The sequence below is a fragment of the Phaethon aethereus genome (assembly GCF_964289735.1).
Source record: "Phaethon aethereus genome assembly, chromosome: Z".
NCBI lineage: Eukaryota > Metazoa > Chordata > Aves > Phaethontiformes > Phaethontidae > Phaethon > Phaethon aethereus.
Genome location: NC_138577.1, coordinates 56,575,233 through 56,710,153, shown reverse-complemented (window position 1 = coordinate 56,710,153; position 134,921 = coordinate 56,575,233). Strand labels below are relative to the sequence as shown.

The 134,921-nt window shown below is 44.9% G+C and overlaps 2 protein-coding genes across 2 annotated transcripts; one reads left to right on the top strand and one right to left on the bottom strand.

Annotated features, from left to right (window-relative positions):
• Positions 1-16,745: 16,745 nt before the first annotated feature.
• Positions 16,746-22,981, top strand: LOC309415382 (protein NipSnap homolog 3A-like; the record flags this gene model as incomplete). The annotated part of the gene is made up of 6 exons (XM_082012891.1): positions 16,746-16,844; positions 18,282-18,489; positions 20,481-20,642; positions 22,173-22,322; positions 22,711-22,797; positions 22,905-22,981. The coding sequence occupies 6 exons, from the start codon at positions 16,746-16,748 to the stop codon at positions 22,979-22,981; spliced, it is 783 nt and encodes a 260-aa protein (XP_081869017.1).
• Positions 22,982-28,630: 5,649 nt separating this feature from the next.
• Positions 28,631-106,431, bottom strand: ABCA1 (ATP binding cassette subfamily A member 1; the record flags this gene model as incomplete). The annotated part of the gene is made up of 49 exons (XM_082013801.1): positions 28,631-28,771; positions 28,973-29,216; positions 29,398-29,490; positions 29,618-29,721; positions 30,482-30,616; positions 31,902-32,043; positions 32,468-32,574; positions 33,048-33,110; positions 33,293-33,413; positions 33,532-33,661; positions 34,022-34,145; positions 35,382-35,526; positions 35,615-35,730; positions 36,255-36,432; positions 37,427-37,596; positions 38,000-38,074; positions 38,778-38,883; positions 39,437-39,469; positions 39,877-39,971; positions 40,127-40,316; positions 41,305-41,403; positions 41,803-41,927; positions 42,394-42,542; positions 42,889-43,002; positions 43,894-43,942; positions 44,967-45,169; positions 45,686-45,758; positions 46,228-46,448; positions 46,992-47,129; positions 48,145-48,284; positions 48,809-48,940; positions 49,502-49,673; positions 50,151-50,264; positions 50,819-51,023; positions 51,643-51,864; positions 52,223-52,445; positions 53,059-53,235; positions 53,747-53,952; positions 54,835-55,023; positions 57,784-57,900; positions 58,604-58,743; positions 59,331-59,571; positions 63,988-64,074; positions 69,427-69,618; positions 73,806-73,927; positions 95,651-95,772; positions 96,662-96,803; positions 100,713-100,806; positions 106,366-106,431. 49 exons carry the CDS (start codon positions 106,429-106,431, stop codon positions 28,631-28,633), a joined length of 6,786 nt encoding a protein of 2,261 aa, XP_081869927.1.
• Between the last annotated feature and the right edge of the window lie 28,490 nt (positions 106,432-134,921).

The window sequence follows — 134,921 nt, the reverse complement described above, 5'->3', positions numbered from 1 at the left end:
AAGAGTCAGGTAGCACTAATAAATCATTACAGTAATGCCCAGAGTGACAGCCACAGCAGGGAATGGGTTGGTGTATGCACAGGCTAGTAGCTGGCATTGCTGTAAGGAGGAGTACACTGCAAGCCATACCAGTATCATCATTCTTCACGTAGCTCTTTCCTTGCAGGTTGTCAGGCCTCACACCCAAAGCTCCTGGAAACTTCCCTTTTAGGGGTTAACTGACTCTCGTCTTGCTCCTTCCCCTGTTGACAACTCTCGAGAGTCTTGCCATGCCCAGGACTCCAGGAAACATAATTTTTCCAGACCCTCCATCTCTTGTCTCCAGAGACTTCACTCCCTCCTCCATCTGACATGTTCCTTGGGAGGAAAGGAAATGACCAACATTCTCTGTGTGGGGAGCCCTGTAACTGGCCAAAATTAGATCATTTGATGGGAAATGTCAGAGGTTTGTTATTCTACCCATTGGAATCTGGAGATCTCCGATTTGACATTTATCTCTCAAAAAAACAGGGACTTCACAGGACAGGTACATTCCCTGCTGGGCAAGTCTTCAGAAACCTTATTAAGCCCAAGCCAAACTGAAGGACACAGAAATCCCTGCTGAATGTCCCTGCTTTAGCCAGTTCATGGTTACCTCCTGGGTCTCTGCTATCACCTACTCTGTTAAGCTTAACCTCTGCCCTTCCCTGTCTCAAGCAAATCTCTCTTTTTGTCCTTCTCTTTAGCAAAGGGCTGCAGGGTCCTGAAATCAGCCCATCTCCCGTGGGTCTCTATGTTCTGAACAGGCTGCCAGTGACAGCCAAGAGCATACCCACACACACCCCTTCCAAGCAAACAACCATAGCTTCTGGGATTTTGTGCAGGACTGATGATCTCACAGCAGGGACAGATCATTAAATCTGTTCCTTGCCAACTGCCTCCAAAAGTGGCAGCCCTGTGCAGCATTCATGGTGTCACCTAGGGGCCCTACTAAAAGGTCTCCAGAGTGAAGAATTCAAGGAAGGGTCCCAGCCAGGCTGAGGTTGAGGTTGGCTATGCTATTCCCAAGCACCTCCACAAGTGATGGAGATATAGTTGGTTACCCCTGGGTTGCCAAGTCCTACTGAGTTCTGCTCCTGCTGCTCCCCAGCACTAAGGGTGCAACCCAGCTATCCCTCTGGGTGGGGGAAAGCCCTCCATGCTGCTTCTGACAGGGAAGGAAGAGGCCAGGTCTAAGAGTCCAGGATGCTCCAGCAACAGGAACACCAACAGTGGAGGCAAGGAAAAGCAAATTTCAGCCATTTCCCAGGAGTTCTCTGTTGTTCTGGTGGCTGGATCTGTGCTAATGAGGGAGGTTTCTAGGCTTCAAATCACCAAGATTCCTTCCCTTCCCCCAGGTTGCCACATAAAGGGTAAAGGAGAGAATCACAGGTTGGTTTATTTGCAATGTCATCTATATGGCAAGGGGGGATTTGACCTTTTGGAAAGTATGAGGGAAGAGGCTTTTTCACTGCCGTCTAGCACACAGCATGCATTACACCAGAATCATCATCCCCACAAGTCAATCTGACACGCATAGCTCCTCAGCTCTGTCCCAGGCAATACAGTGCCTAGCAAAAAAAAGCAGAGGAAGAATATATTGAAAGAAACACCTTCGTGTCTCAGAATGAAGCATGCAGCCATATGTTCAAGTCAACAGATTTGGTGATTCAGATTAATCGATCAAATACCATCTCAAAATAAGTCTGCAAAACCTCTGCCTAAGCACGGTTACTCTTTGGGGTCTTCCTTTTGGAATCCCATCTGCCCCAGACTCAGTGATTCCTCTGCTGCCGCCTCTGCCTTGTGCCTGGGTGTGGTAACCAGGTGGATTCACTAGCAAAGTAGCCCGTCTAGACTAACAACCGCAAGAAGAAAGAGTGCTTTGCATGAACATCAGCAGAGGTGTTCAAAAGTGCATTCAGTCAAACACACATCTGAGTGGAACACACTGTATTTGAGCTGAACAGAAATGTTCCAGGTGGTCTTTTCCCCTCCTGAATAATATATGCAATTCTGCAGAATTGTATCCTTTCTAGGGAAAGCTTAGCTTAGCCAGTCTCAGATAAATCATTCTGGTCTTGACCTTCAAAAGGACATGCCAAGTACTGCAACTGTATGGTATGCTATGATCAAGGGAAGCATACATTTCAAGCCAAGATACTGTGGCTTTGTGTTTCTGGCTTCCTTAGACGCTGGCATCCTCCAGTAAAGTCCCCCGTATGGTTTTCCCCTTTTAGTGTGTGTCTTCTTTCTCCTGCTACAGATGGTTCAGACTGGATTGAGACTGCACACCAGATACCAAGCCAGTGAGAGGTGAGGGGAAAGGAACATTTATTCAATGGCCTTTTTTCTGGTAGGGTAAATAGCAGCTTTTTACAGCACTACCGGTGTCTGGAAAACCTGAGTCAGAGGAGGACTGCTCCAGCTACAACTATGACTGCACTGATGTGCAACAAGCAGCCTTCAGAGTCAGTCGCACGTCAGGCACATCACCCCACTGCCCTCCCCAAAATGAGGTCATTGTGGCCCGCAACTCTGGGGCATTCGTACAGCAGCCACTGCCTGAAATGCTGCAGCCAAAGAGGGAATTGAGACTGCTGAGAAGAAAAGTACTAACAAGATTAGCTTCCTCTGCTTAAGCAAAGCTGCAACCAGTGTGGACAACAAACAGCTGAGGACAGCCAGGCGCATCCATATTCCTCCCCAGCCCTCCCCAGGCGGTGAGCACGCATCAGTCACACATGATGGGTGAGAGGTTAAATGGTGACAGTTAAGCACATTTCACGGGGACAGAGCAAGCCCAGCCAACGTGAACGGATCGATAGCAACTTTGGTCGTAAGTGGAAGGTCTCTGCAGGCAGGTCTCTGGGTAGATTTTCCAAACAAAGGAAGATACTTGTTCATTCCCACAGCAGAGAACAGGAGCCAAAGCCAAAAAAGACTTGAGCCAGAGGTATCATGTGTCTGGCCAGAGCGTGACACCAGAGACAGCCACTCTCTGGATGCCGCACCATGGTAACAGCCATGGTTTGCAGCGCGGAGGGCTGTATCACCAGGTGTGGGGGGGTACGTCATTTTCTCCTTCAGTAGCTGGTTTCATGGGGCAGCCTGCCACGCAAGGCGGCTGCACAGCCTCCTAGGCTAATGTCAGCCTTGAGGGGTCCTCTGAAGAGATGGAAAGCCCTAGGGGAGCAAGAACCCCAAGGTGCCTGGCAGGATGGAGCAAGAAGGGAGGCATAGCTTTGCACCAGGTAACATGGAGCGTATGCCTGGCAGTACCCACTGAAGCTGTGGGTAGAAAATGGGCTACGAGAGGAAGACTCCTGTCATCTCTTCTCATGTAAATCTCCTACAGTTTCCTGCTCCTCTCCAAAGCAGGACCCCAGACCTCCTTTCAAACAGTTCCTCTCTCTCTTTTCCCTCCCTAAATGTCAACCTCAGCATGCATCCTCTGAATTTTCATCCTCTCATGTACCACCCCACTTCTTCACAACCAGCCCTACCTCTTGCTCCTCACAGCCTTGGCCTCCTACAGCACTCAAAGCCAGATGCCAGCACAGGAGCTTTCAACCACCCTGCCCTCCTGCTATATACTGCTGCTGCCCCCTTGGGGAGGGGTCCCAGCCCCACTGCTGTACATCCCCAGCCTCATGCTCCCTACCTCCCTGGCAATTATTTATCTTATTATTGCACTTTCCCCAGCTAGTTGTTCATTCCCACCTTGCCCCTGCCCAAAGACCAAGCCTCTGTCAGTGAGATGAGTACAAAGACTCAACATTCAACATGACCGGAAGCATCGAGGAAAGCTGTAGGAAGTTCCCACCCACCCCAACCTGGTTCCTGCCCACCATCTGGAAGTTATGCCAGATGCTACATCTAGCCAGGCCCAACCCTGTGCAGACAGAATGCTGTAGCCAAGAAGCATCATTTTCCATCTGAGCTTTTTTCCTATGTTTTTTCCCTCAAATGAATTGCTGCTATCACCTTTGCTCCCCCTACCCTTTCCCTCAGCCTTACTTTTCTGTCAGCAACTAGATGAAACAGCTCCTGCCTGCTCCTGTGCTATAGCCCTCAGCATTAGTTTTCACCGTTTCCATACGTCTTCCTCCACACCTCAGATAACTGTACTAAAAGGCAGGCTAGCTGGCTACGCAGCATCTATCGCTTTTCTTCTCCTTACTTCCAGGAAATCCTCAGCAGGAGTGCATAATGCATGAAATGGACAATAAAATACTCTAGCATGGAGATCCAGTCTCCTGCAAAATGTGTTTTATCTGAACAACCGAGAGCGTTGGTGGGCATTGCCTGTCATTGCCCTCTCTCCATCACTCACCATCTCCATGTGGATCCAGCATCTACGGGCGAAACAGATGTGCTGCTCCTGACTCCCCCAAATTCAAAAATTCCTTATTCTATTTCCGAAACTTGATTTTTTTTCTCCTTCAGTATCATACTGACTTTTTACAGCTCCATCAAACCAGCTTTACAACTCCACAGCTATCTGAAGATCAAATCCAAGTCCAAATTCAGCCCAAGGGAAAAAACCGCTCACTCCCACAAGTATGTGTTCCGATCCTTCACAATTAGTTTCCATTTATATTTTTAAAATAGGATGCTAGATTGCTGATAGCGGGTGCAGAAGCAACATGCTGTTTTCTTCCCTTTCCTCGATGTCAGAAAGACTTGCCTCCTGGCTTGAAGAACTTGCTGGATTCCTGTTTTCTGAGAGAAGCAGAAGATGAAGAGGGACGTATGGTGATGAAGTGATAACTATCTGAGACAGTTGTGGGAGACACCAGGTTGGTTCAAAGCCTGCTGGAGTCGGTGGAAGGTTATCACTGACTGCTTTGCCCTTTGGAGTCTCCCTGGGTTCTAAAAGCTTCAAGTTCTTCCCAAACTTTGGATTTCCAATGGCTGTCTTAAAAGTAAATTTTTAGTCTGATTCTGACCCTGTTGAGCACATTCAACCTTTACTGCTTTGAGCAGTAGTGGCAGTCAGCTATGCTCAGCATAAGGCTGTTGTGCAAGTGTTTTCAAGTGCAGGACAAACAATTCTTAATTATAGATTTTCATACTGACAGACTTCTCTGAAGTCCAGGGCACACACTCATGAATTAATCCTCCTACATCACCCGCCAAAAAGGCAAACCCTAGCAATCTGACTTCTCAGATGAAACAACCTAGGTAGAGAAGTTAAATGACACGATCAAACCACAGATGCAAGTGAGTGTTACAGTCAGTATGAAAAGGCTGCTCTTTGCATGGCAATAAACTGGGTGTTTTTCAGCCTGGCGCCTCTCAGTCCCTACTAAACACATGGTTCAGTCCCACTGAAGATTTTCACATACATTAAATTAGGCAGGCACACAACTGTTTTATAAAATCAGGACCCAAATATCTCAGAGTCACAGTCACATTTTTAGACACTGGTCAAACGCAGTGCTGAAACACGAGCTCCAACGCATTTACTACGTCCGAAGTGTCCACAAAATAGCAAGCCAGCCCAGCTGTCTCAGGAGTGAGCTCTGCTGAACTGAGCCCTCAAGAAGGGTCTGAATTTCCCCAAGTTGCCTGAGCTTGAGCTTTCCAACTGAGTGGAAAAAGAAGAAAGTGTTATTCTGAGGCACTCAGGTTTGTCCCTCCTCCCTCTTGCTTGAATGGGGAACACCCGTCCATCATGCACCTCAGATCAATATATCTGACTCACATCTGGATTTGAGTTTGAGGGGATTGTCTGAGTTGGATGGGAAATTTCTGCCTCCTTTTGCAAGTCTGTACAAATATATTAGCAGCTCCCTTGATACCAACAGAAGATGACTGTTTTCTGTAGGTAAAATGTAAAAGTTCAGCTTTTCCAAAGAACTCCTCATATTCCTTAGACACACCTGTGGGCAGCAGATGGATTTGCACTGAAAGTTAGCAACAGCCAAGAACAATGGAAAACCCTTCTACTTTCCGTAATGTGAATGTGATTATTGCTAAAATAACTTGCTTAAATAATGGACTTGCTTAAATAATGGCTTTGATCTCCAAAGAAAACAAACACTGCAGGCTTATGATGACACAAAACTACCATATCATCTGGTGGCACGACAGGAATCCTTTTTGCATTTCCTGCGTCCTCCCTGCATTTCCTGCAGGCAATGCATTTTTGGAATGCAACGTGAACAAGGCAATGTTTGTATCAAGGCTATGGGCCTCAAGCCATACAGCTGCACTTGATGCAGCCTGGGGATTTCCAGGTACCTCACCAAGGGTCTCTTCTGAGTATAAAACATTCAAAACACATGAAAAGAAGCATTGTGCCATGTGCACTGAGGCAACCTGGCAAAAAGATATTGCCACAGATCCTTTCTTTTTTCTCTTTAGAAAGACATGATTGAATTTAATAAAGCCAGATTATTTCTGGGATCCAAGGGATACTTTACAAAAATTGGCAGGGATTGGGCATAGACTCCAGCAATTTACTTTGGCCAATGTCTGTGCCTGGAATGTCACAGAGGAAAGTAGTCAAAGTGAACAGATCAATATCATCTGTCTTAATGGCCACCACAAGCATGGGTTTTCCTACAAATCAGAGCCCACAGAAGGTCAGGAAGATGGTAGTATGCACACCACACAACCTGTTGTCTATGACTAGTGGATCTCAAGCCACCAAGATCTTCTCTAAAGATGGCAAGGCAAGCCACCAGTCGAAAACTCCCCACATGGACTGGAATCATTCTTAGCGTATGGCACTATATAATTCAAATGATATTGCAGTGACAGATTGTACAACTATGGGGAAAACTGATATCCTTGTACTTGACTGGAGAATGAAAGCCATCCTGAAGATGAACACAGTGGAATGCTTTCAAAGACCAGAGCATATTGCAGTAAATGAGGTGCAGTACAGACCACCCAAAACTACTAAAATAACTACTCTTTACCCCATGGGAGAGACCAAAATGTGCAGAATGCTTTCTAAGCATTGTTCTTTACCCAAAAAGTTCCCAGTTCAATCTGAGTGATATATTTTTTAAAGCCAATATTTTGCTTTGGATCACATGACAAGGAGGCTAATAAAGGTGTCCTGGACGGCAATACTGAGATTCTGCGGTTCCCCTCTTACCATATCCTTCAACCCATCACCTTAGCTTCTCTCTCCAGGCTCAAAAAGCACCATCACAGGTGGTGACCAACCCCAGTCCTTCTGAACTCAGTCTTCATCTCCTGTGCCCACAGTTTGCTGAAGCAGTACTGAGAGCGTGCTGAAGATTGGATCAATGAGGATTCAATCAGACTAGCCTGGGCAGGGATTTTCTAGTCAGTGTGTGTCCCCAAGGAGTCTGCTGGATTTGGCCCCCTGGTTTTTGACGTGCAGGCTTTCTCTTGAGTGCCTGACTTGACCAACTCAGAGGCAGCAACAATTTGATTCAACAGTGCTCATTTTAGCCTGCTTTTCTAAGAAAACAAAAGTTTACAGGGTTATGCTACCTGTTATCTGTTTGTTCATCTGTCTGCTTCCCGTAATATCTTTTGAACTAGTTAGCCAATTCCAAACAAAAGTAGGACAGAGGTTTCAGGGAAATTAGGTTAATGGAAAGGAGCAATTTATTAATGTTTGTTCCAAGGGAAAGGTAGGGAGAAGCACATCCTTTTGTGCAGCAGTCAGCACTGGCAAGTGGTCCACTTATCTAGCACTTTTGTTGCCTGCCAGAGCTATCCACACGGACACCAATGGGGTATGAGAAATACTGATAGAAGGGCATGAGGTAGGGCCACAAGAGTGAACCCACAGGAATGGAGATTTCACAAAACATCATACTTTTTGTTGCCGTTGGTAGAAGTTCCTTGTGATTCATGTGTCCTGCTAGTGGGCAAACAAGGCCATAGTTTTCTTGGTGATTCAACAGCAACAACACAGCTGGTCCCTTTGAAATTCTGCCAGGTCTAACTAGAGGACTTCGTTTTCTTTGCTGGCAGAGGGAAGAGCTCCTGGTTACCAAAGGGCAACTCTGGTAAATAGCCAGGTTGCTGCCTCAGCATCACAGAGAGAGAATGAATTATGAAGACAAGAGCTGAACCAAGTTCTGTCATGGCATTCACTGTTGTCCACCCCTTCCTGAGCCTGTGTTGATCCCAGCAGGAACTACTTCATGGCATATAGGTGGCAGAGCTGCATTGCAGTGTTTAATCCTGAGGCATCCCTAGTTGTTTTGGTAGTCACTCAAAATGCAGAAGGCTCTCGTGGGCTTTCAGTGGCAAAGAACTGGCTCTTGGCAGCAGCTGCTTGTTTATCGACACACTGTAAAAAATTCCAGTATAAATACAAGTTATTTTCTCTCACAAATTGACATCATCTTAGACAAAGATGTCTGGGGGAACCTAGGAAGTCAGGTAGTCGAAAATGCCTCAACCTTCTTTAATCAGGAAAGAACAGGCTACAAGCCATCTAGCATTTTAGAACTTGATGGTGATTAGGAGGGATGGTAATGCATAAGTACATTACTCAGCACTTGGTCACAGTTTTACCATTTTACAAAATGGTATTTGTGCTGGTTTTGCCCCCAACATGTCAAATAATCCCTCAGAGCAGAGGGCAGAGATCCGCCACATCCGTGCTGGCTGCGTACTGAGGGGTTTCTTTAGGTTGTTTTCCTACCGCCCTTTCATGCTGCATGGACCCTACATGTCTCATGGACATGGACATCTCAGATCATATTACTCTGTGGTCCATATTCCACAGGTTAAAAAATGCTAATCTAACCTATGCCAGCTGTGTGACTGCACGAACACCATTTTAACCATCCCTTTTATTTGCAGGCCTGGGTATCCTACTTTCTCCCAGGCAACCTTTTCAAATGTTTCACTATCTTAACAAGTAGAACACATCTAATCTAAATTTCGCTTCCTGTAATTTCAGCCTACTGCTTTTATTTTATCCACCATGGACAGAGAGAACAGATTACACCTTTCTCTCCTGAAGCACTCTTGTAATTACATGAAAAAGGATCATATGACCCCTGAGTCCCTCTTCTCTAGCTTAAAACAACCCTGGCTTTTGTTCAGCCTTCCTTTAAGTCCTGCTACCTGTGTAACTTGTTTGTATTAAGATAGGCCTACCTGCTGGATAAAGCAAAAATGCAACAGTCTACTTCTGATTAGAGCTGAGCAGTGATTACCGCAGTTACCTGTCACCAAGCGTGACAAAAATGTTCTGGGCTTATAGACCATACGTTTTTTGGAAAACAGAAATATCTAGATTCAAACCCAAGTTCTGCTGCTTCCAGTCTGTCTGGATCTAGGCAAATTGAATTCCAGTTCACAGCTCCTTCACTTGACAGACAGGTCTAGAAATAATTTGCTTAACTTAGCATTGCATGACCAAGGTAATATAAAGTTGGAGATTGTGGAGCTGTTGTAAAGTCTGGTGGAAGAGCTCACTGTTATGACAGACTCCCATGGGGATAGGTGTTCTCTCTTAGCAGTTATTTTAAAAATTTTGTTCTGAAATACTGCAGGTGTCTTTAAAAATCAAAGTTATTCAAGAGTGACTGCATTAAACTGCTGGGATTTCAGTGGCTTCCAAGTAGATGTGGGGAAGTGCGAGACTTCAGAATAGCAGCAATCCCATGCGTAAGTGCTGGTATTTGAGGCCCTCCAAGCGAATTATTAACCCGATTTGCCTAACATTGCTGTGACTCACGGGTTTCCTAGCATCGAGCCGTCTGAGTCTGCTGGGAGGATTCTCTTTACAGTAGGTGTACTCTTCCTCCCTAGAAGATGATTACAAGTATCAGAATGCTTTCTGGTTCAGATGTGTCTTTTTATTTTAGTATCACTGCAGGAGGGATCCACATGGAATCACTCAGGCGCTTACTGATAAGACTTTTCCCCCAGACTGGAACTTTCTACACAATCGCCTGCATTTAGTTGTACTGGCTAAGAAACTCTGTATCAAAGCTTCATATGGAGTTTTATAGGCTTCCTAACTTAAAAACAGAAGGATTTGGTTTGTTCTATTTTTAATACATTAAATTATAAGAGACATCTCCCATTGCAATAACAATCACAGAGAGCACCATTTCAGAGCATTTTCTGAAATAGTATGGCCATATTAAAAGACACCAACGTTGCTTGTTTTTACTCTTTATTGAAAGAATGAGTCCCACATAGGTAGATGTAAGCAAGCAAAAAGAAGTCTGTATTTTTTTGTAAAAGGGAGCAGGCACTCATGTAAGTTACAATCTCCAGGTGAGCCAACTCCACTTGCAAACATTCTTCACATTGCACATCCACTCAACTCATATCTGTCTACCTGCAGTTTATTCAGGCACTACAGTCGCTCCTGTGCGGTGGCAGGAGCGCTGAGGTTTATCTCACAGCTCCTGCTGCCTCATACCAATCTAGGGATTGCTATGAGGAGCACAGTGGCAGAACCTGTCTGTTCTGCCCCCAGCCTCCATCTTCTTAGCCTGTCGGTTTATTTAACTGAGCTATACCCTGCTCAGCACGTACAACCGGTGTTAACTATAGCTCACTCACAGGCAGGTGAAGTAGTCCAGCCTTCAGCCCTGCTCATTGCACCAGGATTCAGATTGGAAGGACAGAGGTGGTGATGAAACCATGCTGGACACATGCAGAGGTAGCTGACAGGTATTGCTGCAAATTTCCCTTGTGTGATTAGCACAGACCTGCAGTTCATTACCCTAAAGAGCAGCAGTGCCTCCTGAACTTTGGCAAGAGACATTGTATAACAGGGGAACTTCTCATCTTGCAGTACCAAGAAAAGCAAGTTTGTTAGAGCTTGAAGGAAGAGCAACTAAGGCAGAAACAGAGGCCTATTATCAATACTCATTTCAATGCAACTCCAGGCAAAGGAAGGCTTGAAAGAGGTTATTTATGGAGACTGGAAGAGGGAGTAACTTTTCCAGCCAAGTGGGACAAGACTGTTTTTCTACAGGAAAGAGATGTTTATCTAAGCCATGTATCAATAATTAGGAGAGGTGAGTTACTGGAGATAGATAACTCAACCTTGCTTAGAAATCTCACTCATTATTTTGGGCTTTTCATTGATGAAAAATCCTCCAAGACTTAGTCCCAAACTCAGGAGGTGAATAGGTCAGGGGAGCTTGCTCACAACAAAAGAGCAACAAGACTTGCTGCCTCTAACCCAATGGAGGCCAAGCACAAGCCATCACAGAGTTCCTTTCATTAACATGGCCATTGGGACTTTCGCTGCAGGCTGTGTGGGTCAATGACATACATAAGTAGTATTACTGGTATTACAGTGGGTCACAGATAAAGAGGTAAAGAACAAAATACCTAGCAATTACATGCTTTCTATGTGCTGGCATTGATGGTTCTCCACCCAGGTTAATGAGGCCCACAGTAAATCAGCAATGCTCTCCTTCCACACTGGGCATTGCAGGGGTCAGGCTCAGCAGGGCAGCACAGGGAAAAGGGTCTAGCTGGTCAGTCAGGGCTTCCCACTGGCGCAAGCACAGCAACAAGACAACATGAGGGGATGCACTCATCTGAGAGTGGTCTGCTTGCATTTGTCTTGGAACCAAGGTGGGAGAGGGTAAAAGAAATCACCCAAGAAAGGAGAGTGGTCCCTATTAGCCTTGCCCCCTCTCTTATGCTTCCCCAGGACCACGTCTTTTCTCCACCTCTGGGCTAGGCTTGGCATGGGACTGCAAGGTAAGAAGGTGCTTTCCCCAAGTAGCTGTCTTGTGTTGGACTCCTTCATACAAATCTGATGCAATGGGTACTTTTGCTTGTCTCCTCCATCACAGAAGGCTTCAGACAGGTTAGGAGGTTAGGAGGCACAATATCATTCCATCCTCAGCTGAAAGCATCCTGCATTTCTCCAAGTTAAACATGTCCAGGTCTGTGTGTAGAAGACCAAGTAGAAGACCCAGAAAATACCTGCCCAAGGAATGGTGGGGTGGCCCTAAAAGATTGATCTCTGCCACCTGGCTTTACCTGCTTTCATACTAGAGAAGCTAGAGCCTGCCTTAAAGCAGTACTTAGCTCCCATCTTATACTCAATTCTCTGCAAGCAAACCTGGATTCAGAATGCAAGTGCAATCTTGGCTAAACCCTAGAAAAAATCTCACTCCGCACCTCCAGAAGAGAGCTTATTTTCTACAGAAAAGAGAAGCAAATCAGAGAACTCTGTAGAGAATTTTAACTTTGGAAAGAAGATCTGGGTATTTTATCAGCATCTGTCCAGGTTTTAATTTTATTGGGGAAAATGTTAATTGAGCTCGTTAAGACCTGTGAAGTGAAAAGTCAACCCAGCTAGGTCTTCCTCATGTAAACCTTCATCTGCATATTCATGTTGTCTCCTTTCCATGCTCTTTGTAGCACAGAGCTCCCAGTTCTCAGCTGTACCATGCTTGAAATACCCACAGTGGCAGAAGTCACCTTATGTCACCCCATCTGTGAAAACACACATGCTGAGCATTTGGATTTTGCCTAATTAACTAAAAGGAATTGACTAAAAGGAATATTTCACTCTCAAATTTTAAAAATATCATTCACAAAGCCCAGGTAGATATTCTGAGAGGAACAACTGCACTTACAGTGGTGAAGTAGTAAGCACAAGCAATTAATACAGTCTTTAAATACTTTAAATATAATATTTATGGCCTGTTGATAGGAAAGATTTTTTTTTTTCAATCAGAGGCTTGTAATAAAACCATTTTACTATACAAAAATGATTTCAGTGAAGGATTTCAGTGTGTATGTTATCTTTAACATGTCCCTTCTTCTGGAAGCATTAAACCATTACAGATTTCCCAGGAAAAAAAAAAGAAAGGAAAAATCCATTCACCAAGCTTCTAAGAAACACATCTTCTGAAAAAGAACAGGGAACACGTCTGAATGTTTTCTTTTGAACTTAATTCAAACAGATGTAGTGGTCTGTTACCTAATTTGTGCTATAGCTATTTGCAAGATGAGAGGGGAACGTTTTGATACAGTGAAACTTATCTCCTCCCGGTGCTGACATAAACAATGACACAAAGGGTCCTGACATCAAACATCAGGCCTGAACATTTTTAAAAAATCAAGCAGTATGAACCAGCTCTCTAATTCCCTTACAGATAGCTGTAAGTGCCTGCTCTGCCCATTTATCTTCTTGCTGTGCAGCTGCGAAAGGCTGCACTCTCTCAGCCAGGCCGAGACAGCGGGTTGACTCCACCCTGGTGTGGTCAGGTGCTGTGTCAAACGTCAGCGCATATTTGGGTGTGGAGTGGGTAAATCCGGAGTGGACAGCACAGACCTGCTTCCCAGAGAGATAGAGCGCTATGTTGCTCTCCCACTGCCTTCTCCATCAAAGTGAAAACATGAAACCACCTTTCTCAATGCTCATTCACTGCCTGGTAGGGCACCTGAGCATGACTCTGGTTCAAGCATGTCCTCAGACTCTGGGTATGAACACCACCAACATGACTCTTACCACTGGTAAACACAGAGATGACACTGGGTCTTGTAAGTATTCTCATCAGTGCCATGTGACAAATATTTATATACAATGCAGATTGTTTTCCTGAGGAATGCAAGCTGGCTAGGAAAAACAGTGAAGAAAATACCGAGCTTGATAAGCTGTTATTCAGATTTTCATAGGGAACAGAGAATATTTACATGTTCTGGCCTACTGGGAACATACCAAGAGGCTAGATGACGTTCAGGAATGTTGCCTTGTGTGCAACCCAGGAAACCACTTGTTGCTTGCTCACCCAGCAGCAGAACTAGAGAGAGGAAGGGCAGCACTCAGCATGAGCGATTTGTGAAAACCCCGTGTGTTATACTTACTTACACAAAAGAAACTTGTTGCACACCTTTCTCAAGCCTACCAACGGCACCGCACTACATAATGGAAACCCTACTGCCCTTGAAAATGAGTGGTGAGTTACACCCTCCCATGCTTTTGAAAATTGCCTTTCTGAGGAAGCAGTTCAAGCTGAAGGCTTTATAGAGAAGTAGAAGGAAATCTCCTTGTTTTATCCTTCATCCAATAAGAAACTGAAAGCTGTGATTCACAAATGGGAACATTGCCCCTAGCAAGGGGGGAGGTACTGTGCTTTCTCATTTTCCAAAGAATTTAGTCCTGAGTCACCTTCTCTGTGTTTAAGCAAACATCACAAATTAAGTTTAAGCTGCTCTTGAAAGCATTAAGTCTTTTGGTACAGATGGTTACTTTTCTTCCATTATCACTATCTCCACAGAGTACAAAGAAAATTAAAAAAACCCTGTCCAGTCCCTGCCCGCATTCACGAGTTACATACAGATCTGATTAAAAGCGTTTCTTATTCCATGGGAAAATGAAAACGGATGAAAATGTTGCATGCAGGGAGTGTAACACATAAATGCACTAATGCACAAAAATCAACCACTTACATTTTGCCTCCATGGAGCTTTGGCTTCCATCAGTAATGCAAGTTTTTAATAAGCCATTGCAAATCGGACAGCTCTAGCAGTCTCAGCTACCTAAATTTAAAATTTTATTTGATTAATCAATTCAGTACCAAAATTAAAACTTCCCATAAAAAAGCATTTGTAACAGATACTATCCACTATTATTTCTTCTACAGGATCAACACTGTCATTCCCAGATGTCCAGTACCATCTGTGAGTTGTGAAATTTATGTCTATTGAGCACAGCTCCTGTTTGCCGTCCTGTGTATTGGTAGATAGGCCTCTGAGTGGCAGGCAAGAGTTGGAGGTACAATCCTCTAGCTTCAGCACTGGCTCTGCCACATCCACTAGGAAAGAAGAACACAATCCTGGAGTTCTGGAAGAACATGAATGAGAAAATAGCAGGGGGTATGGTGAATTCAAGCTCCAGGCAAAAATGCAGAGCTGAAAGAACAGCCTTCTCTCAACGGATTTTATCTTAGCCACTTTGTTAGCTGCAATCATAAGCAGTTTTCTCAAATTTAGTTGCTGTATAAAATCATTTGCTGAACTGTTTCAGAGAATGATTTCAAGCCTCCATTGAGTTCCAGTACAGTTTGCTGTACATTTTAGCTCTGCACTGTGTTGAACTGTTTTGCTAAAATAGGAAAATCACTTTTGCCTTTCTATTCCCTGACTGCACAAAAGAAATATAAAATCAAAGCTTCTTCTTGACTATTCAGGTTAGCAAGAACAAAACCTGCTTTTTATGACTACTCTATTCAAATGAGGGCTTGTGTGATCATTCCTGATGAGAAAGCAAACATGGGAAAAGTTCAAACAATTAAAATAAAAGTTTTTAAAAATATGAAGGAATATTCCAGCACAACATGGCTATGAACAACATTCCTTCCATATAATAAGATAAACAAAGGAGACCCTTAAATATTTTGGTCTGCCATCTCATTCCCTGTCTTCAGCTGAAATACAATTTGTTCAATAGTGAAAAAACCTCCACATTAAACCAATCTTAACCAGCAGTAACTGTATCAGTAATCACATGTGTGCTTCTGCTGTAGAAACTATAAGAATTATTCATACCATATTGCAAAAACACTTTAGCATGTATCATGCTCAGCTCTTTTGATATGAAAAATGCAACCAAGAATACCACTTGCAAAACAACATATGACATTGGTTATACGTGCAGTGGTTATATATATATATTTACATATATATAACATTGGTTATATTCGTTCATTCTCTAACGCTTTTAATGTGTTTGTTAGACGTACTTTTTCTATCTCATTTTAATTTAGACAGCCTTTCTTCCTCTGCTTCTGTTCAACAAAGAGAAAAGCTGTCTGTAATTGTGAGAAAAAGCATGAATGGTCCACAGGCACGAATCCATCATTTCTCTTCACCTTAATTCCATGCAGAGGCCCTCAAAATCAGTTACTCAGGGTGGAGGAAGGAATGCACTGCCCTTACTAAGAGGAATAATGAAAGATATTGCCTTTTTAATTTAGGTAGTCTTCCATAAACCACCTTTGCTAAGAGCTGATTTGTCTTCCACGGGTAAAACACTGGATGCACTGACACCAATGGGAATTTTATATTTCTTTTGGCCAATATTTAATTCCACAAAAGCACACAGTCATCACAAAATCCCACCCGTAGGTAACCATGTGGTCCTAAGAACTATGCAGTCAGGCACACAGCTACAACAGGGTGTCAGTGCTTGGCACTGTACACCCCTGGCACAAAGCTTGGATTTACCCTGAAGAATACTGCAGAAAAAATCCCCAGGGCTTTTTTGCAGAGGAGGATTGTGGGTGGAAGATTTGTATCCATACAATTTGAAGTTTGATCCTGCAAATGCCGGAGGGCAGGTGATTACTGAGTGATTTGCCCTGGGGCAACCTGTGGGGGACAAAGAGGCCGAGGCCTCCCAGAGCAATGACGATCCTTTTTTATTGTATTCAGGCACCCAGTCTGAGACAGAGATACCACATTTCAGGCAGTAAAGCCTGGTAACTTGAACAAGCACTTCTTCCCATCCATGCATCCCTCCACCATCCCACTCCAGTGGAATAAAAAACAGGAATTAAACGCCCTTCACCTCGGTTCCGCTCGCTGCTGACCCACGGAGCGGGCTGCAGCGGCTGCCCCAACGGCCACCCCACTGACGTGCCGGCCGCCCAACGGCCGCCCTGCCCGTGGGAGGCTCCACTGCCCCGCCCAAGGGCCGTCCTTTCGCCCTCCCGCCCGCCCGCCCTCCCACGCAACGTCCCACGGACCGCTGCGTTTGCCGTCCGCCCGGCCTGCCGCTCGCCATGCTGCCCCCGGGGGCGCTCCGCCGGCCCCTCGCCGCCGCCGCCGCCGCCTGCCTGGCGCGAGCCCGAGCCCGAGCCCGAGCCCGAGCCCGCCCTCAGGTAACGGCTGGGGCGCTGCGGGGGGAGCGGAGCGCGGCGGCGGCAGGGGGCGGGGCTGGCGGTGTGAGTCGCGGGGGCGGTGAGAGGGTGGGATTTGGGTCTCAGGGGGCGTGGTTTGAGAAGAGTATGGCACGCTGGGGGCGTGGTCTGGTTCGACGAGGGCGTGGTTCGGGACAGGGCGGTGCCGCCCTCGGCTGCTGCCCCAGGGGTCGGGCGGGCGCTGGTCGCCGGGGAAGGGGCTGTCGTTGTCGCGACATCCTCTTTAACGGGCCTGTTTGCAAGCACGGGCTCGCCTCGTGCTGAGCGCCGGCCCTCGGTCTTTTCCAGAATCGTGTGTTCTTTGTGCGGGAGAGGTGGTCCTGCAGCGATCCAGTACGTGCCCGAGCGGCAGAAAACGTACAGGCTTCTCTTTTTCCTGCAGAAATTCGGCCTTGGGTGGGTCGCTGACAGCCGGCAGCTGTCACGATTGCTCCCCGAAAGTGCAGGATTACTGTTCGTGCAGGGTCCCGCGGGGATCTAGGAACTGGAAATGCTAAAAGAGGCTGTGACACGTGGCAACCAAAGCTAGATGTGTAATACTCCCGAGGGTCGTTAGGAAACAAGGCCTTAATTTTGGCCTTAATTTTTCTAGTTTTTTAGTTTAAGTTTGGCCTTAATCTTTCTCGGTTTTTTTTTTTTGAGAGGCGAGGAGGTGTTCCAGGTTGTTGAGGCAGTTGCGAAAGTAAGTGTATTCCGGGACTTCTGAAGAGTTTTATGTTCTATGAATAGGAAAACTGTTCTCGACATCATAGCCTCCTCTTGCCCCTGGTGAAGGGCAAGGATGCAGACTTCAGCCATCTTGTGCTGGAAGGAGCCAGGCTTTCCCCAGGTGTTGGTATCTTCTTTTCTTTCTTTTTGCCAACAATGTGCAAAATGTACATTGTACATGTAATGCTGATGTAAGATTGCAGTTAGAAAGCGGATTGCAGTAGTGTGGGTTGGTCGGCTACGGGCAACGCAGGCAGGTGTTGATGTTGCCTCTGCTTTGGTGGCATCGGCAGCCTCGCCTTTGAATAATGTGTTTAGCCGACTCTCTTTTTACGGCTTTGACTTTTTGCATCCTGCTGCTGGCTTCCTGAGGATGGGGTATGAGAAAAGGAAAATCCTGCTTTGTTATGGGCTTATAATTAGACAACGGACTGCGACAGATAAAAGACGCGTTGTGGTCCGTCGCGCTGCCAAAAGGAGTTGCAGTGAATAATGCACATGGGAACTATTTCCGAAGAAAAAAAAATCACAAGGTACTTCTGTCATGGAGATCACGAAGAAGCCCCTCTCCCAGCCTCCAATAAAAAAATCTATCTATAACATCTCATTGTTTTTAAAAAGTCTAGAATTTAGACAGAAGATGGTTTTCTGTCTTGAGTTTTAGGTATTTTTCTTAATACTTTCTCTCAGGTACTCGCATCCTTTGCTACAGGGCCCAGGCAGAATAATAGCATTTTCTACGAAATTCGCACATATGATATTAAGCCATCGAAGATGAAGGAGTTTGTGGAAATGGTCAACAAGTACTTTCACCTTCGCACAGCTCACTCGGAGCTGGTGGGATTCTGGTCTGCGGAGCTGGGAGCGATGAATAAGGTGGTCCACGTTTGGAAGTACGGTATGCTCAGCATCCCTTTGTGCCACGCTGCTCTCTCTGTGCTCCCTGTCTCCTAGGCACAAAGGCAAGGAGAATGCTTACCCGGCTTTTATTTGTTGCTCTTACTGTAAGAATGTGTCCAAAAAACATTTGTTCCTGTTCTGATTACTGAAAAGAACACTGCAGAGCCTGTCAGGACAATTTTGGCATGTTGGGAGGAGAAAGTTTTAACTGTTCTTAAACAGCGATCTCTGCTAAAAAACAGGTATAATAGAGGAACTGCAGCAGTGTGCTTTGTTCATGGTAAATATTTTTAACTTAGGGCCAGTTCCTGAGCCACAAACATCTTCAGGATTTCAAAATGGATGGAGAAAAGGTTGAGACCCCTCTTTAATAAGACAATCCATAGAAGGGCAGACAATCTCTATGCAGCCTGTGTATGTTTATCTGCATGTATAATTGTTCTCAAATTTGGGTCGGGTGTAAGAGTCACTCCCTTAAAAGTTTAAGCAGTTTGCCTGCTTAAACTCCTTCTGCAGGGGGACTGTGCTGAGGTGGGAAGCCACTCCACCAGCTCCAACTTCCCCAGCGCATGAAACGTTTCTTGCTGCTGCTTCAGCCGTGGTAGCGGCCGGCTTCTTGCAGTATAATCAGCTTTCTGTGCTGTTGGAGTTGGTGCTGACCTGGAAAGGTGCTGATGAGCCAAGAAAAGCTACAGTTAGGCGAGAAACCGGGTGTGCTGGCTGGGTTCTTTGTGGAGCCCAAGGGAACGTGATACTTGAGTTACGGAGGGGCGGGAAGGCACACCACTATCATTTCTTTGTGTACCGGCTGCAGTCCAGGGTGTACCTGTATGCTGAGACGGAGAATTTTGTTTCTGATGGCCTCAGTCTGCTCGCGGATATCCAGCATGTTTACTGCACCTGTTTAGAATAAAGAGTCACCCCTTTTGTCCTGGAAGGGTGAAGGGACCAGCTGTCTGTCAACGGGAATATTATGCGTTGACGTGCATCTATGGTTAATAAATTGCTGTGCTTCTCAGAACTTTTAAACCTTGCCTGTTTCTTTCTCTAAAAAAAAAAAAAAAAAAAAAAATTTTTAATAATGTGTGAGAAACTTTTAAAATGCAAAACTAAGGAAAAACCTGTAGTTTTTATTTGTTTCCTAGTGGTGTTTACATGTGTAAAGTACAATATCCTTTCTTCTTTATCCATCAGACCCCTGCTTATATCTTTTTAGTAGTTAAAAATAATTGGTATATTTTTCTCTTAGTCCCAAGGTGCTGCTATATGTCAAGGTTCGTCCCATTCTCAGATGCTGGATTTTTCTCTCGTATTATTGAAAACTGTCTGCATGAACATACTGCTTAAGATGCCACTGCAGCCTAACCAATTGAAATTCAGACACTCTTAATTCAGTGGATTTGTTTTTAATTAAGAAAAAAAACATGAAAAGGTTTAGATACTGTGCATTTAGTAACTTTTTATGCTGCTGAACAAACATTACTTCTACACTTGTGATTTTAATGTAATTTTATATAAATCAAAATTTATATTTTTCTTAATTTTCACTTGGTAGGCTAATATTCCTTCTGAATTTTCTTTCCCCCTTCACTTCCTTATGCACCATGCTTTCTCTGAAGATCCTTATCCTTCGTAACTGTTGCCACATCCAGTAGTCCCTACAGATGCCATATATGAATCTTTCAGTACAGTAACATCGCTTAACATATTTTAAGTTTTTTATAAACTTTCTTGGAAAATTTGGCTTGGCTTGAAACCATTTAAATCTGAGGAATAAGGAAAAATAAGGAAAGAAAAATAATAAGAAAAATAAGGAAACATCACATCTGGTTGGAGCTAATAGGCTGTTTAAAAATATCAAACTTACGTAAGTGCAGCTTGTCTCCTGGTAATTATTTTATTATAATTATAATTATTTTCATTGAGTCTGATATGACATTAAGTGCATTTTTTCATAGGTTTTTTTTTCTTTGTTTTCCTTTCTTACAGATAATTTTGCCCACAGAACGGCAGTCCGGCATGCACTAGCCAATGACAAAGACTGGCAGGGAAAATTCATCTCCCCAGCGCTCCCCTTGATAGAAAAGCAGCGCAATGAGGTTGCTTATCTGGTACCCTGGTGTCAGCTTGGGAAGCCTCCAAAAGAAGGGGGTGAGCTTATCTTCTCTTTTGCTGATTAAAGTTGCTGATGCTGATGGATTAACAAAAAATGGCTTAAAGTTTAAACCAGGTATTACATGGTTTTATAACCCTTTACGTAACAAGTGCATGTACATACAGCCACGTGAAAAAGATGACATAACACAGATGAGGGGACAAAGTTTTTAAGAAGGATTTTTACATCAGCTTAAATCAATAACTGACTAGAGCCCTGATTGTTAAGGTTGTAAAGAGGTGTGTGAATTGCCTAAATGAACATGCAAAATGGCAATGCCGTAGTAGTGGTCAGAGCACTCATCCCAGACTTGCTGTGTCTATCCGTCAGTGAGAGGACATTTCCTGGAGACACTAGAGACAGTATTTGCTCTCTTTTACAGGGGTTTTTCTCTTTTATCAATTTGCTTTGACGTTTCTGCTTCTTTTGTGTAATAGTTTTAAGAAAAAAAAAATCTCTGCTTTTTAAAGATACATGCAAGTCAAGCATACTTTGTAACATAGATTAGGTGTAGACATCCTGTCCTTACGTATTTTAATTCTCTCTGTAGCAAATGTGGTATTAATAGTATTGACTGTTCCCTGATTTATGAACATTTGCAGGCTTTTTTGCATGGACTGATGTCAAACAGGCCTGGCTTTAGCCCTCAGCTTGTGCATACATACAGTAATCTTTGTTCCTGTGCTCCCTGTGATTCTGAGTTTTATGCTGTCACAATTGAATTTGAAAGCAGTTTGGTTTTCTCTTAAGAGAGCTGACTTTTCAAACACCTAGTTCCTGTTTTAGTTTATCTCCAGCCCATTGCTGGAGAATGAGACCAGACATACATTGCCATACGGCAAGTGTCTAGCTTTCTATTGAAGCGTCAGCAATTGTGGTCTAGAGTACTTGAACAGAAACGAGATGGATAATGTATCTTGTAGCAAGACTGGAGTGTTTTGGCAAATCATGCCATTTGTCTGCAAACAAGGGAGATGATTGTTTGGCAGAGTAGAGATGCTAAGCTAATCCTGGCCTGTTGGTTATGCCCTCAGATCTTGCTGTGACCAGTTGCCATGAGTCAAAGGGGTTTATAATGTCATAAACCACTTTAATGCCAGAAGACATGGCCAGTCTTAGAAAGGGACACCTTGCATTGTTCAGTCAGCCGTCCAAATCCTGCAAACATGTATGAGTATTTGTGATTTCTGTGAAGTAATCTGTATGTCCCCAAATTTGCAGGCAACATAGAAAATTGCTAAGCTGGGCTTTGTGTGAAGCCTTCTGTTCCTCAGGGTCCCGGTATTTACACATACTTACACAGACTAGATCCAGTTAGTGAGCTGCTTTCCTGTGCTCTTGTGAGCCCCTGGAAGCTGCGAGGGGTTGTGCACGCTGAGTGAAGGGGCAGTTTGATGTCCTGCTGACCTCAAATGGCAGGGAACTGCAGTACTGATTTCGCAATAAATATGTCATGCACAGTGTTTGAGGACTGGCATATTAATTTGTACTTCTTTCCTTGAGGTCTTCTTTATCTTTTCTTCCAGGAGTGTATGAATGGGTTACTTTCCAGATGAAGCCTGGTGGGCCAGCATTGTGGGGTGAAGCATTTCAAGCTGCAATCAATGCTCACATCAACACAGGCTACACCAAGCTGATCGGTGTTTTCCACACAGAGTATGGATTACTTAACACAGGTGCTACTCAATGTCTGATACAGACTTTGGCTTGGGAAGGGGTGGAGGGAGAGGGGCAAGCCCTTGTCCTGGATCAGGATTGGCCTGCTTGATGAAAATGTTAGTGTGGGTCACCAAAGTCCTGTAAACAGTCCTTGAACCCAGCTTTGTGTATTGGGTTATAGGCTTAAGCCAGGTGTTGCTACCTTGAAAGACTCTCAGATCTGATGTTAAAGAGTCAAACCTTTTAAAGGCTCAGCAAAGGATCATCCCACCACTTACTTGCCTGGAGAATTGTTTCTGCTGACTGCAAGGCATCTGAGAGGTGCAGGCAGACTGCGAGGACTTAACAGTAGATGTTGTATTGCAGCATAACAGTATTCAACTGACTTTATTTGTACTTTCTCAGTCCACGTGATCTGGTGGAACGAGAGCCCAGATCACCGGGCAGCAGGAAGGCACAGTGCCCATGAAGATGCCAGAGTGGTAGCAGCTGGTAAGAGATGGTGGATCCAGAGAACTCACTAGTGTGAGCATGCATGCTGAGAAAAGTATTTTTTCTGATTGGATTACTGCCTTAATTAAATATGCATTTAATTTCAGTGCGGGACAGTGTCAGATTCTTGGAGTCCCAGCAAAACATGCTACTGATTCCTCTGCAATGCTCGCCGCTGAAGTGACCTTCATCTAAAGGACGTAACTGATGGCAGGAAAGACAAGATGGAAGTGCTGTCAGCAAGTGCCTTCACACGGATTGTCATGCCCTCATGAACTGAGCCAGCTGTTCTTCAGTTTACAATAAATGGATGCAAAATGCTGATCACTAGTAATGTAAATCAGGAAAATTTTGCACCCCGATAACAATTGCTAAGCAGAAGTTTATGGTGATGTTCGTACATCCCCAGGAAAAACAACTTGAGCCATATCACTTATGGCATGAACCACACTTGACCTTTCTTTTGTTTTAACCCCTCAGTTCTTAATGCTTTTCTGCATTGCTAGATCACTAATCAAGCCCAGTAAGTGCTCTTTTCCAACATTACAGCTCAGGGCTGATACCATTTTCATAATGTACTTTGGTGACTTTTGTAATTATCACATCTTGGTTATTGCATACTGGTTTAAAGAGGAATGCCCCCACAAACCTGTTACCCAGTTATGCTTTCATCAGACTTGTCATGCTTTCATCAGACTTGTCATGCTTTGTATTAATTCTGAGTAACATAAAATGTCAGCATGGCTGCACCTGCACCTAGCAGGTGCTGCAGTGAAGCCTCTCAGGTAGTGTGTCCCGATGAACTATGCCACAAGAAGAGCATTTATTCACTTTGTAAGTTCACTTCAAGCCCTTTCCCTTTTTTGTTCAGTAAACAGTTCCTCAAAACTAGATTACACACATAATGCTTTGCCTTGGATATTTTAATATTTGTTTAGGGTGCCGAAATTGATTAGCCCTTCTTGCTCAACTGTGTAGTCAAGTGCAGCTGATCTACACATGCTTACATTCTTCAAAATACTTTCTGCCAGACTGTTAAAAGCCAAATAAATTCGCATAAAGCATGAATTTTTAGTGTTTACAGCTCAAGCTCTTACTCTTTTTAACCCCATTCTCCAAGTAGAGCATGCAGTAGGTCTTGCATTTTGGACAACAACAGTCTTGATTAACAGTTGCTTTAGAGCCAGCAAGGAGCAGGGCAAAGGCTGAGCAGTCAAACTTGTATGCTGTGTGGAGTGGTACAGAGCACCCTCTTCCACAGTTTAAAGGTCATTAACTGGCAGAGCACTTGGGAGGCTTTTCCACAGGTTAATCACCGACCTGCAGTGAGCAACTGATTTCACTTCTCCACTGAAGTATCCTTGTGCAGTCTGCCTAACACTGCTTCTGTAAAGTACATTCGGAGCTGATGGAAAGCACTAAAAACCACAGCTGTAGGCAATTATGCTTATGTCCAAGGTGGGTGGATGGGATGCAGCTGCTCTAGTAAGGGAGTGGAACAGGTCCCAGCTCTTATACCCAAGTCTTCATCCTCTCCTCCTCCAACAAAGCCATCTTTAGCATTCTCAGGGAGAAACAAGTACTGCTTCAGAGACCGCTGTCTTGTATTTTACACATCAACTTTAAGGTAGAAGTAGCTGATAAACCATCGCTCTCAAGTTGATTCAGAATGTTGCCTTATAGCACTTAACTCAAAGGAGGACTTTTTTTCTTTTTAGTAACAAAAACATGGGCTGAAAAGTGGCATGGGGAATTAATAAGACTTTTCCCCCTCAGGTTAATGCAACAATTAAGTTTTTTTTTATTCCAGTAAACAACAGAACAAAAGAGCAGAATACTAAGAACAGTGTAATTTTTTTTAGTAAAACTATTTTCCTTGTCACCAGCATTGAAAGCAAAGAATATTCAGGATGTTAGATGTATGCTTTATTACAAAGTTTGTTGTTTTTTGGTAACAGGCTGATAAATTAAGCACATTACCCAAAGCACCAGCTGCACACTACATTAAAACAGAAAACCCAGGAAATTTTAATCGGCTTCTTATCAGGATGTTTCCTGACAAGTGTATGGTCAATAGTGGGACTATGGGCAGGAGAAGGCAAAATTTTAAAATCAGTTTTTCTTCGAGCAAATCGGATCATTCTGCTTTTGTTTGTAAATTGCTGTTCAAAATCAACCTAGTGTTAACTTAAATGATCTTCCTTTAATTTGTTATTATCTAAAGCTATGTTTGTGTATAAAGACTCTGAAATATGCTAAACATACTGCTTTGTCAGTGAGAACAGGTATAGGGTATTTTTAGCAAAGAGGAGGAACAATTATCAATAGTTGCAACTTGACACTTCTCTAACAGAAATACTCAGAGGCAGGTACCTGACTTGGGATTAAACATCCAGATACATTTGGGATGCTCTGCAGCTGGATTTGACAGTTGCACTGATCACTTTTTGCTGGAGACCTTTTTATTTACTAAGTTTAGACACTTAAAGTAGCACTTGGCCTTTCAAATCTTGTGCCACCTCACTTACCTGAGAACAGTATGTGCCCCGTGCTGATTTGCAAAGGCACTGGAACTTGCTTGTACATCATGCATCAAAATTCACAACAAAACCAGGCAAAAGAAGAGCTTCTAACAGCACTCCTCAAAAGAACATAGGCAAAAATGACACTCTGAAGACCAATGGTGCCATAACAGCTTTATTTTTTACTTAACACAAGGCAGTTAGAGTGCCTTTTAATACTTCACATAACAGTTATTAGCAAATACAAATATATATATACTTTTTTTTTGTTGCTTTTAATGAGTATGTCCATTTAAGGATTTAACTTGGACATTTCAGTTGTGAAATCTCTCTAGATCTTTGCGAAGTTAACAGATATTCCAGTGCAAAAATAGATCCCATTACAGATAGCATAAAGTGCTTGGAATGAAGGACCAACTATAATTCAGGAGGGAAGGATAAGCACGAAGTGGTGGTTTAACCATGGGGAAAATACAACAACTCATTACTGAAATACAAATGTTCTACAAAGAGGGATGCAACATGTCAATACTAATAAAGTTTAAAATAAGTTAATACCTCAGTGCAGTTTCGTTATCAAGAGTGGTTCATATACTGTATGTGACGCTAGAGTGATTTTTTTTTTCCCCAACACACACCTAAAAGAGTAAATTAGTAGCTGTCTGAACTTACTCCATGACAAATCTGCACGTGAGAGTTGCATTATGCTGTCTGTTCAGTACAAATAAGACAGACTGGAGCTATGAAATAGTTCAGTTAATATCCATGTTCACTGAAATATTTTGTCACTGATAGCAGGCTCTTGTATGAGCATGGCAGTCACAGGGCAATAGGAATCGAGAATCTCTTTTTTGGTGGGCTAAGGAATGAGGATTATAATGTAACTGTTGTTTCCTGCAACATTAATCATTTACATGAGCAGTTACAAAGAGCAAACCACAGCCCTTTCAGGACCAAATCTGAATCCTCCTAGAACTTGTTCTAGTTTTACATGCACTAGTTTGGTGCAGTGCAAAACATAAGCCCTTCACTTCAGTGACTTAATGCTGATTTGTAATAGTGATTTTTAGCAGTGGTAAGCCTTCAGTACATGCTATTTGTTTCAATGATACTGTAACACACCTACAGCCTGTTACCGAAGTCATGGCTGTAGCTCAGCTGTTCAGTAATTTTTCTGCACCTGGAAATCTGGTGTATTCATCACCCTGTAACTCATCCCCATAGGGTGATGATGGCATAAGGGTAATAACAAAGCATGTTTTAAGTGAGGTATACCAATCCCCATTACACTCCTTTCTCAATCCCCTTAGCAATGTATTACACAGATCCAAAAAAAAAGTATGAAAAAGGCACTTGAGCAGAGCACGTAGTAAGCTCTTACTTTATCCCAAGGCAGGACACAGCAGGGACTGGGAACTTGTGCTAAATATTTAACTGTTTGTGTATTAAAAATGCTGAACTGGTCAGTGTTACCACATATACCTGGAAATATATAATCAACCTTCTTCAGGCTCATGCCAGCCTCTTCACTGTTTGCTGGGCTGCTATGGGCATTCACAGAAGAAAATGGTCCGTGACTGATTCATGGTGGAGTAGCATCAAGAACTAGTGCAGAACCTGTACAAGTATTTAAGGCAGAGGCATGACATACAGGAACAGCCCAGGAACTGCACTTGGGTTCAAACCACATTACTGAACCTATTTCTGAATGTGACAGAAAGACAGAGGGGCCCATAAGTGTATTAATAAAAGCATACTCTCCCATGACTGTTGTACAATGTGAACAAGAATTGGTTGTTGTTACCATATAATATCCCCTATAATATTATTCTGGCTTTGCAAAGCTTTTAAAATTGACTGGTGCAACTGTAGCACTACTACTTTGCACTATATTCTTCTTCAAGGGGATTTTTACTGAAGCAGTTTGTCACATGTATAATAAGGGTGTATTCTCCAGTTAGGGATCTCCTAATGACTGAAACTACACTGCACAACAGAAGCAGAAACTTACACATTAATCTAATGCTATACCAGTTTCCAAACAGGAAAATTTAGGTGAACAACTTGCAGTAATTGCAGATAGCAGCCGATTGCTAGAAGAGTCTGGAACTTGGTCAGATCATGAATGTAGCTATCGCTGAATGGATAGAATGAGAGCATAGCATTGCAGGCATAACGTAAAGAAATACTGTGGCTACAAAGATCAACTGAAAGCACTTTCAATCCCTATTTATGCTACCTACCTAAAGTCATAAATAATACTGTTAAAAAAAAGAAAAATCTACATCTCATTTCTAGTTTTATCTGGCAAAGCCAGAAATGGCAACATGCTTGTGCTAAGCAATAACTTCAGATGATGGGTACCTTTCTGGTGCAAAGCAGGGGTTAATGAGCAGATATTACATAGCTGAGTGACATCTCATGATTTTGAATTTGCTCTTGGCATTAGCAGCTTGTACAACTACTGAGTTTGCTGCTGTGGTCCAAACCCTAGGTCTGCTTCTCACCCACTTCCTCCTACTAGGTGTTCATGCAGCTGCTGCAGTACCTCAAAGGAACAGGAGAGTACTTAACTACACAAAAACCTAGTCAGAGAAGGTCATTGGTTGTGATGCTGGTGGGACAATCCTGTGCATTTGCAGGGTTCACAGTTCTGCATCTCACCACTTACTGATGGAGACATACGGATATGATAGCCTGTCTCCTGCCATCCCATCTGCACAGTACTGCTTTGTGGCCCCAGATTTGTCACCAACTGACCTACACCAGTCTAGGAAAAGCAGCTGGTCAGGTAAGTTTTCACAAGCTAAGGCTACAACACTGGTGGTGACTTTTCTTGCCACTGACTGTCTTGGTGCATTCATTGCCAGCAATGGATGTAGCACCAGGAAATTCCCACTCCTGACATGGATGTTTTAAAGACTAAAACGTGCATGTCCAAAATATCGATAAATAACCACTGGCCATGATTCCTCAATTAATAATTTTTGCAACCCTAGTAAAGACATACTGTACAGGACAAGATACAGTATGGTTGAAAGCCCACAGCATCTGGTGGGTGCTTTACCACAGCTTCAGAGTTACACTGTAATGAGCTAAGTTCAAGTCTTTCACTTGAGAACAGTACAAGACAACTCCATGAGGCACTGCCCCTGTAAAAGAATTTTGTTTTCATTGCATTGAATTGCATTGCATTGAATGGTTATCAGTAGAGTGTCCAGTTTCTCTTCCTCTAGCTGCTTCTTTGGGAGTATCCTATCCCAGGAAAAGGAAGTTCGCATTCTGCTCATCATTTCTCTGCTGAAATTGGCTCACACACAACTTTCTTTTACCTTCTCATCTTGCAGGAAGGAATTAAGGATTGCCATGTCTACCACAGTCTGGTTTTTGTGCAATGACAGGTCCTTAGTGTGGTCGTCATCGCTTTGGTCCTTAGCAAAATTTACAAACACCTACAAGAAAAAAGTCCATGTCACACATCACCTTGGGTTTTCATTAATTCAGGGCATTTTATACACTGGGCTTCCTGAACTAGTCCTGGAATTCAGTACTCTGCTGAAATGCCCTTAAAAAATAGGTCCAGTAAACTGGTGGATTTATTCCTACCTCTGCACAAAGAAACTTTTTGGCAGACAGGCTACTAGAAAACTTACTTGGTCAAGTGTGGTCTGAGAAACGGAGTAGTCTTCTATGTGGAGTCTCTTTTTGTTCTGGGAAAGAATACTGAATATTCTGGCCAAGGAGGATGGTGAAGAGGGAAGCTGGTACTGCAGCATATTCCGATGCTTTTCCTTCAGGACACTTCCGGGGAAGGCATGCCCGAAAAACTCCTCAACAGGCTTCAGGTCTGGGTTTGCCCCTGCAATTCTCACCACTATGGTGTAACCATCGCCAAATCTGTAAACAAGAGGGCCAGCACGGGAGTTAAGTGCCTTTGAAATAGAAGTGCAGCTTGCAATCCAGCAGCACTTCCCATAGCCAGAATAGCAATGGGAATGCTACGCAAGGAATTAAGTCTGCCTGCATCTCCCTAAAAATGCAGACAACTCTGTAGTGTAAGTGAAAAGAAAATAGCTACCTGTTCTTTAGATGCTGGACGCTGCCCAGACACCTGAATCGCCCATTGACCATTATCGCCATTCGAGTACACAGGGCTTCACATTCTTCCATGCTGTAGGCAGAAGTAACTTCATTAGTACTGCAAGCAGCAGTGAAGGGCAGAGCAGCCAAGCAGGGTCTCACATCCAGCCCCAGCAGATGCGAAAGCCGGGGTATGATACAACTGGGCTGCTACTTGCCTGTGAGATGTAAGCACCACTGATCTCCCCTCTTTGATTACACTCAGAGCACAGTTCCACAAGAAACGACGTGCTTTGGGATCCATCCCTGTTGTTGGCTCATCCTGCACAACATATAGAAAAAGCAGGTTATGCTGTTACAATCTACTGACAAATAACTCATCTCTGAAATGACCTGCCCATTCCGATTATGCATACTGGCAAAGTTGAAAATGAGCACGTTTGACTCATTTTTTGAAATAGGAAAAATAATTTCTGCTCCAAATTTTAAATTAGCAAACATCTTTTTCAGAACTGAGAAGCACTGTTTATTCTGCAATTATAGTATGTTGAAATATCCCGTTCTAAAACAAGTTAAAGGCAATTAGCTTGCTTAAACAGAGCACTGGACTACCATCTCCTGCACTATGAACTTTAGTAATCCTAAGGTTTGTCCTTGATTTTAATCTAAAGAATACTAAAATATTCATTTTCAATTTCCACTGAATTATTAAAAACACAGGACTGAGTCTCCTGCACTGTAAGATTTCTTGTGTACAGCAGGAAGGCTGTTATTTTTTCATAGTTATAGATATCTTTGCAGCAGTATAAAGGTGGTGAAGATACTACACAGCTGGCAGTTTGGCATCATGTTGAGGACCCCCACTTCCCCAGTGATTTTTCAGAAATAAAAGCTTAGAGGCACATTATAACTTGCATCTACTTTTCAATAGGGAATCTTTATTTCCATGCGCTCTTTGCCCACGTTTAAGCGACTAGTGATATATTTAAACATTAGTTGGCCATAAAATATCTAGTCTTGATTTGAACCTGATTTTTCTGTTTTCCAAAGAAAACATTAATGACCAAAGGTTGCAGACTCACCAGGAACACCACAGGTGGCCCTCCAATGAGGGCAATGGCTGTGGAGAGCTTGCGCCTGTTCCCTCCACTGTAATTCCCAGCATATTTTTCTCCGTATTTCACAAGGCCCAGTTTCCGAATTGCCCACTCGCCAACCTACAAGAGACGAAACCATCTTGAATTAAACACAACAACATCTACACAGTAAGATTTTCCTTATGAGCTTTGGCTTTAAAAACATTTTTGAGAAGGACCACTCATCTGAGTACCTAATGCGGCATGGATACAGGTTTTGAAACGCCCTGTTCACCTCCAGATCAGGATATATGCCATCCTGCCCCAAGAGGCCAGAAAAATCAAATGGCTGCAGTTTATGGGCCAGTGAGCCCTAGTTCAACATCAGTTGAAACACCTAAACCTCAACATCAGTGGAAACACCTTAGCAGCACCGGTTTTCGCTAGCTTTCCAGTTGCTGTGGGCTTGCAGCAGAGACATGGTCACTACTGACACAGAGCAATCCTGCTGTTGTGCATCTTTGCCCTTCAGACACATGGGGAGAATCTGGTTTGTTATTCAGGAGTATTTACTACTAGTGCCAACAGGCAGGCATTGTTGCCCTGGGAACCAAAAAGTGTTAGAGGGAAGAGATTCAGCTACTACTCAGATCATATCCAGAACTCAGTCCCTTTTTATATGGGGCTGGTGGGAACATCACACAGAAGAACTCACCAACAACCTGCAAAAGAGCTTGCAGTTTTCACCCATCATCAATTCTCTCAAGAGGGGTTCAAGCTACCTGGACATACGCTAGGCACCAGATCTGGCCCTATCCAAAGCACTGGGTACAGTTGTCATCTTCCTACCTACAGCAGTTTGCATTCTGCCGCACGTAGGATGGGTGAAAATTGCTGTTAACTCAAGGAAACAGCATTGACAACGGTACTGTATGGTACTGGCAGCTGTCATTAAATGCCTAAAGATTGACAGTGTAACCCCCATGTCTGAATGCTGAAATAGCAGCACTTTAATGATGCAGCCTGATCAACTGGAAAGATGAAAGATGTAACAGCCAACGTGAGGCTTCTGTTAAGCCATAGAGTGTTTGCTCCCTGGGACTTTGAAGAATTAACTCTTGAAAGCAGGTGAGGTTCTGCATGACCTGCAGCTCCACCGCCCATAAACTGTTAAAAGGAAAGAAGTCAATCAGTGCGTTATGAGAATGCAGGACTGAAAGTATCTGCCCTTCCATTTAGTACACTTTTCTAGGCACCACTGAAAAACCACAGCAACTTCGGTTTGCCCTGAGGAAAACAGGGGGGCAGATTTCACCATACAGCATCTTCAGCAGCTTCACATCACAGCATTGCATATGTCGCAGTGAGGGTGCATGCGAGCAGGAACAGTTGGTCACTTGGGTGGGTACTACGATGTTTTGTTTACCTTGCAGACTTCTTTCTCTGGAACGCCTCTCAGGAGTGCGAAGAACTCCAAGTGTTCTCGCCCTGTCAGCAGTTCATTAACAGCATCGAACTGTGGGCAGTAGCCCATGTTCTGATGGACTTCTTGGATGTTGGACAAGATACTGCAAAAGAAAAAACACTTTTTCAGGATTTCACAATCTGTTGAAGGCTGTTACTTTAGGTGTTAAAAGGAGGAAAGTGAAACAGTGGTTTTGGAATCACTGAACTAACAAAAATACAAGAGCACAGAAGCCCATCTTGGCCAAATTGGGTTTTTTCCCTCCTTTCCTTTTTTATATATGAGATTTAAACATGAGAGGGCAGGTATTCAGAAGTGACTACCAGACTAAATCAATCTTCCTAAGACGCTGAAGCACCTTACCAGACTCTGCAAAGGGCTGAAACAGATGCCAGGAGTTGAAAAAGGGAAAAGTGGGGCAGAGTTTAGACTTGCTGGAAGTGAAACAAAGGCTGTGAAAGCTGGAGAAGAAAGCAGCAAAGGACCTGCTTTGACACAAAGCAGAGGAAAGCTGGATGGTCTTTCACCTGTTTCCTTTGAGGAAAGCTTCTCCTCCTGTCACATCTGTATCACCAGTTAGCATCTTAAAAGTGGATGACTTGCCAGCACCATTTACTCCCAGGAGTCCAAAGCACTGGGAATACAAAAGAGCAGATGAGCACAGTGTGTTTGAGAACAGGGTTTAGCTGCTTCATTTTCAGCACTGACAAGATGGGAGGGAGCAAACTTGACCCTCCAGGACAGCTGGAGGGAGTCTTCAGTGCATTTTCAGGGAAAAAAAGACTTCTGGACTTTCATTTTAAGTATAAATCTTTTGGCTGGGAAAATGAATGAACTGTGGTGTCACCTTGGTGCAGTGCCACCACGGCATATATGTGCCAAACCTTGCAAGGTACCAGAGTTTGGCCTCTGGTCCCAGACACTGAAAGTTCAGTATCTTCTTCAAAAGCAGCGAGAGACAGAATCAGAAACTGCTTCAACTTCCAGGCAATTTCTTCTGATGTAATTTGAACATCATCCGTTTCTGATCTTACCCTACCCTTTGCTGTCTGTTGCTCTTGAATACTCAAATAACAGCAAAGCAATGAGTTTGACAGATAAGCTTACCTCTCCAGGGGGGATTCCAACACAGATCCTATCAACTGCTGGCTTTCGCTTCATTCTGTAAATCTGGAACCAGAAGAAAAAGAATGGTAAGGACAAAGAGAACTATAATTAGAGCCATACATATTCCACACTCCACTCCAAACACACTCTCGTTTTGATCCCACTAAATTCCTCTGAATGAGGCTTATGGTGAACTGCATGGTTTTGTGCCACAAAGTCTTAGGAATGCAGAACTTTTCTGTCACCTTGGTTAGCTCCTTGATTTCCAAGATGTCACTCTGTCCTCCTCCACTAATTATCCTCTGTCTCTCTCTGGTTACATCCTCATCTTCATCATTCACAGGAGGCAGCTTGGCATAGACAGGCCTGGGGAGAGCAACATGATAAAGCCTTATGGGGCCTCCACAGTTAATATTCTCCCCACTTCATGGGGTACACCAATGAAAACCTCACCTGCCTGCAGCAGTGAAGTGGAGCAACCTACCTGGGTTTGATGAAGAACCTGTACTGGATGAGCACTGTGATGAGGAAGAAGACAACGCCCTCTACTGCCATGGCAAAGAGGTTCCTTCCCACCAGGTCCCATGACAGAGGGGACACGAAACGATTTTCTCCTGCCAAAATGAGATGAAGAGCACAATCACCTTTGCAGAGCAATGGGAGCGGGCTAGCATTTCTCCTTGCTTATACCTGACCTAATGTCACTCTCCATACAGTTGGCTTTATGCATTTTTATTCAATGCTCCTAATAACTCAAAACTCTGGGGATCTATCTTCCACTCCCTCTTCAGTCCTTGCAACAACCTAAAGAGGACAGCTATGGATATCTGACCCCTTTGATCAGATCTGTGCGGCAAATTGTGCACTTTCATTTCCTGAAAAGTCAGAGGAGCAAAGGGTGCTCATCCACAGCAGACTCGAGGTTTCCCTGTTCAGTTCAGGCCACTGTCCCTGTGATACACAATTTCACTTACCAAACCTCTCCAAAGCATCAGCCATGGCCTGGTTTTTCACCATGTCAATGAGTCCCCGCCCCAGGCAGAAGTGGGGGAAGATGAGGAAGACAGACTTCAGGATGTCATTAATGTTGTTCAGCTTCTGTTAAGACAAAAATCAAGTGCCAGTGAGCCATCTGAGCAGAAAGCATCCACCACCTGCCAAGTGTGTCCACTGTTGTGATTGACCCCTCCCTCCCCCCAACACTGCAACCCCACAAAAACTCAAGGATTAGAAGCGCTCTCCCAAGAGCCAGTGTCATGGCTCCCCTGGAGTGTCAGTGTTGTTGCATTGCTCAAGATGCTATTAACGCAAGCAAACTGCACTGAAGGAGAGATTCCTCCAAAAGCTCACAGTCTAAAAGGCAGTGTCTGCAAATGATAACACGCAGAAAGGCTACAGGTTGAGGAGAGAGGAAAGTTGTGCTTGCACAGACTGGTTATCTCAATGGCTGTGGGCAGGCCTTCCCTATCCCATATTGGAGGCTCTAATCCTTTTATTTTGCTGTCAGCCCAGGAGTTGGACTGACAGCAGCCTGAGCAGAGGTTCCTATTCTGCCACTTATCTTCAAGCATCTACATGTTTTTACTGTGCTAAAATGGGCCTTGTAATAAAAGGGACCATCATCAAGGAATGCCCGCCCCACAGGCAGTAGTACAATCAACAGGTAATTCCCATAGGGTCTCCTCAGCCTCCTCTCACAAGGAACACTTCACACCACTGTGCGTCAAATGGGGCCTGCTAAGACATCTTATGTTGCATACAGGCATGAGAGGAACTTGCACCTTTCCCAGTAGGCATCTGGCTTTGGAAAAACTTAAGTGAGGTGCATAAGTTCCCAATACAGTTACAGAAGCAAAACTGAAGGCAACTAAATGCTTGGGTGCTTGGAATAGCCTATAGTAGACAGAAACTGCCCCTTATGAAGAACATACAGGAAATTCCATTTGAACATAAGAAATGTTGTTGTTTTTTTTTTTACCCTAAGGATGATTGAGAAGTGGAAGAGGTTGCCCAGAGACACTGTGGAGTCTCTATCCCTGGAAGTGTTCAAAACCTGATGGCCCTGAGCAACCTACTCCAGCTGACCCTGCTCAGAGGCTGGACTAGGCAATCTCAGGAGGTCTCTTCCTATCTTAACTATTCTGTGAACATTGCTGAATTCAGAGGGGTTTAACCCATTTCTTTCAGAACCTGTGTTTAAACTGCTGCAGTAGCTAATGGGTACAGACCAGGGCCTAGTCCTTCCGGAGAACTGGCTGCTAAAGGCAACATGACACCAACATGGAACTAGATTGCAGCAGCACAAGACAGTGAGGAGCTTCTGGGAAAACATACGTTGTTGGTGAAGAGCTCCAGGACAAAGGTGGCCACGCTACCATTGATGCCAATGAAAAGGTTCACGCTGGTAAGTACAACATACGCTGTGCTGGGGATTTTGAACACAAAGGAGGCTGGATACATGAGAGGGGTGATGGACCACCTGGAAAGAGGAAACGTAGCAACATCAGGTAAGCACCTCCCAAGGCTAAGAGCCTTCCCAGTTACCCTTCTGAAGAGAAAACCCTTACCCATAGAGAAACAGAAGGAGAGCCAGCACAGGCAAGTTGGAGGAGGATACATAGGACTTCTGCTGGAAGCAGATGAAGATGATGATGACTAGTGTGGCTGGAACAATGTAGTTGCACTGGAAGATGAAAAATATGGCTTTATATTTGTTTTCAGATGACAAAAAAAAAAGAAAAGTGTCTTTCTGCTCTGGACCAATGGTCTCCAACATTCTTCAGTCTTCCAGTGGGAGACTCTTTGTGTCACATGTGTGAACTACCACGTTGTACACATGAATTTACATTTCTTGGTCCCTCTGGAAGTAGTCAGTAGACTCTCAGAGGTTCTGGACACCACAGGTTGAAAAAAAACTGCTGTGAACAGAGCAGAACAAGGGGCTACACAAGCTAACATTTTGGGACAGGTATTTTAAAGTGACAAAATAAATGCTGATGATTGAGGTTATCGTTGCCCTCCCATCTTCTGTTCAGTGTTCCTAGTCTCACTGAAGTGAACCACTGCCCCAAGAGAGTAAACACAAAAAGTCATAGGCACAATTTTTATTCACTGAATTAATGCTGTGCCCACTGTCCCCAACCGCACTTTGCATTTCAATGCAAACACAGAAGGGAGGACAGTTTAGCACAGTCACAAAGCCCTTACCATATCCCAGACAAAGTTGGCCAGCCAGTAGATCACAGGTTTCACACCACTGATGAACTGCAAGTGTTTAGCCTTGCTGACACGTTCCTGGATAAGGAAGACCACAAAACTGGCCGGAACAAAGGACATGGCAAAGATCACACAGATGGAGACTAGGACATCCACAGAGGTGGTCATCCTGGATGAAAAAAGAACAACATTAAGTGTTTGTATGCTGGTGCTGGTTCTTTTGACATGAAATGAGGAAGCTTATTCAAGGCAGTGCGGAACCCATTTCTCCTTCTGCTGTCCTTGTTTTGCAGGGTAAAGCAGTTTTTCTCCAGCCACATAACAAAGGGAACATACACAGCATGTTGGCATCTCAACAGGCTGTGAGACTGGTTGGTACCTTCAGCATAATAGACTGCTTTCTGCCCTCCTTATCACCAGCACTTTGTTTCCCACTTAACGCATTTCTTGGGTTGTTGGAGGCTTGTCTTTTTTTTTGTGTTGTTTTAAAGTTCAGAGATATACGACTGTCATCTGCCACTGTTCTAAGATTTGAAAGATGTAGCTGCACACAGCTTGTAAGTCGTGACTGGTTGTGCTAGTAGTGGACTAGCCAATGCCTCAGTGAAGTAAGCCCTGTGCATTACTGTGTGCCCCCCTGGTGGAGACAGTGAGCAAAACTGAACAGGATCTATCAATGGTACCTAATCAAATGGTGGCATCCTGGGACAAAAGAAAGCCATATCCAGAAAGGTTGCTTGCCATGAATATGGTCAGAGAGGAATGTGGAGCTTTGAGACATGGTTTAGTGGGCATAGTGGTGTTGGGCTGATGGTTGGACTTGATGATCTTAAAAGGTCTTTTCCAACCTTAATGATTCTGTGATTCTGTGAATTTCCCAAGCAGTAGAAGGTCTGAAGATTACACTGATTCTTAGAAACTGCATCTTCCAGGAACTCAGAGACATAGAAAGCTTGCGCAGCAGTGCTGTTCAACAGCAAGTGCTCAACAGCACATGCTGCCACCTGCCCAGACCACAGAAAGTAAAGCCAGCACGTTACAGCCTAAATACGACTGGCCACTGAGTGTCCACCAGTGAGGTTAACACCTCCCATGTTGCCTGTTTCCAGCAATCAGCAACTGATAAGACCAGATCCATCTGCATTCAGAACGTCAGGACTTACAGGGCCACTTCAGAGAGCTGCTGCTTGGTGAGGTTGAGTGGGTGATTGAAGGCGGTGATCCCGTAAGCACTAGGGTTTTTGCCCTGCTGCAGGTTGGCCCGAAGGATGGCATTGTTGATCACATTCAGGAAGGAGGCAATGGCATGCCAGCCCTTGTTGTTGAACCACACCTGCAACAGACCACACTCGCATCAAAAAGGCACCAGGGTACATCAGCCACCCAACAGGCTCCTGAGCCCTGCAGAACTTCCCTTCCTCTATTGAGAGCATATAATTTCTTTCCATAGCCTTCCAGCTAGTTTGCTTAGGGACAGAACATACAGTTTGATCAATAACCACAAGAGGCTGCTGGAAGCTAGCATTGATCCAGCACTGAAGTCCTCCTGGGCCTAGACTCCAAGGGAGGTGGGGAAACACACAAGAATAGCAGTTGCATTTGCTCCACTAGCAAATACAGAGAGCTCTGGCCTACACAGTTGTCCAAGGCAAACTGTTGGGACTCGCTAACTAAAATAATTCCAGGTTACCAGAGCGTCAAATAGCAGACACAGCAGTGAAGATTGGCTTACTTACCTTCACATTGTTCTTTGTATCCAGGCCTTTCATGAAACTTGACAAGCTGTTGAGAAACCGATCTCCAGAACTCCCCTGCAAAGAGCAGAGATGGTTACTTCCCCTCTTGAGAGTACATTTATTCGTGTCCTGGAGTCTAGTGGGGATCACGCTACACTTTTCGCAGCTCTGACAGTTTTCTTTCCATTCTGCAGCCTGTATCCACCAAGCCAGAGGTGGTAAGAAGGCTAAGAAACCACAACTTTCCTCCTCCCTTTAATTTCTGCAGTCTCTGTAAAAGCAGTCAGCCTTAGGCCTGCTTTTTTCCCCAGCAATAAGTATTAACCAGGGTTGCAGACAACCTGTAGCCCACAGGCAGTCTCAGAAGAAAGCAGTGGCCCAAACTCCCTCTCAGAAGAGCCAAGGCAAACTCAGCACATGAGCGCTCAACTAAGGTTTTGAAGGAGACTGCAATCACTTATTAATTCCCTGAGACGGCCTGCCCTGTCCTGCCACAAAATACTCAGAGGTGTCTGTAATCCCCACTGGCTTGCAACTGCTGCTGTGCAGAGCTCATGTCAGCAATGTGGGTTGTGTAAGCCTCAGCTGAGCATGTCCCCAAGCCTTCTGCTGCTCCCAGACACCAGCCTGAGGGACCCCAGCTCAAGAGGAAATGGGGATGAGCCACTGGACACAGCCAACATACACGTGCTCCTCATCTGATGGCTTCCAAGTCATCTCCCAAGTAACAGAACTCTGACATTAGTGCATCCTGGGTTTATGGGGGACAGCTGCTCACCTGTGCTAGCTCCAAGATTTTCTTCACCTGTTTAATGGCATCAGTGACTTCATGGCTTGGAGGAAGCATGAGGGAGCTGCTGGCTCCCAAGGAAAAGCCGCCATACCTGAAAATTTAGATAGAAAGTGATGCTGAGACCTGACTCTCCAGAAAATGCCACTCATCCTCCCTCCACAGATGGCACTAACATCTAAGGCAAGTGTCTCCACTCTTACATGAAGGGATGACTTTGACCTTCCAACACTGCTGCTTAGCCATGATGTCTCCTACTCTTTGTTTCTGGGGTTAAACACCCATTTTATGACTTCTCAGTGTGCTGTTCTGTTTAATGAATGCAGCTATCCTCTTCTGCTAGCGCAGGCAAAGCAGGACATCTCCCTGCTTCCCTTGCATGGAAGAATAGCACCTCCCAGGATGGAGTATCAGTAGGCCGGTCCTGCAAATCTTTTCAAGCCAATACTGCTCTTTGCATGAGGCAGGCACACTTTCCAGTGGTGTGCTCTGGGGTTGTCCCAGTTTATCCTTAAACATGCTCCCTCAACACTTGGCAGTTAAGAGTCATATAAAAAAAACTGCAAAATGGGGTGGGTCTGTCCTGCTTAATACAGTGCTCAAGGGTTAGTGGACACACACAAGCTAGAGAAAAGGTGGTAACTCACCTGAACTCATTCACCCAGATCTTATTCTTTAAGCTGTAGAGACAAAAAAAAAAAGCTGATGTATGGTACGTGGAACAAGGAGATACAGACCTACCAGTGCTGCAGGCACACAGCCAGGGAAACGAGTGCAATAGCCTCTAATATCTGGCATATGTCCCACCACCCCTCTTTGCTGTAATCCCTAGGCTTGGTGCCCAGACCTTCCCTGTACTCTGCCTACAAGGCTCAGGACTCCCTCCTTAGAGCTGTCACAGCGTCACTAATAAAACAGAAACACCACTTCAGCTGTGGATCAGGACAGTCTGGGGAGCTGAGTGGGTCTGGCCCACTGCTGAAGAGTTTGGGTTGCCCGAGCCTATTCACCTGATCCGTGCAGCATCCCCCATACAGCAAGCAGCATTTGGTGGGAAGAGAAGGGAGAGGGTCTATTCAACAGCTACCTTTTCCCAATGATCTGCGCATAGGTCTTCACTAGGTAGTCCGATATATTGCGGCCTGTCAGATTCTGGAGGATGTCAGCAGTGTCTTGCTCCCGCTGGCATCACCAGGAACAACACAGATAAAAGTCCATCAGAAAACAGAGGTGCCAAGTCAACCAAACTGTGTGCAGTGCTGCATGCAAGACTCACACCCAGCTGCTTTGCTCTCCAGGAGCATCCCTCATCACAGTACCACTGAGCTCCAGCTTACCTGTGGGGGTGGCAGCCCCCCTGCACCAGGGGGGCACACAGGCAGCATCTTCTTGATCTTCTCATTGCTGCACTCGCACGATGGGGAAGGGTTCTCCATGCTCCAGTTGCCTTTCAAGAAGATGTCCCGGACTGAGTCTGGGATTGAAGTAGTGGTCCATTCCTTCTGCCCCACTGCGCAAGGAGTCTCTCTGTGTCAGGAAAGAGGTAAGGCAAATGCAGTTTATAAAACAACTATGATGGCCTTTGCTTACAAGCAATTTAAATAACAGACACCACAGTCCCCAGAAGAGGCAGGCGGTTTTTCAAAGGAGCCTGACCCCACTGACACAAACAGTTCAGAGAAACAGACCAGACTCCGCAGCTTCTAGCAGATCCCAGTGCCAAAGGGACTGAGGCTGGCCAACACTGAGTACTGCCAGACAGCCCCCTCTTCTAATTTGCTCTGCAGCATGCAAGTGCTTTATTTCAGTCAGTCCAGCACGCACAGCATCCAGAGTTCAAGGAGCTTCTGAACAATCTCTTAGTCATATGGTTTAGTTTTAAGTAGTCCTGCGAGGAACAGCGAGTTGGACTCAATGATCCTTATGGGTCTCTTCCAACTCGAGATATTCTATGATTCTAAGATCACAGCAGACGGTCATTTCTTGGACAACATTTCTGCCTTTGGGGCACCAAGAAAGCATCAAAGCTGCTCTTCCCCAAGGCAGCATCAGGAGGCAACCTCCTCCCTGTGTCCCATGGTCCATTGTCCATGTGTCCATTTTGAAGGATACAGCTTACTTTCCACCACTGGCCAGCACATATGGCCCTCCTCCCCACCATCCTGTGAACATGAGCTGCAGTTCTTCCACGCTAGAGACACACCATCGCAGACTCTGTATACTTATTCTGCACTCACGGCCTGGATCTTCAATGATTAGCCCAAGGCCATGCAGCAAGTCAGTGGCAGAGGTAGGAAACACCACCAATGGTGCCTGGCTCCCCTCTCTTTCTGCTGGTATTGGTGGGGACCTTTCTAAAAGGTCTGGAGCAGAAAAATTGAATATAATTGCAACTCTTTTGGCTTAAATCCTGCTGCAGCCATGCATGACTATCATTCCCTAAAGCTGGTTAAATCTACTGGGTGACCAGAAGCTGAGGCTGGGCTGCTTCTTCCCAGCTCAAAGTTCTACTTACGGGATAGAGTGTCCTTGCATACAGCGTGTCCCAAAACCAGGCTTATTGAGAAGGGCATCCAAAAGCCTCTGAGTACCTGCATCTTCTGGAGCATCATTGCTGTTGGTACAGCAGAGAAACACTATCAGGTCAGCGGGTAACAAGCACGCAGCAAAAGCAGCAGAGTGTCTCAGAGTACAGTGAAAGAGCTCAGGAAAAGGATATGGGTGGAGATTTCCCTTTGAAGAATGCCTGGCCTAGAAGCACACACACACTCCTGGTCTTTGTGCATAGTATTACCAGAGTCGTAACACCATCCAGAAATGGATATGGCCTTGACAGTAGTTAGAGTTGGCATTTAAAAGTCCAAAAAGAAAATAGGATGACTCTACTAAAATGTGCTTTTGAGCTAAGCACAGAAAACAAATTTAAACAACCTGGTAAAGAACTCAGTAACTCATGTTTGCAGAGAACACAACTGTAGGATTTAGCACCATTTCTAGGCCACAAGAAACATACCTAACAAAAGTGTACTGCTCGTCATACATCCAGGGCTGTAATTCCAGGCTGGGATACTTCCCAAAGGGAGGAACGATCAGGCTGAACATGAGAGCAATACACACAAAGACAGCTGGCAGCACAATCTGAAATTGCAAGGAAAGAGCAAGCCCTTTTTAAAGCGAATGTTCCCAGAAGCATCAGGAGCTACATGCAAATTGCCTAATGGATCAAAACTTTTTCCAAGTTTCCCAGGAAAGTCTTTGCTATTTACAGCAAAGCATTACCAGACAGCAATACGAGATCCATCCTGGCATTCAACCAGGGCAATCACTCAGGATGCAGAGGATTCAGCCTCCAAATGCTTTTCTCAAGGCCAAATTTGGATTTGAACCCCAGCTGCATCCTAGCTGTGGAAGAATACTGTAACCACTTGGCTATCATGTAACGCCTTTCACTTGCACAGGCTCTCTTTTGCTCAGATGTGTAGTGAAGACCAATTTTGGTTATTTGCATTCCCTTGAGGTTTTCTGCCTACCTCCAACTCTGAATACAATGCATGGTCCAGAGCTGTTCCTGCTGAGGGACCCTGCACATGTTGAGTGCTCTCACCTGAGCAAAGAAGCCCTTCCGGCTTCTCTTGGCAATAAGCAGCCTCTTCCACAACAGAGCCATGAACTGCTGCTGGGTGAGCTTCCAGCCCTTCATCTGGTAGGAGCCTTTCCCATCCACACCACTGAGAAGGTCTGTCTCTCTGGATTCTGCTAGGAAGAAGAAATGAACCTCATTCAAAAGCTCACAGGGATGTTCTCTAGGCAATTCTGTGTTGACGATACAGGGTGATGGCTGGAGCAGGTACTCTCATCAAAAAGAAGAGAGCAGTCAGCAGAGATAGCAACTGAAATGCACACAATTGCATTTTCATCCTTATCTCTCTGAGCCTTGATGGGAGATTGAGCAAGCTGTGGATACTGCACTACCCACTATTCCTAAAGGCAAATAAACCACCACTTCTTTGGCAGTCTCAGCCTTATGATGGGCAGTATTTATAATAGTAAAGAGTGTCCACAAGGAAAAAAAAAACACAGGCTCAAGCCCCAGAAATACCTGGATCTATGTCTGAATCATTAGGATCAAACGCATCATCTTCTGTAAATGGACGAAGGCAGCTCTGTCTGTCTCCAAACACGCGCCTGTTCCTTCTGGCTGGCAATGTCCCATCTGAAAATAATGCAGTTATGATCAGCTGAACTGCTTCAGTTAATCTCCAACTAGCCCCAGAAAAACCAGAGCAATATAATTTTCATTTTACATGTCTTCCATCTGCGAACTAAGGACCTGATCTGGAGTTGCTCCGGTGCAGGTCAAAGTAAAACCAAGACTGTCACTCTGCAAGGGTCCCATGTTTTATGCACTATTTTTTGTGTGCTGTCCTAGAAACTTCTTCCAGTGCACTAAACACTTTTTCTTTCATTTAACCACGGAAACTGCAGGCTGCTCTCATTGTCAGTATGCATATGACTCCAAGTGCAATTTGCTATCTCTAGCTTATCAGGAAATGTTGGCACGAGCACTTAGTGCAGTCAGAAAGTCATTTGGTCCCTATTGTGGTCTGGCCCTGTCAAGAGTTTTTCCTAGTCTTCAGAGTAGACTACAGTGTCAGTGAAATAATTCACAATATACTCAAGTACTAGAAACTCTCCCCTATTAAGAAATGAACATGCTACCACTGAGCCAACAGAAGTTAACAGTATATAAAAGCATGCATTAAGTGTACTAAGAACAGTTATTTTAGGTCATTAAAAATATTAGTGCAGCAGAGTTACAGTTTAGTCTGAAACAGCACCTGTCACACCTTGGCGTGTGTCACAGTATGGCTGGGCATGCTGCCATACACAAAGGTCTCGCCCACCTGCCCAAGGACCAGGAACGTTCCTCATTTGAGATGCCCACTCGATCCTTTATTTCCCTGGGAGTTAAGCCCTGCGCTGAGATTTTATTCCTGAAATATCTAGGCTTGGTCAGCCTTGTGCTTAAACAGCACAAATACCATACAAAAGGGTACCTCCCCCTGAAGTCTCCTTCAACACTGTAGGGGACAACTATACCCACCTGAGGTTTCTGCATCCACACCACTATCATCAGCCACTTTCAGGAAGATCTGAAAAGCAATGGTAAGTGTCAGTGACATTAGAAGGTGAGCAATGTTGTGGGTATTGCTTCAGGACATGCCCTGTGAGGGCACAAGACTGACAGATGCAGCATGATAAGAGAGGATAGGCGGTTTATCCCCTGCATGATGGGGACATGGACTTTGTGGCTTCTCTTCAGCTTCCAGGAGCCAGCCCATAACTACATACCAGCTGATCCCCCTTTCCAATGTCAGTTCTCAGTGCTTCTCAAACACAAGCGCTTTCCCATGTCTCAGATAAAGACCTAGTTACTACATATGGAGATCCCATCTTCCTCCTAGTCTGACAGTGCTCACACTCCTGTTCATGCTTGAACAGGCACCTTTCTGGAGCTTGTCCCTTGGACTCTCCTGAACCAGAAAAAAAACATTTTCAAATTGCAGACAGCTGCCAAGGCCTTTACCACTGCAGGATGACCTAGAGGCAACCTCAGTAAGTGACAACACCACCATTTCGGTTTCCCTCACCATGACTAAAAAAGACATTTCACATAAATAGGGCATAGAGTGCATGACACTTCTGTGATAAGAAAAAGGGAGACTTTTCAGTTGGAACACAGCCACAAGGAACAAACCCTAAAAAATCCCTGACAAAGGCACATGTCTAAGGGGTTTCTGTAAAGTACGGTCTCCAGTACTGAAATGTATGTATTCAGTTAAGTGCAGCACAAAGCATCCCTAAAAACACCTCAAAGGTATTTACACAGTCATTGGGAACCAAATTGGAGGCCAACCTTCACATGACATCTCAAGGAAGTGCAACCAAGTACAAAGCACCTGTCTATGCCTGCCTGTACTACATTTTGGTTTTCAGTGCATGCTTCTATGAGCACAGACTTGAACAGGGCAGAAGACAATCCGTTTTAGAGAGGAATGCAAAGCTGCCTGTTCCACAATAAATGTTCACAGGGAGAGAAGACTCCATCTCATTCTTATTTCTGTCATGATTCATTTTGCCTAGTTTAAGTCAAAGGAGAATCTTCAGCTCGCTCACCTCCTCCAGGGTGGTTTCAGAGATGCCATAGCTGGAAATGCCAAGATCAGACAGACGGTCATCAATTTCATGGAACAGCTCCACAAAAGCTCCCTCTTTAGCAGCCTTGTACGGCAAGACATAGGTTAATTCATGGCCGATGTCCTCTACCAGCCTGGCCTCAGGAACATGTTTTGTAATGAGATTTGAAATTGCAGAGACATCTAGAAGAACCAAAAGGAAAAGATGGCGTTCATCTTGTCACTGCTCGTTATGTGGAAAGAAGAGCTCAGTCTGGAAAACCTTGCCAGAATGAAAGGACGGAACATGGGACATCTTGGAAAGCAGCTCATTTCCATGGAAAGTCTGGTTTCTTTTTACATTTAACACAAGCTTGGACAAGAGCCTGGACCCAAGCCTCACTATCCTTTTTATTTGCAGAATTTGGGAGAGCTTTTACATGCTACTGGCAGCCCTGCAAGTCATTGATGTACAGTTCACCAGCAAACACTACATATTGCTAACAGGCCTAGCAACTATATAATCTTTGGTTATTAAATCTCACGACAGCTTGAATCCCAAATGGCTCACTAAAGAAAAATGTTCCAATATTTGTGAATTTAAAAATACCATACCCTGTAGCTACAGAGGGGCACAAGGTTAAGGCAGTTTTGTCCAAGGTCAGAGACAGAGCAATGTTAGCACTGGGACTGAACCTTACAGTCTTTTTCAAGCCTCACCTATTGTCAGTGTGTCACTTTCATGGTCACTGCCAAGGCCAGCGTCAGAGCTGCTCTGGGAGACACTGTCATCCTGGTCATAAAAGAGAAAACAACCATTGTTTCCTGCTGTTTAATCAAAAAGGGGCCCACCAGATGCTACACTCTAGGTAACTCCAAACAGATGCTGCAACATGCTGAATACTCCACAGAGGAGTCAGAAAGTAATGGTGATATACTGCTGCAAAGGGCTGAAATACAAGTAAGAGGCCACAGTTATAGAAGTGAGTGTTACAAAAGTGTGCACTTCATCTATTCTGTATCTCTCTGATCAACTTTGGACCACCAGTATTGAAAGAAACTATAATGGAGACGTACGTCCCATGCAGCAGTTCAACCAGACAAGATCTGGCATTGTACCTGTAACAGCAAGTAACACTTATTTTAAAGAATAAGGAATTTCCCTCTGAGACATTCTACCATGTAAAATCTTAGCTGCTGCTTCCCATAAGCCTAAGATTTCATGAAGAAAGGATGAATGTGAGCAGGAGGGTCAGCTGTACCTTTTTCAGATAGGACACTGTGCTGCTGCTGTTTCGGCAGGAGCTCAGAGAGGAATCCACATCCTTCTTGACCAAGGTCAAGTAATAGCCTGTTCCCAGCTGGTTCTTCAGGAAGAGGGAAGAACCAACACAGCAGAGCTTGCCATGAGAAATGATGGCAATCCGGTCCCCCAAAATGTCTGCCTCATCCATGTGGTGCGTGGAGAGAATGATAGTGCGGCCTGGAAGAAAGCAAGGGAAGACTCTGCTGGTGAGTCAACCATACCCGTGTTCCCAAGCCAAAGACACAACCACCTGGATCTTGCTATGAAGATGGATGGGAGGTTGATGCCACCAAGTCCAGGCTCCTCTGAACAAGGCTAGCAGTATGGAAAAGGGTCACAGCTGCTGCCATGGATTTATTCTCCCCACTCTCTGCAGGCCCTCGTCATGCTCAGCAAGGGCAGGTTAATTTCATGTCAGCAAGGCTGGCTGCACAGAGCAGAACAGGGCACTGCTGCACACCAGGGGTGAATTCTTGACTTGAACTGGCCCCACAACTCAATAAGCAACTTTGTTCATGAGCTCTGACGTGAACAGGATGAGAAAGGAAGACAGACAAGATCAGAACATCCTTGTCCTGCATGCTCTTCATTCCTTCCTCAGTGCAGGCAGTAATAGATTTGCAAAGATACATTGATATTTTGGGAACAGTCATGAATCAGATTGATTTTCTTTTGCTTTCCATGACACATTCATTAGGTATAGAGAAAAAGACCACATACCTTGCCGATACTTCAGAAGCAATTCCCATATCCCTCTGCGAGAATAAGGATCCACTCCAGCTGTAGGCTCATCCAAAATGACAACTTTGGAGCCACCAACAAAGGCTAAGGCAACTGAGAGCTTCCTCTGCATGCCACCTGACAGGCACAAGAAGAAAGAGGTGTTCAGGCTCAGACAGAGATGAGGGGAACAGCAATAGCTGCAGCACAGTGGATAATGAGCTCTCCAAGAGAAAGCAGAATTGTATACTGAGAAAATCAAGCCCTGCTACTGTTTCAGGCCTTCAGGGTCCCACCACCTTCAGGACCAGGGATAACTGATCTGGATCGTCTTCTATCAGTGGAGTCCAAGTCTCCTACTACTGCAGAAAACCACACCTTGCAAGCCCTTCGATAAGTGAATCATACTATCTCAACATTGGCAGTAGCAAGTCACCAGCTTGGAGGTCTAGCCATATTTGAGGATCTGGAGCACAGACCTTGAGTTACAGAAATAGGTCCCCAAGAGAAACCCCTCCTGTGGAAGCATGCCAGAGGCAGCAGCAAGGAATCATATTACACTCTTCAGTACTAAAGTCAACCTGTGGCCATCTGCCTTCCCTTCAAATGCAGTCTGTGCCGATAGTTTAGTCAGAGACAAAGGAGTCTTGGTCCCTCAATTACCTGGTACGGACTGATAGGAATCAGGAATCCTGCTGTTCCTGAACAAAAGGGGAAGGACACTCCAGGATGCCAGCTGAAGAAGTCAGCATAAGAAATGCTCATACGGTTCACAAACAGCAAGGGACTTGGAGATTATGGTCAGGGCCACTCTCACCATAAAAACCCGTAAAATGCAAACATATTAGTAAGCATTTGGAGAACACATATCTCATGTAGCTGGACTATGTCGTGATGGAAACAAGCACAAAATACTCTCAGAGAAAGTGACTTGTTATGGCCATTAGATAGCGTAAGATAGTGTAGAAGCTTACTAAGATATACTGATTAGGTACTTAATAAATAACTGATTTCCTTAAGCGCTTAATTGTGTGGTAGTCTATATTTAATTGGAGGAGTCAACCAAGGTCTGTGATGTAGCCTCTGTGAAACCCAAGATCGGTTTTCTGGAGCTGTGGAAGCAGCTGAGAAATGTAAAAGCAGTTGAACCTACCAGACAGCTTGCTTGTCCTAGCTTTCAGTTTGTGAGGCAAACCGACATCCATTGCCATCTGCTCCATCTCCTCCTTCACCTTCTTTTCCGGCAGCCCTTTGAGCCTAGCATAGAACCAGATGTGCTCCTCCACAGTCAGCCTAGGAAACAAGGAGTAGGCTCAGGGCACAGCTGAGAGCACCATGCTGGGATTCATCCCTTGCCTTAGCATTATAGTAGGCATGTTTATTTGCTCAGGAAAACATCTTTTAAGGCCAAAGTTTCAGAAAGGAGCTACAGACTGTGCGTGCTTAGCTAATTTCAAGGTGTGGCTATTCACCACCAAGGTAAAAAATCCTCCTTTAAGGGTGCTTGACAGAGTACCCCAAACATCCCAAATCACTTGGCACTGGGGAAACACTTGGCTTAGTTAAGTTTAATGGAGTACATTTCTTTCAAGAGAGGCAAAAGATGAAAGTGTAAGCTCTTGCTGATAATTCACAGGCACATACGAACGTGCTAATAAGCAGAATGTCCTTGCACCAATCTCACACCACCCCACTGTCTTACAACACGCACACAAATAAAAATAGGACTGTCCTTGCTGAAACTACACTACTGTCTCCTAAAAAACCCAAATGCCTGTTGGGTAACACCAGCCCTGCAACCCTCAGATGCTACTCACAAGTCAAATAGCACGTTGTGTTGCGGACAGACACCCAGGTTCTGCCTGATGGTGCTGAGCTCAGAGCGGATATCCTTGCCTAGGATGAAGGCTGTACCCGAGGTTGGGGGGAACAAGCCTGTCAAGATGGACCTGAAGGAAAAACAAGAGGTAAGCAGGTTCCACTGCTAGGAAATTACTGCTGCACATGCCAGAATGAATGAATGAAGAGTGCATGGAAGCCCCAGGGAATTCCCACTTCAGAAAAAGTAGCCTGAGAAACATCTCACTAATGGATTAAAAAAAAAAAATAATCAGCTCAAATGGTTTTAACAGTGATCAAAGCACACCCACATGACTCTGCTTGAAGGAAATGTTTTTTACTCTAAAGGCTTCTCGTCCTTTCAGTCCCACCTTGTTTCCTCACACTGGTAAGTCAGAATCACAAAGGGTATTACTAAAAAATGCTACCAGCAGATTCATTTGGCACAGCCTCAACCTGAAATACCTCCAGTTTCAGTCCCCTGTATCTGTGCGTCTTCTGAGGCAGCTGCACAACTAGGGTACATCAGCAGAGCTCCAAAGAAATCCGTGGAGCATCCTAGTCTGCACCAGCTTGCAGACTGCCGTTGTACAGCTAACTCTACCATATTGATAGGAACCGCAATGTTCAGTCACTTTGCCCGTTGTCTTAAAGCATTGTTTTGTTCTTACATGGTGGTGGTTTTCCCTGCTCCATTATGTCCCAGAAAGGAGGTGATTTGTCCTTCATAGAAGTTCAGTGTGAGACCATCTACAGCAACTTTCTTGCCATCACGATAAACCTTGACCAGGTTTTGGATGGAAACACCAAGGCTCAGATGCACAGGCTCTTCCTCCTTGCAGACTGGAAGAAAACAGAGCAAAGTAGAGAGATATATAATAGGATTTAACAGCAACTGTGTGGGAGTTCTAACAAACATCACATTCCTGTAAGTCTGTGGGGATCCAAGGAGAAGTGAGTTATATGAAGAACTGATCACTTTTTTTCCTCAAGGACAGGAACCTTTCACAGAAGTTGTCCTTTAGCTTTTTTTTCCTCTACTGGGCCCACCCAGGAGATGGAGATCTCCAGTGTCACCAGAGTCAGCAAAAATGGGAGGAATTCTCAACTCCATGAGGCTGGAGTACCCACCTGCACTCAAGTGGGCGAAGTACCTTGGTTCTATCTGCATACACACACCAGTCAGCATACTCAAGCTATGATAACAAAGGGATGACCAATTTCACCTTAGCCATGCCAGTCCTGATGTCCTTGGACTCTCCTTTCAAAAAGGCAGACCATAACACTTAACTGCAGAGAGGTTCTGTGTCCAGCACTTACCTTCTGAAGGTCCCTTCTGGTCAGGCTGAGGCTGCTGCTGGTCCTGTGGTTCTTCGCCAAACCAATACGACTTTGTGAAAGGAAAGTACCAAGGCCTGGGAATCCCATACTGGCCTAAAGAGAAAAGCATTATGTGAGCCTGACTGCCTTTGTCACTTTTCTCATATTAACTTTCAGGACAAGAAGTGAAGTACTCCACCCCTAGTAAGCCTCTAGGTTAGGTAGGACTAAGAAGAGATCTTTCTTGATGAAGACACTGCCAGATCTTGGGGGTAAGAGGCATCTCTTTCGCCAAACTTCACCCAGGTTTAAAAGGCCTGTGCTGGAAGGTGCGAAGCAGACACACATGGTGCTGATACTCTCAACCCCTCCCTTGCAGCAGGGTCTGTGGACTTCACAGTTCAGAGATAGGAACAGCTGAAATGCAGCAAAGCTTCCGAGACTAGCTCAGCCGTTGCCACAATGGGGCACAGCCTCTGTGCTGGGCAACAGTCACTGCTATTAGCAGCAACAACCTTACTGTGATGCTGGTCTGTGGTTTTCCTCCATGACCTTTCTGTAGCTCTGCTTAAAAATAGGCCAAATTTGCACCTTCGCAAATGAGCAGGGTTAAAGAATCCCTTAAAAAAGTGTGAAGACATCATACACCCCTCAGAAGCAGACCTCACCTGGGAAGACAGACTCAATGTACCAGGTCATGACCCCATATAGGAAGGTGTCAAACAACATCATGACGGCGGATGTGGTGATGCTAAAGCCATCTTCTTCCAACGGGCTCTCAAAGAAATTGTCCCACTGAACACCAACTCCCTGCTCCTCAAACAGTGCAAAGTACTCACAACCAAAGCCAAAGGCTACTGGTGACAGCAGGCTCTGCAAATAGGAGGTATGAACATGCATTCAGTTTTTCACAACTACCCTCCAAGTGGGCACCCCAGCTTTAGCACAAGGCTAAGGGACATGGTCCAGAAGCCTTACAGGAAAAGTCAAAGGTCTAAGGAGTGTGACTGTTTTTGCAGAAGGGGAGTGTCAGATTCAGTGTTGGTTCCAGCAAGCAAGGCCTGAAGTCTCTGCTGGACCACCACCCAGAATTGTTTGTTTCCCTGTTTTCTTTCCTTTTTTTTTTTTTATTTTTTGGACTTTACGCAAGGGAAGACATCACTAACAGCCACCCTCTCCAGACAGGCAAAAAGTGCCGTGCAAAAGAAAAGCAGCTGGTTCCTCCAACCTGTGTATCTGGTGATACAGCATCACAGCATACAGAGATCAAGGCACCTTAGTCTGGCTGAGTTACTTCTACTACCAAAGCCAACAAAACCCTCCCAGCAGTGCCTAGGAGGTTCAGTCAACCTCTTGACCAAGCCCAGCCCTGACAGCCTCTTACACTGGAAAATTACCCTCCCATTTCCCCTTCCCCACTTGTTATGAGTGTCTAGCTAGAGAGCCATACTGGTGGAGGCCCAGTACACAGGACAGTGTCCTCAAGACTCACCGCAAAGATCTTGAGTGAGAAGCTGATATAGTCCTGCCAGGCAACACACAGCACATAAGGCAGGTACAGCGTGAAATAGACAATGCCCCCACAGGCAGCTGCCAGGTTGGCCCTGGAGAACACGGTGCTGATGAGGAAGCACTGGAGGATGGTCACAACACCGAAGATCGAGAGGAAAACAAACACCACACTAGGGTCGCTGTAAGGCAGCAGATTCCCCATCTGGCAGGAGAACAACAGGTGAGTCAGGCTTTGAAAGGGCTCTCACCAAGGTGGCTCTGGTACAAGCAGGTCTGCAGAGCTGCTGCTCACAGGAGGTTGGGCTTGCTGCACTTTTGTACAACAACCTTCCCAGAAGTGGAGCAATACCAGGGGCACCTTTTCCAGAGGACTGAATTGACTACAGCCCCTCCTGCTGCTTTCTGCCACTAAGCCCTGTTTTGGTCCAAAACCCTGTTCCCAAAAAGTTGCTAGTCAATCCACACTCACTAACTCCTCCCCAGTGTGCCAGTGGAGACCACTGCTTAGCAGACTCTCAAGCTCTAGATTCTGCTGTCACCGACAAAACCAGTCAACTCACCTTAAGGATCAGCACCAGAAGGCCTGCACTCATTAGGAGAGGGATGAGGCTGCTAATGAACCAGCTTAGCCAAAGGATGCCGTTGTCAAGTCCCATAATCCTCATCGTCTCCTTCAGCCGGGCTTCCTTCTCATACACAATGCCCTTAATTATCACAGCCACTGAATAGATCCAGGCTAAAGTCATGAAGAGGGGCATGGAGCGGCTCATGACACGCAGAAAACTGAGAAAAGGAAGGAAAGGAGCAAGGAGAACAGACTGAGAAACATCGGCACAACTTCAGGTATCACTTAAGGGCTAGCAGAGCATGATGACAGCTAAGGCTTCACTGCACAAAGCAGCTCATGTGCAGAGCACAACACAGGATCAGCGTCTCGCCATGAGGTGAGGCTGATGGGTCTAGAGAACATCACCAGCCCGGAGCGGAAGCTGGCGTTGCAGCTGTCACTCACTGGAAGAGCAGGTGCAAAGACCTGCCTTTCTGCGGGACTGCTCTCAGCTGTCCTCTTTCCACAATCCCGGGCCTACATCTCTGATTTTTTCCCAGTGTTGTTTTTGCCTGTATCAGGTTTGGGGATACGGGCACATCTCAGGAATGAACTCTGTATGTGAAAGTCCTGTACAGAGAGTCCTTCTCCTGGGAAGGACTCTGCAAGTCGTTACATATTATAAATCCTCCATGCAGGTGCCCTAATTCCAGGGATTAGGAACACTAAAGAGATTGCTCCCCCACTGAAACTAGGGACATAAACCATGCTTGAGGAGTGACAAAAGCCCATGCCTCCCCAGCCACAATCCTCCTGGGAGCTTTTGAAGCAGCCTGCATGCATACATACATGTCATCGACATAACAGGGATAGGGCATCTGCTGCACATAAACTCCCGTCTTCTTCTCCGTGCCTGTTTGCACCCTGATGATGGCCTGTTCCACCGCATCCTGCAGGTAGGCGAAACCTCCCCAAACATAGCGCATGTCCTCAAAGGGGTCAGCACGGGGACCAGGATCCCAGTACCTGCACCAAGGGAACAGGAGCTTTCCATCAGAAATCCTCATCACCACACCCCCATAAGAAATTGTCCATAAGGCAGCATGTCTTGAGGGGTCTGGAGCACAAATCTTATGTGGAGCAGCTGAGGGAACTGGGGTTGTTTAGTCTGGAGAAGAGGAGGCTGAGGGGAGACCTTATCGCTCTCTACAACCACCTGAAAGGGTGTTGTGGCGAGATGGGTGTCGGTGTCTTCTCCCAACTAACTAGTGATAGAACGAGAGGAAATGGCCTCAAGTTGTGCCAGGGGAGGTTTAGATTAGATATTAGGAAAAATTTCTTTACAGAGTGATCAAGTATTGGAACAGGCTGCCCACGGAGGTGGTGGAGTCACCGTCACCGGAATTGTTCAAAAAACATGTGGACGTGGCACTTCGGGACATGGTTTAGTGGGCATGGTGGTGTTGGGTTGATGGTTGGACTTGATGATCTTAAAGGTCTTTTCCAACCTTAATGATTCTGTGATGTCAGGACTCACCCATCCTTGATCTTGTTGGTCCTTTCCACATTATCAATGTCCATGCGTATCTTGTATTTCACATGTTGAGGGAGCTCTATGCTGTTAGGAGCTATTTCACTGAAGACTATGCCAGCCCAGAATCTTCTCTCATCCAGAAGCTCCAAGGACTTGTTTATAAGTCGGACTTCTGTGGCCACAGGCTCCAGTTTGTCCAAGTTGACACACTAGACACGGACAGATTTGGAAGTGTTTATGGGCTGAGTTACCAAACCAGAATGTATTTTGTTTACATTTGGGAGGAATCAAAAAAGAGGAGAACTCTGTAATGGTAATGCCATACCCAAGAAAAAGTTGAAGTGCTGGACTACTTTGCAATGGCTCATGGTAGCCCAGCAAGTTGCTAGAGAAGTCATTTTCTCCTGCTTGACGGTCACTTGTCAGTCAAACACGTATCACTGAGCAATACCCTGGCAAAGGTATTTTCTGGACAAAAGTTTAGGTAGTGCTGTAATACTAGCTATAGGATCCCATCCAAGCGTCAATTTCCATAGATAATTTTGTTTTCTCTGTTACCAATAAACTACATCTGATTCAGAGCCACTAAAAATCAAAGGAGATACCCAAAGGCTTTGGACCAGGCCCCTGACAGGGCAAGGCCTGCTTCTGTTTGCACCCATCTGCCAAGATAACCAAGTAACAAGTAGAACAAATGCCATTATTCACTATGTCTTCCTCGGCTTAAAGCAGCTGCTAGCTTCACCACAGTTCCCAACTAAAACCCCAGGTCGAAATATGAGCTGTTACGCTGTTGAAGCAAGCAGCAGCTCTCAGTCGCCCAGTAACAACAGGGTGGAAAACCACATTCAATGGCCAAAGGGAGAGCTTCAAGAACAAGACCTACAGTTAGGTTCCTACATCTATATTTAGGCACCTGAATAAATTCTATTTTGTAACATGCTGTGTACTCAGCCCTACTAAAACCTGGTCATTTACAGAAAATGGACTGCGGAACATCCATTTTCCTTTTCCAGGAATGCCCCATCACAACAGTGGAGACCAAGCTGCTGCCCTCCCCCAGCTCCTTGCCCACACTAGCAGGATCTCACCTCCATGAAGCGGGAGATGGTCTGGATAGCCCGGTCTGTCTCATTGAAGGCATCTACCCAGGTATATACCGAGCCATTTGCTGTCTCAAAGTCCTCTGGATGGTTTGACAGGAAACGGGCAATGTCCTCCACTGTCCAGTTGGAAGCCGGCAAGTGCAGGTCCCAGAGAGCTTTGCCTTTCAGCAGTGTCTGCAGGCATTTGGTTTTCAAAGGAGAAATAGTTGTTGAGAATCAATGTTAGATCTCCTCTCTCCTCATGAAAACAAATACTGCCAGGGAAAAATGCCTTTTAAAAAGGTGCAGGGAGAGGCCCTCTGCCATACTGAGAAGATCAGCAATGATGGGGTCCCTCCTCTTAGCCTCCCATTGCAAAGGTTGTGACTCTCTTGGTATAGATACAGCACCGGGTATGCTTTTCAGGCTGGCTGGCTGCCTCCATGTCCTGCCACCCCTTTCCCAAGGAGAGGGCAGCAGAGAGCCATGCTCAGCTCTGCACCTCCGCCTATGCAAACCAGGTCTTGCACCAGCAAAACGGGGAAGAGGAGGTTGCCAAGCTCTGCTCACCTCTCCCGAACAAACCTCTGCTCCTTGCTGGGATGGAGAGGGGCTGTAGCATGGCTGGAGGCTGAACTGTCCCAGTGCTGAGCTGAAACACCAGCACCACAGGCCAGGTGGCTTCCTTGCATGTTTTGCCATTGTGCCATCAGGGCTGGCTGAAGCAGCCCTGTACAACCACGATGTTCTGCCTCTCTTGTTGTCCCATCTGGGACAGTGTTTTTTTCACCTGGTTTAACTGATGTGACCTTTCTGAGGCTAGCATTCAGTGTGTTGCCCCACTACATGTATGCACAATACCCCACACACAGACGTAGAAGCACCTGACACTGAAGCAGAAACCAGTCCTCTGGGCAGACAATGTAAGGGCAGGCCAGAGGGGAGCATTAGTTGTAAAGGACAGTTTTACTAAAGTAGGGGAGAGAGAAAAAACCCTGCACAAGGGTAAAAATCCTCACCAATGAAAACAGGAAATGGATTTTCCGCCAGAACAAAGAATGAAGCAGAGAAGTGAGGAGCTTCCCCATGCTCTGCTGTTGCCAGCAAACCAGAAAGTAATGGGTCACACACTTATAAAAACAGCATTGCAAACTGGGAAAACAGAACAGGCCAAGGTGGCAAAGGAGAACACGCAAAAGGGAAATCTGAACAAACAGGGATCAGCTACACTGCACTCTCTTCACATTTGGTCTCCCAAGGTTGGCTCTTGCCACCCTCCCCAGCAGGAAGGGCACCATGCCTGCAGGGAAGAGGCCTCATCACGTTCAGTGGCAACATTAAAGCTCCTTAACTCCAGGGGCACATGTTGTCCTCCCTGAAGATAGCAGCCGCATTAGCATCAAACTGGAAGTGCCAGAGATGGGTAAGCAAAGCACTTTCCTCTCCTTCAACAGGAAGCAATATGCCAAACAGACTGCACAACCCAGAAAGCTGGGAGGTGATGACCGGTAACCCAGCGGCAGCCTCAGAGGCTAACAAACAGCAAAAGGACTGACCTTCCCCTTGAAAGCAGCCACAAATGGGTAACTAAGTACCAGAGCCAGCAGGGTTAACAAGCAGCATAAAATACAAAACCAGAAAAGCTCTTGGCACATTTAAAAACAAAACCCCAAAAAACCAAAACAAAAAACCCCCAGCAACATTCACTTTTCAAAGGACACAACTGCAAACCAATATTCAAACCTTGACTTTCTGTCTGCACTCTCTGCAGCAAACCATTCAATTTACAGTTGGTGGCACTGATTCTCACCTCCCTGATGCGAACATCTAGAGAATTAACTTTCATAAAGCCAAGAAAGGCACAGGAGTGATGAAAATGATGTCTCTGACCCTCTAGTATGTAATATTGATGGGGAAGTGCAACAGGGCAGGTCAGAGACTATTCAGCACAGCACTACATTGGGGTAAACAAGGAATGAACTTCAAAGCATAAATGACCTGCGGAGATCTCTGTGTAACAGTTGCACTGTGACATGCAACCAGGCGCCTTGCAGAGAGAGAGGAGGAAAAACTACTCTACTCTGTTGAGCGATCCCAGTTTTACATCACTGTGCTTCCAAAGACATCAGCACAAGGTGCAAAGATCCACCGCTCCGAGTGGCACCTGAGGGAAGCAACAGTGAACTAAGCCACTTAAGCAGATCATACCCCAGTAATGCAGGTCTAACACCTGGCACAATGCTCCAGGGAGCCAACAAGCTAGCAGAAAGCATGTCAAATCCAAACAAGACTCCCAGCCCCTTCTTCATGGTCTAGTATGCATGGCATGTTATGAAACCATCAGCCATAGTGATGTTTGCTCTTCTCCTATGAGCACCCAAGTATTACTAAATTAAGCACACCACGCAAGTCCAAATGAAGTTTTTACAAGATTTGTGCCAGATTACTGACAGGCGTCTAGGTTCAGCTCTAGTATGATAACCATTCAATTCCTGTTGTACCCAATGGGGCCTGAGGTCACCTGGCACCTTCCAGGATCTGATCTAGATATATGACTGCTTGCTTTCCTGCTGTCATGACAGCACTACTGTGGAGAAATGCACAGCACAGGGAGCTGAACCTGTAACCAACCCCACAGGTCCCTTGTTTACAAAAATACCCCAACCAGACATTCATTCTGCATTAGGGCAACACTGTGGAAGAAACAGCCCATTTTCCCACAGAGGCTGATTAGAAACACATGTTAAACACTCATTGCTCCTGTTTGGAGCAGGTTGTCGCATGAAGGAATGACAAGCATAATGCAAGATTGGTACAATCACGTGTTTCAAGAAGCGGTCTCATCCATACTATTTATCTAGCCAGCTCAGCACTGAAGCACCATCTCAAAAAAAATATTTCATCGCTTATTGCAGAAGATGACAGTAGTGGTTCTAGCAAGGACAGCATACTGACCCGAACGAGATCCATTTCCTGACTACTTTCCATAAACGTCCAAATCTTCGGGCTTATCTCCTCCCACAACCCCCCGAGGTCACGAAACACACCCAGCTCCTGGAACGTCCTGTTCACCTGTTGGCAAAGAGGAGAGGAAGGTTATTTCCAAAAGCTGGCAGAGATCCACTGTGGGCTGAGAGGGTACATTGACTTGTCAAGTGAAATACTGCATGTTGCTTATATTCAAACAGCAGCTCAGATTCTGCAAGGACCACAGCAGGGAAAATCAAGTGCACTTGGAAGGAAAACAACAACAGGGAGTGTGGATGCCTGTGTCTGAGCATGGCCTTTCAAGGCTTAGTGGAAAATGACTCTGCCTTGGAGAGGAAAGGCATACAGAGGCAGCCCCTCCCCATATGCTGGTAGAGTTTTGCTGAGAGAGCTTGGGGAATTAGACAGCACATTAGGTAAACCACAATCAGGAATGATTAAGGGTCTGCTGACCAGCCTGCAGTGGAGGAGAGGAAGGACACCTGAAGGCTTATCAAGGTCTTCCCCACTCCCATATCCCACATCAGAGATGCAAAGCCTACAGATAATCAAAAGGCACCACCAGGAAAGATTCCAGCCAAAGTCTAGGAAAAGAAGAGTTTAGCATGGTCTTTTTTCCTTGGGCCTTCAACAGCAAGTACATGGGAGGCGAGAGACTAGGGAGGCTACGCTTTGCAGGCAATCCTTTCTAGGTTTGTGTTTGGGCCCGATTTAACACAGAGCAGCTAAGCTGCACAGCCAGAGGACATACCTCATTCTGTGTATCAGAGGACAGGGCTATGGTTACCTCAGTCATGACCTTCCTTATGGCTGGTGTGTCTGGAGTGTACAAGATCTTCCCAATCAGCAAGGGTTTCAAAGCCCTCCAGATGATCCTAGAAAGTGGGCTGGATTCCAGGTTCTTCATCAGCTCATTGCAGTAGGGTGCTGAGGACGAGAGGACAAAGGCAAGTGGCTGAACAGCAGAGTGACAACTGCAGAGGGCATATGCCCCACTTGTGTGGGCTTTAAGGACAGTCACAGCTGAAAGCACACCATTCATCAGACAACCAAAACTCTCCTCTACTGCAAAGCTCCACAAAAAGCCCCTTCCAGTCCAAATTTCCATGGTCCGCCCAGGAAACATGGAGCACGCAGGAAACCTCCAGAATTAAGAGCCACACTGCTAGTCCTGCACCGCTCCCACAACCCTGCTGCACGGCACAAGCAAAATTTGTCCAGAAAAGGCCAGATTTCCAAAGGCTGCACATGACTTGCTCCCTCTCCCCCAAAGGAGGTCCGTTGCACAGCCTTCTGCAGACTCTACACAAGGTCCTTGGGAATCCCTTGCATGTTGATATCCTTGACAGCCTTAAGGGCATATGCAGGAGGCAGCATGCGTGTGCCTTTCTGAAACAGCAGAACATATGCTGTCCCTCAGGACCGTCTGCTTTCATCTGTGGAAGTTTGGGAAACACTAGCAATGACAACCATGAAGTAGATGGAATCCTAGGCCATGCGACGGTTACACTCACTTGTGGAGTTATCATAGAAGTTAGTTACATCGTCTTCAGTGTTGTTGCCTCCGAACAGTGCTTTGTAATTGTTATCCTCATACCAGTTGAGGGATTTGATTTTGAGTCCTCCACCTTCGGGATGGCCACACACAATGCGTGACACAGCCTGGTAGATCTGTGTAGAGGAGTTTGAGGCATTCACGTTGGTCAGGAACATCACCTCCTGCCTCATGTCGCTCCAGCTCTTCATGCTCAGCAACTGGAAGGTGAGGTGGGAGAAGAGAGTAGAAGCTGGGATTGGACAGGATTAGTGAAGAGGAAGACCTTGCCACTCTCCTTCAAATCACACATCTGTTTTTGAACAGATGAGAATCCACTTGAACACACATTAACAGTAAAGACCAGGGAAAGCACATTTTCCCCCGCCCGAGTGGGAGAATGTAAAGGGAAGTCTATTCTGTGCATGGACAAAGAACATGCCCTTGCCAAGCTCTTTACTCTCAAGTTTTCTCCTCCAGTGCTGTGGGTGGTTCTGGCCCTCCCTGCCTTCTCACGTGGAAGCCTCTTCTGCTCCCAGTTGCACAATGGCTCACATTCCAGTGGAGCCCCCTCATGCCGGGTGGGGTACATAAATCAGAAGAGGGAGTAAGGAACAACATAAAGTGAGTGCAGCTCATGGGACACAGGCTGGATGAGCTGCAGGCCCCAGCAGTGTCACCTGGCACAATTCCACCAAGGTCAGCAAGCCTCCACTGATTTACATCAGGCAGCCAGTTTGACCTCCTAGATTGGTATCACTTGTCCCTGCCCCAGCACCTCCCTACCCTGTTATCAACAGCATTCCCAGAAAACCCTTGAAAACAAACCCAGCTGCAGCCTGGAGCCTGATCACACCATGAGCTGTGCATTCAGTCAGCCTCAGCAAGGAGCCTTTTCCTGCCCAGCTGGCCTGACATCAGGCTCAAGGTGACAACGCACAACTGGCCACAACGATTATTACCTCCAGAGTCATTTGTCTGGCATAAGCATCTACCTGCAGTATGTCATGAACTAAAAGCACCAGCAGCTCAGCCTGAGACATGCGCTGCATCAGTGTCACCGTACTCAGAGGCACTGCCAAGCTCACCACAAAGGAAAAAGTAATGCACCTCCATGAGCAGTGGTTTCACAATACACGGAGCATTTCTCTCAGACTCCCCGGCTAGAGATGCAAGAACATCAGCAGAGGTGTGCCTATACAGACTACAAGGCTGTTTATTTCAGTAACCTCTGCGATTGTGACAATAAGTGGATGTTAGGAACATATAAGGCAAGGGTAAGAACGTAGGACACTTCCACAAGTAGCCTTCCAGCTTCCATTTATTTTCAGCTCAGGGAACTTTTATTTCCTAACCCTCAATGAATTTCTTCCACGGTAAACTTCTAGATTTTTGAAGATCCACAAGTATTTAATATCCAACACATCACTGAAAAGAACTTCCTCTCCCCTCTCCCTAAGTTGGTATGGTTAGCTCCATTTGATGCCATGTTTTTTTGCACTGGAAGAGATAGTAAATAGTCAATCCCTATCTCTTTTTTCTGGGACACTCAGCTATATAGGCCTCTGTCACATCCCAAATTCATCTCTTTCCAAGCTGACAAGTCCCAGCCTACTCCCTTGTTAGTTGTGTGAAAGTCATTCCACTTCTGAATGTCCTAACTGCCCTTCTCTAAACTTCTTCCAGTTCCATCTTACAGCTGGTTCTCTATCCCTTTTTAAATCTTTTCTAGCATTTGATCCGATTTCTTGACTGCTACTGAACTATCAGGTGACATTAACTTGGATGTTCTTGCTGTGCTTCCCAGAACAGCAACATGCACTAATAAGGGCACGCAGATCTGCTGAGACACCCCTTTGTAACTGCTCATCAGCTGCATCTCAGAAACAACTTTAGATGCTGTGGCCCAACTGCCCTGTTTTCAGAGACAGTAACCAAGTCAAAGACCATCTGCCAGTTTTGCTCATTGTGTATTGTTTTTGTCACCTTTTTTTAAAATAAAATGCAGATAATCAAAGTCCAGGATGGCTGGCAAAGCCAACCAGCAACAATGGAGAAAGCAAGAGTGGGCTGGAGCAATTCAAGCCAAATTCACCCAAGCAAAAGCACACCCAGAGTCTCTGGCCTTACACTGGGAGGAAAACCTGACCTTTTGTGTTCATCTGTAGCACTGTGCTTTAGATGTGCCAACATCTGGACAAAAATTCTTAGTGCTAAACAACAGCTATTAGCTATTATGTGTCACATACACAAGGAGTCTCTATTTTTAGCCGCCTGAAAACACATGACATATCGATATGATGGAAGACAGCTGTGAGAACGGCAAAAGCATGGGGATTCAGTACGTGTGTCCAGAGTGACTGCTTCAAGTGTACCTTCATTTCCTCACTACTGCTTTTGTCTGCATCCTGGTGCCACTCAGTTTGGCTCCACAGGTTCAGGGTGACAGACACGACACTAGCATCATGAATGAAAAAGATGTCACGCAATAGCTTTTGTTGGTTACATATTCTGACATGGATTTTTGGATTTGATGATTCCTCATCAAAAAGGCCAAGGCTGCATTTCAGGTGTAACAGTTTTGAGTGTCCAATTCAAAGGGACCCCCTTGGGAAGGCTTTTGGTACCTTAGGTAAAACAGTTGATTATTCCTCAGCAAAAAGTCAGCTGCTGTAGCTAAAGTACCATAAACTCCCCAACATGAGCAACCATACAGAAATAAGAAGTGCAGCTAATTCCCATGAACATATGAGGTGTTAACCATCTTGCAGAGGGATTGCATTAGCAAATACATTTTTATACATAATTAACAGTTTGAGCAAGGAGCTTTGTTTCATCTTTGGCACCAGCAACTTTACAATCGGCGTGCAGACCTGCTCTGTTCACACCACTGGAAGCAAGTACCTCATGTGTGAAGGGTTACTGAGCCATTTCTTCTCCCAGACATCAGACCTGGCTCTGTGTTTCTTAATAGCTGTCCTTGGTCTCAGTGTTTAATCTGCCCTTCTATGTTGATTTAAAGAGCCCAGGGACACAGATCCAATCAATCCCCATACTCAGAGACAAATATTTTGTTCAGACCATTCTCTAATTAAAATTCTTTGCTAGAAAGGCTCCTAGACATGGCACAATGGTTCTCTCCACCCCCTCAAGCTGCTGCCCTTCGAAACAAGGGAGCAAGTCCCTCCTTTTCACACAGAAATCGGCCTGTCAGACAATGAGAAGTAACTTTCGGTCAAGCCATCTGGAGCAGCTCATGCTGTACGCAAAGGAAAAAGCTGCCTTTGTTTGCAAAGCAATAGGGCAGCATAAAAGGTAGTCCTACCCAAACCAGCTGCCAAGCAAAAGGCACATTACCCCAGGACGTTTTCGGCCACATCAGCAAACTGAGTATCACATGGTTTCAATTATTTTTATCCCAGACAAGAAAGGCAAGCTTAGGTGACGTAACGGGAAACAGCCGTAACCAAACTCTGAAGGGCAGCCTCCCTGCTAGCAGCAAGAGTTCTGCCGCAGTGTTAACTGAAGCTGATCCTGGAATCATCTTAATTTCACTGTAAATGGGACCCGGCGGCAGGCTGTGGGACTTGGGGAGGGATGCATGCCAGGAATTGTTGGCTGGCATGGCACTGGCTCCCGGCAGCCACCCCTCCGTGGGAGTGGAGCGCACGCTAACCTGAAGTGACCCGCTCTTGTGCGTGCTCGCAGAGGTTACTGCCGTTCACGGCTCTGAGCTCTCTTGCTCAGATGCAAAGACGGAAAGACTAGCGAAGGCGAGGAGGCAGCATTGTTTAGTTTAGATGGTTGTGATTTCTGCTTCAGGAAGAGGGTGTTTTTGCCTAGTTGCAGCACTTCAAAGTCAGAGCCAGCCAAAAAGCAACTAATGTAAGTCTCTGGCTCAACATTCCCTGCCAGTTCTGGACTTCTGACTTGTGCTAGGGTTTTTTTTCTTAATCCATCATTTCACCTGCAAAAACAAATACTTGCAGTCTCTGTAACGTCACTTTGCCTCTACTAATCGCTATTTATGTTTTGCCAGAGCCTCTCAACCAGTGTTGTGATGCCATCACACTGAATGCCCCCCAAAGACCATCTGCCCCAAAAAGCTAGTTAGACAAAGAGCAAACAGCAGCCTATAGATACTAATTTATATTAGAACAGCCACAACATCTCTTCCACATGCCATACCATCACCACATCCAGAGACCAGTAGATTCAACCAAATAACAACCCTGACATGGTTGGAAACTGAGTGAAAAACACTAGAAAGGAGGCAAACCTCCACATGCAGCTTGCAAGGCACTGTTAAGCAGTAGACGTATTGCAAGCCCAACAGTTGTGCCGCTGCTGAGAAGGCAAACCCCACAGAAAGCATCTTAATTCCTGCTCCTCCCATGAGGACCCAATCTTTAGCCACATGTCTGATAAACTCCTACCGTGTTTGTAACTTGAAGTGCCAAGAGGTTGAAAAGTGTGATGCCTGTACTGACACAGGAAGAACAGCTGTAGGATGGGGGCAAGTTTCAAAACAAGCCAGGGGGTTGACTTTTGAGTTGCACCAAGGCTTCTTGTACTCAAATGCAGGCCAAGACAACAACAACAGTGATGTGTTCTCCTGACACAAAGGTGCTCCTTACCTCTTTAACAAGCTTCCCAAGGCTCGCTCTCAAAGCTTCCACAGTTTCTGACAAATCATGCAAGGAGGAATTGAAAGAAATTTGTCTCTGCAGGAAAAGAGAAAAGGAAACTAGAAGTCACTGCAAGGCACAAACAAAGACATTAAACCTTTTTATACATTCATGTAAAGAAGAATAGTAAGGACTGTTTACACAGCAAAGTGCTTGATGGGGAAGACAGAGCTGGCTTTCTGTGCAACCTTGAGCTTAAAATACCCTGGGCTTCAGTGCCCCACAATGCAATGGGGATCCCCTTTTGCTTCCTCACTGGTTAGGTATGCAGATGCCATAATCAGAACCATCCCAATAAAACACTAAATGCACGCACGTACACTTGCAGCGCAAAGGATGGCTTGCATTCCAGGTCACAAAACAAGCACAGCCTACAGGACAGCATGTGGACAGACCTGAAATCCCACAAGCCAGTCCTAAGAAGGGGATGCAAAGTCTACACAAGGGAGGAAAGGACCAGTTGGCAGACAGAAGCTTTCAGTGGGACTCCACAGATACCAGCTCAGATATGGAAAACTCCTACTGCAGTGTACATCATCTTCATCACTCAAGTCCTCCCATCAGGCCTTAATACATTTTATCTAAACCAAGGGCATATTTTAAAACAACAAGCTTTCATGAAACGGCTGACACTCACCATCATCACAAGAGAAAGACTGACAGGTTTCCAGAAGTGGAAAGCACAGCTTCCAGGAAACTATTTGCTCTAAGCACTGAAAACAACTCCTTGTTTCCAGTTGCTCTACATGTACCCAGTGGGCCTGGGTTTTGATTTGTAGGGTTCTTTTTCCCTTGTATTCATAGATCTGAATTATATTGCACAGGAAACATTTGGACACAATCCTTTTTTCAAGGGAATGAAGATTAAAATCATTTCCTAAGGCTTCACATTAGCAGCTACACGTTGCAGCATTTGAAAGCATGCTGCAGTTACAGCATTGTGACACACAGAGGAATAGCCAAAGCCCTTGCATTTAGCACACATTTTTTAGGCTGCAGCTTTTCATTTTCACATCTTTCCTGGGGTAACTTCTAGAAGCAAAGTCTGGAGGCTTTCATGTGTTCTAGTTGATTTGCCAGAGGGTGATGAGACCTGGTCAGTGCCATCTGGTGTAAATGGGCACTGTTCCACTGATCTGCAGTGCATTTAAGACCCAGCTAACTTTTCTGAGTGCACACTTAGTGCCTGCTCCAAAGTCAGTTGTAAATTTAGGGAGGGTCTCTATAATCTCTGAGGATTTCCACTAAACAGTCCTTAAGGTTTGATAAATCAAAAATCATCATTAGAGCTGAAAGAAAAGCAGCTCAAAATCCCCACAGGCTAAGATCTTCAAGACGTACTTAAAGAAATACATACCAAAGCTACATAGCTACACTACCACTTCAGCAACAAGATGAGGTAGAAAGTCCTAGGTTCATGCATAACAGTAGATGTGCTTGTTCAGCTCCATATTCCTCATCAAGCTCTACACAGATTTGTGCTGTTCCCTATATTCAGAGGTGATTCAGGGACAGAGTGGATGAGGAAGAGTTTTCTGATGATACTAATTGGTTCAGAACAGTGAAAAGTCAAAAGCCAATTGCAAAGGATTAGTGAAAGGCCTCATGCTGACACACTGTTATAAAGTGCCAGACAAAATTCACTGCTGCAAAGTAAACTACATAGGGAGAAGACAGTTCTACCTTCAGATACCCTTTGATGGCTCTGAACTAGCTACTACCACTCAGAAAGGGAGATCTTAGAATTACAGTGATAAAACAGATCAACATCAGTATAAATCCACAGTGTAATCCCAGTTCTCAAGTACTACATGCAATTTTGTGTCCTCCATCTCTGAAGGAACACAAGTACAGAAAAAGCCACAAGTATGATTCAAGATAAGAACAGCTTCTGAAGGAAGAACAATAGCCTACAGTTCTTTCAATGGGACCTGTTATGACAGAGATCTGTGAAATTACAAGTGGAATGAAGAATGGGAACAGGGGATGATTGCTCACTGTGCCTCATCATTCAGGAATAGAGGACTTGAAGTGAAAAGATCAGTTTAAAACAAACCAAAGGATCTACAGCACACACAACTTAGTATCTACAGGATTTCTCCATTTTGACTATGCAATGCTGAAGATACTGAAAGTTAATGCAGGTTTCAGAAAGGCTTAGAAGAATTCATTAAAGAAAATAAAAACTTACCAAACACCAAGATCCCAGCAGTAGCTGAGAAAAGTCTGAGTTGCAAGCTACTGAAGAACAGGACATTACATTGAGGAAACATTACTATGTACTTGCCCCATCCCTGCATTGTTTTACATGCCTCCATTAAAGGCCACTGCTGGACTAGAACTTAGGGGACACAGCTGAACAGGACCTTGGTCTGACCCAGTATACAAGTCTTAGGCAATTCAAGGAGCTTGCAAACCTTACCCTGAAATGTGAGAATTCCCCTATCCCTTCACACATCTCCACCCCAACCTTTCTTCCTTAACAAATTCACAGCACTCCAAGTTCATTTCTCACCAGAACTTGAAGTGATGCCATTGCTATGGAGAAGTTTTGCTTTCTGTACCACCATCCTTTGCATCTTAAAGCCCAACTCAGGGAGCCTCTCACAAGTCACATCTCCAGACACAACAACAATCAGTCACAAGTGGCCAGTCTTCTTTGTACAGATGAGCATGTCATGAATTTCCCTGGAAAATAACTCTCTGCAGTGGCTCATTAAGTAGTTCATTACATTCTTAAAAGCCCTCTAGCTTCAGGGCAACTCCAGTAAGATTGGTCCCACTGTGAGAGTGTCTTTAGTAGGTGTCTACACTACATCTTTGGAGGGCGTGCGCAATGACTCATTTTCCAGTGAAATGCAGCAAAATCATCACCTGTCCTGTCCAGGCACACTGTGAAAAGACAAAGTTCTAGCAGGTTTTGAACAGAACTGCCCTGTTCAATTCCTGTGATAGTGGCTGAGCAAGTCACGCCTTCATCTAGACTTGTCTTTTGGGGCAGCCAACATCACAATACTCTTGAGGTACAGACTGTACTGAGCGGACTCTGTGTGCTTGAAGTGAAAAGATCAGTTTAAAACATGAAAATCACATTAAAACATGTGTTTTTGTAAGCACACAATCAGGTCAGTCACTTTTAATCCGGATCAATTCCGTGGTGTAATTTACTGCATCGTCTTGCAGAGGAAACAACAAACAGGAATGCACAGGGGCAGGAACAAGCAGGTAGATGCTGTTCTGAGTCTTCTGGATTAAGATAGTTCAAGGAACTATAGCCACTCTACTTGAGAGGCAAAAACTCCTGTTTTACTATTCAAGCCCTTGGGTTTGCATTTACACAATTCTTGCACACAGTTGCAAGTCCTTTCCACCCCAACTGTATTGACCTAATCCTATTAAGATGCTGCCTCTCCATAAATCACACAATGCTGCAACCAGTGGAGCCCACGTCCCATTATACAAGTGAAAAACCTGCCTCTGAAATGCTGTTGTACCTGCATTTGATTTGGCCCTTACTTTTACTTACTGAAATGCCATGCTGTGAAGTGCATCAAGGGGATTAAGAAAAAAAAAAAACAAAACAAAAAAACAATGTGCCCAGAGATTTGTCATTGGTTTAGAGGCTCTGTAGTAGATACGGTGCATAGTAGCTTCAGTGTTCACATCCAAGATTTGATCCACAGTGCCTTGAATTATAAGCTATGTCAAAAGCCTCATTTGTCCATGAACAGGAAGTCCCCTCTTTGTTCAAATTTGTTACTGCAGGTCATGGCACTTTTTAGCCTTTAAAAACACTAAGTTTCAACCGTGTCAACCATGATCCTAGAGTTAATTTATTCATTTTGCCTGTCCACACTGAAGCCAGCTGTTTTTTATTTCACTCACTGATGCATTGCAGCAACTTAACTAGACGGTAGCCTCTGACATTTTTCCAAAGAAAACTGTGGACCTTTACATGACAGTATACAATACACAGCAGGTTTGAAACTGCTGGCTTCTAGACTCAAGTTTTTTTCCCTCTGAAGCCAAGATCATGAGCCAGTTTCTCAGAAGTCCCCCAAAATTGCACATAATGTCTTAATCTACTTTGCTGTTGCCAAGTGGCACAGAGTGGCTCATGACTGCTTTCTCTCACCAACAAACAATATAGATGTAACAATACAGATACACTCAGTACCCGCTTCTGTCAGCTAAGTTGTAAAGACTTTCATTAAAAGAGAAAAAAGCAAGACTGAGTCTCCAGAGGGCCCAGAAGACCAATACTGAGTTGTACTACAGCTGGCTATTTTCATCCCCTTCGGTCCCCAAAATTCTAGCTTAAAGTAAATGCATGCATGTACCTCTAACTGAACACAAACAACTGCTTATAGCCATTCCTTTTCAAACAGTCCATCTTTGTTATGGGGACAATTTTACTGCTGTTACCTCATCTCTTAACGCTTATGATTATCTTGCTTTTCCAGCAGGAAAGAAAAAATGCAGATGGAGGACATGTGGAAAACAGAAGATGAGCTGTGGAGAGAAGTAACTGACCACTATGTACTGTGCAGAGGAGTAATACGATTCCAGTACTTGATAATGACCCTCTTTGACTGGGGACAAAGCCAAGCAAGTGGTACATGACTTTCGGTCCTGAAAGGCTCATCAGATCTGTAACTCACACAGCCGAAGTCTTTTTTTCTTCCATAGCAGACAACAAAGTGTTTGTTTTAGTGGGTAGTTCTGTGGTCCCTTCTTCTCTCTACTGGTATTTCCAGCACTAGCTTCCTCAAACTTTTATATTTTACCAGACTTTGCGGACCTATGACAAAGCATCACTGGGGTTTCCTAGATAAACAGCTAAATCTGCTCTAGTCTCCAATCACCCCTTAGATAATGTATTTTCCTGAAGTTCATTGAATTCTTGCTTCAAAACCCATTCAGTTGGTCAATATTTGAAACAGGGCTTTAAAACTTGACTCTTTTTTGTATGAATTAAATTTGCTCAAAGGTTTGCTACTGGCTAGAAACTTCTGCACTCAGTGGCCCCATGGTAAGGGCAGAGAGTGATGGCTTTAGCATTCAGCATAGGCCAGTCTAATATCTGGGCTTATTCCAGCCAAGACACAGCATCTGACCAAAACACAGGGACAACCAAGAGCCTGTTTGTTACTACACAGCATAAATATTTTCCTCTTGACAAACTGAACTGCAGACCACACAGGAAGGGTAAGAATGACAGGAAAAAGCAATGTTGTTCGTGTTCCAGTGATAAAGACAGCTGTCTTCTTTCTTACTGCCAATGAATGGTTCACTCCAGAAATGCAGGGATGAGTTCCTAGACTGACAGCGCTCGTAAATGTCACTTTATCAATGACAGCCTCTCACAGGTGCAACCAGTGGACTCACCTGAAGGGGCTTCAAAGGATTCAGGTTAGCACGGAAGGCTTGTTCAGCTGCATGGAGTTTTTCCTTTGGCAAGGTACAAATGAAGGCTTCAGAGTCCATGGCTACCGTCTGATTTTGGATTGTAAGAAATTCAGACAATGTTGAGCTATTGCAGAGATCTCGCAGTCGCATTCTGTAACCAGACACAATGACCTGGAAAAGCGGGGAAAGCATGTAAGTCTTTCTTTGTGTAAGATTCATAACACAAAACTGGTCGTCATCTAGACAAAAATAACCATTCATAGTATTTCCAGATAGAGGTAAGAGAGCATTTTTCTCTACAAGTTGCACGACCGTGACACACGCGCAACTCAATTCCAAGAAAAACACGTTTCCCTGCTGAGTACATGGGGGAGAGGTCCTGGAGGAGGCAGGTCTCTCTCCACTTCTCCACACACATGCACAGAGCAGCAGTTATCCTGTCCTCCACAGCAGCCATTTCCTCCAACCAAGGGTACATGCATTGCCCAATTCTCGGTCTTCTGGGAACTGAGCCACAGAGACAAAACAAGGCTTGTGACCAGACCCAAGTCTGGCAAATGTATGTGAAAGGTGAAAGACCCATGTCCCAAACTCCTCAGATGTATCTGCCAGACACATTTGCTGTGCCATTCTGGATCAGGATCACCTTCTCCCTTAGCTCCGAACTCTCTCTTTACTAACTGCTGAGAGAAACTTTTTGCAGTGTTTTGGGGCAGATAATGTATCCGTGAAAAAAATTATCTTACTGACTGCAACAAACAGGAGAGAAGATCCTAGAGTCTTCCTTCACAGGCATATTTTTTTCACAGGCATATTTCACTTGAGGTGATAGTTTGCTTGTTGATAATGTTTCCTAATCTACAAGGAACCACCTTATCCATGAAAGAAATGCATAAAATCCCTCTGAATTATCACCAGTCCCTTTCAGACCTGATGGCCTAGTTTCTTTTAGTAAGGTCTGTTCCAGGATTTAGGTTTGCTGAACAACAAACAGGAACTTCAAACAGGTGCACACTTCATGAAGGTGATAAACACAAGGAAAATCCAGAGTCTTCCATTGGAAAGATTTTTTTGTTTTGCCTTGGGGCTAGACAGAGGGAACAATTTTATTGTAAATGCACAGTGAACAACAGCTTTATACTTAATTTCTTATTTGTTCTTTTCTAATAGCTGGCATGCATTGCCCAACATTCAGCCACAACTGGAAAGGATTGATCTACATGCCAGAAGAGTTAACAGTTCCTGCATCATCCTGGTAAGTCTGAAAATTTTCTTGTCTTTCAAAACCAAAAGGACATCAACAATCTGGGGAGCATGGGGGCGTGGGCAGGGAAAGCGGACTATGTTCAGAAAACAAGCAGCTGGAACTGGTAGGAGAGGGAAGAGATTTATACTGCAACACTTGTGCAAACCTTTAACTTTAGTCTGCATCCATATGCTAAAAATAGGATGTTTCCATGCTGCACACTCAGCTGAATAAATGGGATAGCTCCCACATCAAAAAGGCTGGCCTTTTGAAAAAGTTTGGGTGATTTTTTTTTGCCAGCAGAGATACTACCACCATCATAGCCATGCTGAAAAGGGGATGTTCCTGTGGCACTGGCAGTGACTTTCAGGAGACCTGGGATCAGTCTAAAGCAGCTTCCCTGGGTGGACATACAGAAAACCTGTGTCGCCCAGTGCCTTGGTGCTCACTTAAAATAAGTGAAGGTGAACAATCCTTCTACCATCACCTGTGTCTACCTACCTTTTTCCTCTTCTGGAGAAAAGCCACTTTTTCCAAACACAGTGAGTTCCATCTTACGTGACCCTAGAACAAGGCCCTGCCTATGCCCCCAGACTAAAACACCTAGTCACACCAATCCAATTCTCTGCAACCATTTCAAGTCATCTGAAGTCATGGTGTCTTCAACAGGCAAATACATTCTAAATGACAGGTTATGTCCCCTAAGGACTCTCAAAATGCCAGGCTCATGTCTGAAAGTAGTCACAGGTGACCGTTTTGTGCTCACAGGTCACATCACTCTCTCCTGGGGCTGCCCCTGCTGTATGAAAAGGGGCGATTTGTTCCAGCCAGCATACAACCTGGCCATTACTATTTATTCCTCACTGCCATTCAACGCGTCACGCTGCAGCCCTGGCCCAGAACCTCACTGTGCCTCTGCAGCTTTTCACAAGAACAGGACCTACTCCTGCTATCCAAGCCATGTTACAGCTGTCTGGCCATGCCTGGACAACGGCAGCATACTAGACTTGATCGGATAGCTGCCTGCCCACCACTGACCCAGGCTCCTTCCAAACCCCACACCCTTCTGAGCATACCTGCCACTGAGAAACCTGAGAAACACAAGGTTGAGCCACTCTGCCCCAGGAAGCAACGTGACCATCTAGACACGCTTTGGCTATTTTTCTGTACCTGCACTGTATTCTGTATGCTAGATACACGACCCTGCTTGGCACGTTGGAGTACCATCACTACAGTAACACCAGTGAACAACAGCCCCATCGCCTTGGTCATCTCAGTTCCTTACTTGCTTGCAAATCATAACTTCTGGGCTTGAACCACCACGGGATGCTAAAAAGGCTGCAGGAAAAGGCTGTATTTGCTGTGAGAGGTTTGCATACTCTGAACAGGCCCTTGTATATGACCTTATAAATAAAGCTGTGACCCACTCATACAGTCAGAGACCAAACAACTATTGCCTATTACTACTGCAGTCACTATGCAGCTCAGTAGTGAGGTCACATCTCCGAAGTCAAAGGTGTCTGCTTTCTGAGTTGGATAAAGTCATCCTGCAGGGAGAGAGCTCTGCCTCACAGTTATCTGTATTAGAAAAGTGCTCACAGAAAGATTTGGTGGGCCACTGCCCTCCTCTGCATCTTACTGCCCTGTTACTTAGATTAGCCCTTCTGCCATCTCAGAGCACAAACCGCTGTTAAGACTAAACAACATCACTCCCAGTGTCATGGCAAAAATCAGCGTAAGAATTCCACAAACCAGAACACAGCTTAAAGCATTCAAGCACGAACTCATCAACTGACTACCCTTTCACCATTTTTCAGGTATGTTCTGCAGATAAAAGCTGAAGCTTTTCTTCACCTTTCACTGGCTCTGCTACATACAACCAATATAATATGGCAGTCACACAATGTAAGGTCAGAGCTAACTTTTTGCCTCTTTGAAAAACGTTTCTGCCTTTCCATCAACTTAGGGAGAATGTGTTGTCATTGCTGAAGCCTTCTAGTTATCCTTGCAGAACCATCTGTAGCACAATTCTGTTTTAATCTAGCATGAATGTGAGGAAAATTAATGTCAAATAAAAGAAAAGTTGCAGCCTAAAACGGGTTAAAATTTTTTTTTCCACTTTACTTTTTTCAGTGGAACATATCCTTAACTTGTCGGATTAATTATCAAACTGCACTAAAACAGATGGCTTGATAGAATTCACTGAAGAATGAGACAATGTGTGCGAAGGGGGACAGCATCTGTAACTACATGAAAACAAAGTCTGAAAGAACTATTAATCAACTCCACTTCAAAGAAAAGATCTGATCTGGAGAAGGGAAGTAGAATGGATTTCCTCCTCCTTTTGCACATCACCTTTTGCACTGCCTTAAGAGAGCCACAGGTCTTCCTTTGAAGTCTGAAGCAACCAGTTCTGATTTCTGCGTTTGAAAGAATTCTGGTGGACTAATTCATCCAGCCTAGCAAAACACATGTTCTGAGCTTTGCAATGGCAGACAGCCATCTCAGGACAGGGACTCCAGCACACTGTCACCACTGCCTACATTTATGAAGGCAATCGTGGGAGCTCTCAGAAGTTTCATTTGAGATCAGGGCTGTTTTGTACTACATAATGTACAAGTTTACTGTCTGTCTTGAAGAGTTGGCCACAGACTGAAAAGCATGACTCCTTCTGCTGCACAGGAATCTAAGGCAGGGCAACACAGAGAAACCCTGCTCCAGTCCATGCTGAGTGACCAACCACCCGATTTTTATTTCTAATCAAAGTGAAACAGTTTGAACAGCACTAGCAACCTAATTAATGTTTTACTTGGGTAAAAAAAAACCCAACAACACAGAACAGGAAAGAAGAAATTCAGTTTAGCCTGAAGGGTACTAGGCCATTTTCTTATGCAGATCAAAACACTTGCATGTGGGTGTCAAAGTTCTTTTACAGCTTACCACCAAGTAAGACTGTAAATTGAAGGCAAGAGTGAAGAGAGAAGCAGGGATTACAATTTCCTCTGTGTTTGTACAACACCTAACGCAGAGGGGTCCTGCACTGTGGATCTTGGCACTATGGTTAAACAAACAATAGGCAAGCATTGTGTTAGTGGTTGAAAGTGCTCTTTACCTGCTGGAGGTTGACCTCTGCATCCAGTAGCTCCTCTACTACATACGATGGCATGGACACATTATGATGGAGGAAGTCTGAGAACGTCTCGTTGTCAACCAGGAAATCCCGAAGTTTCAAGTCTGGGAAGTGACAAAACAAGCAACATTCTGGTCAGGGCAAAGCCAAAAGGAAACTCATCTGAGAGCTTTGAACAGGAAAAGCAAAGCTGACAAATAGGGAAGAGGACATTACGCAAACCATACCACAAAGGGAAAAGAGGAGCTGCGCGTAAAGTGCTCTGAAACTTGGCAGCTTTCAGAGATGTCAATCCATGATGTCTTGATCTCAAAAAAAATAAAGAACCTTTAAAAACAACTCCCTTTAGCATCATTACTTCAGCTCAATTTGCATGTACATACACAGAAGAAGCAAGGCACACCAAGCTGCTCCCCTGATCTGGGGTAAAACCTACTCCAGCATTAGTCTTGCACAAAGATTCAGCTTCACTTAATCCCTGTGTTGATACTGAACACGGGACTGAGCTGGTGCATGGACCAACATGGGATTTACTAGCCTGTATTATGTTAATAATAGATGTATTCTACCATAAATTTCCAAGTCTGACATATGCAGACACACAGATATGGTACAGAACCACACACAGCTCTAGGAAGCAACCTTAACCACTCAGAAAAATTCCTACAAGTGCTTTTTAATTCCATTTTCTTTCCCAAAAGCTTCACCTTCTGAAGTCATTGATGTTTTATCTCTTGGCTTTAAAATAATTTGTATCTCCGTCACATCGGAGGAGAACCATCTGGAAATTATAATCCACGTACAGTATAATGTTCACAAACCTGCAGCTTAAGCAACTGACTCTCACACCGTTTTGGGTTTTTTGTTGGTTTTTGGGGTTTTTTTTTTTGTTTGTTTGTTTTTTTAATGACAGAGAACACAATTCTATCTTTATTATGCTTAAATAAGCAGTGATGAGGAAAGCAGCCATGCCTGGAGGAGCTGAGAAAGCACGTTTCATGGGATTTATTGGGGTGAAGCTTTCCAGGCTAAGATGAGTCAACTAGCTAGGTGTCACACTGCTGCTTCTGCTCTAGGAAGACAGGATGCATGGCGAACAGTGGACCACGACGAGGTCTCATGGGAAAGTAATACAAGGGAGCCCCAGGAGTTTGTACCTTGCCCTGCCTACAGAGAACAGCTGTAACAGAACTTTGTTTTCCCTCTTTCCTTTTGTGTGGGTTTTTTTTTTTTTTTTTTTTGCTTAGCTCAGCAGGTGATACCCTCAAGAAAGCCCAGCCCTCAGGAAAGAGCATGCTGGGCTCTCAGGATGCCACCGGTGGTAACAGGGAAGCTGGTGGTCTGGGTGGCACTTCTGCTTCCCAGGGCCCAAGCTTGGCCGAGCAGCTGGCGAGAGGAGGAAGCCACACGCTCTGCTCTTGCGGCACGAAGCACGCGGGGGTTACTGACGGTCATTGCTCTCTCATCTACATATCCAGTTACAAATTCCCTGCTGCCTTTTTGTTCCACGCAAAAAAGTAAATCGCCCGCTCTGCTGAGGCGACGCGGAGGTTACTTTGGGACGAAAGGTTCTTGCCCTCCTCTCTCCCCCCACAGCAGGACCACTCAGCAGTATACCTTTTTTGACCACGCCGTGCAAAAGCCCCACTGTACCCTATCACCAAAAAATCAACGACCGTCTCCTCTCCCAGCCTGGGGAAAGGCTGGGCAAAGAGCCGGCTCCTGCAATAACTTAAAAACGTCCTTTTCTTTCCAGCAGAGGCTAAAGCACCCTGCTTCACCACAACTGGAAGAAAAATTCCCCCCACCCTGATTCCTTGGTTACTTCCTAAATGCGCTGAACTCCCTAAACACTTCTGCAGCTTGTTTATTTTTTGGTGAGATCACCAACAGTTCAGAAACTCAGATGGACAAAGGGGTAGCTGGCTGAAGGCACACTGGCATGCAGAAATCAGATGTCCACAAACTTTTTCTTTTCATCTGTCCCCATTTAAAATATTTTTGAGGCTCCTCTTAAAGAGCCACACACCTTTTAAAAAAGCATAGCCAAGCAATAATTCTTCTCTTCTCCTACTTTTCCGTTTCCTCCTTGTTGCTTTGCTTTTGGATTTGCCAGCGCTTTTTTGTTTGTGGGTTTGGTTTGGTTTTTTTTTTTTTGCCATATGGAAGCAGGATTTTCTTGGTTGGGGACATATTCTATAGGTAATTGCAGGAAAGCAACCTGAACTACGTTGGGATTCCTGCTGGCCTGTCTGTAATCATGATGGGGAGTAACAAAGAGCGTGCCGTCTTCCACGCTGTAATTAACCAGCCCAGCGTTAGCAGGGCATTTTTCCCCTGCCTTTTTGTGATGCTGAGCATTTTCAGACTTGCTCTGCACTAGAATTTGCTGAAAATCAAAGCTGCCTTCCAAGGCAACTCCTACAAAGGTCTGAAGGAGTTTTCATCGTCATTTGCAGGAAAACGCAAAGGGAACAGAACGTGAAGTTACCAAAACCACTTGTGGGACAATGCTTGGCTTCCAGCCAGCTGGTCACGAACTCATGCTCACTGGTCATAACCCTTGTCTGGCCAAGACCACACATAGAAGTTCCACGAGACCAAGGGACTGGATCCCCACACCATGGTCCCGCTGCAGTGCCCTAAGCAAACAGCCAGCCTGTCTTACCATGCAATTTTCCCCCCCACCCCATCTGGTCCTACTTCCAGCACTTGTGGCTCAGTGTCTTAGGCAATCCCCCACAATCACGGCGGCACGCATAATGACTTGCACGTGAAACCACAGAAAAGCACCAAATGCTGCAATCAGTCTAAATTCCTGCCTTGGATACTTCAAAAAGACAAGAGTTAACAGAGGTTTCCTCTTGAAAACAGCCATTCTCCTCCAAGACCGCTTGCCCACTAGGGCCTAAGGAAATACGAGAGAATTAGTTAGAAGAACTCCTCCAAAAATAGAAAACAAAAGAAACGGGCAAATCTTTTGAAGGCTAATACCAAGCTTACCTAATAATGCAAACATTTGGAGTGGAAGAACACATTTTACAAGCAGAGGCCTACTACTGCAATATTTTCCTGCCATAAAAGCTCAGACACACTGATCGCATTACTCAAAAAACGTTGATGCAAAATACATCAGCTCAAACGTGATTTAGCTCACACACCTTCTCTCACACTTGAGACTGACCAAGGGCATCGGTACGGTCAGCGGCTGCAAGCCGGCTGGCACAGAGCAATGCAGCTGCGGTGTCCAAACAGGACATCACAGAGGAGTCCCTCCACATACTTCTGCTGACATGGATGTGCAGCCTCTCCTCCCCTCCCCTCTCCACTTATCTTCAACAGAAAACCAAGGGAGCTGCAGTCCCACAGGCTCCCTCTCACCATCACCACAGGGTATGGCCTCCTGATCGAAACCTCAGGTCCCAGCAACCGAGACAGGGCCCAGGCACAAGTGTGAAGATGAACTTGAGGTCAGAGTGAGCAATCATGCTCAAAAGACAGTCAGATCTGATGTGAACCATCTCACTGACTCAGTGGTGGGATGCACGTCTGCAGAAGAAATACTGAGGGAGCTGATCCTCATGGTGGACTACTTCTACAGTTTCGGTCCTGACCAAGGGGGCAACAGCACAACAGCAGAGAACGACAACAGAAGTTTTGCTTATAAACCACGCAAATAAGCCCTAATAACAGCAGGCCCAGCGGGGCTGAAATGCTTTTGTTCTGTCCTAGCTTGGACACTGTACGGCAACAAAGCAGAAGACAGTCCCAATCTGCATGAAACAAGCAGGAGAAGATAAGTCCACTTCCCATGCAGGACAAGGAAAAAGGTCCTTCCTACGGTCACGTAAGGAAGCCTCCAGCAGAACTGAGAGCTCACAGAGCTGGAGGTCTTGTGCCTTAACCACAAAACCACCCTTCCTCTCTGAAGTCACAGGTCAGAATTAGGCAATTGCACACGGCAGCATTTCAGAGACACTGACTCCATGAAAGGCACAGCTGTCCTTTGTTTCCACACAATTCAAACCAGCCGTGGCATCCGAGTTCTGGGCATGAAAACCATGATATTAAGATTGCAGAGCATCTCCTACAGAACTGATGCACTGTTTTAAATCTTTAAGATTTACATTTTCCTGACATCTCAACCTTTTCCAGCACCTTCATGCCCAAGAAGAGCTAGGCTAGTCATTCCTTGCTGGAGAATCAAATCATTGTGACAATAGGGGGGGGAAGACAAAACCAAAAAACACTCAAGGACCTCAAGACATCCACATGAAATAGCAAATAAAAACAGAACCTCCACGTTTGCTACATTATTGGTTAAATCAAACAGCAAACCAAAAAATGTTCATTATAAAAAATAGCAAGTCAGTGCTGCGTGGGGTCTCCATTCCATGCACATCAGAACTGAAGCAACAATTGTGCAGTGAAGGTGTCCATGGTCCATACATTCTCCACAGCCAGAAGTTTTTAGCATCCTCTTTCTAGAAACACATCCCCAGTTACTTTCACAAGCCCACAATGCAGGAAAGAGCTCAATGCAGGAAAGAGCAAGAGAAACCACAGCAGGCAACCAGTTTTAATTTGCTTATCTTACTGCAAGTGTGACCGTGACAGTAAGTCATGACCATTCCCAGCAACACTGGGAAGATCTACAGACAAGCGGCACAAAAAAGCCTGTGAGGACAGGTTGCAGAGCAAGACTATTCCAAACTTCTCTCCCATTCTTTCTTGCTTCACTTGGAAACACAGAGGGCTTATACCTTCCTCTAGAAACTTAATAGTGCAGTATCTTTTAGAACTAAACAATAGGGCAGAAACACAAAACCCCACGGAAATTGTGGTTACAGTTTTCATATCCTGAATGCTGCCTTCTAAAAATAAAAGGCATGCAAGTGGTATTTCAACATCTCAATCGACTGTAGAGTACAAAGCTCACCAGGTCTGACTTCAATTTGTGGGGTTTCTGCCAAAGGATTTGTGCCCACAGTCTACAATAAACCAGATTTTCAGCCGGTTTAGAACTAACAAACTCAGTGAAAACAATGTGACAGTCTGATCTACTGCTTACTTCCCAGCTTCACATGCTGCAAGTCCCTGCAAGGAACTGAGTGAAGGAAGAGGGAGAAGGGTATTCGTGCCGTAAGTTAATTCAGAAGCTAAGAGGAAAGCAAGGCAGTGTGTCCCATCTACAAACATGACTATTTATCTTCAGGGGATTTCACTCCCTACTGATGTAACATGCAAGGCAGAAAACAATTATGTTATTTTATGTATATCCATTGTGGTTGGAGGATTTACTAGCCTTTGGCTAAGCCTGTATTCCTCACAGGCAAGCATCAAGGCAACAGAGAAGATGGTGTTAAATTATGGTCCTTTCTCTCCTCACAGAGACTGCTCATAGGGCAACCCAGTCATTTTCGTAACAGCAGCATTAAAGCATCACAGAAAAATGAAATAGTGAGACAGGACGGGGCATGAGAAGCTTTAGCTGTGCTCTTTTAGAGTCAGCAGGTTTCCACAAGTGCCCGAAGGAGACAAGAACAAGTGGGTTTCCAGCACCATACAAGTCAGAGGCACCTGTCTCCACTGGCTAATGGAAGGAGAAAAGCATGGAAGAGTGGCAAGTGAGCAAACAAGGCATTTCTTCTCCCTGCAGAGAGTTCAGAATCACAGCTCCCAGTCCCCCACTCAGGTAAAACCGCACTTCTACAGCAGGAAGGTGGGTGTGCGGCACCTCCGCAGCGCGCTCACGCGAGGGCAGTGACTCAGACACCCACGCCAGCCCGACTGCACAGCTGGCTGTTAAGCCTGTGCAACACCACTCCGCAGCGCCTGGGCACAACTGGAGGACAAGGTCACGAGGATCCCTGGTCACACTGGCTTCCTTCACCCAAGGCATCACTCGTTCACTGGTCATACTCCCAGCAACAGGAGTTTTTGCTAGACACAAGCACGTGGAAGGGCTGAAGCTGAGATCAAGAGCAGGAGCTCCAGCTGCAGCAGCTGAAAGCATTTATTGGTGGCACATGTGACCACTAGAAGAACTACGGCTAGAAACCTGCCTCAGCCTTCAGCAAACCCTCACATGGTGAAAGCAAACCAAGTGCTGCCACAGAATCACCTTGTACACTGGAATTTTGTATTAATTTTTCAGTGAAGTATCTGGGAAGTATTCCTCGGGAATACATGATGGGTGCACTTCAACACCTCAACCAGCTTCCACACTCGTTACCCATCACTGTGATTTACAGACAAAAGGTGTCTGAAGCTACTTCCCATAAAAATAAAAACGGGCTTTCAAACAAGTTCAACAGTGGAACTGAAGACTGAATGACTTGTGAATTGACGATCATCCAGAGGAAACAGCAGTCTCCTAATGTTGAAGCCTGCTACAGCATTGTACCCTACTGAGCCAATGACCCCAACCTACAATGTGGAAAGCAAACCTTTCAGACGGGCCAGCGCTGGGCTTGGCAAGGCAGCAATTTTTCATCTGCCTCATTACATTCCTAACTTTGGACAACACATCCAGAAAGCGTGATAAAGTAACATTTTTTCAGTTGTTATTTTTTTCAAAAGCAATTACTCTGGTTTAGTTTTCCTTTTTCCATAAGGCACTCTTCCCCCTGCGTGAGCTGCCTGTATCCCTATTGATATTGGCAGGAGCTAAAACTGTCCTCTGAACAAGTTGGACAGCTGTACCCTGATCTGCTGACAAGAAATCAAGCAGCTCAGCAGGCCTGTTGTGCAGGATCGGCTAGGGTGAAAATACAAGCCTAATTCGCTCAGTCAAAGTGCTGTTCTTTCTGCAGCCATGGCTTGACCTGTTTTTATGGTAAGCTACACCTCTGTGCTGTGTGTCCATCAGACATGTCATAGCACTGCCTCTGCAGATCTTAGAGAACACCCAAGCGAGCACTCACTTAACCAGAGCCCATCATCTCCATACATTTGCCATGTCAAATGGTGGTGTGAGTAGAGAGGAGGCAGCCTGCCATCCATCTCCAGCAGCTAGGATCTCTCCGGGGAGAATGAAGAATGTTGTGCAACAGGCCCAAGCCTTCCCTCTCACCTTAGGACTGTGGACACTGGGACCATCTCCATTCCTCTACAAGTCATCATTTTTGCTTAGAAGAACTTTAAAAATAGCGGCCAGCACCATCACTCTGGCAGAGAGCACAGCTGACACTGTGTACTGGTGCACACACAAGAGACCAGTCCTCGGTTAGCCTTCACTGGGGGCATGTTGGCTTCAAGGATGCAGAGCCCTTTTAAGCGAGCTGAGATCCCACCTCCAACCTGCATGGAAAGTCAGCAGCAAACACAAGGCTCATACCTCTCTTTGGGTAGTACTTTAAGCCCCAGATGTCATCAGGACCCCTCCTGTATGACACACACGACAACAGAAAGACTCTCCATTAGAAAGCAAAGACACAAGGCACAGAAACTAAAGCCACAGGCTGGCCACCAGCGGTCCTGCCAGCAAACGCAGCCTGCAGAGCTTCTGTCTAAGAAGCAACACACCCAACCACCTCCCTGGGCCCTGTGTAACACCACAGAAGTGGTATTTCCACATCTTCCTCCTAAGATGCAAGCTAAATTCTGTTATCAGCACAGACAATTATGAAATACAGCTTGCCAATGAAAAATTAGGAAAAAAATTATTCAGGCTTCTAACAGTGCAAAAAATGAAGCAGGCTTAAAGGAAACATCCTAAGTATCTTCATTGTATTCCTTTAAGAAGCAAATCCCAAGCAGAGCTCCAAACCCACGGCAGGTGTAACTGGTTGAAAATTCTCCTGCTAATTTTCACAAAATAAGGACAAAGTGCAAGTTTCTCAGCCTTTGGATTGGCTTGTCAGCCACAGAGATGACAGACCTCGGATCTGACCAGATACAATACTTCATTACTATAATAAAATTTTTTTCAGGAGTGGTATACAGAACACATTTAGGGCTACTACAAGCTATGGAGAAGGGCTCTAAAGGTCAAATCCAGCTCAGAGAAAGAGAAGTGCTTCTAAAGAGGCAGAAAGTTAGCATTTGCTGTTAAGATTGGATTTTGACTGCACTAGGAACATTATGCCCTAGATAATACGCAGATTTTAGATGTTTCAAAACATCATCTCAGACACAGTAAAAAACATTTTAAAAAAAAATCAATAGATGGACTGGCAACTGAACACCATGGTCACATCTAGACACATACCACTATTCTAACAGCAAACACTGGTGTGAGCATACACGGAATGAGATTATGCTATTAAAAAGCACAGAGCTAAGCAGAAGTTGAAAGTATGAGCTGTGACCAAGGAGGACTCTGTCCAGAATTCCAGTATTTGACCAAGTGACCTTAAATTCAGTGGAAATTTAAGTCACAGGAAAAAGCAGGACTGCACATTTTGATCAAATGACTATTACTAACAGCAGAAGGTTTTTCATGAACTGGCTACGTGAGCAAGCATCTGGGAGAGTGCTGGTTCAAATGCAAAGAGAAGACACTTATATCAGAATCATTCTGAAGCCCCAAAACAAGCAGGCAGAACCACCCCGCAGTATCATGCTACTTGAAACCTATCACAGCACCAGCTATCCAGTTTGAAAGGCTTCCCCCATGAAAATGGCATGGGTAATGATGAATCTGAAGCAAAATGGCAGGCAGAGCTGCCCAGGATCAAAGCACCCCGACTGTCCTGAACTTACGTTGGTTTAGCCTTGCATAGAAAGGCTGCTGAGAAGAGAAAAAGCCACCCCTCCCTTGAGTGTGAAGCCTCACCCTGCGACAGCTCCCTTCCTCTCCCTTGTCACAGATTCAGGGAACCTGATTCGCACCAGACACGGTATCAAGCCTGCAGTCAGCAGATCATAGTGGCTCTTGTTTCCCCTATGTTCAGGAAGGCCTCTTACTGCTGGATTTAGTGCCAAGTCCCAATGCCCCTCATCTAGCACACAACAGCAGAAGCCACCTCCAGAACAAAAGGTCAAACCAATCGAAGAGGTAGCAAAAAAATGCTAAAGATTAACAAGGATAAGCCCATCATTATAGTCCAACTAGTTTAAGCAGAAACACTGTCTACTTATGCTGGAAACACACCTACAGCTAAATTATCTCAACCTCCCATGATTGTTCCCTATGTTTCCGTTCAGTTGGTCATTGGAAAGTTATTCTTATGGATAGTGGTAGTTTAGTTTTGCTTTTGCGATTCAAGTCCAAAGGAAGGGAAGAAAAAAATAAATCAAGCTTCAGCACTAAAACAAGAGATGATGTTTTCTCTGCCTAGTTTAGATCAACCTTTGCAATCATTCAGCCCCTTCACTAGTATAAATCAGACTGTTGGGGCAACAGCACTTCAAAACAGGTAAAGAATTTTCTCAGTCTTTGGGAAAGACTCAAACGCAGATGCTTAGCAGATATGGATTGCTCAAATTCCCATAAAGTCTTGGCTACAGATCACATCTCTTGTAGCCTAAGTGAAACAATATACTGCTGTTCACTTTGGGATGCTCTGAACAGACCCTGCCTTGGTAGTCTGAGGAGCTCATCCTTCCAGTTGGTATTCCTCTGGGCTGTCCATATACTAACCATTCCTTTCCTTCAGTACTGACACAACTTGCTGACTGAAAATACACCTTCGAGTACTTGCATCAATACCAGTGCCCATTGTGTTTTACATGGAAGACAAGAACATTACTAGGAGAGACAGAAAAGAGTAGTGCCTCTAGTTGCTTTAGGAGCCTGCTCCTGTGTACCAGCGTCTCAAAGTCATGCAGTTAACATGAAGAAAATTGAGTGTATGCTGCTGGAGAGGTCTTGTGCATTATTTACATGGATGCACTGGTAAAATTTTCTTTGCACTTGCTTCAGGTAGCAGCAAGAGATAACATGAAAAAGGAAGGAAAGGGACCAGGTAGGTGAAGACACTTCTGGTGTTAAAAGTGCTATTCCATTGTTCTGATTTCTGTTCTCTGGCTTTACAGCACACGTTTCCCCTCCTGCTGGGAGTGGACAAGTATGTGAACAGAACAGAGTAATATAAGTGAGCAGGGATCTCTAATGGATGCTGACCATGTCATCACACAGCGGTGCCTTTGCTATGCGGGAAGTTTTTGGAACAAAACACTTTCATGTCCGTATCTTAAGTGCCAAAGCATTACTGTTCTGAAGTAGCATTTTGTTGGGCAGGCAACAGCTGCTGCTTTCCTAAGCAGCTGGTTGGCACAATTCAGAACACTCAGACTTGAGATACTGCTATCTTTGCAGCAAGCTGTCTTTGCCCCATCAGCAAATCCCCATCTGGCATATATGTATGCTCAGCCAGCCTCAGATATGGTCCAGTTATGTTTCAGCTGTACTTGCTAAAATAGATGGAGAACTACAAAGGAAGGACCTCCTGAGATATAATAGTTTATGCTTATTAATTTCTGGCGGTCCGTAGTCATGCAAACCTTCTGCTACTGCCAATCGAAAATGCATCTAAGAATGAACTCAGGTACTATCAGTCCCTAAAAAAGGTACACTTAGAAGAACAGAAAGGTTCAGGGAGGGAAAAATAAAAAAAACTTCGGGAAGTGTCTTTAAAATCCCTTGAAAGGGTCTTTCATTGCACCATCCTTAAAACTAAAACTGAATTGGAAGGGGAAGGAAACTTCGGCTGGTTACAGAGGATGTGTGTCACAGATCAGCCTGACTCTCCTCCACATATAGCTTAGTGCTGCCAGGTCAGCATAAAAAAAACCTAGGGCAAGACCTTCAGCTAACAGATGGGCTACACCAATTTTTCATCAACTGAAGATCTCATAAGCAGTATGTAGTTTTAAGAAACTCCATTAATTATGAACACTCAGTTAATACATTTTTTTGTTTAATTCTGCAGCTTTTGCATTTAATTCCAAAGGATTCTTCCAGAATTTTGAAAACAAAACATATGAAAAGTATGATACAAGCATAAAACCTGTAACCTGAACTAAAAATACATCTCAGACAAGACACGACCACTACTTGATAAAACAGAACAACACTAAAAAACACCCTAGGGTTGGAAGTGAAGAAAATTGCAGTTTGTTGAAGCTGCAAAAAAATTTAGCAACAGGAGGTAGAATATGTTGTTTAATTTTAGGCAGGAACCTGGCATTAACACTCACTTATTTTATGAGCAAAAAAATATTTAAATACAACAGCATCAATTTCCCATGAAAAAGGCTACCTACAAAAATTGAACTCCTATGGATTTTCAAAAAAAATTCAGTCAAGCAGTGCTCTATCCTCTTGCCTGGGTAAAAATGAACTTTGAGTCAACGTCAACAATATCTCAAAGCCATCACTTTTATTGCATCCTGACTACATTGACAACTGCCACATCCTACTGTGTTTCAGAATAAGGGCTACAGTTCCCTGGCAGCTGTTTATTTATTTAGCTCACAGGAATACTGTTAAGAGTTAGGTAATAAGTGTTCCTAATGCACACTGAAGATGAAACGTACTATTACTAGAGAAGGCTCCAAAAGCTGAATATTAACTTGAGAGATATGGAAAGTCAGATCAAAATTACACACTCTGGCCTCAGTAACCAAGTCGGACACAGAAGCGGACAGTGCTTTTTCCAACCATGGCAATTTCATAATAGCCACTCTCATGAGAGCTCAGCCCCACAGAAATCCCCTGAGAAAGCTTAACTTTTCACCAGATAACAGTGGTACAAGTTTCCTAGGGGACTACTAACACCAAGTTCAATGTGAAAAGTCTCTGTCCTGCTCTCTCAACCAGCCTCAGACTGTAGCTTAAATAAACCAAGTGCAATCTTCCACAAATCAGGGAATGTACTGAGATTCAGAGATTAGAAGTCACAGAGAACAAACCCAGAAATTGTGTCAGAGTAGAATAGATAGAAAATACATGCAAATGAAGTTAACACTGAGCATAAGTTTTCGGTTGGTATTAGCAAGCTGTACTGATAAGGTTGCATACAAGAAGAGTGAGATAATAGGAGAGTGTGAAAGGTGTAATTGTTCACTTAACACTCTCCATTGTATTCACGGGTTCAAAATAAAAGTAAGTATTAACAGATCAGGCTGAAGAGTGTTAGGAGACTAAAGAAAGAACCCAGAACTTTTTAATACTGTCCTGCTTCTGCAGCACATGCCAGTATTACTTATACTGTGACAAGCATAGTAAGCAATTCTGGTTTTCTTTATCATTGTGTCTTTATCTAGACAAGTTAACAGCAAGATAAAGACGGTGCCTTTAAGGTATAGTGATTTGGTATCTGTTGGAATAGCTGTGTTGCTAATTGTAGATATGGGCACTGCTGGCTTCCCTGCATGCAGTCAAACCATTAGCTGGCACCGTCAGGTTAGCTGGTCGTAAGTAACCAAACCGACAGTGCAGCTCTTCACCAGTACAGACCAATGCTGACGAGCTTGATTCTCCTCATGTGTTTTTAACAGTGTTCATACAGTTTTCTGTGTTAGGAGTCTCAGAAAGGTTTTTCTCAAGCTCCTGTCACCTAGCATAACACAGCTACTACAGCAAGGCCAGACTTAACAGAACACTGTGTGGGTTTATTTCAATTCCCCTTTCAAAGGGATTTCAGTCTTTCCCTCACGTATCCATACACACCTAGAAACCAGGCTGGCATAATTCTAAACCTCTCACTTCAAAAGTATCTCAGCAGAAGGGAAGTTCAGACCAAAACCAGACACCAGAGTCAAGTTCTGTGGAATCAGAAGACAGCAAATGCACATTATGCTGTATCTGTTTACCCATCTCAACGTCTAAGCAAGTCATGTAATAACAATGCCGTTGCAGACAAAGAAACCTCTGAAAGTTCATGGACAGCCCCATGGGAAAGTAGTATGATTTTCCTGGTAACAGATTTAATGCTGCAGCAGACCTTTGTGCCTACATATTACCAGCATAATTTTGTTACTTTAATCTGATCTTTGGCTTCAAAATATTAAGCAAAGCAGAAGCAGACTCTATTGAAAGTGGTAACTGTGCAAATTAAGCAAATATCATGCCACCCCACTGGTAAAAGCTGCATAGCTAACTGCCCAACACACAACTTGGGACTCACACTGCCATAGGAACTCTACCTTTGCCTCTCTCTTGACTGTCACCCTCCATGTTTCAGTTTAGGACAGGAAAAATAACAGATGCATTAGATTCACACAGAGACTTTGTCCACTGCCTGTAGTAGGCTATTTGAAGTGCCCTTCCCAGAATGTTTTGGAAAGTTTTTTCCAGAAGATCTGCAGCTGCCTGCAAAACTACCATTCACTTTATTATTCTCTGCTTCAGTCTTCACTGGCAGTGTCTCTTCCCACATTTCGTGAGTGGCTGGACTGCAAGAAGGGGACTGGAGGACCAAAGTCCCTCCCATTGTAGGAGAAGATCAAGTTCAAGATCACCTGAGGAAGCTGAACATACAGAAGTCTATGGGACCTGATGAGATGCATCCCAGAGTCCTGAGGGAACTGGCTGAGGTAGTTGCTAAGCCACTCTCCATGATATTTGAAAAGTCCTGGCAGTCAGCTGAAGTCCCTGGAGTCTGGAGAAAGGGAAACATTGCACCCATTTTTAAAAAGAGTACAAAGTAAGATGCTGGGAACTGTTGACCTGTCAGCCTCACCCCTCTGCCTGGGAAGATCATGGAGCAGATCCTCCTAGAAGCTATGCTAAGGCACATAGAGGCCAGGGAGGTGACTAGAGACAGCCAGCACGGCTTCACCAAGGGCAAGTCCTGCCTGACCAACCTAGGGCCCTTCTATGATGGAGTGACCACATCAGTGGTCATATTCTATGATTCACTTACCAAAAAAAAAAAAAAACCCCAAAAATCTAAGGACACTCAGGTCTGTGCCTGCTCAGAGACCCAGTGATTTGGAAAAAAGTAATTAGACAAATATGGGAAAAGTGCCATGTGTACCTGAACCTCCTAACTGCCCGATCAACGTGGCACACTACAAAACCCTTTGTGCAACCCAAGTACCCAGTACTGACAGCATGTTCCACTTGCTCCATCCCAACAGAATGCATCTGACCAACACAGAAATCACCCTAGCTCCCATGCAGTCCTGGACTCTCCTTCCTGGCTGGATGCTTTGGGCTGGGAGGCAGCAGCAGCCAGGAATGCCCTGTGGAGGCCTAAGGCAAAGTAACCCATACTGAAAACACAAAGGTAAAGGTAAAGCAGCCTTCCTACCCTCTACTGATACCACAGAGTAGAGTTTTTGGCAACATTTTCCCCGTCCTGAAGGAAAGACAAGGACCTGCACGTCACTACAGAATGCAGTATCAGAGAACCCAGTTGTATATTTACGTGCAACCATGCAATGGCAGGAATGCCACCATGCCAGAGTTGGTGTCTGCGGGTGTTTCCAGGTGTGAAGGCCACCTGGACATATGGTTTGTTAGTCCTCATTCTAGCCTGGCTGGTTTTTGCTAGGATCCTTCCCAAGAGAAGTCAGGGAGGAAACCAGATTAATTAGGGAGAGGTAGGCAGGTATAAAAATGAATTTGAATGTTTAGCTTGAAGGCATGGGGTCACTGAGGAGGGAGTTAATTATCACCTTAATGTCATCTAGCAGATAATGTAAAACATCCTGTTTCCCTGAGCACCCTGATAATCATACAGCAGGAAACATGCTACCAGAAAGCCTCTCCCAAGGCTGCTCTTCAGCTCAAGCCTTCCACCATCCTTTATCTGTTTAAAAAAAAAGTAGCACTAGTAGCACTGACCAGACAGGCTGCAAACTCCTTCAGTCCCAACATCTGTCTGTGCTGCAGGGTGCAACATCAGCAGAGGATGCCACCCAGCTGATGTTTCTCCCACATCATGAGCAATACTAATCCAGAAAAGAACTGGGAAAGGCAAGGTACATGCGGAATAATAGCCTGAGATCTGATGCAATTTCTTAGGCTATGTTTGTTTCCCTCTGACTATTTCATTGCTCCATTTTTGTTTAGTTGGGTTGCTTTCAAGAAAAATAGAAACACACCCTTTGGGATCACTGAAAACTAAAAGCAATGAAGTAAACACCAGCTAGACTGGCTTATACGTGCAACTGCTACAAACAGCCAAAGAAGGTGGCTTTATTTTTACCTGTTGATTTATTACCCCATGGCACTGCAGAACAAAGTATTTGGAGAGCCCTGTGTAGAGAAGGAAGAAATGAAGCAAGTGTGTCTCAGAGCCAATAGCAACCTGTATCTCCGCCTTTCAAAACAGAAGGAATGATGGAATAGTTTAGGATGGAAGGGACCTTGACGGTCAGGTAGTTCCAACACCCCTGCCATAGGCAGGGACACCTTCCACTACAGCAGGTTGCTCAAAGCCCCATCCAGCCTGGTCTTGAACACTTCCAGGCAGGGGGCATCCACAACTTCTCTGGGCAATCTCTTCCAGTGCCTCACCACCCTCAAAGTAAAGAATTTCTTCCTTATATCTAATCTAAATTTACCCTTTTTCAGTTTAAAGCTGCTAGCCCTTGTCCTAGCACTATATGCCCTTGTAAAAAGTCCCTCTCCAGCTTTCTTGCAGGCCCGCTTTGGGTACTGGAAGGCTGCTACAAGGTCTCCCTGAAGCCTTCTCTTCCCCAGACTGAACACCACCAACTCCCTTAGCCTGTCTTCACAGGAGAGGTGCTCCAATCCCCAATCATCTTCAGAGCCCCCCTCTGGACTTGCTCCAATAGGTCCATGTCCTACTTATGTTAGGGGGCCCCATAGCTAGACGCAGTACTCCAGGAGGGGTCTCACTGGAGTGGGTAAAGAGGAAGAATCACCCCTCTCGACCTGCTGGCCACAATTCTTTTGATGCAGCCCAAGACACCATTCGCTTTCTGTGCTGTGAGCACACATTGCTGGGTCGTGTTGAGCTTCTCATCAACACCCCCAAATCCTTCTCCTTAGGCAAGCTCTCAATCCATTCTCCACCCAAAGCATATCTGTGCTTGGATTGCCCCAACCCATGTACAGGACCTTGCACATGGCCTTGTTGAACTTCATGAGGTTCACACAGGCCCACCTCTCAAGTCTGTCAAGGTCCCTCTGGCATCCCTTCTTTCCAGCGTGTCAACCACACCACACAAGTTGGTGTCACTGGCAAACAGGTGCACTCAGTCCCACCGTCCATGTCACCAAAGAAATTAAACAGTACCAGTCCCAATACCAACCCCTGAAGAACATCACTCAGCACTGGTTTCTACTCGGACATCGAGCCATAGACTGCAACTCTTTTGAGTGTGACCATCCAGCCAACTTCTTACCCACCAAGTAGTCTACCCGTCAAATCCATGCCTCTCCATTTCAGAGACAAGGATGTTACGTAGGACAGTGTCAAATGCTTTGACCAAGTCCAGGTAGATGACATCAGTCTTCCCTCATCCACCAACACTGTGACTCCATCACAGAAGGCCACCAAATTTGTCAGGCACGATTTGCCCTTAGCAAAGCCATGTTGGCTGTCAACAGCTACCTCTATTTTCCATGTGTCTTGCTAACTTTTCAGGAGGACCCACTCCATGATTTTGCTAGGCACAGAGGTGAGACTGACTGGCCTGTAGTTCTCCAGGTGTTCCTTTTTTCCCTTTTCAAAAATGGGGGTTATGTTTCCCCTTTTCCAGTCAGTGGGAACATCACCAGACTGCCATGACTTTTCAAATATGATGAACAGTGGCTTAGCAACTTCATCCACTAGTTCCCTCGGGACCCACAGATGCATCTCATCAGGTCCCATGGACTTGTGCACCTTCAGGTTCCTTAGATGGTCTTGAACTTGATCTTCTCCTACAGTAGGCAGTTCTTCATTTTCCCAGTCCCTGCCTTCACCTTCTGCAACTTGGGCGGTGTGGCTTGAGCACTTGCCAATTAAGACTGACGCAAAAAACTCATTGAGTACCTCAGCCTTCTCCATACCCCAGGCAATGATGTCTCCTATTTCCGTCCAGAGAGGGCCCACATTTTCTCTAGTCTTCCTTTTGTTATCAGTGTACCTATAAGAAGCTTTTCTTGTTGCCTTTGACATCCCTGGCCAGATTTAATTCTATCAGGGCTTTAGCTTTCCTAATCTGATCCCTGGCTGCTCAGACAATTTCTCTGTGTTCCTCCCCAGCTACCTGTCCTTGCTTCCACCCTCTGCAGGTTTCCTTTTTGTGTCTGAGTTTGCCCAGAAGCTCCTTGTTCATCCACACAGGCCTCACAGTGTTTTTGCCTGACTTCCTCTTTGTTGGGATGCATCACTGCTGAGTTTCAAGGAGGTGATCCTGAAATATTAACCAGCTTTCTTGGGCCCCTCTTCCCCCCAGGCCTTTGTCCCATGGTACTCTACCAAGCAAATCCTTGAAGAGGTCAAAGTCTGCTCTCTTGAAGACTAGGCTAGTGAGCTTGCTGAGCATCATCCTCACTGCCCTAAGGTCTTGAACTCCACCACTTCATGGTCACTGCTGCCAAGGCTGCCCTTAAACTTCACTTTCTCCAGCAGCCCCTCCTCACTGGTGAGAGCAAGGTCTCCTCATTGGCTCTTCTTGCCTGGAGAAGGAAGTTATCATCAATGCATTCCAGGAACCTCCTGTTTTGCTTATGCCCTGCTGTGCTGTCCCTCTAACAGGTATCAGGGTGGCTGTAGTCCCCCATGAGGGCCAGGGCTTGTGAACATGAGGCTGCTCCTATCTGTCTACAGGGGGCCTCATCCTCTCAAGTCTTCCTGGTTGTGTGACCTGTAGCAGACCCCCACTATGTCACCTGCCCCTGCCCTCCCTTTAATTCTGACCCTTAAGCTCTCAGTAGGCTCCTCATCCATCCTCAAGTGGAGCTCCATGCACTTCAGCTCCTCATTGACATAGAGGGCAACACCCCCTCCTCCTCTCCTGTGGGCTTTCCTCTTAACCTGTGATCCTTCTCCAGGCTCTGGGCATCTATTGCTGGCACTGGTATCAAACTGGTAGGAGTGAGATGGATTGAGGTTCCCCTCCCCTGGCTTATTTCTTGCAAACACTTTATCCTCTGCTAAAATGTCACTGAGGACAGTGGCAAATCCAGTGCCTGCAAGCAGTGAGCCAAACCAACTGCAGGCGGCAATCCCAGCAGCCATGTCATGCTCTTGGAAGTGCTGTCACCAAGGTCTTTGACTCTGTTCTGATTTGCACCCTGCCTTATCATGAGTGTTGAAGACCTTTGCTGACATCACTGGACAGAGATGTAACAAGTGCTGGGAAGGAGAGGGCACCTGGCATCTGCCTGCAAAATTGATTATGTTAAGGTATGTGTGTGCCTGCACGTAGATTTCACTGCTCAGGGCTTGCTGAAAGTGGCCATAGAACAGCAGCTCCCATACAGTGTGACAGTTGCCTGTGCTGAACTCCCTCACGCCACAAATTAGTACTTCATCCTGGCCAGAAAAGGTGCTGCACGAAACAAGGGTGGGCTGTTCCTTACTGAGAACACCTTTCCCTCTCTCCACCAGAGAGCTGTTCTGGAACTCACGAGCAGCAGAGAACAGGAGCCACCCCTCGAACTCCTGGACAAACACCCCTGTTATGAAGGATTACCTCCCATCTCATCAAGAAGTGACTGAGATGCAAAGTCTGTTGGCATGAGCACACAGCTCAAGTGTAAACAAAACCTTAGTGTCCTACCTTGTCTTTAACCAAGACACTGACTTGCAGGCACCCGTGTAAGCATCCTGCCATCTTAAGCAAGTCTCCCTTCCCCAGGGTTCAGCACATGCCTCATTTCAGATGAGACAACACTAAGAGTCACACCTTGAACATTGGTTTGTGAGGGTTGTTTTAAAGCAGGTTGAAGTGAAAGGGCTTTTGGCAAATGCTCTCTAAACAGATGCAAACATCTGAAGCCAAAATCAGACATGCATGCTCTGCATGACTAGCATTAGAACAACGTCTATACCACAGCTCCAATTTGTATGCTAGTAATGGAGGATCACCTCCTGAAGCCTGTTTCAAAGCCATCAGGCAGCAGTGGGAAGCGTGTGTGGAAGCAGAACATCACACCAGCATGAGAGGGGATGAGGGAACTACAGGCTCCAGCAGAGCCCATATCACACAGTAGTGAGCATACAGTCCCAACCACTAGGGAAACATGAGCTGCAAGTTGAAGATGTCCCTGCTTACTGCAGGGGGGTTGGACTAGATAACCTTTAAAGGTCCCTTCCAACCCAAACTATTCTATAATTCTAAGATCATGTCTATGCCACTGATTCACATGGCTTCAGGTCCAAGCCAGAGCTAGAATAGAGGAGGTATTACAAATATTTTCCATTATTAGCTCATCAGGTAATTAACCATCCTGCTAATTGGGGAAACACATGTATAAAGGCAGTGCTTTCAGGCTTGGAGGCATGCTTACATCTGACATCCACTCCTACTGTCTTTCTTAGGCTCCCAGAATCACTGGAGGAAGAGCCCTAGAGAGGAAAGGATTTAAGCATCTCTCACACCTCATTGTCAACAGCAGCTGAAGGTTTGACCTGTGGTTCCCCTCCTCGCCCGGGATTCTAAGCACTGCTAAGCATAAATACAGAAATACTTGTAAGACTAGAGGATGCTCTTTTATGCACGCTGTCAGAGAATGAATCAGGCAGCCAAGGAGTGGGCAGCAGGGACCCCCAGGTTGGAGGCTTTGTAAGTGAGCGTGTCATGAGAAGGACAAATAGGCTTTGTTCCCTACAAGCCTGACCAACAATGGGCAGTCTGTCATTCTAATGACACAGAGGCTTGATTTTTTAATTACACATTTGAAAGGTATTATAGAAATATGATCTTTGATGACTGGTCTGAGGCTCATTTTTGCAGTCAGTCCACTAGTCTTTATAGAATAGAGAAACACGAGCCTTCTGACTTTCAACTTGTACAATACTCATGCGAAATGCTTCTTGGAATCACTCCTCCCCCTCAAACCTTCCCAGCAATGAGAGCTTCAGCTTATGGTTTTGACAATTTGCTTGTAAATGTCCACGTCTGATGGGCACTGCATGTTTCAATAGACAACACCAGTATCTACTCTCTTTGGAAGAGTTAACTTGCAGATACTACTGCAGGCATGAAGTGTACAATCCAGTAACAACAACATCTGTCATTCTGACAGAGAGAGGTTGTTCCCACAACATCACCAAGTGAAACCAAGGGTTTGAAGAGGTCCATGAAAAACAGTACTAAACCTCTCCTTGGGAAACAGTCATCTTAGCTCATTTTGGCTGCATTCATTATGTGTCCATCTCTGCACAAAAGATTCACTCTGCATCCTCTCCCCCTTAAAAGTGTTGCAGATTTAGGTACAAGCATGACGATGCCACTTACCAGTTCTCAGAGTAAAAAGAGGGGAGCCTGGCAGTACAGATGTGGAGGGTGTCCCTTATACGTAAGTAAAAGTATCAACTAATGCTCAGAGTCAGCAGACCACAGTATCACCTGCAGATCTGATCACATCAGGATTCTGCACAGCCCTAAAGGGGAGAGAGGAGCGTTATATATCCAAGACAAATCCCTTGCACAGCTCATGTCTGTACACACGGTAACCACATATCTGCCAACCCATCACTAAATATAGATTATTTCAAAGTGACCTGCAGTGTACTGAGCAACACAGGAAAGGATGTAAAAACACCATCTATGCTTTAGAAGTGCGCTCAGGACACATCAGACATGAAGCTATTCACATCACACCAGGTCACGTATTTTTCTTCCTGGAGCCTGTCGGAGCCACAATCAGACAAACAGAGCTAGGAAGAACCACAACTGTAAAACCAAGGACAACTTTCACAAAACACTAAAATACCACCTACATTAAAGGAGCTCCATGTGCCTGGATGGAGGCTGTAGGTGAAGACACCCGATGGCTGTGTTCCCTGCTGTATTTCTTTCTAAATCATTACTTTCCATCACTTCCAATAGACACATGCAACACTAACACAGCAGCCAACAGAAATAATCTTTCAGAGTGCCCTAAAAAACTCTAATCCATGTCAGAGAGATCCGTCAATAACAAGAGACCTGCCACATTTCCTGAGACTGGGCAGAGTTGTTTCATGTCCCAGCTCTACTGCAAGCTTCCCGTGCTATCTCACACTAGTCACTTATTCATCTGCATGGGACTGCAAGGCACACCAGACCTTCCTGCACAAGCTAAAAATGGAAAGATTCTCATTTTTCACTGCAAATGGGGCCGTGTGAGCTCTCAAGAGAAAACATTTTCTTTTGGATCCTGCCATTCAAAATCTTTCCAGACAACAGCAGAGAATGAAGTATCCTACACCAAAGAGTCATACAGAAACAACAAAAAACCCAAAGCACTCAAAAAGAAACGGAGACTTCATTGTCAGATAATAATGAGCTTTGAGTTTGTAAACTGGAGGCCAACATCAGCTCTTCCTCATCTGCATTCTTCCAGCACACTTCCCTCTGGAGCTTGGGGGGATAGAGCACTAACTTGTAGCTATATTGCATTCACTGCTTCACTGACAAAATAGCAAAATAACTAGTGTTTTCCATAAAGACACACTGCTTGGACTACTTTGAGAAAGTCAGCATTTTAACTGACTTCAGTGAGCAGAGGATTGTCATTTCACATCCAAAACATCTGCTATTCTTGGCATTACAGACCATCCCTTTTCTCATTCACCAAGGCAGCTAAAGAGCTCACAAAGCTCTGACACAGGAGAGGCTTAAGGTACTTCTGCAGGATTGGAAAAGGTTTGATGAGCTGTAAGTTATAACCACGCATGTTGCCATTATGGTACATTTAATAAATTTACACACATGGGGAATTAACCAGTCCAGATATGTCCAATGTAGGTGGTTCTTTCTGTTACCTGAGCCAGAGGAGTTTCCCAATTTGCGCAGTTTTCCCAGGACCTTCTGGACATCCTTTATGCTCGTGTCCTGTTGGCTGTACAAGAGTAACCTCTTGGCATCTGAGAACAGGCGGGAAACACTGGTGACAGGAAAACACAAAACCAACCAACAGTCATCAGCTCTGTGAGCCAGCATCCACAAACACAGTTTTACATCCCAATTCTAAACCTCAGTCCCTCTCAGTTATGCCACTGCTCTCTCCAGTACAACAAGCCCTTTCTTCAGTGACCACCCTGGGACAATCCAAGGAGTCTAGTAAAAGATAGCCGCTAATGCAAGGTCAAATAAAGCTACACTGGGAACCTCCACACATTTGAAAGCATTTACTTAAGACTGGGATGGAGGGGGCCTCCTGCTGCCTGTAAACTGCTTCCTCTAAGAAGCACAATAATTTAAGTACATCCTTCTCCCTTCAAATGCTTCTCCAGGTTGCAGACACAACTCTGCATTAAGCCTAACTGGCCTGACAGTAAGAATGTAGCAAGCAGGTCAGGGTATAAGGAAGCTGGCCATAAATTGACCTTTCAGCAACACATTAGCTAGTAATAAACAACAAGTGTCAGGGAGTATTCCCGAGATCTACTCTTCAACTGCCTCTCAATCTACACTGTCCATCTCAAAGGTTCATTAACCAGGAAAACAAGTATCTCTGAAGAAAGAGCTTATGCTTTGCGTTTTTTTGGGCTGAATTCTGAGCAACTGATAAGAGAACGGACTCTGCCCTCACCCAGAGGGAGCTTTTCATTCACCAAAACCTTCAACTGCTTGGACTCGGAAATATTGCATACCTACCAGCTCTCTGCTTGCCCCTCTGAGTTTGGCAGCTGGAGAGCTTGGTACTTCAGTGGCAGCAGGAACAGCAAAACCGTCAATAGTGTAGGGTTACACAACTAGCTGGCAACTTCCAAATATCCCTTTTCCCCATGTTCCCCCAAGAACAGAGATGAGGAAAAAGCAGGCAGACTCACATGGAGGCATTGAAGTTTCCAACAATACCTGGGGATTCCCCAGGAGTTGGGTAACGGAAACAAGGGTTATTGGCATTGCAGATGATCCCCTGTATCCATGGCAAGGTTCCTGCTGAAGGCATAGCTTTGTTTGGGAAGTGACCTAGAACAGAAACACAAGACTTAGGAGACAGAAACACAGGATACAAGGCACTACTAGACAGCATTGCATTTGAAGGGCAATGCTAATCCTGTGCTGGTTACTGCCCGAAATTGCTTGTAAGAGAGAAGAACAGCCAACACTAAGAAGGGCTGAGCTCACGTTAAGTTTCCCACACAGCTCTGGCCTGCTCCACTTAAAAACTACACCTTGTTAAGCCTATAGGAAAAGCTCTTTGCTACTTTCATCTTTGCAGCACTGTTTTTGGCCATACTGATAGGGATATAGTACTTCTTGCTGAGGAATGCCCAACAGCAGGCAACTCCAAAGCCTGGCAGTGGTAAGCACATGCACACACATGCTTTCTAACCAGCCATGCCTCTCTGGATTTGCAAGCTTAACACACACAAGGATTCATCTTGAAACCACATGGACAGCCCCGGAAAGGGTCTGGGTTCTGAAGACCCGTCATATTTTCCTTCAGTGCTTTTGGTTTTCGAAATCCGCTCACCTCAGTTTACACACACTGTAAACACCAAGCAAAGGGTCAGCAATTGTGGGGTGGGTGTCTACACTGGTTTACCTGAGATAAGTATGCCTCATATTGGCTTGATTTCCAGACAGTCTGAAAACTTTACAGTTCTTAAAACATTTAGGCACCTGTCTGCCATATTTGACATCTTTTTTCTGAAGTCTAACTCCTGCTACTAAAGACCCACTTAAGTCACAGCTCAGAGTTTTCATCCCATTAATGTTCTGCATTCTGGTGAAGAGTTAAAGCAGCAACAAACTCCTCATGTTATATCACCACCACTGCACCAGTCAGGGGCTTGTGAATCCCGTACCCTCCAGTGGTGGGGAAAGAAAGGCTTCCCTTGTATAATCCTGCACCCTACACAAGCCATCAGACTGCTTTCTACAAACAAACTCACCTCCTCACTCCCACACCAGGGACGGGAGCACGCAGTAAGGTTATGCCCCTTCCTCAGTACCTCCCATAGCTAGTCAAAGCAGCTACTCAAGGCTTTGACCATGAGATGCACGTTCTTCCCGCTGGTGCCCACCTCATCCTCGCATCATGCCTACAATCACACAGCAGGCTGGCTCCCTACCTCCATAGCCACAATGGAGGTACCAGAGCCCCGGAAGGAAGAGAGGTCAAAGCTGCTTAATTACAGCAAGGCTGGTTGATGTAGATGGCTGAAGGAATACAGGGAGCTTATCAGCCCTCCCTGGAGAAAGCCAAGGACTCTGTCCAGGAGAAAGGTGAAGGAACCAAAGGTTCATTGTTTCCAGTACCCAGGGGACTTTTTGTTCCCAGTTCTCTGTTCAAAATAGAAAAGCTATTTACTCTAGCTCTCTGGCTTTTGTTTCATTTTGCTTTTTTGTTCTTCTTGGCTGAGGGGCTTGGGGGGTAGGGGGGAAAAGGAAAAATGCTACAACTTTCAAATACTTTTCTTAAAATTTCCCAGAAGGTCACCTTCTCTCTCCTTCATGCCTTTTGTTTTACATGGCTAAGAACTCAAAGAAACTATTAAAAACAATATGAAAGGAGGAAAGGCACACCACAATTTGAAAGGAGGAAAGGCACACAAGAATTCATGGTAACTCTTTACATACAGTGATGCATGTTAACAGCAGTTTCTCAAAGAGTAAAGCAGAAATCTACGAGTCAGTTACACAGAAAACAGCGTAACAGCATACCACTTTCAGTGACACTGCTGCAAACATCTAGCTTTTCAGTAGATGTTGAAGCCTTTTTGTCAGATTCTTTTTTCCCCCCAAATGAAATCATTTTGAGTACCTTAAAGGGTCACAGGAACAGGAAAGAAAAGTCAAGCTTTACAAGATACAAGTCAGCAATCTTCCTCAATAGCAATCTAAGATGTCCTCTCTGGCTGGTCTGGTGAAAGCCATGCAACTATCACTTAAGAGCTAGCAGAATTTCCCCTCATGTTTTCAGAAGGAGGTTCCTCACACTAGGCCAAGCTGTTAGAAATAAAAAAATTCTGACTGGAATGTCTGGCCACAAAAACAGCCCAATCCTTGGTTGTTCTTCTCCTCAAGCAGGAAGAGAGAACTGAAAAAAAGTCTTATCGGTTTGTTAAAAAAGACTTTACCATTGAAATACTGAGGCTATCTGGAGGCTACGAAGCAGCTGCATGCGACTCTTACTACTATCATCAGGCATTACCTGCAAGTGATTTCATAACAGCATACAGCACTGCCACTACAGATAACAATCCTGCTTCCCTTAAGGCATCCACAGAGTTGCCACAGAGTTCACCATGAACTCGAAGCTTCTTTCATTCTGTCTTTGTTCACAGTTCAGCAAAAAATGTTCCACTATGTAACACATCCATATCTGTCAGCATACAAGTGAATATTCATGAAACCAATCCAGACTTAAATGAAGCGATTTAGTTACCTGCTCTCAGAAGCTTTTAGAAAAATGGAAAGGAGTTAGCCATAAAAAGTGAATTACAAAGTTACCAGATGACCTACACTCTACAATTCCTGATGACAACATAAGGAGAAGGCAGACAAAACAGTCAACATAAATCGTTAGAAAAAAGGGTGAAAGGCTCCAAACTCTGCTTGTGACACCAGGTTGCCAGAGAAAAGGATTTACAAGGAGGCTAATGACTAACAAGCCACATCTGAACAGCTCTATGAAAAGGCAACTCTTGCCAGGTTTGAGTTTATAGACAGCACTGCCACAGCTGAGACAAATGAACCATTGAGCCTGCTGGTTATTTGTACCAGCTGAGTAGACTGCTCATAGCTTCATGTCTGTGTTACAGGTATCTCTCCTAATGCCACTGTAACATTCAGTCAGAGACGACAATTCAAGTATCATGCAGCAAAGTACGAGGTTTAATTTTAGGGAAGCTTCAATTACCCTGCCAAGCACTGTAGAGAGTTAGGCAGTACATGGGACCAGCAGCATCCAAAGTGTAATGGGAAACAGCAAACATCAACACTTCAGCTTTGGAAGGATCCTTGCTAGCGTGCAAGCCTAGCAAGCAGCATAAAATAACCCAGCTACTGCAAAGAACCACAGGTAAGTGCTATAAGAGCCAGTTCTTTACCGATTTTAAGAATGAAACACTTCAGAGTGCCCTCCAGAATCAGGTTGTGCTGACCCTTAAACCTTACTTTGCACTAATCAGGCAAGGGAAAGGTAAACAAAGAGCTCTTCTACAGTCAGCTAATTGCAGTATGAGGCTGTCAATCACAGTAAGATGGAACATGTTGCTAATAAACAAGTCATGCTTCCTAAATCAAATGGCAACCACCACAGAGGCCTGAAGACTGTCATTTGCAGAGCTAGAATAAGCTTCCTTTGAAAGAAAAGCAGAATTTTGCCCATTTAGGATGTAGAGAGAAAAGTAGAATAGTCTTTCCCCAAAAATGTATGACGGTCAATCTACTGAATACAGGACTGACAGTCTAATGGTTAGAAGGAATGGAATTGCTCTTGTGCTCTTTAATGCAATACATTAACCCACATTACTGCCTGCAAATGAGATTGCTTTCTTACAGATCTGAAGACTGCTTTCTTTTTACGCTAAGTCACATACAGATCAACAATGAGAAATAAGACTAGGGTTCTATGTGGGTTTTGCAGACTTGTCACAGTCCTACAGCCAATTCTCAGCTAATGTATTACGAATGCAAAAAAAAAGAATTCAGAAACAACAAGAAAAACAGCAGCAATGTACAGTTCTGGAGCAACTTTAACATGTCAGAAGACACTGCAGTCCCCAAGGTGGACGGAAAGGAGACACTGGAACTCCCCTGAAGATTTGTTCCCTGACTATGTAACCTCTGCCCCTGCCAGCTGCATTATTACCTTCTAACCATGAAACAACCACCATTCTGGGTGCAGCTGCTGGGTTTGGTACTTACATTCATGCTGCTCGTAGGGCGGATATGAAAGTCTTACAGAGATCAGGATGAAGAAGATAAACAGAGGCCAGGCAACTTCGATGAGCAGCTGGAACTGGAAACAATAAAGACAAAGTATTAAGACATCGTATTCAAAATACAGGACAGAACAGAGGTTCCAGGACAATCCATTTGTAAGCCAGGACAATTTTGCAAGCACTGCCTCACTTCACTTTCCTGATGCATTCCAGGACCAAGAAGTTTGTTCCTGCAGCTGCAAAGAATTACAGGCTTTTCTCATTGATATGTGCCAGTTATTGGACTAAACTGGATGTGCTTAAGGGCTATTCTGGCATCTTTTTATAGTTCTTTTTGTCCCCTGACCAAAAGAAACCTCCCAATGAACCTTCCCAGCAATGAGCTGAATTTTTGGCCTTATATTTTAGAGGTAGTGGGAAGTATTTGCATCCCATTCTCACAGTAAACCATTGAGATTCTACCCTTAACACATCAGGCACGGAAACTGTGCCAGTGCATAGCTATGCCAAATCTTTCAATTTCAATGCTGCACAAGTATATTGTTACCGGGAAAGCAGAGCTACTAAGATTATGCTCATACCTACTTATTGTTTTGTTCTAATGTACATTTGTTCCCAAAGGTAGGCACCCGCTGCTCCAGGGTACCTACAAATATCTCAATTATTTAGAGGGACTAGACAAGAATGTAAGAAAGGCCTGCTATTAAATGCAGAGCATTAAGACAGGGAATTGAAGCAGAGAAAAATTCTCTGTGACATGTTGTGTCCCACATGTGGACAAAGCCACACTTCATCCTAGAGCTCTGGTGACACAAGCTGAGGTTTCCCAGCCTTGAGCTTCACCAGCCACACCCCTCCCTTCCCACTACAGAAAGGCTGCCTAAACAAGCATTCTAGGTAAGCTGTGAAACAAGGAAAAACTGAAGGCTTTTTGCACTGCTACTTGGTACGTTTTTCCTCCTTTGGGAGAGGGAAACCAGAGTGTTTCCTCAGTCAATTAAAGAGAAGTCTTCTCCCCTTCTTTCCTGGAAAACCCTGTCTTTTCTAATAAGATGTCTACATCATTCTTATTACAAGCCAGATCGGAGAAGACCTGCACCCCAGTGGGACAGAGAATCCCCCCACACAAATGTGTTTTCCCATGTTCCACCCTTAACAGCTAAAATTAGGCTCTTGACACTCAGCACAAGGCACTCCATGCAAACTTTGAGGTGAGACTTCTAGGTGACTACTGTACCTCAAAATAATCTCACACAGTGCATTAAAAGAAATGCCACTTGATCCAGCAGAGGAAACCAGCTAACATGGCTCTTCACAGACAACCTTAAAGGCTGGCATCCAACCAAATGACAACCCTACCCAAGAGACATAAAAATTGAGCATCAGACTCTCCCAGGCACTCATGGTAACAGTCCCAGGCTTTGCAGGATGAGTTTGGTACATTGTTTCCCCACCCGTTATTGTCATGCACATACTGTATAACTACTGGATAAGAAACTCCACTGAGACCATGCTAATGAAGGTGCCAGGAAGATGCCTCGGTATCTTTGGTCTCCTTTTTACAATAAACAACGTAGCGGCAGCACACACACAGAGCCATTAACACTGACAGCCTGCTTCCTTCTGCATTAAACAGTGGTCTGGCTCCCAGAGGTCAGAGATGCTCAGAGCTGAGACACTGACCACTTGTCTACTCCTTCCCTTCTCAGGATCCCCTCACAGCTGCTGCCAGGATGGCATAGCAGGGCTTTCCCTCCTCTTGTCAGAAAGGTGGCTCTGAAACCAGGACAAGCCATCCCCTCCGCCAACATCGATGGCCATGCTCTGGCACACATCACAGCCCTCTGCAACCATGGCTGGAGGCAAGGAGCATGCACCCCCAGCGACTGCCACTACACTGTTTGGGGAACAGCAGTGTCAGCTGGGCTTGTGGAGGCTTCTCAGCATGACCTAAGTGGCCAGACAGCCTCTCGCAGCCCTGCGACTGCTACAGAACCAGCAAGAAAATGCTGCATTTGAGATCAAGCCCTGGCTTGCTTGGAGAAACACCAGCCCCAGCCACACCACACTGGGGTGGACAGTAGTGCCTGAATGGCCCTGTTGTTGAAGGGGTAGCGTGGCCACCTGTGCACATTGATCTCCTTTTGCATGCCTGATTATGGTTAATTACACAATCACGAAGGTAACCACACATGGGCTGCATGCACAGCGCTGTATGCCTCTGCACACACAGTATGTTTAACTTCAGATTGACAGGCTCGGGGAGGACAGAGAAAGGAGGGATGCAGCTTGGACTGACCAAGCTGCATCTTTACAGCTGAAGACTGAAACGCTTCTTAGCATGCGACAGCTGGCAACTGCTGTACAGGGCCAAGCTCAATGGTCAGTAGCATTTCAATAGACAGTTTGGACTCCCCGTCCAGCTTTTTATGCTGTGCAACAAAACCTAAATTCTCTTCCTTTTCTTCTTGAAGGTCAGTAGGTTCCTTCCCCTACTACTTCCTGAACCTTCCTGTGACAGCACTTTTCATCTACTGTGGTCTTTGAGGAGAACACGGAGATTCTAAAGAGGACTCATCTCACTCAGGTTCATACTAAGTAGATACTGAAGATTCAAGTCTCCTCAAGCACTTTTGTGCTGCAACTTTTAGACCAGCCTGGTAAATAGTGAAATGAATCTTCAAACCTCCAACCCCTCTGCCACCCCCGCTCCATCTGGAGTTGGAGGAGGAACATCCCGTTTGCACACAACAGGTGAATTCAGAGGCAGCACTTGGCCAAGAACAAACTGCTCCTAATTTTACTGAGGCTAGTCCCTGAAGCATGCCCAATTTATACCAGTTGGCTGATGATGCAGGATACCATTAAATATTGATATCTAAGCTGTGTCAACAGGAAATCTGTTGAGCAAGAACTAAACAATCACCCCATCTCACTGTCAACCACCCTCCCCACCTTTACGGTCCAGTTTCAACGCAGGGAGCTACCAGCAGCTGACCAGTCTCTCCATGAGAGTTTGAGGTATCTCCTCATTTCAAAGAGAGCAGGGAGATAAAAATGTTTTTACCCAGTGACCCCTGAACATGATTGTTCTTTCCTCCTCTCCCCATGTAAACGCCTTCCCCCCACCCTGGTGCTGTTGGAAGCCATCCAGTACAAAGTAACACTTGAATTGCACACGTCAGGCTGAGCTTTGAACCCAGCTTTCGCAATGCAGCCCCAACTCACAGCAGCCAAGGAGAGGGTTCAGTGGGAAGCAAAGGCTAGCCCACACTTCCTGGGGGAAGAAGGGTAAGGATCAACCTATCTCTGGGCTACATCTTCAGTAAGTACAAATGGGAGAGAGCCATCACCAGCACACCCTCAAGGACAGTGGTCTCCTAAAACTAAAGCAAACAGATGAATGACTGCAACCATGATAACAGCGTGGTGAAGAGAGATGTTCTGCTATTTTTCTGCCATTTTCTGTTAAGTGGTATTTCCTCCTGACATATTCAGGTAAAGCCCCAATGGGAACTGTTAATGAGAAAAACACCACAAAACCAAGTGATGCCTCAGGCCTTCACTGTGAACTGACTAATAATATCAGTGTGGAACAGAGACTAGGAGCAGTTCCATGCCCTTTGGGCTACTTGATGGGAAACAGATACAGAAGATGCCAGAAGGTATCAAGAAATAGCCAAGCATATCCAAGGTCACAACAAAGCTACAAGCAGGAAGGTCTTTTTCACTGACACACACTTAGCCTACCATGCCTTTGTGGCACCGCCAAAGGATCCCAATGCACCTCTGCTGCCCAGTAAGCTAGCCCACAGCTACCTTGACTGGACATGCATGCTAGACTCAGACCTCTTCAAGTAACCTTCAAACCTGATACATTATTTTCAGAAGACCCTGACAAAAAAGCCATCATCCTCAATGTAAAACAACTCCTCAGAAATCTCCTCCTGGTTTAACTAGTTTAAGCATTGCTCCAGAGGATCCATCATTGTCCTAGAGTTCCTCTACTTCCTAAAGGCTATTTGGGAGAGGCCAAGAGTAAGCTCTCTAGTGGCAAGGCAGGAAGAAACTGTTTTCAGCTCGAAGAGCCTAGGTTACATGAACAGTAGCTGAGAACAGCCTATCTTTTTAAGAGCTGTAGCCAGTTTTGAGACTACCTTTCCCAGCTCCATTGCAACATTCTTCTAAATGACGAGGCTGTTCACAAGGTCAGGATGCTGGCCCTCATGTCCAGAGAGCAGACAGCCTCACTCATTGAGGCTGACAAAGACCACACCCTCTCAGCTGGGCAGTCCTGTCCTGGGAGATCAAGGCTCCTGGGGTAAGGTCAAATACATGTAAATCACATAGAAATTCTTGCCATCAGTGGCAGCTGTGTAACCACAGATGTGTACAAGAAAAGGCAAAAATGCCACAAGCCCCCTTTGTCTGGTTTTAAGAATGATTAATTCCAGCTCTGAATTCACTGGACACAAGTCCAATGAAAACAAGCTGCAGACACCTGAGCAAAGACTTCAGAGACTGCCTCCATCTCCAGTGGTGAATATGATAGCCTCCCCTTCCTTGTGACTCTGAGTTTCTAAAACAACCCAGCGCGAACCAGCTGGCAAGGACCATGACATTTGCAGCGTTCAGAAAGCTTATCAGAGACCACTTTCCACTCACCACCTCAGTAACTCATGTTCCCTTCACATTCCCTACTCATACCTCCTCAAGGTCAGATCTAACAGGACAGATCCTCTGCACAGGCCTATTGCACAGGACATGCCCTTGTCCAACACACTTATCCCCTATATCCCTAGAGGGGAAATAGCATGTTTTCTCCGGGTTTTAGCTGTCTATAGGAGTTACAGGATCCTGTGAGGTCTCATTAATGTAAAGGCAGAAGAATTTTAAGCACACCATACTGGATTCATGCTCCTGTGTCCTTGTCACCACAAGGACAAACTCTTCTTGCATATTGTCTATCTGAACAGGTACGCTCCCACACTGCTGACAGACAGTGAGGCTAGCACTTCAACTAATCAGAACGCACCTTGGTAGGAAAACATCCGTTGCCTGGAATTGTCTCCACGCCAATGTAAGAACATGTCTCATGCCAATCACTTAAACTATACCTCCTGTGGTAAAGTTACAGAACAGGCTTGGGCTTCTCACCCCGATTAAAGAGGTGGAAGATGCCTGCTATTGCCTCTTCGGAAATGGTAGAATTTTGTTGCTGTTGTTGCTGCTTGCAGCATTCAAAAGCTTTTCGACTCAGGCACGCATCCCTGTAGTCTGGCAACGCCCTATCTGCAGAGCAGAGCAGGTCACAGCACAGGTTTTCATTTTACATGCTCCTTTCTGCACACAGCAGTCGTGTCACACCAGGCAGAGAGGGTGCATGAGCGTTTCGGTACTCCGGCACACTCTCACACTGGGACTCAGGACAGAAGTCTTGAGCACCTTCAAGTCCTCTGGTTTCTGTCCACCACTCTCTTCAGTTTGAATTAGGTCTTTCTAAACACAGACCTGTGGCTCTGCCAGGAACCACCAGAGGTAAAACACTAAGATACAGGACGTTTCCCCATTTCGCTTGAACAGTAAGCTACAAGGCTACAACTTAGACCTCAAAAAAACATTTGGCTAAAACTTACAGTCTGTCGTCTTCTGTAGGTGAAGTTCTTCCATAGCAGCAATCCCAGCTGTGTCCAGAAAGCCATCTTCCTTCAGCAAAGCCTAGGAGCTCCCTTTGTGCAGCAGCAGTGGCAGTACACAGCAGAGATGTTGTGGCTGGGCATTAACTAGGGAGGGAAAAAGAAAGTTGAAAGGGAGAATCTGTATCAGGCAGAACAGAAAAGGCGACAAGACCGGGAATGGCAGAGGCTGTACTCTGTGACCCCACGTAACCCTGCAGCCGCCCCATGGCATTCCCCACTGCTGCCTTCTTACCCCATGCACTCCAGCCAAGTCTCATGGGTCTCACTAAGCTCAGATTTAGACTTACTGTCTCTTATCTCAGCGCTCCAAGGCACAAAAGAATGCGATACCCGCAGGACAACAATTTTCTTCCTTCCTGCCTAAAGATTCCAAGACCAAGAACAGCCCAGAACAAGGAAATAAAATCATAGGCTTTGAATGCTGATTTAGAGACCCCTCTGAATTAAACTGAACCATACAATTCAACTCTCTTTTTTTTTAAAGCTTCTTTCCATATTTACTTTTATAATGGTGAAAAGCTTGCTGTCAAATTAGGAAAGCCTTTGTTTTGAAGTCCAGTCAACACCATCACATGCAGGAGAAAATGCTACACACTTAGGCAAGGGAGAAATGTCCATTTCCTTGAAGGTATGTGACTAAGAATGACCCTGAAGCCATTCGTATTTCGATAAAGTGAATGGAAAATTGCTGTTGAGTCAGTGTTCAGGTCTTGCAACCACCTGGCCTCCAACTTTGTTGTGAATTAGGTGCATTCAGTATGCACCTTGCAAGAGTATGAGACGGTATTAAGGTTTAAAAAACGCATTCATCTCTTTGGTGGCTATTAATAATAGCATGGTACAGGCTTGGGTACACAGCAACTTCCAGGAAGATTCAATCAGATGGAAAGGTGAGCTTATAGTACATTAAACTTCATTAAACCTTTCTTCCAGAATTAATTTGGCATAGCCTAATTTGAGTTTAAGGCCACTTCAGATTAAGAGTAGTTTCATGCCGAGTAAGCGTTGCACAGGAATTTAGTTAATCCACATCAAATTAATTCTGATTTATGTACTACAACACACTCTGTTGACAGGCTCAGTGTTAACAGGACAGCTAGCAGCCGATCCAAACACACATTGGGAGAACTCTTCCCTCCAACATCTGTTAAACTGAGAACACACATGCTTTTGATTCTAGTGTCCCACATACCAGTACCCCAGCCCTATGATTCAGAGTTACAGGCCTGATTGCAAACTGCATCAAAAAGGTTCCCAAAATCCATAAATGTTCTAGGAACATAAGACTTCCTCAGGAAATGCTCTGACCACTCCTGTACTGGAGTACAACTAGATGATAAATGGCAATTCTGGATGTGAGCTTTGAGTTAATGAACACTTGTGGCCTTTAAGTCTCATCCAAAAGTAAATTCTATTATTATAATGACTTGCAGATTACAAAGCTCTCTCTAATAATATAGGCCTATGTTACCAAAAAAAAAAAATTTCCCTAACATGACTAACAAAAACAATTAAACTCATTACACTGACTTCTACAGGTAATTACACTTCAGTATCACAACAGGACAACAGTGCTTAGTGCCAGTACGGAGAAGCAAAGAACAATAACAGACGCCTACAAAACTCTACAAATTGAACCTCATGTCGGCACGCAGGCAGCCGAGCGTACAGTCAGCACAGGCTCATTCACCTCTGCCAGGTACTGCTGCAATTCCGCTGACGTCACCTCTACAGATGCTCCTTCACGGGGGGATGCCCAGCTGATCTGACAGCAGAGCCTTGCGCCCCCGCCCAGGGTGTCCTGCTGGCTGCAGCACCTTGGCACTAACACACCGGAGCGGCGTGCACCTCTGGCTGGTAGCCAGCGAACCCCCAGACGCACTCGGGACTGAGACACTTGACAGGCTAACAGCATGTCCACAGCACGGAAAAAAGCCTGCCCTTTGCGGACAACCTCGGAAGACAAACCCTGGCTCCTGAGGACTGTGTACGCGTGCTCACGGACCCAAGGCACCCCTTTGCTTACAGGCTTGGATGCAGGGGGTTTTGCAGCACCTCCTCCGTGTGTTTCAGTATTATACATTTAAAGCTGCAATTAGCATGTAACTCAGAGCCAAAACTAAGTAAGGAATATTATCACCCCTCCTTTGTACCCCCTCCACTGACCTGTTTCTGCTCAGTATTCAGGGGATTTGGCAACAATGCTTTTACTCGCCTGAGCAACCTGGATTGCTACTCACGTAGTGCACAGGTGTTCCATGACCACTAACTTGGTGCAAAAGCCTTTCACAGAACGCTAGGAGAGTTGCTCTTTTCAAGCATTTTTCCGCAAGGATACTCCATTTGTTTTGCTGTGCTCTCCAGCATGCCACAAAACGTAAGTCTTTCTGCCCAAGTCCAATCCTGCAGCCACTGGACAAGTTTGGCATACAGAAGTAGAGGGCAGGAAGGGACTGCACAACCTTCTTGTAACTGGTAGTTATGCACCAGATTTTATCTCCAGACAGGGGCTCAGAGTACCCACGCCATACTCCCCCCTCTACAATACTGTCAACTCTCCGCAACAAACTACTTTCCAATGCTTTCCAGCAATTACAGCTAAATACCAAAATCCAAGAGTATGAAGTGCCACAGGAAGCATGCAGGAAGAAAGACAGGGAGAGACAAAGAGACTTTTAGTGGAAATACACCGATGGAAATACATCCAGCTCCTGTGCCTTAATACCCTGCACAGAGGCAGAATAAAATCTGAACTAGTCTGTGGGATGTTTGAGCTAATCATGGGGTTGCTAGTTTAATCCACATCAGCGAAAATCCAGACATTGGTCCCTCGCAATTGCAGTCAGCCCGCAGGATCTGGAACAAAGAAATATTGCTTTATAGAGGTTGTAGGGTTCACATTGCACTAGCAAACTGTAGTGAGATAAGGGCACATATTTGACCATTTAACACATCTCAGCTGATCAGCTGAAGCCCATGCAGCCAGGAAGACTCAGCTGCAGCTGTCTGCTTGGACTCCAGCTCTCTACAGTTCGGCTAAACTTTACTGCTAACAAAGCAAATGTTCAAATAAGGCCACTTTGCCTGGATACAAGTTTCAAATGAAGCAAAAATGCTGATTTGTAAGGACTGTGTCTGAAGACTGGAAAGCCTGGCCCAGATGTAGGCACTATCAGTTGAGTCCCTACGTTAAGCTAGGGGACAGGACCTAACACTGGGCTAATCACCAAGAGCACCAAAACCTGAATCTGAAGCATACCTAGTTCTTCCTCCAGCCATGTAGGGGTGACAGCTTCAAAGACATACTTTGCACCAGTATATGTTACAGACTAGGTAATACAGGTTTATTGATGCCTAGAGCTGTCTCTGATTTTGATCCACAGAGGCTGACATATTTGGTTCACTGCTGATACACGTTAACTAGGTCCACCTGAATTACTAATACATCAGAAAACACTCTGCAAACTAAAGAGTCTCTAAGGAAAATGGGTTAGCACTCTTTCAGATGTTCTTCCAGCTGACAATCGGCAAGAATTGTAAGTCAGAGATGCAGAATACTGATAGACCCAACAACACTCACAGCTTAGTTGGAGCTGAAGTCTACCTGTATCTCCACTTCAGACTAGCCTGGTAAGTTCAACACAGCTGGGAAATCCAACTTGCCATTTAACATTGCAGTGCGAAAACACACAAGTACCAGCTCGTTTCCCGTGCAGGCTTTTGTGTCTCACTTAAGCAAAATTTTGAGCCAACAGTAGGTATCAGTGATCACTCCTGACACACAGAACTGTCTAGAGCAGCAACACTGTTTCTGTCTAGAATAAGAAAAGCTGCATGAATTCATCATCACAGTGTAAGTTTTCTGTGATTTAAAGCACCACAGCTCTGCTGGAGAGAATGGGGATTTATACCTGCCAATACTGGACCTGCCCTTTTAAAGTGCAATCTCTTGCTTTTCTAAAGCACTTACTCTGTGAAACTAGGAAGAATTCCCTCAATTGCAACAAGGAGTGCAATTTAGTTGTGGAGAGGTGTTTGTGTAAGACGAGTTTTCACATGCCATCTTTTCATTGTGTGAACACTGCAAGTTTTCCAGTAGCGGCAGATAGCAACGTACAGTTACTTTAAGCCTAGAGGCATGAGGTTTACTTCTCTTCATCACCCAGAAATCTATTTTTGTCTAGCTCTGCTTCAGCATTTCTCCACCCCTTCACCAACATATACACCACCACTGAAAAACTGAAGACTACGTGGAGCTCACTAGGGGAGACTGAAATTGCCCACAACTGCGGGGTATACCTGGCAGCTGCCTAGTAACCGGTGCAAACTCAAACTGCTACCTTACCACAAATAAACAGGTATCATCAGAAGGAGCTGTCTGATAATTGAAACAAGTAATGTCTGTTTGCAACAACAAACTGCATTGATTCGTATGTCATAGATTCATATGTCAATCTTCATACAAAAGTCGTATGTCCTGAATCCAGGCATATGCCCTATGCAACATGTAGATACAGCAACAAGTATTCGGTTAACCAGCCAGCCAAGAAAAAGTAAGGATTAAGAAGCCATTTTGTATTTAGCCACCAAATAAACAGTGGGGATCCAATAGAGAGGTCCCTACATGCTCTACCAACATGCCACTCAAAACTTGTGCGCACTTACCACGCTATCTGTCAGATGTCTCAAGCTTTCACAATTCCTGTTAAAAAACACGCAGGAGGAATCAAGTAAAAGACATCTGAACACTCTCCCAGATCTTCTGATAGAGTTTCCTTCAGCCTCGTCCTAGGGAAAAGCTTACCCTTATAATTACAAAAGCACTTCTTCAGCCTGCAGAATCAGTGGACATCAGAGGATGGGCAGGTGGTGCTGAGCAATCTGCATGATCCAGCCTGAGGTTCCTGCTTGGCTCTTAGGAAAGTTCTAACACCAGGTCAGAACCTTCTCTACTCATCCAGACTAGCAGCCACAAGACCCACCAGCACAATTAAAGCACAGGGACCACACACTTGTCCTATGGTCTGCCTTTGCAGAAGACTCCCTGCACATGACATTTCCCCCCACTGCAGAAACCCTGCATGGCCTCCAGGTCTACAGGGCTGCAATTCCATCTCAAGTGTGCAATTCAGAAAATTACTCTTAGGAGAAAGTTCGGCTACAGGGCAACCTCTGAAAATGCTGACAGTGAAACACATACTTTGACCAACCCTTTCTAGTTCAGTGCTACCCACTACCTGGAAGTAGAATGGCTGATGAAAAGTCCACTAGCTGGTTTGCCAAGAGTCTCCAGACCCAATCCATCTTAAAAAAAAGCAGCAATGTATTTTTACAGCTGTAGATTTAAAGAAGAAAAAAGTTCAAGTGGCAGAGAATCAATTCCCCACCCCCATGCCTGGTGTCTGTACTAAGTAAACATAAAACAGCCTTCAAAAGCAGCTTTCTGCAAACAATGCAGCTGTTTGCTTTCTTTTGGGGGCGAAAAAAAACCTTTCCCCTAGAGAAGAAATCACTATTTAGACAGGGAACAAAGCAAACTTATCAAACCTTATGAGACAGGAACATTTCATGATTCTGGCAAGAGGCTATAGACCCTTCATGTCTCCAGCAATGACTTAAACCCAGTCCTGGTCAGCAGAGCTAAAAGCTTTTACTACTTGGTGAAGGCTCAGTGGCCTCCATGAAATAAATTAGCCTCTGTCCCATTCTCTGTCAGATTTTCCACAGCACAAAAGGTACCACCACTGGCAGCTCTCCACAGACCAAGCAGCCATGGAAAGTACCAATTTAATATCTATAGATAATGCCCTTATGAGGGGAAAAAGGCATTATTCGCTGGGCACTGCACAGGTTTCAACTACTAGAGCCAGTGATGTTCCTCTCCCACAAGCAGACGTGGTATAGTACTTTACGCCTTCTGCCTCAGACGAAAAGTTGTACATTTGCTTAACTCCAATAGCTTTTGCCTATGTATGTATCAACCCAAACAAGACCCACTTTGGAAGAAGAGGGGCAACTAAAGCACAAACACTAGCTTTCAGCAGAAGTGTAGTCCTCTCTGGGAATGCTGAGAAACAGCTTAACATTTTGTTTCCTTTAGGAAGTGTCAGGCTGCATTTTGTGGAGCAAGCAATGCCATGAGCCATGTCAACTCTGCAAAGCCCATATCCAAGGCCAAAGTCCCCCAGTGCTCCAAAAGCCGTCAGTTGGGAGCAGGTCCCCATGAGGGCTGTGAACACCAAGGCAGGACAGAAATGCCTGCCTCATGAACTGACATTTTGACTGAACATCAGAGAACTAGTGGTCTGGATGGGCATTTGGGAAACAGAGGTGCAGTTTAAGCCAGGAGTCCAGAACTAAATCCACACCTCCAAAATCAAGGTCTAGTGTCTTGGCCACTTCTCTGCAGAGCACCAGGATTTTGCTTCTTCCAGCATAGTAGCTACAACCAAGAGACTTACTCTTACACAACTACATCCAATCTGTACAACCTATGACTGTGCAAGACCATAAGAAACTCTCAAGGCCCAAGTATTTGGAGCATACCTTCACCATCTTACATAATTCTCAGAAAGCAAAAAGCACTTTGCATCTATGCAACTTCAAATGAGACTAAAGGAGGAGTAAAAACAGTATTAATCCCAATTCTGCTGAGATTAGGCTAGATAAAGAGCAGCTGTGGACAAGTGCAAGCAATTTATCCTGCTGCTAGAGATCTAACTGGAGATAATATCCACAGCAGAAACAGTGCAGAAAAAAATCATAAGTAATGTCCGTTCTTTGATCAAAACAACTCACACAAAGCTTGCAAAACCCGTAGAAGCAAATCTGACATTCCCATCTCTAAAACTTTCAAGCAGTCAAAAAACTTGTGACATGTACTGGAGTTCTAGGAAAGAGGGGAAACTGCCACACAAACAATGATAATTTTACAGGAATAACATAATTTTACAGGAATTGGAAGTAATCTTTTAACCTGAAGTGCCTGAATTAAGTTACAAAAAAGATGCCAAGAAAAGTGTTAGCAGCATAGATCGCTCAAGCAACTCACCTGAGGCCTCAAGCAAAGCAAAGAGCAGAGATGAGAATATAACCACCAGGTTCCACACGTCTGTCTCCTGGCTTTAGCACTGCTAGACTCCGTAGTAATCACAAGCAATGCAGGATCAGCAGTGGAGGTGTGAGCTTTGAACCTACAGCCTGCTGCCTGGGACACAGGCTTGTTATCAGTGGAGCAACACAGACACGAAAAGCAAGTCTTTCATAACCTCCCCACATTTCTCTTCCCCATTTGCCAAATTAGTATCGGACACCAAGTTTCCTATTCCATCTAAAGAGTTATTCAGTGAGAAGTGCTTTCCTCTTCAAAATCACGCAGGTCATCACAGGGTTTACACCAACTCCTTGTTGCTAACAACGTGATTGGAGAACTTCTGGGTCAGCAAGCAAGAATTTAATTAGGACCACGAACAACAATATTTGGGTGGCAATTCTTGGCAAGATCCTCTACTAGTTTACATCACTTTATAAACACTGACTACCTGGCCTAAGGTTAGGTAGTAAACAGGTTCTGGCCTTGTTCCCCAGTGCTTACTAATACGGAAAGCAACTAGAGTTGCTTTCAACATGGCCATCCATCTGCCCTCTAAATAACAATTATTTATATGACAGGCACACTTTAAGATCCACCTTCATGATAACACACAACCAGTTGAACTCAATTTCCCTCCTTGAGAAGCATGTCAAATTTTGTAAAACTAGTATTAAAGGAGAGTGCCAAAACATCACAAAGCTGATGAAACAGTCTCATGGAATCCCGCTAGTGATGTGCCACCTCTGGTCCAGACAAAACCAAGACAAATAGCATCTCACTCATCCACAGGATCCTTAAGGCAGCATGCACACAGCTACAAAACACTGAATAAATTACTTCCCTTTGTAATCTAAAGAAGCCCTAAACTCATAGAAGACTGGAGACAACCAGTGGAAAAAGATGACTCCTTTTAGCACAGGCTGACAATAAAATACTTACTCACAACCTGCTTTAACTGCTGCCATTAAAACAACTAGTGACATAACCCAAGCCCAGCACTAGCTTCTGTTAGCTGCACAAGATACTACCGAGAAGGGAGCCTGGATCTTGCTCTGGCAACGGTTGGAACCAATATAGTGTCATGTTAGGGACAGAAATCTGGCTTCCCAGCTATTTAGGCAAAATGGCAAGGGGTTTCTAAAGATATATAGCCTTGGCACTAGGACTGAGCAAATGGGTTTTTCAAAAGTCAGTATATTACATGCTGATCCTTTCCGAATGCTCCATGCTGAACAGCTGAGGAGATGATCATTTTGAAAGACCTGACCCAGAATTAACATAATGAGCACTGAAACCCCTGGTCCTGAACTCTTCCGAGTATGTGTCTTCCCTCTTCTGTCAAAAGCAAACTCCTAAGGTGCATTTCTGGGCCACAACTGGGCTTACCCCTATCAATCAGAAATAAACCATAGGGGTCAGTTTCCTAAAGAGCCAAGCAGTAGTTTACAAAGTACTCTGTAATACAAATTGGACTATGTTTTCCGAAGTCCTCAGTACCTCCTTAGACAGACACACATTTTCAGAAATGGCTGGTGTTCCATAAGCTTCCTTTGTGACACAACATGTCAAGCTGTTTTGAAAACCTGTCCCAGGGCACAGGAGAACAATGTCTGCCTACCAGAATGACCACAACTAGTTCTCATTACTTCTAGCATGCTCAAAAGGCTGACTGGTGAAAACACGTGCAGCTCCAACGCAACGCAAGATGTCAAGCTTGCCTGCACCACAGCTGGACTGACCCAAAGAAAAGCACGTGCAAGAGACTGTGGTGTGCACTTAGGCAAGAGAAATTGCTTAAATGTCAAGTATAACACTCAAGATGAAGTGCAGTCATCTATTTTACGAAAAAACAGCTTCCACTGGAAGGTTGTGAAATACGCAAAGCATTTCAACTTTCAACATTACACTGAACGTCCCCTACTTTCCCCACGTAAAAAAAAAGCCAAAATCTAGTCCATTCTCTGGCAAAAACAAACAGAAAAGTTGATTTGCTTTATCACGGCCAATGTCCAAAAATCCATAGTCCATATTAGCAGATTTTTTTTTTTTTGGCTCTGAAGGAACAAGCTCTTCTCTAGTAGAATCTCGAAATAATAGAACATCCTGCTAAAATAATAATTGCAACATTTGAGCTCAATTCATGCCATTAAGCTTTCCTATCTGAGCAACTATAGTATCGTCAGTACACAGTCCACAAAAAGCTGTGTTACACAGCCACAGTCACTTTTTCCAGCCGGTGACACATCCTGTTTAAGGACATTATCCTTGCAACTAGGAAAAAGGGTGAAGCATTTCACATTGCAAGAGGTACCTTTCTGCTTGGCAGCAACCTCAAGGGGGAGAAGGAAGACAAGGCTCCCTCAAGAACATCGCCCTCATCAACTTCTAGGAAAACAGGGGTGTTTAGGACAGAAACATTTTTGACCACCTCCCCTTCCACAGTACATCCTGGCCACTGAATCACTTTAGACAAAGCAGTCATAGATCTGGTTTAAGAAAGTACAATGCTCATAGGTGCTCCACAATCCTACTGCGGAGTGGCTGGAGCATCACTGGCATGCTTCTATCTTCTATTGAACAAAGTGACCATGCCCTGCAGCTTTGCCATCACGTTCAATAAGGATTTTTTTGGAAAGGAATGTCTTCTCCTGCATCTTGTTTTTTTGTAACTTGCTCTTCATCTGGGGAGAAGGCAAGGACACAAACTGTTCCCAGTACAAGATTAAACTGCAGTTTGAGGTATATGCCTCCCCTGTAACATCAAAAGAAAATTTACTGTTATTTTCCTCTTCACCTTTGCCATTTGGGACCATCACACCATAAACCAGCATATGCGTTCAGTAACAGAGCAGAACACAACATGGCTTTTACTGTAGAAAACATCCTAGTGGTGCCTTTGAGATTCACTGGCATAAAGAATAAACTGTTAAGCTTGATATCTACACAACTGCACTGATATCTGTGGCATAGGTGCAAGTAACAGCAGATGAAACAAAAATATCCCTGAACTACGCAGAAAACCATCAGCCAAGAAAGCACCTCTAGCACAATGAAAGGAAATGACACTGTCAAAAAAAAGGCAATAAACTGGCAAAGGCAGTATTTAGCAGCCATTGTTAGCTGGAGCGGATTTTGATCCTCTAAAGCCTACAACAGACAGGGCCACAAGAAGACCTCGGTTCCAACATGGCTACCATCTAACTGTATGGATTTGGAAGTTATTAATTCACCAAGGTGATGAACAAATGTCCAAGAACTTCTGAAAGCAGTGAGTGTCAGCTATGAAGAGGAATTAATTTCTGATCAATCTTGGCAACCAATACAGAGTTCAATAACCACTTATCTCTAAAGTTATTCATAGAAGAATATGAAAATAATTGGCACACGTGATAAGAAGGAAGCCCGCGTTCCTGCTGTGGCAGGTGTGGCACAGGGCAGCTAGCCGGGAGCACTGCCAGCATGTGTGTGCCATCTTCCCCATTTTGTCTGATCCACAGACGAAACAGTTGTTCCACACACTTTACATCCTTTAGCTCCAGCTGCACAACCCATACCCCTGCTGCTGAAGCTTCAATCCTTAGGGTCAGCTGGACAGTTAACAGACATGCAAAGTAGGCTAATGTATGCCTATTTTAACACACCATGCACAGATCTAAGATAAGGATGACAGAATTTGTTCATGTCCCAGGCTACATCTTATGATGCAGAAATAGTCAGGACAGAGCTGCATTAGTTTGCTCCAGCAGTTTCAAGGGACCAAGCACAGAGGTGAAGAGCTGCTGTCTACTCAACTGCAACCACATGACTCAGAATAGAAAACACTTCAGGTAAGCACAGAACCAGCATCAAATGGAAAAAGGAAAAGCAATAACCTTGCAAAACTTTTGTTTACATTTCTGTCTTGCAAGTTTTTAACTGATATAGGATCCAAAACATACATCTTTTTGGTTGAGCTGAGGATACCCTTAATGGTGCTGAGAAAGTTCCACTGGAGTCAAAGCATATTCCCACAGCCAATCCAGATGACTGAAATTACATCTGGTTTTATATATAAACACAATTGGGAAGATAAATGTAGCAGTGTGAAACATGAAAAGCATGTCACAAGAGCTGGGAATGAAGCTCTGGAAGATATGGCAATCAGACGAACAAAAAAATAACCTGAGAAAAATAAGATCTGAAGAAATCTAAAAAACATCTGATGGTGTACAGGTGATGGTATCAGTTTGCTAGAAGAAGGAAGCAAGTCCCAATTTCTCAAAAGGCAGGAGAAAAACTCCTGTTGCTTACTTTAGGATGAAGCAGATGGGATTAACCTTTCTCAAAGGGGGAAGAGGGTCTTTGCTTGGAAGCTAGCAAGGCTTATTGACAGGGCTTTAAACTAGACTTGAAGTGGGAGGGGGTAATACCAGGCTTACCCATGACAAGCTGTGGGATGACACACCAAAGTTAAAGGGATGGGATGTTGGCAAGGGCCCTCAGCCTGTTGCTCTGAAATGTGCTGGCTACACTGCAGCACACCTGAATTTTTACGGAGATGAGCTAGGCTCCTGAGGTTATAGGAGCCAACAGGGAAACACCAGCAAAAGACCTCAAAGGAATTAAGGGGTGTTCCCCTAAGAAGGTGACATGGCCAACAGCCCAGCTGAAGTGCCTCTACACCAACGCACACAGCACAGGCAACAAACAAGAGGAGCTGGAAGCCACCGTGCTGCTAGAAAGCTACGACCTGGTTCCCATTACTGAAACTTCATGGGACAAATCCTATCAATGGCTACAGGCTGTTTCGAAAGGATAGGCAAGGAAGGAGGGGCAAAGGGGTTGCCCTCTAGAGAAAGAGATAGAGCATGAAAAGCCGTCTCTGAAGAATAGCCAGGAGCAGATTGAAAGAGTATGGGTATGAATCGGGAACCAAGGCAACAAAGGGAACCTCATAGTTGGTGTCTACTACAGGCCACCCGATCAAGGGGAGACTATTGATGAAGCCTTCTCACCCCAGCTACAGTAGTCATCGTGCTCACAGACTTTCATCCTACTGGGGGACTTCAACCACCCTGACATCTGCTGTAGCACAATAGTGAAGTAGCACAGCGAGCTGTAGGCAGTCCAGGAGACTCCTGGAGTGCATGGAGGATTGCTTCTTAAGCCAGGTAATAGACAGCCCTACCAGAGGGGGTGCAATGCTGGACCTGATGGTCACCAGCACAAGTGACCTTATCAGAGATGTCAAGATTGGAGGCAGCCTGGGCTGCAGTGATCATGCACTGGTGGAGTTCACAGTCCTGAGACATATGAAGCAGATGAAGAGTAAAGTCAGGAACCTGAATTTTAGGAAAGCAAATGCCCAGTTCTTCAAGGAGTTAGTTAACAGGACCCCCCTGGGAAACTGTCCTCAGGGACAAGGAAGCAGAACAGAGCTGGCAGATTTTTAAGGACACTTTCCACAGAGTGCAAGAGCTCTCGACCTCCAGACATTAAAATTAGGAAAGGAAGGCAAGAGGCTGGCATGGCTGAATGGAGACCTGCTGGACAAACAAACAGGCAAGAAGGAAATGCACAGACAGTGGAAGTGGGGACAGGGATCCTGGGATAAGTACAGGGATGCTGCCTCGTTGTGTAGGGATGAGGTCAGGAGAGCCAAGGCGCAGCTGGAGCTGAGCTTGGTAATAGATGCAAAGAATAATAACAAATAGGTCTTCTACAGGTATGTCAGCCAGCAAAGGAAAGTCAAAGCAGCATACCACCCCAACAAGCAAAACTGGCAGCCTGGTAACAACAGATGGGAAGGCTGAAGTACTCTGCAACTTTTTTTGCCTCAGTCTTCACTGGTAGTGTCTCTTCCCACACCTCTTGAGGGGATGGACTGCAAGAAGGGGACTGGAAGACCAAAGTCCCTCCCAGTGTAAGAGAAGATCAGGTTTGAGATCACCTGAGGAAGCTGAACATACATAAGTCTATGGGACCTGATGAGATGCACCGCAGAGTTTTGAGGGAACTGGCTGAGGTAGTTGCCAAGCCACTCGCCATGATATTTTAAAAGTCATGACAGTCAGGTGAAGTCCCTGGAGACTGGACAAAGGGAAATGCTGCACCCATTTTTAAAAAGGCTGCAAAGGAATACTCTGGGAAGTACTAACCTGTCAGTCTCACCTCTGTGTCCGAGAAGATCACGAAGCAGATCCTCCTAGAAGCTATGCTAAGGCACATGGAGGCCAGGGAGGTGACTAGAGACAGCCAGCATGGCTTCACCAAGGGCAAGTCCTGCCTGACCAATCTAGGGCCCTTCTATGATGGAGTGACCGCATCAGTGGACAAGGGAAGAGCTACAGATGTCATCTATCTGGACTTCTGTAAGGCCTCTGACACAGTCCCCCACAACATCCTTCTCTCTACACTGGAAAGAGATGGATTTGATGGGTGGACGAGGAATTAGTTGGATGGTCACATCCAGAGGGTAGTAGTCAAGGGCCCAAGGTCCAGACGGAAATCACTGACAAGTGGCATCCCTCATGGGTGCGTACTGGGACCAGTACTTTTTAATGTCTTCACCAGTGAAAGAGACAGTGGGATCAAGTGCACCCTCAGCAAGTTTACAGAGGACACCAAGCTGAGTGGTATGGCTGACACGCCTGAGGGACAAGATGCCATCCAGAAGGACCTGGACAAGCTCGAGAAATGGGCCTGTGTGAGCTTTATGAGGTTCAACAAGGCCAACTGCAGGGTCTACACATGGGTCGGGGCAATACAGGTTGGTGGATGAAGGGATTGAGAGCAGCCCTGCTGAGGAGGACTTGGGGGTCCTGGTGGATGAAAAGCTGGACATGAGCCAGCAATGTGCGCTTGCAGCCCAGAAGGCCAGCTGTACCCTGGGCTGCATCTAAAGAAGCGTGGCCGGCAGGTTGAGGGAGGTGATTCTGCCCCTCTACTTGTCGCTGGCGAGACCCTACCTAGAGTCCTGCATCCAGCACTGGAGCCCTCAGCACAGGAAAGACATGGACCTGTTGGATCAGGTCCAGAGGGAGCCACAAAAATGATCCAAGGGATACAACAACTCTCCCGTGAGGACAGGCTGAGAGATTTAGGGTTGTTCAGCCTGGAGAAGAGAAGGCTCTGGCGAGACCTTACTGCAGCCTTACAGTACTTAAGGGGGGGCTTATAAGAAAGACGCGACAGACTTTTTAGCAGGGCCAGTAGTGACAGGACAAGGTGTAACAGTTTTAAACCAAAAGAGGGTAGATTTATAATAGATTTAAGGAAAATTTTTTACCATGAGGGTGGTGAAACACTGGCACAAGTTGCCCAGAGAGGCAGGAAATGCCCCATCCCTGGAAACATTCAAGGTCAGGTTGGATGGCGCTCTGAGCAACCTGATCTAGTTGAAGATGTCTTTGCTCACTGCACGGGGGTTGGAGTAGATGACCTTTAGAGGTCCCTTCCAACCCGAAGTGTTCTGTGATTCTGTGATACTAATATTTAAATATAGGTTTGAGAGAGAAGGGAAACAAAGCAGTAAGAATTGCTACTATAATTGAATAGGGTAAAGATTAATTAAAATACGCAGAATACTTCAAAACAAATAAATTATATAAAAAGCACACTGCCCATGGGTAGAACAGAAATCTAAACTAAACTGATCCTCCGTTTGTTAAATAGGAACATTTAATTTAGGGGAAGAGTAAATTTTGAACTTTGACTCTTGTACTGCTACCAGAATGAAATGTCCATGCATCTGCATTCAGAAAATGTTGGTGCTGCTTTATTCTTCAAATGAGGAGAGTTTGGGGTTTTTTTTTTAATCCATTCAGTTTGGTCCTAACTCTGCTTTTATCAGCAGCCAGAGCCAAACTCTTGTTATGGGAGTATAATTACAATACGGGGAAGAGAAAAAAACGCCATCAATAGATCCCTAGGGCATCAGTATGTTCCTCACGAGTATGTCTCTCAGACAAAAGAACATATATAATAATTTGCTTGTTTGTTTTGAAGGCACAAAGATTCACCTGGAAAAGCAGATGCTGTATCTGAAAATCTGGGACTTAAACCCAGGTTGCCGACAGTAGCAACTCAGCCTCTACTCTTTAAAAAGATGTGTTACCTGCTGCAGGTGAGAAAAAACACACTTTCACTTCTACCATGAAGATTATACACTTTTTGTCATGTCATTGTTATAACAGTGAAAGCAGACTGGAGGGAACAGAGGCAAGTCATCACAAAAAGATGGGTACAGGTGGCCCAGTCCTTAGTCCTGCTCTTGTCACCCACACCACCACCACTGTTTTGAGATCTTCTACATGGCTTAATTTTAGCTTTTACTAAGCTAACAACCAAGAACGCTAATTAGTATTAGTTTCACAGTTTGCTTGCCTGCTCCAAGTAACAACCATTCACTTGGAAATGGGCTAGTAACACTGCAGGTTGTTTCAGGGAGCCAAGCAAGTAGGGTGGCAACAGGTTTTGGCCACCTCTATCTTCCACACAGCCCTGCCGGCTATTTGCTAAAAAGGAAACCAGACCTCCGGAACGATCTCTGAACTGTGTGGTCAGAGGCTCTGACTTTGTTTGTTCTTTCCCAGAGAATGACCTTGCTATCTAGCCCAAACCAGAACAGTCTTGGAAAGGCTCTTCTGCTCTCCTTTTTCTGTCTAATACCAATTGTTCCCTAAGAAAGTTAGTGTTAACACAAACCAATCTCATTGCATTCACTAGAGCTCTGCTAAGCAACACTCCTCCAGAAAATATCAGAAGAGGAAAAAGGTCAGCTTGTGTGTGGATATTTATACCATTCAAACTGATGTGCATTCTTTTAATCTATGATCAAGCTTTTTCACTAATAACCTAATGAATAAAGATCTGAATGCTCGCATTTTTCCTACAGTGTTAGCCTGTTGTGTCAGGAAAGCTGCATCAACAGTTTTCCATCCTACTCTGTCTCACATCCAGTCCTTGTGGCAAGTTCACATGCCTTCCCCCCTGCCTATGACAAATGCTAAAAAAGACAGGACTAGCTTTGCTGCCATGTATTTTAAAGAAACAGAGCAAAAACAAATAGAGAACAGAGTACTCCACAGTTCAAATCACAGTAATTCTTCCAAGTTGCTATGACTTTTGTACAACCAATGAAAATGCAAGACGTGTAGCTACAGAATATGAAATATTTTAACTTTTTTGTGGTGAACATCTTTTAAACATTATAGGTAGAGTCTTACCATGGTATTTTTAATCAATACTTGTAATATCAGTAATTGCAGATGTGCATGCTCATTAACTACACAGAGAACTTCCAAGCATTCAGGATTAAAATCCTCAGCCAGCATAAATATGAGAATTTCTACCACCTTAGCCCTGGAGAAAGTGGGTAGAGTCCCTAGCTCCCTCAGATGAACAAGAAAAATATGTCATATGTATAAATTATGTTTTACTAAACAGTAGGTCCTGACTCTAGCCCCTCTCACAGCAGGGGTCATCACGACTAACCAGCCTAATAGAAATACACTGGTGTTTGGTCAGCCATGGCCTCTGGACTTATTTCAGGATTTGGTGCGCTGCCCAGCCTAGGAGACCTATATAAACACCAAGGGTGCTGGCTCCGAGGTTACTTAAACAAAGCGGTAGTCTGGTTCCCTTTCTGCTCTGCTCCTGTCATCATCTTTGTGCTGGCACCAGTGCTCACGAAGTCATGAGAAGACTCTGAACACAGGATGCTGAGAAAAAAAAAATAAAAATCACCACCTAAAATGAAGAAAGTTTGTTCTCAATTACTCGCTCTGGGACGGTGAATTCCAGTGCCAGCACAGAGGATGAAACAGATGGGGAGAGAAAAGAGAATGGGCACTTGGGGGGAAATGAAGCAGGTCCATTACTGGCTCGCTAGCAACCTTCAATTACTCTGGATTAACGTTCCGAAGAAACCACACCCTAAGAAATTTTGTGCCTGCATGGTGCAATGCATGTGATAAACACTAGCAGAGCTGATCGCGTCTGGCCACAGATGGGTAGGTTCAGTGCCGATCCTCCTCCTGCTCTGCCTGTGTGTGTCTGACTCTGCTGGGGAACTCGCTGGTGAGACAACAGGCTTGCAGAGATGAAGGCAAGGAAGACCTACTTTCTGAATTGTGTATATGACGCTTGATTAACACACGAGAATTATCCAGCCCAGAATCTGCATAGAAGGTCCACTGCTGCTTTCCTCAAGTCACTAAAGCTTATTCCTGAATCGCAGCAGACTGTTTTACCCTTGCACAGCCTGCGAGAAGTTCAACCTATGGAATGCTAGAGCAAAGGCTACTCCTGCAACAATGGCCAAAATAATTTTAGTGACTTTTAAACTCACAGCATTTCATCTTCCGGAGTTCAGCATTTCACAAGCAGTCACTCTTATATACACCATGATGACAGACGTCAAATTCGGTGAGAGACCAAGTGTCTGCTCACATCAACAGCGCTGAGCTACACTTGTTTTTGTAAACAAATTTAGCATTACAAAAAAGGTTTGCCAGCAGCTGCCTGTGGCAAACTGATTTATAAATGTGCCTCAATCCCACTGGATGAAGAGACCATTAAGAAACTTTCAATACACCTGCTTGCACTGCTATGCAGCTGTATTCAGAGAAAATTTGGAATTGGTATCCAAAAGATTACCATGACTCCTGACAATGCCAAAGTCGGACATATAGCTGCGCCCAAAGTGTTCGTTTCACATAAATACCATGTGGCTAAGTGTACTTCAGCAGCAGTTTATCAGGGAAAAGTTACTGTGAACAGTTGGGGCTAGCTGCAACCCAGAGGCTAGCAGGTATCTCCTCAGAACACCTACAGCAAGCATAAAAATAAAAATTGATGCTTTTTTTTTAAAGCTAGGAATTCTCAATTTAAAAAGTCCAACTTCAGTTCTACCATACAGCTCCTGTGTTCCACACTACCAAACTTCTACCCACACTTTGTTAAGAGTTGGCTTATTCTTAACACAATCAGCCCTACCAAATCATGATTACATGAGAAACAAAGTGCTCCATATCATGAGTAAAGGTATCAGACTCCTGCCCTTACTTGTCCAGGTCATACCAGACACAGACTGTATCCTACCACTCTTACACAAATGAAAATTCAAATTTGCGCAATGAATTGTGAAGACCCAACAGCCTTTGTATCCGTTACGTCAGTAACACGCTGCAGAGTCCCAGGTAGTACCCATTTAGCCTGACAGCTTACAGGGGCATCAGAGAATCACGTACTGATCTGTGTGTTACAGGAAAGCCTCAGCACACACTGCCATTCCCACCTGTTAGGGGAGCAAACTGTGCCACAAGGGCCCAGGACAAAAAGCACTTGCACTGAATGTTTGCTACCTTGACCCCCTTTCAAAACTGAGCGAGACTGCTCCATTACAAAAGCCTTTCGACAGCAAGCTTGGCCATCTGTTGTTAATGGAACATCCCCAAGACATGGCTGTTCTCTGCTGTACAACCACTAACGCATTTTTAAAGGCACCTCCAAACTGAAATTTAATGTGTTAATCCTTATCAATAACTTTTAAGGAAGTCCCAACTCTTCTTTAGGCTTCAATTCAACACGTTTCCAAGTATGTAAGCACGTCTTTCCATCCCTCTGACTTCAGTAAGGTCTACTCCAATAGAAGTAGAAGACCACTGAAGACCAACTTTGATCCCCCAAGTAAGTTATTTGTTCAACCTTAAAACCTCCAAGACCAACAGCTAGGGGAAAGGGGCAGACGGGAAGAAGAACTCCTGGTTTATGTTTAAAGCACGGAAAAATACTGTTTAATATGCACTTTTAATTTAGAATTGGAGTATCCTTCCCGACACATTTGAAGCATCTGGGCAGTCGCGCACCTCCAGAACAAAGCAGCAGTATTTTGTAACAGGCTGAGGACGGGCTGTAATGGATGAGTCGAGACTTAAGAGCCGTCTGGCAGCCAGCAGCAAGATTTGTTGCGTGCAACTGAACCTCCTGCCCATCCCAAAAGACGCCGGATCGATCTTTTATTTTTACACTCCCACTCATCGCAAGGCCCTCCCCCCTTTCCCCCCACGACCGTACAGGATTCATGTAGAAGCGAAGGGGATGAAAACCCTCCCGTTATCTTCTAGCACCCACCAGGGCTGGAAGAGGCGGCGGTAAGGTGAACATACCCGACGCGGGCGCCGCCAAGTCGGAGTCGCCCCGCTCAGTATAAGCTAAATTAATTAAAAAAAAAAAAAAAAAAAAAGAAAAAGAAAGCCAAGCACACACACACCCAAAAAAAACCCTCCTAGTAGCCCTTTCCCGATCCCCCGCAAGCCATCCTCCCAGCCACACTGGGCACAGCGAGGGGCAACAAAACCAAAACAAAAAAACCCACTTATTTCCCTTTTTTTTTCCCTCCCCCCCCCTCGCTTTATGTCGCCTGCTCCGGGCGGAGCGGGGACAAGCGGGGAAGCCTCCCCGACAGCTGCCCGCGGCGCGGCGTCGTCCTCCCCGCCGCCGCCTACCTCCCTGGCCGGCAGCCGCCGCCGGTCCCGCGGGGCGGGGAGCCGCGCCGCGCCGCGCCGAGCCGCTGGCAGCCGCTCTGCTCTGCTCCGCTCCGCTCCGCTCCCGGGCAGAGTCCCTTCCTCCGCTCCGCTCTCCCGGCCCGGCCGCACCTCCGTTGCCGCCCGCGTCCCGCAGCGCCTCTTATAGGGCGGCGCGGCGCTGCCCTCGGCGGGGCCGCCCGCCCCTTCCCCGCCGCGGCTGGGGCTGCCTGGTGCCTGCTCTTCCCTTTCTTCTGGTGTCCTCTCTCCTTCTTGTCTTTTTTCGCCCTTCTTCTCCGGCTTTTTTTCTTTCTCTCCTTTTCTCTCTCCCCCCTTTTTCTTTCCCCCGCAGCGGCTGCTGTTGGGGCGGGGGGGGGAGGAGAAGGGGGACGCGGCGATTTGCATGTGGGCGTGCACATTGCAGCCGAAAACAAACTGCGGGACTGTGTTATGTCAGCGCTCCGATCTCCCCCACGGCGTGACACGGGTGGCGTGGGCTAGCTGCCTTGCTTTTTGCGAAACTCCGGACTCCCAAGTGCGTGTGAAGCACCCCGAGCCCCTCGCGTCTGGCTCCCACTCGTGCCCCCCGGCCGGCACTTCCTGAGGTCCGTGGGCAGAGACGCGGGCACCGAGTCCCTCGCCAGGTCCCGGTGCTCCCGCCGCCCTCAGCTCCACGCCGGCTCAGCTCCCCGCACTTTGAGCCGGTGCCGAGCCGGGTACAGACGCACCCGCAGCTACGGGCGTCCCCAGGGCGCTGGGTGGCGGGAATCGATCAACGATAAAACCTGCACAACAGGGCCAGAATTTGTCCTCCACGTCACTTATCACACTTAACACTTTGATACTTACTCAGAAATATGCATTAAATTCAGTTGTGTCAGTTCTTGGCAGAAGTTGACAACCATTCACAAACTTTAAAAAAAAAAAAAATCTCTATTTTTAAAGGTTCACAGTGTCCAATCTGACTTGCTCCAAACACAAAATCCATGAATAATGGTGTGTTTTAGCTACCTGAGAAACGGCCTGCATTACTGATTTTAGCAATTCCTAAATTCTCAGATGGCTGAGGGTGTTACAGTTCCTTGTCCTCCCAAATGGCCTCCTCCCCTAAAAACATCACCCACCACACAAGCCCTTCCAAATTTTTTGCTTGGTACATGGTAGGAGCACTTAAAAACACTGCAGTGCAATCTGTGAAAGTGTAGCAGTGCATTTTCAATGCATAAAATGCTCTGTGAACGAAAACAAGTAATGCACAAAAGGCAGGCCACTCTAAATTATGGTTCCCTCTACAGACGTAATGCACTGCCATTGCTCTTCTGCAGTGAAGTGGCTGATGTTATCGTGCATGCTGTTAATGCTTTGCCTTATTATGAGCAATCTGGATGATACGTGGTTACTGAGGGAACTGTATCTTCAAGTCTCCTGACTTGTATTTCGATGCTGAGCCTACCATCACTGCATTTCTTTGAGTGCCAATAGAAATACAAATACCTGAAAGCAAACACCAGAGAGCTCGGGCTGATTGTGATCTGAAATAATACTATGCACTGGAGTCTCACAGATAGCAGTAAATATTAAAATTAATAATGCAGACCCTTCTACACTGAATTGAAGCTGACACATTAATTTCAGCAGTGACCCAAGCTCCTTCTCTCAGTCACCATCTCACAGAGACGCTCAGGGCTACACAAAATGAAAAAGCTCCTGGGTCTGATCTTGGTTTCCCCAGTGTAGCTGCTACATAACTTCACTGACTTAAACAGATTCGCTCTAGTTGTACCTTCATCTGGTTGTAAAACTGAAATAAAAATTGGGTCTTTAATATATAAATGCAGCTGTGTGTTTTTCACCGTACACTACAGCTTTCCATCTTTACACATTTCCAAACATTTATTGGATTGTAATTTTATATTGTAAAATAAATAATCTCAGCATGTTTAGTCAGAACACAGGGAGAAGGAGTACATTTAGTTTACTATCAGCAGAGTGTTAGGACTCATCCCACATAGTAAAGAGTTTGAAAGAAAGTGGGGCATACTGGATAGGGTTTTCAAAAGAATTAGTGACCTGACATCAGTGGAAACAGCACTACGTCAATATCAAAGACCTGAAAATTCCCCTGCTACTGATGCCTCCTTAAACCAGGCTTCTCTAAGGAAAGTTGGGGTTTTTTTAAATATCATCAGAAAGTTGGATTTTTTAAATTCTGGAAATTGGTATCTCTGCCAACTGTTAAAGCATTTGGACAACATTTTCCAATAAAGCAGCTAATATACAGCTGTTCATGAGAAGCAAATGGAGCATTTAATTTTGTGCTGTGTGCACCACTGGACAGCATTTCTCCACTTTTGCATTCTCCTGGTTGCATGACAGTGGCATCAGGTCTCTGAGAGACAAGCCCTGACAAATGGTACAAGAAGGACAACAAGGGAAGGGAGCACAGTTAGATCCGAGGCTAGGCTGTACAAACACGAAGTCAATAGCCACACTGGGAATAGTTTCTAACACTGACTCTGCTTATACTTAGGTGGCTTGAGTCTTCAAAGTGGATGACCTCGTGCGGCTCCCACAGATTTCTCCAAGGCATTTGTACCTCCCAAGCCTTACATCCACAGCAAATATTATGTTGGCTTTTGTGCCCTGTGGAAGGTGTGACAGGTTTTTGCAGGCAGAGCAGTCTCAGGGAATTCTGCTTAATTTAATTTATTGCCAGGTAACACAAAATTTCAACTACGGATTCAGACGTTGAGGGGAAAAAAAGAAGACATAAACAATTAAACACTTAGGGAAAGACCTTTTCTCCTCCCTCCCCAAGCTTAGCTCCAGTTAAGCATCTTTCTTACCCCCTTCCTAGTCTCAACATCCCTTGCTTTCAATAGGTGTTATGCTCAGTCCCTCCCAATTCCTTCTGTGATGCACTGAGCAATATGGAAAGTTGGGGTCAGTGTGTAATGATGTCTTTCTGCTGTTCCTTGATTCTTACTCATTTTCCTCCACTGCTCTTTGCCTCTTACTGTTCCTCTGCTTCCCAGTGGGTCCTCCATGGGCCACAGTTCCCTCCAGGGTGTCCTTGCTCTGGCATGGAGTGCCTCCTTCCGAGATTGTGTCTCTTCCTTCAGTGTGTCTCCTCCACTTCCTCCTCCTACATCTCCTCACAGATCCCCTCATGTCTCTTCCAGTGTCTCCTGCCCTAGAGACTGCTTCTCTTTCTTAAATATGTTTTGAGCAGAGATGCCATGTACTGCTTTCATTAGTTGAGGTTTTGGCATATAGTGGGTTGCATCCATAACTTTTAAAGCTGGCTGAAAGCAGCTGTGACTGGCACAGAGGAGTTCAGGGCCTCCTCCCTTGCAGCCCCCTGCTACTAAAAGCCTGCCAGTTATGCCCAATACACAGTTTCCATGACATGCACTTTCAGATCCTTTCTGGAACCAGATCCTTTCTTCTTTTCCAGAAGTTGGTCTTCTCCTTCAACCTATTCCCTCACTACAACGTCCTTTTGCGAGTATGAAGAAGCAGCCCACACTAGGGTCCAAGGCTGGGTGCAAGGGAAGAGCTACAGAGCTGCAAAGGGACTGTAGCTATGCCAGGTATGACAGGTCAGAGAACATGTAAATTGCTGTTCATGGAAAAGACATTTTGTAGTGGAATGAAGGGGTGGAACTGGAAATAGGAAAACATGCTGTGTTCTTGCTGAGGAGGAAGTTGTTTCTTCATACTTGTAACTTCTACAAGGCAAAACACACCATTGTTGAGCCTGCAAGATTGATGGCTACTAACGTCAGGATACTAGAGAAGACGGTGGGTTTAGTCAAGCAAGAAATGCCTTGGTATAAACTGAAGAAGTTCGAGACAGATTTCAGCAACAAAGCAAGACACAGTTTAATAGACCTTTTGCAGTCAGCTGTTGAGATATTTCATCTGGAAATTCAAGCTTTTAGCCCTAGATGACCTAGTTTGGACCAAGTTCAGGAAGCAGGAAAGATAGCAGATTAGTAATACTTCTATTCAGAAAATTATTTTTCAAGAAGAGCTTTGCTCACCTCCTTTCTATTATTTGACAGTTTTGTAGCACAACCATAGCTTCAAGATTCCTCACTACTGTATTTCGGGGTACACACCAAAGGTTAGTCTACATTTCAAGCATCTCCTCTGTCTTGTTTTACTCTCCCTTGATTTGCAATATCTGAGTCAGAGGACGGTGACAGCTTTCATAAGGTATTCTTGGAAGGAGCTTCCTAGCTTTTAGTAAGAAATAATTGCATTGTTATTATTTTATAGCAACATAAGCTCTCACTGAGCACCCTAGCTTCAATTTACATTTCCTAACACAGGAGTTAGTCACTCCAGCCTGGTTTACAGCCCAGTGAGTACCAGTGACTGCATCATGCTGTTTACTGCCACCTGCCACACTCACTTTTCTTCCCATCCTTCTATTTAAAGAAAACCAGGTAACAGGTAGTTGCTGTTTAGTTATTCCACCTGGAGAGAAACAGAAGCCCTGGCTAAGGTTTAACTACCCCTAAGTCCTCCACTGTGCCCTAGAGTGGGGAAGTTTTGAAGTGCTTATCTGTGCCAGGAGAAGAAGAGAAGCTGGGAAGTTACTGACCTCTGGATAAAGAACATTGGAGGCCTGTCCCAGTGCCTGCTGGGGGTAAAAGAGCTTGTTCTCATCCTTTCAACATAAATATAGGCTTCAAACTGGCTGTAGTCATTAATAAGATGCTTCTAAGTCCTTTAAATAAAATATAAATACACCGAAGCTTAGATATGAGCAAGCCACAATTTAAGCATTTATGGGTAACTTTTCTTAATGTAACATATGTCGTGTTTAAGAAGGGTGATTTAAAAGCCATCTCTCATGAGGGTTAGTTGTCAAATGACTGCTGTTATTTTAAGAAGAGAGCCCATTACCACAAGCATAGCCTTGTAATTTCTCACAAACACTTAACATTAAATATAAGCTAAAGTACATCTACAGTGTTCTATATACAAAAAGGTGCTGTGAACCTCACTCTTAACAAAATTACTACATTTTGGATGTAAAATATACATACAGCCAAATACTTAGGTGGTAAACATTTTTTGACTTTGCCAGAAATAAGTTGATTTTCCCAACCATGGATCTAACCTATAGTTTGAAGAGCAAAGAAAATATCTAGAGTTGCCAACTAAAATCCTGGAGTGAGTAGCAATTTTAATTTTATATTGTCATCTTTTCCTAGATTCCCCAGAAGCATACTTCATAATGGCATGCAGCATGAATGTGTTTTTGTGTTAACATTTCAACATCCCTCTGTGCAACCGTCTATCTTTTAAAAATTAGCCCAAACCAGGACTCCTGCAGAAATATTTCAGTGTGCATTACATGTGCATTGCCCAACAAGTTTATAGGGATAGACTGGCCTGCACAAGTCAGGGGTTCTGTGTGAGCAATGTGATTGGGTGGATAACTATGCAGAACGTAAAAGTTCAATGTGAATAACGGCCAGGCTTTAACAATTCTGGACTTCATCTCCTATGATAAATATTCATGCTAGTAACATCCCCAGTGCATGGAACAAGGAAGAAAAAACTCATCACAAAACAGAAATGAAGCCTAGTAATTGAGCCCGACCAAATGCAAAGAAAGCCAAATAAAAGGATGCACTGTGGTTTTATCTAACAGTTTAGGTACTGATGGACAAATCTTCACTGGTGTAAAATGGACCAACCAGGAAGTAAACTTCATGAACTTAGCCCTTGAGATGCAAGTGAAAATGGTAATTTCCTGAAATTTCCTCGTGGCCATCCAAATGCCACTTCACATCAGTAACTTGACTGCTTAAGATCCTTACTCAATCAGTCCTCATGAAACTCAGTGCAACTTTTGCCTGAATAAGGACTCCTGCGTTGGGGCTCATTACTACAAATGCTTCAGCCTTTTACATAGAGAGCATTTATTAGAGTAGCTCCATTAAGTCAGTGGAGATGTGCGCTTGGGAATTTGACTGTATATGCTGGCAAGAGCCCCCTCTAAATTTTAACTCTAAATAAAGTCAGTCCCTGATTAGCAAATCTTCTTTCACCCACAGTTCTAGAGCTGTAGAGAACAGCATTCAGTGCAAATCTTAGTGGCAAAGGGATCAGTTTTAGGAAGTTATGTTCTTCCTTCACTAGATAATGACACTGAAGAAGGGAATGAAATGCACCATCAAGTGTTCAAAACCAGCCTGTGAAGCAGAAGCAAAGAGAGGAGAGGACTACTCCATAACTGTACAGACTGCTTCAGCACCAGTATGACCACAGACCATGGAGGAAACTTTGCTGTCCCTCGCTTCCCATCTTAACATAAGAGTTACGCTGAGAGCAAGCCATCCTTAGGTCCCAAAAGGTTTTTTTTTCTTAGCCTCACTGCAATACACAGGTCAGTAAGCCCCTTGGCCTCCACCCAAGCAAAGCTGTGCTTTTAGGCGCTTCCACAGCAGCTTCCTCCAGCTCACTCTGTACCCGTCAAACCTCCAGTGTGGAGCCGCAAGAGTGCCTCAGTCCTTCTCCTGACAGCATCTCCACGCCTATCAGCAGGGAGGGTACAGGCCTCTTGTCTGCCAAGAACTACAGTGCCCTTCAAGAAAGAATCACACTTTCTGGTTGTTGTCAGAACTATTTCCTCCTCTTTTCCCATACCTGGCCTCTACTGAGCTCATGAGTACTCCACATCACTGAGCTTTTGTGTGTCCAGGCCATCCTACAAGGATTTACTTTCCAGGAAGCATGAAACACCCCTTTTACACCTCCTTTTTCAGGAGTGACTTTTTCCAGGTATAGGACTGAGACCAGGTTTTGCTTTTGTTCTCTTTCTACAGCTGGAGAAGCACCTTCTGCAAGTGTGCTTTAAAGGTGTGTCTTCAAATCCTGAGTTTCCCCAGACATCAAGACAAATTCATACTTCAGAATGAAGGATTTCTATTCAAACACAAATCTTTCCAAAGCTGTTCAGAATTGCCAGCTGACTTCCACGCTTACAGACACTGCAGTCTGTGCTGTAGAGCCTAACTTGTTTTCCACTCACGAGGTTGTTCATTTTGGGATTTGCTTTGCACTGTGCTTTTACGTAAAAAAACAGGCAGCTTTTGAGTTCTGCCAGCTGTTACATTTTGCCCTGTTGAAATAGCTTTGCTTTCTGAATGTTTCCAGCTCTTTTATCAAGGCAGCAGGTTTGACCTCTACATTTTTGAGCTACTTGCAGGCATCCGGATCTGGATCTAGGGCGTAGCCGCCCTGGTCTGCAGACACAATCCCCTTCTTGGCTCCAAGATGGGCTAGTTCCTGCTGGTTCCTGCTAGTGCCTGTTAATTATCTCCCCAGCATCTGCAGCAAGAGGACATTGTCGAGTTTAACCTTCTCTGGTGCCCCGCCATCCCTCCCATCCATTACTGTGTGACCTCATCAGGTAGTTGGAAAGACTAATCCCGTTGCTACAAATGATGTCTTTAACTTGCCTCCAGTGTCAGCGCCAGAGACTGTGCAGCCACTGGTCAGGGTATCAACAACCTTCCTGGAGATTCAATGGACTCACAACCTATTGTACATTTCCACAGAGGCTCCAGTACCTAAGCTACATCCTATCCTATCATTCTTGGCCGTTTTCCTCTATATCCCTACGCAACATGCCCAAGTGTGAACTGCTGTCTCACTGACTTCAGTATCCAGATCGTTCTCCTCCTTTGGAAGAGGTTCCTTCTGTTTCTCCTCAGCGTAGAGGACCTCCTTCTCACTTTGATGCTTCCTGCTTCAGAATATTCCTACCTGCCCCTGTAGGAAGAATAATGCAACATTTTGGAAGCACTGTACTTTTGGAGAAGGACAAGTCAATCAACCTCCCTTTCTCTGTCCTCAAGTCTTTACACAGTCATTCCATCCTGCTGCACTTGCTCCTGGTCATGCTAGCCAGACCTGCCATAAAACATAATAATTCTGGGGCTTCTTATTTCTCCTATTAGCTGTTTTCTCGATTGCTTAGGCCTCAGAGTATCGTACATAATTGTACAGGAATTACCTAGCTTTACTGACTCTACTACCTTAAAAGGAACAAAACACTCCGGTCTTTTTTTTCCCAAGTCAGAATCCACTAGATCAGGCCTTTCCTTGTCAGCCAATAAAAAAATTTCTATTCCTTGAGAAAAACAATGTCTTCAGCATTAGCATCACCAGAATTACAGAGCAATTTTGTGCTGTTTTTCTTGATAGCTGTAAAAACTTGTCCACTTTCTTATCATGCATTCTGGAAAGAATTTTATTACAATTGCTGTATCCTGTGATCTCTATCCAGGCTTCCATCCTAAGGTGCTCATCAGTGTTGACTTTCATATCTTTCTAAAGGAAGTTATGATCAGGAACAAGTTTTTTGACCAAGATTTCCAGGACTCCTCTTTGCGTGATGCGTGGGCTACTGAATCATTGTAGTCTACCAGAAAGAAATCTGCATTGAAAATAATTCCTAGCAATCAGCTCAAAACTATTAATTTCCAAAAGAGGTCTATAAAGAAACGGAAGGCATGAGAAAACTGATGGGTTTGTAATGCTAAGAGGAGGGGATGCAGACCATACAGGTAGGTGCAAGAAAAGTTTAATTTCTATGCTATCATATAAAGCTCTCCCAAGGTTAGCCACAAGATGAACATGCATTTTAGGTTTTGGCATATTCTCTTTTCTTTATTAAGATGAATTACATGTAACCTTGACAAATTCTTGCAATGCAGATGCCAGAAACAGTGTTACCTCCTAAGAAGCTAGGATCAAGAAAACTATACAGGAAACCTATACAATCTCATTTCTGTAAAAAATGTGGGTTTTTTTCCCCATTAGTGCTTTTAGTAGTTCATACATCACATATTTTGCTATCCATAGGG